Source organism: Lampetra fluviatilis, chromosome 52, assembly GCF_964198595.1.
Source record: "Lampetra fluviatilis chromosome 52, kcLamFluv1.1, whole genome shotgun sequence".
NCBI classification, from domain to species: Eukaryota; Metazoa; Chordata; class Hyperoartia; order Petromyzontiformes; family Petromyzontidae; genus Lampetra; species Lampetra fluviatilis.
In genome coordinates this window covers 5408351-5552529 of record NC_136326.1, presented here as the reverse complement: position 1 = coordinate 5552529, position 144179 = coordinate 5408351, and the positions used below count along the sequence as shown (strand labels likewise).

The 144179-nt window shown below is 50.1% G+C and overlaps 1 protein-coding gene across 1 annotated transcript; it reads left to right on the top strand.

Moving 5' to 3' along the window:
- Positions 1 to 48908: 48908 nt before the first annotated feature.
- On the top strand, positions 48909 to 98084 carry LOC144949112 (thrombospondin-1-like). Its single transcript, XM_078878963.1, has 21 exons — positions 48909 to 49538; positions 55236 to 55807; positions 58141 to 58228; positions 64874 to 65031; positions 65647 to 65775; positions 66708 to 66801; positions 70813 to 70977; positions 72869 to 73045; positions 74064 to 74237; positions 75953 to 76080; positions 76686 to 76838; positions 77661 to 77879; positions 78491 to 78598; positions 81707 to 81866; positions 82607 to 82725; positions 83491 to 83725; positions 85992 to 86219; positions 91267 to 91538; positions 93632 to 93729; positions 94463 to 94602; positions 95545 to 98084. The coding sequence occupies exons 1-21, from the start codon at positions 49466 to 49468 to the stop codon at positions 95550 to 95552; spliced, it is 3498 nt and encodes a 1165-aa protein (XP_078735089.1). The 5' UTR covers positions 48909 to 49465; the 3' UTR covers positions 95553 to 98084.
- The last annotated feature ends 46095 nt before the right edge of the window (positions 98085 to 144179 follow it).

Sequence of the window (144179 nt, the reverse complement as noted above, 5' to 3'; positions counted from 1 at the left end):
CACAAACAACAAAAAGACTAATTCTAGATTTGAAGTTTTCGTGACTGCAAGGATTCATATTCTTAGGTTTTTTTCGGTAAAGTCACGTAGGTAAAAATTTTAAAATTTTAATTTTTTACCTACGTGACTTTACCGAAAAAACCTACAAACAAAAAGACTACTTCGTTGGCAACTATTTTCATATTCTTGGTTCTTTCGGTAAAGTCACGTGACTTTACCGAAAGAACCAAGAATATGAATCCCTGCAGTCACGAAAGGTTTAAATCAAAATTTTTAAACAATTTTCATATTCTTATCATATGGGTCTTTCGGAAAAGCCACGTAGATAGAAAAATTATTTAAAAATATATCACGACTTTTCGATCGCGACACAAGTAATCGTCTTCAGGTGAGAGAGAACTATTTTGATCACTGGCTGCGTTAACCGATTGCAAGTACCTCGCTTCTCGAATCGAATCACCAATCGCATATTGCCCTGCAGTTTAACACGTGGGATGGCTTTCGCGACCAATATCATCCATAATAGAGGTTGTTTTGGGTTAGATCGCGAAAATATATAAATGTGTCGTTAAAACCCGCCACCAACCGACACAGCCAACTAGTAAGGGTTGTTACGTAAACAGAACGTGGCCAATTCGTCACTAGTACAGCACACCGGTGTGTTGGAGAATCAAGTCACAACATTTACAAACTGAGTACGACTATTCGCCAGTTATTATGATGAAGCTAGTTGTAACTACTGGCGAAACGTCGTACTCAGATTGTAAATGTTGTGGCTTGGCTCTCCAACACACCGGTTAGTGCTGTACTAGTATACTATGCTATACACTGCATTGCTTTACACTACACTACTATACACTACACTACTATACACTACACTATACACTACACTATACACACTAGTGCTGTACAAGTGACGAATTGGCCACGTTCTGTTTACGTAACAACCCTTACTAGTTGGCTGTGTCGGTTGGTGGCGGGTATTGACGACACATTTATATATTTACGCGATCTAACCCAAAAAAACCTCTATTATGGTTGCCCTGCATTATTACAAATGCGAGATCAATGCCTCCCCACGCCGTGCCCGTCATTGTGGGGGTTGTTTTTGGCCAGGAATTGAACCCAAATTCACAATGAACCCCCGGGACCACTGCTGCCCAATCACTAAACCAAGCTCCCCGTGTAGCCACACGGATTCTTCGGGTAAGTGCTGTTCGCGAGCACCTATTAAGGCTGCCATGGTGCACCAAGTGGGTGGCAAGCACCGCTTTGCTACCTTCGTCCCTGCGGTGGTGATGTTTATGGACCACAGCAGGTACTCATCCATTGCACACTTGATCCAGGGGAAGCCCAGAACAAGTTCTGATACCACGTGCCACTGATGCCAGCCCGCGGCTGGGAATCGACCTCGAGTCTTAGGGTTCAGTGACCTGACCACTGCGATGCAGCATCACCGACCGCATATTACGATGGCATTACCATTCCGTTGTCAGCGTCATGAAATCATCAAATTACAATTACTCAGCATACAACAGTGAATTTGACAATCAAAATGTGTTTTTTTTTATACGATTCCAGACCAAAAGTCAGTGACTACCACGTTGCATGTACTGCTCTCAGCCTTGTCTAAACCACCAACTCCAAAAGGGTTGAACGTGTGTGGCCGTGTTATTCTTATTCTTTAAACCACAAACTCAAAAAGAGTTGGGGAAAAAACCGTGATCGTCACATCAGCTCCCTCACTGTCAAACCACGTTCTATATCGGGCTTCTTTCAGAGGGTTTCCTAACTCCGCACGGACGGAAGCCTTAAGCGAATAAGTCTGGGCTGCGTGCAGGATGTTCCAGTACGTCCCATACGCGTGTGTTTTTTTTTATTCTTCCGAACTTCACCCTGCGTGCTGAGCGAGTTGACTGCACACCAACGCATCGTGCCGTAACCACCACTTCCCCCCCGCTTTATCGAGAGCCCGAAGATTTTCCAACGACCATCGGGCGTCTGTTTTTTTTGCTGTTCTCCTCCTCCGCCAAGAAGTCACAGTACGACGTTTACAAATGTGTGTGCAAATGGCCACACAGAGGCTGCTGGCAAACGATGCGCCAAAGGGAATTCGAATTTCTCGTAACTCGCTTCGTTTGCGAAACCTACCGTGAGCAAAATGTCTCAAAGTCATATTATGCCCGTGTTGCTGCTAATCCTACATAATGCGCGGACATAATATGACTTTGACTAATCCCATATCTGTATTTTCCATAAATTTGCTAAATTCCTCTGTTGATATGCAAATTCCTTTGTCAAGGCGCTCTTCCTCCCCTAACCCAGCTTAAATATACGCTGCCAAGCGTGGTGGTGTTTCATTCAGACGCTGTCTTTCCGACAGACCTGTTCTTCACCTGAGGACGGCTGCTTGGGTTGTGGCCGAAAAGTCGTGAGAATTATTTTATTATGTTTCATTTTTATTATTTTATTATCTCCCTTCTACGTGACTTTACCGAAAGAACCAAGAAGATAAATCCCTGCAGTCACGAAAGCTTTAAATCGAAATTCAAGATTTACTACTACTATCGCTGCGAGCGGGACCTCTCTGGATACGTGAGCGACAGGCTTGGCTGCGGTTGAAGGGCGTTTGGGGGAGGCCGAACATTTTCTGTCGTCTTATCACAGGCAATGAAAAACGGCGTTCAAAGTCATTTGGAGTAATTTGGCAGCGAGATATCAAACTCCGCACGTGATCAGCCACTTTCTGTCGAGCTGTCATTCGTGATGGCCACGTGGCTTCTGAAAAACAATCTAATAGCTCAGTGCGTTTAACCTGGTAGAATAAAATAGGTTAGTTTGTATATTATTATTTTTTATTTGCTTAACTTACCTATACTTTGCCCTCTTGTCGTTTTTTTTTATTTTTTGTTGTTGTTACGTGCTGATCCTGTGCCCCTACTGCGCATCTGTGAAAAAGAGCTTTGTAGTTCATCGGATTCCTCCAGCATGAATACATATTGTAATTCTGATCCCATCCACAAAGTCCACAGTCGGCTTTCAATGGCATGAATATCATCGATTCTTTTTTTAGGTCATCAGTGGTTAAAACAACCCCGGATTCTGCACCGAGAGGTCTTCATGTCGAGCAGTTTCGCAGCCTCCGATGAGCACGGTTGGTGACGTACGGTGCGAAAAAAGTTCTAAATACATACACACATGCAGTTATCCAGCAGTGGATTGACAAAGGGCAGTCAAAAACTGTGACACACCACTGAGTATTATCTATCGGACCTTTTTCCCCCAGCATATAACTCGGCTCTAAAGAAAGCTGTCTCTGATTGTGGACCAATCAATTTCAAAGACAATGACATATATCACCAATAGCATGTTTTGTTTGCATGTTCACCACAAGTACGTGTGGTTAATGCAGACATGATTCCTTGCACAAATGTTTATGTTTGGTGTTTGAAAATCTTAAGACAATTGTTTTATTGCCAGAAAGGGTAAAACCTATTCTTAAAAGTGTCCTGAAACTTGTATTGTCTTTGTACTGGTCGTATTTTGGCGTTCACTGGTGATGCAAGGCTATACAGAATGCCGTGTCCGGTGTAGGCCAATCCGTTTCAAAGACAATGCCATATATTAATTATCAGAGTATGTTAGTTTGCATGTTTTGCAACACACATGTGTGGTTAATGCAGACGTAGTGCCTTGCAAAATGTTTCTATTTGGTGTTTGAACATCTTAACACCTCCTGTTTTATTGCCATGAAGGGTAAAAACGACTCATGAGTATTTTTTAAATCGATATTTTTTACGCTAGTTCGACGCGTAGGCTTTCGCGACCAATTTCATCCATAATAGAGGTTTCTTTGGGTTAGATCGAGTATATATGAATGGGCCGTTAAACCCTTGGAAGCGAATAATCAAAAAATAAATGTTTAATTGCATGCCAAAACAGTCAATGGGGATTACCTGTATGCAAACAATAACAGATCCTGCTATTTCAGTGCACAAAAACAACAGGAGGTACAAGAACAAAGTGCATGCATAATGACATTACCGTATAAATAACCCAACCGGCAATGAATACCCATTGTAATTTATATGCATTCATTAATCCCCCCCCCCTTCGTATGTGAAGGGCTCACAAGTGACGTCATCACATCTACGCCTCTATTTAAGGTACGAAACAGGAGGATTTCTCCACAAATCTGGCTCTCTGCCTGATGAAGCTGGTTCTAATAATGAGCGAAACGTCGTACTCTGATTGTAAATGGTGTGGTTTTGCTCTCCAATACACCGGTGTGCTGTACTAGTAACGAATTGGCACGTTCTGCTTACGTGACAAACCTCACTAATTGGCTGTGTCGGGTGGTGGCGGGTTTAACGACACATTTATATTTACGCGATCTAACCCAAAATAACCTATATTACGGATTTTCTGTGCTGCTAACACAAATATGCAACGTTATTGTTGGTGATGGGAGAGAACTGATTTTGTGAAAACTTGGAATGTGCTTTCTTAATTTGAAGCTTTCGTGGCTGTAGGAATCCATACTCTTTGGTTCTTTCGGTAAAGTCACGTAGGTAGAAAATAAAATAAATCACGACGTTTCGGGCGCAACACAAGCGTCCGTCATCAGGTGGAAAAGCATGGTCTGCTGCTGAGGCAGACTGTTTTAAATGTGCTTGTTAATAGGTTTTGCCAAACTCATGTAGTCACACTCACGTAACTACACTCACGTAACTACACTCACGTAACCACACTCACGTAACCACACTCACCTCTGTTACGATAGGGATCACAAAAAGAGTTCCACATTGTAAATAAAATTAACACAATCTGACCATTGCAGTTGTTTGTTCGCTGATTCTGTTCTATACATATTTTCCCAAATGTAAAAAAAAAATTGACATTGGCCTCTGTGGATGTGCAGTGCAAACTGCATTACAGACCCCCCCACCCCTCACTTGACCTTGAGCATCAATCCCAGACATTCAAAATCCCTTACCGCCTCTGTCCCAGACACCACCGCGGGCTCCCTCCAAGGTCGTTCCTCGCCCGGTGCGCAACGGTCGTCGCTGAGTTCAGGGCGCATCCACAAACGTTGACTTCACGTTTCGGACGCTTTAGTCAAAGACGTGGGTAAAATCATCACAAAGCAGCGTGGTCGCCAAGTGGCCGGCCACGAAGAGACGTGATCACGCAATAATGCCGTGGCGTCGGACGTACGAATGGGAATTCCACAGCTCATCGGAATCCTCCAGGATGAACACATATTCTGATACTCGTAGTAACCTCCTGGTTACACCAGCCCACAGGGGATCATTCTGTCGGTCCGTCCGTCGTGCATCCAAAAAATGGGAGGGGTGGGGCTGGGTGGAGAGGGGAGGGTGGGGAGGGACTTGGTGGGGAGGGGAGGGTGGGGAGGTGTTGGGTGGGGAGAGTGGGGCTGGGTGGTGAGGGGAGGGTGGGGAGGGGCTGGGTGGGGAGGCTGGGGAGGGGCTGGGTGGAGAGGGTGGGGCTGGGTGGGGGTGGGAGGGGTGAGGCTGGGTGGGAAGGGGCAGGTCACCCCGTGGTGCCCTTATAAAACTCAACGTTTAACCTACTCACGCCGGCTTGTGCCCGCCCTCACAGTCGGGCATATTTGCGGAATACACCACGCCGCCGTTGACCTTGGCCATTGACTGAGCAATCCAACGTTACTACCAGCTCCCTCCGCAGGAATGTGTTGCTGATTCTGGATGGTGGCGATGATGGTGAGTTTAGTTTTGTGTGCGCGTCAACCCGTAGGACAACGGATGCTAACAAACACGAAGGAATGATGGACCGGATGAGAGAAAAAAAAACCCCAATATGTCTCGCTTATGGGCACTTAATATTATAAAGAGGCAGCATCCTAACCAACTATGATTTTCTCTCCGATTCACATCAACCTCTTTTCCATCTCTCACTGCAATTCTAAGCATCCTCCGCGAGAATCTGTTCCATTTTCTCCCTCGCTGCCAGTGTTTCTCCTCCATGTCCACACCATGTGACATCAACAGATGGAAAACAGAAACGATTTGCCGCGATGTGTTTTTTGAGAAGAGGTTTTTCCCCTTTTTTCTGGCAACAAAACAGGTGTTAAGATGTTAAAACACCAAACTGAAACCTTTTACAAGGAATCATGTATATGCATTTTGATTTAAAGCTTTAGTGACTGCAGGGATTCAAATTCTTGGTTTTTTCGGTAAAGTCACATAGAAGGGAAATAATAAAATAATAATCAATTATGCAAATATATTTATTTTTATATTTTTATTATTTTATTGTTTCCCTTCTACGTGACTTTACCGAAAGAAACAAGAATATAAATCCCTGCAGTCACGAATGCTTTAAATCAAAATACAATGGTGATGTTTCTTCAAGTGACCTTCAGAGCATTTTCCCACGTGCGCACTGCTGCAGAGAAACGTTTGTCACGCGGCAGTAAAACTGTGAATAATGTTTCAGTCTTGGAGCTGCATTTTTTGCGTGCCAAATTACCCCACCATCAACACTCCAAAGTTGAGAACCTAGGTTTAATCACGGGTGACGGAAACCCAGATTCAAATCCAGGCACTTAGCCACGCCAGCAAAGTGTTTTGACCGAGAAACCAATCGGCAACGTTCCATTCGATTTTGTAAAACTCCTGTTTGTCAACCCGAGGTGGAGTTTTAAAGTGAAACGATTAAAAGCAAAGGGATATTAGACATTCCGCATTTCCAAATTGAGAGCATCAGGATAGGTGTATAAAACAAAGACAAAGATCTCCCGTGTAGCCTTAACAAACTGGTGGGGCAAGTGCTGTTAGCGAGCACCTATGAAGGCCGGCACGGCACACGACGGGGTGGGTGGCCAGCACCACGCCCGGCCGCCTTTGTCTCCCCAGTGGCGATGTTTACACACCGCACCAGGTACTAGGGGAAGACCAGGACCGGTTCAGATAATGGTCATTGGTGTTGGTAGCCGTGCGCAGGAATCGAATTAGCTTACGAGTATTCTTGGTTCGTTCGATAAAGTCACGTAGAAGGGAAATAATAAAATAATATTATTATTTTACATACGTGACTTTACCGAAAGAACCAAGAATATGAATCCCTGCAGTCACGAAAGCTTTAAATAAAAATTTAGCTTACGAGTGTATAAAAACACACACACGCACGCAAACACAACGACTTCCATTATTCACAGCACACTCTTCATTAAAAAGCCTCTGCCCTCAACACGGAAGAATGCGGCCACTACTTCCCGTGACCAAATTACAGCGATTTGTTCGCAAAACGTTGAAATCCGCATCGTGTGGTGGACGCGTGAAAGTCGGGCCGACAGGAGAGAGAGAGAGGGAGGGAGGTAGAGAGAGAGAAGACATTACAAGCGGCTGGCTCCGTATCCCTTCAGAGCAGTGGTTCTTCTTTGTAACAGGAGGTGCACGCTGCACCCCCTGGGGGTGCGAGGTGCCCTTGGTGGGGGGTGCGAGATGTGGCCAGACTTTTTTTCGAAGATAAATCATCGACAAACAAATTAAGCAAGGGCACGTCAGCACAAGTACTTTGTTTCAGCTAACCTTTGGATTTTTTTACGTTATACATTTTTTTTTACGATTCAGAATCAAAGGGGTGCAAGGCTGCGGCGAAGGTTAAGAACCTTCGCCTGCGACCGCCGCTGTTGCAATTTTGCTCCACGGCGGTGTTGGATTCCTGCGTTGCCCAAATCGTCGAAAGGTCAGAGGTCGTCCTTCAAATGGGGGGGGGGGGGGGCGAGGCGGTGAACAGCGGGTCATCAAATAAACACGAGCAGTCAAGGCGAAAGTCAAAGTGTCCCCTTGCTGAACCGAGCCACGGGGCAGTGTTCATTTCCGTTTGCGGCCACGGGCAGGCCAGCGATGGGTTGATTTTGGGTTTTTAGACATTCCAAAATTCTCTCAAGGTCGAGGCCGAGGTGTGTATAGGACAGCCTCGTGTTCTGTCACCTCGCTACAGCTGTTTGCACTTTTATTCCAAACAAACCTCGGCTCAGAGCAATTTGCGGAAATTTCACGTTCCGCTGGCCGGGGCCAGTCTCCAACGGCTGCAGAATATGCCACCTTTTTTAATGATCCAGAATAAAAAAATTAACCCGTAAAAACAAAGTTTTTCACTATAAATCATTTATATGCGTGTTCAATGGGCCACAACCCAGCCCACATTGGTCTTTGAAACGGGCGGCTAGAGTCCTCTCGTCCTCTGGCTTGAGATGGCTACCACCTATGGGTCAGATGATTGCCTACCACCATAAAGCAATTGGTAATTAAACATAAAAAAAAATTACCTAAAAAGTGTAACATTTTGGAAAAAAATTTTCACGGAAAGAAATTGTCACGCACAACAAGTCTGTGTGCAAAATGTCAGCTCGATTGGATCACGGGAAGTGTGTTAAAAAACGACCGAAAGATTTGCACGGTCGTAAGCGCGCAAGCAAGCAAGCAAGTGAACTTAATATAAAGGATTTAAAAATACTCACTCGTAAGCAACATCACTGGTGGTGACCAGGCTGGCGAATTCGTATGATCAGTTCGATTCTCAGCCACGGCTAGCACTGGTGAGCAGTACCCGATAAAACCTCCTCCTCCTCCTCCCCCCCTCACCAATCTGCACTGAGCCCTCGGGAGGCTCTGGAACTCCGTCTAGCAGAGGTGCCCTTCTGCCAGCAGTGGTGCGAGCAAGGCATTGCAGGGGCTGCACCGCTACCTGGCGTCTCAGTGACAGCGACGTCAGACCGCCGGCACTCTTACTTCACCCATTCTCTGATGGGTGACGTTGGGCGACTTGGATTCCCAGGCTAACGATGCCCAGCCGCGGCTAACATCAGACTGTCTCCAAAGATGACTGCCTCTCGTGTAGGCCAATCAATCTCAAACACAATGCATATATTAATTATCACAGCATCTTCTTGGTTCTTTCGGTAAAGTCACGTAGAAGGGAAATAATAAAATAATAAAAATAAAACATAATAAAATAATTATCACGACGTTTCGGCCACAACGCAAGCATCCGTCCTCAAGTGAAAGACCAGGTCTGTCGGGGAGACAGCGTCTGAATGAAAAAAATCACAGCATGTTTCTTTGCATGTTCACCACAAGTACTGTGTGGTCAATGCAGACTTAATTCCTTTCAAAAATGTTTCTATTTGGTGTGTGAACGACTTAACACCTGCTTTTTTGCCAGAAAGGGTCAAACCTATTCTTATCCCCCCCCCCCCACCATGACCAACAAGGCGTGGGGGAGGCCTTAATCCAGCAGTAATTTTACCGCAATTCGCGTGAGCAAATGCGGATGGCTTCGAGTGTCACATTTACAGCGGGAGACATTGGCCGCTGCCTCATTCGCACTACAACGGCCGAGGGCTGCTCAGAGACTTTGGCAGAAAATGACCTCCGAGTGAGAAAACGGAAATGCAAATCTACACACGTATTTCTCTTCTGCTGGCGCATCTCAACGTGGGTCGTCGTAAACACTAAACAGATGGACTTTTTTTATATTCTTAGGATGTTTCGGTAGTCACGTAGATAACAAATTTAAAATTAATAAAAGTAAAATATAAATAAAAATCACGACGTTTCGGAGGCAAATTCCCTCTACATATGGACGTTGTCCCCTCCCACCCCACCAGCCCTGGGCGCTGACACTCTCCGAGGCTGAATGCACCGGAGCATCACAGCCGAGCGAAGATTTAAAGAAACTAACGTATGCAAAATGCTTTCAAGGAAACGATATTTAATTAAGTCACTTGATGCAGTAATTTTAGCTGTGACGGTCCCACCTGATGACGGAGACTTGTGTTGCCTCCGAAACGTCGTGATTTATTCTTTTATTTTATTTCCATTATTACTTTTATTAACTTCTAATTTTATTTTTTACCTACGTGACTTTACCGGAAAAAACTAACAGTATCACTTATGGTGCTCCATCGATCACTTGTTAATCACCGTGCTTTGCGAAGGGCGGGCGTGATTTCACATTGGACGGAAAAATCTCAACGCTTCAGCAAATCCTATCGGGACGGAAGGGGGGAGGGGGTGGTTGAAATTTTTTGTGTAAACCTTATTTTGAAAAATGCAACAACAACAACAACCAAAATCCCTCACTTTGTTTAAACCGATGTTTGCTTTACAACGACGATCCAGGCCCTCGTGTGACATACAAAAACAATCCTCAGGTCTCGATTTAAAGCTTCTTTCGTGACTGCAGGGATTCATCTTCTTGGTTCTTTCGGTAAAGTCACGTAGAATGGAAATAATAAAATAATAAAACATAATAAAATAATTCTCACGACGTTTCGGCCACAACGCAAGCAGCCGTCCTTAGGTGGAGAGCAGGTCTGTCGAGAAGACAGAGTTTGAATGATTCTGCAGCCGTGCGAGACTGCTTGCGTTGTGGCCGAAACGTCGTGAGAATGATTTTATTATGTTTTATTTTTATTATTTTATTATTTCCATTCTACGTGACTTTACCGAAAGAACCAAGAAGATTAATCCTCAGATCGTCACGCCAGTTTTTGCATATGTACGTTGAACTTCTTTCACACTGTATGTGGCCAGCCGCGCTAATCGGAGGCGCGCAGGAAGGACAGCAAGCTAAACACGAAAAGCACTTCTGAAGAAATTAGTAAATAGGCGATTAAATAAGGGAAAATTACATCATCAATTTGTCTCGTAACTTCATCTCTCATCACTTTCACCCATCACACCTCTCTCTCACCACGTAATGGCATCACTTTCTTTCTCTGTCTCTCTCGACGAGGTCGTGTAGAGTTCCAGATGCGCTTCGCGGAGAGTCAAAATCGCGGAAAGCAAGTTCGTGAGAACGAGGCATCACTGCACGCGTATTGAGTTTTTGCTATCTGGGCTTAGGTACCACGCCCCCCTTAGCACACACGTATCCCACAAATCGCAACCTCCTTTTTATGATTATGTCTAATATTATTATGCCTTATTGGCAGTCAGGCCTGTTAAAACAGCGCTATCATGTTGCAGATGTTACATGTGCCAGCTGTCAATAATATATAAGACATGGCTTAACTTCACACCCAGAGCAAGCTATGACACCGTAGATGTTTTGTAAGTCAGAAAAAAACAACATAGGGTTTAAAATGAACATGTATTTATACTAAATTAATACAAAAATGACTACAAAAGATTTCGAGATTGTTCTTCCCCACTCAGAACTCGGTTCGCTGTGGCCAGTCCCGCCTGTGGCAGTGCGCGATTGGTGACTTTATTATATGAATGAAAAAATACAAATTCGCCCGTTTTCTCAATAAAAATATGTACATTTCAAAATATCACTATCCTGGTCACAAAAGCAAAGTTTGTGGGAAATAATAGCCATTTTCAATACTTTTTAGGCATAAGAAATTACGAAAAAACGCTTACTACCCAGGAACAAAAATTGTGTTACATAGTGTTATCGCGTCATAGGCGCCAAATACTCGAAACGCCTGTTTCTAAATGTGGAGGGGGAAAATCCTGGAGGACCTGGACAAAATCCACGCGACCACGGGGAGAGAGAGAACATGCAAACTACAAATATACAGCAGGCGTCAGGGTCGGGATCGAACCCACAACCTCCTGTATACTGGGCGAGGTGGTTAACATCTATAAAGAATGGAGAGGTCTTTCTTTTCCATTGCTGCGTCTCTCAAACGAGCAATAGCTTCCATCCCGTCCAGCGTTTGATGTTTTGACATCCGGTGAGCCTGAGGCCTTCCTCTGTCCCCCCTGCCCCCCCCCCCTGTAGCACCTTCTGGAAGCTCCCTCCTTCCCCCATCCTTTGCAGTCGGTCAGCATCCGTCCTGGTCAACCGATTCACTCCTGTCAACGTGTTGTCCATCTCATAGCTTCTTGAGGGGAGAAGTCTCTGGCATGTGCTGAGGCTGTCTGAACGGAAAGGGGACGCATTTTGTGAGGTGTTACGTCTCGCGTCATGGGAAGTTTCATTTTCAGTTTCATTTCATTGATTAGGTATAACCCTGTGAGCCATGCGGCTCTTGACTCGGGTGCAACTGCACCAAGCAAAAACATGAACAAGAAACATCTTAAAGTGACTACACGCAAACAGAAAAATCCAGGAAAAAACAGCAAAGTCTTCCAGAAAAAGCACCGTATATCAACGCTGTGTGCAAAAATCCCAGTGGGATGCAAGTCAAACAATAACAACCACGAGACAATTTATATTAAAGTTATCAGGCTAACTCTGTACTGCAACAAACAAACATGGCTAAACCAAAACGTTTTAAAAATCACGAAAATGAAGATTTAAAAGCAATGTAAGTTTAGGGGTCGCGTCATGTGACGTGTTAGTGGTTGTGTCATGTGACGTGTTAGGGGTCACGTCATGTGAAGTGTTAGGGGTCACGTCATGTGATGTGTTAGGGGTCGCGTCATGTGGCGTGTTAGGGGTCGTGTCATGTGACGTGTTAGGGGTCGCGTCATGTGAAGTGTTAGTGGTTGTGTCAAGTGACGTGTTAGGGGTCACGTCATGTGACGTGTGAGGGGTCACGTCATGTGACGTGTGAGAGGTCACGTCATGTGACGTGTTAGGGGTCGTGTCATGTGACGTGTTAGGGGTCGCGTCATGTGACGTGTGAGGGGTTGCATCACGTGACGTGTTAGGGGTCACGTCATGTGACGTGTTAGGGGTCGTGTCATGTGACGTGTTAGGGGTCGCGTCATGTGAAGTGTTAGTGGTTGTGTCATGTAACGTGTTAGGGGTGCGTCATGTGACGTGTTAGGGGTCGCGTCATGTGACGTGTTATGGGTCGCGTCATGTGACGTGTTAGGGGTCGCGTCATGTGAAGTGTTAGTGGTTGTGTCATGTAACATGTTAGGGGTCACGTCATGTGACGTGTTAGGGGTCGCGTCATGTGACGTGTTAGGGGTCGCATCATGTGACGTGTTAGGGGTCGCGTCATGTGAAGTGTTAGTGGTTGTGTCATGTAACGTGTTAGGGGTCGCGTCATGTGACGTGTTAGGGGTCGCGTCATGTGACGTGTTAGGGGTCGCGTCATGTGACGTGTTAGGGGTCGCGTCATGTGACGTGTTACGGGTCGCGTCATGTGAAGTGTTAGTGGTTGTGTCATGTAACGTGTTAGGGGTCACGTCATGTGACGTGTTAGGGGTCGCGTCATGTGACGTGTTAGGGGTCGCGTCATGTGAAGTGTTAGTGGTTGTGTCATGTAACGTGTTAGGGGTCACGTCATGTGACGTGTTAGGGGTCGCGTCATGTGACGTGTTAGGGGTCGCGTCATGTGACGTGTTAGGGGTCGCGTCATGTGACGTGTTAGGGGTCGCGTCATGTGACGTGTTAGTGGTTGTGTCATGTGACGTGTTAGGGGTCGAGTCATGTGAAGTGTCAGGGGTCGAGTCATGTGAAGTGTTAGGGATCACGTCACGTGACGTGTTAGGGGTCACGTCATGTGACGTGTTAGGGGTCACGTCATCTGACGTGTTAGGGGACGCGTCATGTGACGTGTTAGGGGTCACGTCATGTGAAGTGTTAGGGGTCGAGTCATGTGACGTGTTAGGGGTCACGTCATGTGACGTGTTAGGGGTCACGTCATGTGACGTGTTAGGGGTCGCGTCATGTGACGTGTTAGGGGTCACGTCAAGTGAAGTGTTAGGGGTCACGTCATGTGACGTGTTAGGGGTCACGTCATGTGACGTGTTAGGGGTCACGTCATGTGACGTGTTAGGGGTCGCGTCATGTGACGTGTTAGGGGTCACGTCAAGTGAAGTGTTAGGGGTCACGTCATGTGACGTGTTAGGGGTCGCGTCATGTGACGTGTTAGGGGTCGCGTCATGTGAAGTGTTAGTGGTTGTGTCATGTAACGTGTTAGGGGTCACGTCATGTGACGTGTTAGGGGTCGCGTCATGTGACGTGTTAGGGGTCGCGTCATGTGAAGTGTTAGTGGTTGTGTCATGTAACGTGTTAGGGGTCACGTCATGTGACGTGTTAGGGGTCGCGTCATGTGACGTGTTAGGGGTCGCGTCATGTGACGTGTTAGGGGTCGCGTCATGTGACGTGTTAGGGGTCGCGTCATGTGACGTGTTAGTGGTTGTGTCATGTGACGTGTTAGGGGTCGAGTCATGTGAAGTGTCAGGGGTCGAGTCATGTGAAGTGTTAGGGATCACGTCACGTGACGTGTTAGGGGTCACGTCATGTGACGTGTTAGGGGTCACGTCATCTGACGTGTTAGGGGACGCGTCATGTGACGTGTTAGGGGTCACGTCATGTGAAGTGTTAGGGGTCGAGTCATGTGACGTGTTAGGGGTCACGTCATGTGACGTGTTAGGGGTCACGTCATGTGACGTGTTAGGGGTCGCGTCATGTGACGTGTTAGGGGTCACGTCAAGTGAAGTGTTAGGGGTCACGTCATGTGACGTGTTAGGGGTCACGTCATGTGACGTGTTAGGGGTCACGTCATGTGACGTGTTAGGGGTCGCGTCATGTGACGTGTTAGGGGTCACGTCAAGTGAAGTGTTAGGGGTCACGTCATGTGACGTGTTAGGGGTCGCGTCATGTGACGTGTTAGGGGTCACGTCAAGTGAAGTGTTAGGGGTCACGTCATGTGACGTGTTAGGGGTCACGTCATGTGAAGTGATAAGGCACAGATCCCGTCGCGCATGATGAGGGTTCAACAACAAGGCCTCGACGCTTATACGGGGAGGTTACAGGGAAAGGGACCAGCAGAGAGGGAATGATCATTGATGATAATCATTGATGGGAATCATCGAAGGTAATCATCGATGTCAGGATGGATGTGCGATCGGTGTGGCTGCAGATGGGAATACTTACAAAATGTTCATAAAAAAACAAATAAGAATGAGTTCATGGAAAACCAGAATCAAAGAATGCAATAGCAGCAGCTAATCATTACAACAAAAACACACCGCACACAAATGTGTCACGATGGTATTTTTAAAGTAGTGAACGCAGAAGCAAGGGTTGAGGTGTTTTTGAAACGTGAAAACAGTCTAAAAATGTGAAAAATTGCCGGGATAATTCGACGATGAAGGGAAACTCCTTGCGTTACACGCTGATCTTCTGGATGCGATCCACATACAAGGGAGGCTGAAGGCATTTTGAGAATGTAATCCCAACGAGAGTGAAACGAATATCTATTTAAAGGCCCTCATTTTGCGCCGGCTATGTAACAACAATGTTAACGAGAGTACCAACTATGTGAATAATATAGAAAATAATATATTCATAATTAACTTTATTTTCACTCCTTTTCCAAACAACTACTGGATGATCGCCTCTCCACACCGTCGTAGTAATTTGACCATACTTCACCATCCTGGTCAATGTGGGCTATAATAAAGGGAGGGGTGGGTGCAGGGGGGGGGGCAGTCTAGGCCTGGTTCTGAAATCACTCACCACCAATGTTGGCCTTGGGTAGGAATTTAACTAAGGCCACTGGGTTGCTGGTTTTGCAGTTTGCCAACCCCAGTATCAAAGCGTTCACCCCTTCTTGATTTCGATGCAGAGTTGATGATACATATTATTGCCGGTAGAGTTGTCGATGGTGACGGAGGTGGTGTCGGTGGCGATGCAAATAAAAAGTTATGGTTGTAGTGATGACAACAAATCAATGGACGTGATGGACAAATGATGATGATGATGATAGCGGCGATGACACTTATTATAAAAATGACGACGACGATGATGACAATTTTATTTAAACGGCTGTGCTCCGAGGTCGTCCGATTAAAACCCTCAGGCAAGGCCCTTTCTGAGCCCTACGCATTCGAAACGTCTCACTGTGCGCACAGACCAAGTCGACCAGTGGGCTGCATCCCACCCCGGCGTGAATTTTATTTTGCCGTGCGTCGCCCCGCGGTCTCGTCGAGCGGGCAGCACGACACTCGTTACGCCGGCGAATGAAATCCCTGTGATTGAGCCCCCCAACCAGTCCACCGGCTGACCGCCGCTGCCTCAGCTTTCGCGGTGTATCAACGGAGGCGTGGATGCACAATCGGGCGGTGGACTGGTTGTGACCGGGAGTAAAACAAGGTCCCGGGGCAACAACGTGAAAAGCCAACTGATGCAGATCATACAGACGCTGTCTTTCTCGACAGACCTGTTCTCCACCTGAGGACGGCTGCTTGCGTTGTGGCCGAAACGTCTGTCTTCTCGACAGACCTGTTCTCGACCTGAGGACGGCTGCTTGCGTTGTGGCCGAAACGTCGTGAGAATTCTATTTCATTATGTTTTATTTTTATTATTTTATTATTTCCATTCTACGTGACTTTACCCTGCAGTCACGAAAGCAGCTTTAAATCGAAATTTGATGCAGACCTCTTTCCTTTGGCATGCTGGGAAAGACGCGCGGAGCGACGTTCACATCGGGGAAGGAGTGCACGTGGCTTTCCGCGAATGACGAAAATAACATAGAGAGAGAGAAAGAGATAGAACGCGTGGGCTGTTTCGCCTTTCGTGCATGTCGCTTGTGATCCCCTCGATCCGACAGACTAGCGCGGCTTGGGAGATTCGTTCTGTTGGTCACGCCGCGGGCAACGGTGGAAGTTCCACAGTTCCGCGTGGCGATTATGGGCGCACCAGTGTGGCATGCCTTATCACCGGAGGGGAGGCGGGGGGGGGCATCGTTTTACTTCCATTATTTGCAAAAGGAAATAACGTCACGGATTGTCATCGAACGACCGGGTCGATGTTGCCGCTCAGCTCCTCTTCACCACAAGAATCACGGGCGAGAGGGGGATTTTGCAGACCTAACGGCCGCCGTGGGTAACACGCAGTTGTGTAGTGGCTACGCGCAAGAGTTCAACATGCATTCATTCGTACTTATCAACTATCGCGTGTCATGAGGGTTCTCCTGTGTCCCCCATTACTGAATCACATTGCATTATCATCGCTGGGCACAAAACACGTGGTGAAACCTGAAGCCTTGAGTCGTGCGCCCGTCGCCGTCACAATTCTCTGACGCAGTAGAGCAGAGAGGAAACTCACATGGGGCGAATGTTCGAGTCGCCCATCGGCCCTAGCAGCTGCGTACTGCCGCAGCCAGAAGCTATCACGTTGCCCCGAAGTTAGTCTCGGCCGATACGAGGACGTAGGTCACCAGGTTGGTAGTGCAGTTGCACCCTCACCACTGCACGTACCGCTCCAACCCACGGTAAACCATCACGTGGACTCCTGTCATTCGCAGCGGCAACTTTTGGGTGGCCATCCAACAAATGCTCTTCGATCCGATCTGCGGAAGCCGCTGAAGCTACGTACTCTTAAATCATCTGGCTTAGAAACTTTTTATTTAGAACTGCTTTTGTGTTTGGTTTGTTGTACTTCTCGAGCACCTCTGTTAGCACGGTTGGTTACATATGGTGCGAAAGAAGTTCAACATATCTTCTTGGTTCTTTCGGTGAAGTCATGTAGAAGGGAAATAATAAAATAATAAAATAAAACATGATAAAATAATTCTCACGACGTTTCGGCCACAACGCAAGCAGCCGAAACGTCGTGAGAATTATTTTGTTTTATTTAATTATTTCCCTTCTACGTGACTTTACCGAAAGAACCAAGAAGATGAATCCCTGCAGTCACGAAAGCTTTAAATCGAAAGTTCAACATAAATATATAGAAGCTACCATGTTGCTCTGATGTTAACCTTGGCCGAGACTAGAACATAGGCCACCAGGTCGATAGTGTGGTTGAACTAACCACTGCTCCACTCAATGGTAACGGACATTACAAAGTTATTGGGGCGCAGGGGACGATCATTCAAACTTCCCGGTACATTCATAATCAACGTTTTTGGGTTTAGATCGCGTTATTTATAAATGTGTCGTAACCCTCCACCACCCGACACGGCCAATCAGTAAAAAAAGTGTCACGTTGACAAAAGACAAATAGTTCACTGCTTTAGCCCACCGGTGTGTTGAAGTGTGAAACCACAACATTTACAATTTGAGTACGACGTTTCGCTGGTAATTGCATCCAGCATCATCGGGCAATTCGCCAGAATGGTGAGGCTCTGCTCTGTCTCCCGTTCTTATATAGAGCAGCAGCAGGGTGACGTCATCATTAACTCATTTACTCATTATGAATAATATTGGTCGCGAAAGCCTACCTGTTAAACTTCCCGGTACATCATGGCAATACCGCCCCCTCCCCCCCTCCGTCGCTCCCTCCAGATCACAGTCACCAAAAAGCACACATATTCGCGGGAAATTTTCCACGTTCCGCAAAAACCGAGATGACAAATTCTATCCTCAAGCCAGGGCCATGGAACTCACTGTTGGGTTCCAGTCACGTCGAGACTAAACAAAAACAACTCCAAACAGACTGGACACCAGTTGAAATATTCTTCACGAAATACTTCAAATCCATACAATAACATCCACATTCCTATTGAGTGTGTACAATAGCCGGTTTAGTCCCTGCAAGCTGAGAGATGTTCCAACCCAGACCACTGTTCTCTGCCAAAATAAATGTTCCCTGAAATCTGCTCTACTGCTGATGTTTTTTTGTGTTTAAACTTCATGTTGTGGCCATTTTTTGTGATTGAAGGGCCTTTGGTGTTATTGTGTTTATGGCGCCGTGTTTTGTATTATAACTTAGGAAGATTGTTTATTTTTATTTTTATGATTAACTTCTTGGGCTTCTTAAAAACATTATTATCAGTACGATACTAGTCTTTTCTAGATTTTAAGTTTTCGTGACTGCAAGGACCCATACACTTTAGTTCTTTCGGTAAAGTCACGGAGGTGAAAAAATTAGAAATAACTAAATTAAATCACGACGTTTCGGAAGCAACACAAACTTCCGCCATCAGGTGGGACAACCACAGCAAGAAACAAAATTACCGTAGTGGGCCAAAAAAACTAACGTGATTTTATTTAGTTATTTCTATTTTTTTTATTCTTATTTTTTTTCACCTACGTGACTTTACCGAAAGAACCAAAGAGTATGGATACTAGTCCTGTGTCATAAGTCACGGGACCAAGAATCCAATGGGAAATTGTTCACATTCACTTAACTGCAAAAGGGTTAAAATTGGTAAGGGCCCTTTTGAGAAACATCGACAGAAACCCCAATAAACCGAGGTAGAAACGCAACAAAATGAGAAAGAAACCCACCACTTAGTGAACACCCATCATAGTATTTGAAATAATCATTAAAATAATTATAATAACCTTGGGCGATTAATCTTCTTGGTTCTTTCGGTAAAGTCACGTAGAAGGGAAATAATAAAATAATTAAAATAAAACACAAAGTTTTATTTGTATTACTTTATTATTTCCCTCCTAAAATAATAAAAATAAAACGTAATGTTTTATTTGTATTACTTTATTATTTCCCTCCTAAAATAATACAAATTAAACGTAATGTTTCATTTGTATTATTTTATTATTTCCCTTCTACGTGACTTTACCGAAAGAACCAAGAAGATGAATCCCTGCATTCACGAAAGCTTTAAATCGAAACTTGGGTGATTCGTTTCCCACTTGTGTCCCGTCGAAAGGCTGATTTCATCCATCCCATCTGTACGGGGGATAGCGTGTTGTACCCTCTCACGCGTTGCTTTTTTCCGCATACTCCGGTGTCCTCCCACTTTGCACAAGCGCTCACTAATTCTAGATTTGAAGCTTTCGTGACTGCAAGGATTCATATGCTTAGGTTGTTTCGGTAAAGTCACGTAGGTAAAAAAGTGTAAATTAATAAAAGTAAAATAAAAATAAAATAAAAATCACGACGTTTCGGAGGCAACACAAGCTTCCGTCTTCAGGTGGAACCGTCACAGTACGACTGCTGCATCAAGGTTTTTTTTACCTACGTTACTTTACCGAAAAAACCTAAGAATACGCTCACTAATTGTCTGAAAACATACGTAGATAACTGCAGAGCATTTTTTGGCGCCGGTTCCAACGTCACCTTCGCAGCCTCCCCCTGTGTTCTGTAATCCCTCAGCGACCGTGAGATCCCACAGAGTAAACAATTGTCCATGGAGTTGGACAAACATCCCGGGTGCAGAACCCTCCTGTAATATTGTATTTACATCTAGATGTTATACTCTCAAACTTGTATATATTAAGTTGTAATTTGTTGCGACGAAAGTAATTTGCTGTAACAAATTCGCCGTTGGAATGTTGCGACTTTCACCACTGGCTTTCACCAAGGCCGCCTTTCTCATTTCAGCACGGAGAGGTGACGCTTCGCCTGAACTCACACGCGCGGTTAACATTGTCTAGCTGCCACTGACGCGTCTGTGTGACTCACAAACAACCGCGTCAGAGTCGCTGGGCTAACGACGCTGTGACACGTCTTGCGTTCGAATCCCGTACTCATGACCGTCCGTGATTCAACGGGCTTCTCAAGTGTTGACGAGTCGGTTTGAGCTTAGCCCGGCCGCCAGCTTACTGGCTTTTCAAGTCTACATTTTACTTTGCGCAAGTGTCGTTTATTGCAATATCAAACGCATTTTTTTTGGTATGCATGCATGTAAGTACTTTGAACTTATTTCGCACCGTTCGTAGCCAACCGTGCTTAATCGGATGCTGCTGCTGCTGCTTTGGCGGTGGTGTGCAAGCACACTTAAGAATATATTTCTATTTTTAAACACTCAACACATTTGTCACTAACACTGTGTTCTGAAAAGGAAAAATAAAAAAAATATAAGTAATCATAATAATATTAAAAAGAGATTATATTTAGGGCAACAGCCCTTCTTCGATATTAAACATAATGTCCAAAAAACATTGCCTCTTGAGTTAAATATATTTTGAAGGCCACACAGTGTTAAAAATGAACGTTCTGAGTTGTTTTGGACGTTTAATTCGATGTATATTATTGGAAAATCGAACGGATAGCAACATCTCATTCCGAGAAAATGATTATGGTCACGAACAGGATGTAACTGTGAATTTTTTTGGCAAATGATTCTAAGCGCGCGTGCCGAGAATTTGTTTAGAGTTGTAAATCAAACGCAGTGTGACTGATTGGGGCCCAAAAAATGGAGTTGGAATCGGGACGTCGCCCTCAAGGATGACACAGATGTCACTGCACACGACCCGAGGCGGGCGGCCGTCAAAGAGAAACGATTCCTCTTTGCAAAAAAAATGGTTGAGTTGCTTCACTCGTTCAGATAAGGGGGGAGGGAAAAAACCGTGCACGTTTTGATTGCAGGAGATGCATTTGCTCATACTTCCAAGTGGTGACCTCGGTATAAAGACTGCCCACAAACAAAAAAAGGACCCTGGGTGGTAAAAAATTCGCTTGGAATAACATCGAGAGACAGAAAAACACAACACGGGCAGACTCTCAATTTTGTGCCCAGACTTATGCGGGTTAAGTAAAGTAATTCAAAACTCTCGCTATGAAGACCCTTCAGGCTCACTAATGCGTTTTTTTTGGGAACGCACAGAGCTATGCGTGTGCGCGTGCGTGTGTTTTTGAAGCGGTAGTGTAGTGGTTGGCGCGCTGCACTACGGACCTGGCCACCCGAGTTCGATTCCCGCTCACGGCAAACACCAGTGACGATTATCTGAACCGGTCCTGGGCCTCCCCTAGGTCGACTCAGCCTCAAATGAGTACCTGGTGCGGTGTGTAAACATCGCCACTAGGGAGACAAAGGCGGTCGGGCGTGGTGCTGGCCACCCACCCCCTCGTGTACCGTTCCGGCCTTCATAGGTGCTCGCTAACATCACTTGCCCCTACAGTCTGTTAAGGCTATACGGGGGATCTTTGTTTGTTTTTGAACACACGCACGCGCACATTACAGACATCGCATTGCCCGCTACGTGAGGTGAGTGGGAATTGGGTAGGGCGCGTCCCGGCAGCCAGAAGGGACGACAGCGGAGTGGCATCCAAGGAACAGAACAGCTTCCAAGAGGACGTCCGCTGAAGAAAAAGGAGATAGAGGCTATGAAATCATTTCTAGATTTGAAGCTTTCGTGACTGCAAAGATTCATATTCTTAGGTTTTTTTCGGTAAAGTCATGTAGGTAAACAAATTAAAATTAACACAAGTATAATAAAAAATAAAATAATATAATATAAAATAATATAATATATTTTACCTACGTGACTTTACCGAAAAAACCTAAGGCTATGAAATCAGCTCGCGTGTGGAGCGGGGTGCGGGGGTTGATTGATCACCGCGGGACCATGAGACATTTGCGGTGGCTTCCTGTGAAAGGGATTTAATCCGGCAGTGGATTGACCACGGCCGCTTTTGGGAGAGCGTGAAGGAGCGTGGTCTCGTGGCGGTTGTGTGAGGCGTGTCGAAGCGTCTACATTTGTTCTCTACACCGTCATCGTTCACGATTGTTCCCCGCCAAACGTAGGGCTCTGTGCACTGAGTGAGTGAGTGAGTGCGGTTCCAATGCGTTTTATTGTTCTGACGAGAGTACTCCAGAAATAGCCCAATTGGGGTCTCATCGATGACAAAACACCTATTAAAAGTAGGGGTGGGTGACGTAGCTTAATAAGGAGCATGTGGAAAATCCGTTCCGACGCGAATTTATTTAAGTCGGTTTCAGACAATAAATCTCAACTTTTTTTCAGTCTTCTTCCAAAAGTTACACTCGGGATGGCGTGAATAACATACCAATCACCTGCACGTCATGCCCCGAGTAGAAATGATCACGACACCCCCCCCCCATCCCCTATAAAATACCTCTCAGTTGAAATCACGACAGTGTATTAGGCATGGATGTATGCGCATTCCTTTACAATGGCTTCACATTTCCCAAACGATTAAATGTTTAACAAGTTAGCAGCTGGCTTTTTAACTGTTTCTTCTGCCCCCCCCCTTCCCCACCCCCTCCCCATCCTCTCCCACCCCTCACCACCCCCCACCCCCCCCGAATTATTTTCCGATCACAAAACCAAAGGAAGGTCACGCACGTTGCTTAAGTTTGAAAAGAAAATTGCCATCGGGCTCCTTCAAGCGCTCGTGGATGTAAGGGGAACAATGGTGGTGATACAGAAAAACAATTCCACGGCTCCGGTCGCCTCGAAAAGGTTCTGGTCTACGGAGTGGACGAAATCAAAAGCCACGCGGTTCTCCAATCACGCCAGTCGCGAATCGCCGTGCTGACACATTCGTAATGGAGCGCCAACTCCCCAACCGTAAATGTACCGGTGCGCTTGCTATTCTATTCCCGCGGGGCGGTTGGGATATCGATTGGCACCTCCGATCAGCGCGCGGGTTTGGCTGTGTATGGTGCGAAAGAAGTTCAACGCACGCACGCATCACATACGTACGATTTTATTGAGCATACCAGTCAGGGTTGACTAAGGTGGGGGGCGGCGGGGTGGGGGGGGGAGCACAAACGTTGAAGCGTGTTACGAGTCAATATTGGAGATTTGTCCGTTCTGTCAATCTGCCGTCCGCCACGTAGCACCACAGAAAGCCAATAGCGAAACCCGGGGTTGGTTGGCGGTGGCGACGGATGATTCCAATCAGTGTCCAGGCTCATGTCCTGCATAGTTGCCTGTGATCTAGTGAGAGTCGGAACATTCCGAGTGATTTTGTCATCAACCCGCCTCCTGAGTAGTTTTCCGAGAAAGTCCTCGGTGAGTCACGGCGGGGCAGGGCGAGGCCGTGATGACCTCTTGAATTTGGCGCTGTCTCTGCGGAGGTCGTGGGTCCTTGGCGCGTGTTGCCCACCGCGCTTGGCTGAGACAACTGTGAAAAACAGCTTTGTAGCTCATCTTCTTGGTTATTTCGGTAAAGTCACGTAAAAGGGAAATAATAAAATAATAAAACATCATAAAACAATTCTCACGACGTTTCGGCCACAACGCAAGCAGCCGTCCTCAGGTGAAGAACAGGTCTGTCGGGAAGACAGCGTCTGAATGAAACACCCCAGGCTTGGAGCGTATATTTAAGCTTCTGGGTTGGAGGGAGAAGAGCGCCTTGACAAAATAATTTGTATAGCTTTGGAGCTCATCGGATCCCTCCAGTGGAGATATCCTGATCGTGATTCTGAGATTGTGGGAGCCCATGCCGCCGTGACGAGAACGACGACTACGATGATGATGATAGCTGAGCATTTTGGCGAAGGTGGGGACAGGTGAGGGGGCTCTGGTTATTACGGGTGAATGTTGGACTCGCTTCGGCACGAAGGACTGAACGGAGGCACCTTCCCTGCATTGTTTCCGCCACCCACGTGCTCGTGAAGATGCTCGACGGTTTATGAAAAATGAGCACTGCAAAAAACACAAATGCTTGAATTGATGTTTTCTTTGTGTATTTAACAAAAAACGCCAAGAAGCTGTTGCGCTAAAATTTCCGGCAGGGTTGTCTGGAAATGCACATACGCAGAGTCTTCCCCAGAGGTGGTTAAAGTGTACGTGTGCACGTATATGGGTGAGGGGTGGCGCCGCGGTTAGCACACTGCCTTCAGAACTCATAACCGATAACAGTGGAGAATATCTGAGCCAGATCGGATTTTTGGTGCCTCCCCCTAGAGAGATTCAGCCTTAAATGTTATGCAAACAAAAGCCCAAACCCTTCCCAATGCGTCTTGTGGTCAGACAGGAATGCCCGTGGCATTTAAATGTGACCAGTTGTAATTTTATAAGGTCATGCCTCTTGAAATATTTGTCCACTACTAACGTAATGGAAGGACGGTTCTTAATCGCTCAAGCATGCAAACCAATTATAATATCAAAATGCACGTGGGATGATGCTTGCATAATGACAACAACTAAATAAACTTATCAAGTAATAGCCACGTAAAAAAACGTATCCACACAGATACAGTATTAAGCTAAATAAAATGTAATTCAAGAAATTACTCCTATGTTTAATGTATTTAATACCAGTCTTCTGCCCTTCGATTTGCCTCCAACTGCCGAGTAGCTTCCTTAAAAGGCCTCCTCCACAGAGGCCAATCTTGACACCGCTGGGACCAGTCATTGGCAAGCCCAATCGGCTCCACATCTTTCCGTACTGCATCGGTCCATCTCTTCTCTAGCCCGTGGCGCGCCCTTATAACCCCCTCTTTCCGGCAGTGGCTGGACATACGGGCTACACGACCCAGAAAACGCAGCCTCGCCAGCTGGAGGAGCTCACAAATGGGACAGTGTCCAGATCTTTCAAAGACCAGTAAGCTTCTCACACAATCCAGCCTGGATGAACCCAGGATGGATCTAAGGCAGGCTATCTTGAATTGTTAATGCTGGCAAATGTGTTCCTCTAAAAGGGGCCCACATTACGCAGGCGTGCAGAAGAGAGGGCATAATTGTGGCCCAAAAACCTGGAGCTCCGTATGGAGTGACAGGCCGGGCAGTTTCTGCACAGCGTTACGCAGCTGATGAGTAGATAATATTCCACTCTATTATTAGAAGGGAGACCTCCGTTACCAAGTTGGAGCTGGCCATAAGTATGCTGCCCAAGTTCTGAACCTCCTCCACTCTCTCCAAAACCATTCGACTACTAGATCGACTCTTCATTTTGGGGTGCGGCAGAGATGCCCTCTGGCTTCTGCACTATTTTACATGTATCAGTGGAGTTGCAATCTGGCGCAAATAAAATAGGGGATCTGTGTGGTCGAGGCATGGCCCCCTAATGTGCAACCGTGTTATATGTGCGAATGATGGCTGTTCACTCCAATAAGGGGTAGATAATCTGCTCATAAAATCTTGAGTTTGGCAGAACAACGTGACGTATTACTTACCAGCAGCCCAACCAAAACAAAGCACCTGCCTGGGTACGATATTTCATTGAACACTCCACCACATCTCCATGAGTACAATAATTCATAAACAAACATGCACATCAAGTTTCAAGTTTCATGTATTAGGTATAGCCCTGTGAACCATGCGGCTCTTGAGTCGGGTGCCACCGCAACAAACAAAATATGAACGGAGAACATCTTAAAGCGACGACGCGCAACAGAAACATCCTGGATAAACCGGCAAATCTTCCAGAAAAAAACCCACCGTATTACAACGCTGTGTGCAAAAATCCCAGTGTGATGCAAGTCAAACAATAACAACCATAAGACAATTTAGATTACCTACACATACAAAGACTAAAATCCCCCACATAGGCTTTAACAGACTGTTGGGACAAGTGCTATTTGCGAGCACCTATGGCACACAAGGGGGTGGGTGGCAGGAACCACGTGTCTCTCCAGTGCTGGTGTTTACACACTATACCAGGTACCCATTTAAGGCTGATTCGCCCTAGGGGAGGCCCAGTACTGGTTTAAATATTTGAGGCTATTATTGGTCGTGAGTAGGAATTGAACTCAAGACACCGAGTTCGTAGCGCAGTGCACTATCCGCTACGCTACCGCTCCCCACACACAACATACATACAAAGACAAAGATCCCCCGTATAGCCTTAAACAAACTGTTGGGGCAATGGCTGTTAACGTGGACCTATGAAGGCCGTTACGGCACACGAGGGGGTGGGTGGCCACTTCCAAGCCCGGCCGTCTTTGTCTCCCCCAGTGGCGATGTTAACACCACCGCACCAGGTACTCATTTGAGGCTAGCTACACACACACACACGCACGTTCACATTTAATATAATCCACCACAGCGCGCAGATGGAAAAGGCTATGCTGAAAATATCGCATATTTTCAGGATTTGAATCACGCACTATTCCACGAGCTTGCCTTAGACGGAACACACGCCCAGTGTGAGGCTGAGCCACTTATAGGCCAGAGGGAAAAAAAAAACAATTCCACGCACAGTCCCCACCTTTCATGAAAGTATTTAATTGTTGAGCAGCCAAATAACATCGTGTGCAACGCGCATGGAATTGACGCTATAAGTTTACGCTTTGCGGTTATTGATCAACCATCAATAACCCTCCTGTTGCCGTTTTTGTCTTTCACACAAACACGAGTGCACCGTGCACACGCTTAGTCTACGTGAAAGTCAACATTTACCTGCCGCTTTGCGACACAAGCTTCCATTCGGTGTTGACAAATCTGCAGGAATGTATGCATGCGCTTGTGCAATTTGTATTGCTATATTCATATTCTTAGGTTTTTTCGGTAAAGTCACGTCGGTAAAACATCAAAATTAATGAAAATAAAATAAAATAAAACAAAAAATCACGACGTTTCGGAGGCAACACAAGTCTCCGTCATCAGGTGGGACCGTCACAGCTTCAAATCTAGAATTAATGTATTGCTATACTTGATATCGGTGTACTTTTCGATTTAAAGCTTTCGTGACTGCAGGGATTCATCTTCTTGGTTCTTTCGGTAAAGTCACGTAGAATGGAAATAATAAAATAATAAAAATAAAACATAATAAAATAATTCTCACGACGTTTCGGCCACAACGCAAGCAGCCGTCATCAGGTGAAGAACAGGTCTGTCGAGAAGACTCTTATTATTTCCATTCTACGTGACTTTACCGAAATAACCAAGAAGATTGGTGTACTTGTTTATTTTTGAGCGACCTCCTTGCCTTATCTCTCTGTCGATCGTATACCGTTGTGTGATGTTGCATGATGTTGTTTGTTGATAGATACGCACATTGTTTGGTGGGGAGACTTTCATCCAGACGTGAGTTGCCACGATGTGCGTCGTTATCGCTGTAACAATTGCGGTGCGATGTTCTACCCCATGGCTCACAAAGCCACATCATACACGCCGACAAAACACTGTCATACCCCCGTACGTTCACTTACAGCTCGTTCTTTTCCTCTAACACTTTGAGCCATGTGCTTTCCTGTAACGAGTGATTGTGTGCATCTGGACGCGTTGTGCGTTCGCGCGCGTGCGTGTTTGTGCGCGTGCGTGTCTTTGTGAGCGTGTGTATGGACTCGTGTGCGTGTGTGTATGAGTTCGTATGTGTGTGGAGCGGTGGTGTAGTTGTTAGCGCGCTGCGCTGCGAACCCGGCCACCAGAGTTTGATTCCCGCTCACGGTCAACACCGGTGACGATTAACCGAAACCGGTCCTGGGCCTCCCATAGGACGACTCAGCCTCAAATGAGTAATGTGCCGTGTTGGCCTTCATAGGTGCTCGCTAACAACACTGTGAAGCGACACGGGGGATTTTTGTTTCGTGAGTTTGAGCGAGCGTGGGTGTGTGTGAGTGTAGGTCGACTCAGCCTTAAATGTGTACCTGTTGCAGTGTGTGAACATCATCACTGGGAAGACAAAGACGGTCGAGCGCTGTTCCGGATTTCATAGGTGCTCGCTAACAGCACTTGCTCCAACAGAATGTGTATGCTATACAGGGCACCTTTGTCTCTATATTTATGCGTGGAGCAATGCTGTTTCTCCAACTTGTTTGTGTCCAGTGACAAGAACAATACAACTCACAATTTTATAACTTCATACCAAACTTGGCTCATTTATCAAGCAAGGCACGCATGCATTCTATGTATATCCAGACCTAGAAAATGTGCAATCAGATGTTTTGTTTCTGGGAAAGTGAGTTCTTGCAAGAGCCCCTTAGACAAATAAACGTTATTCTTGGGCGCTGTTGGGCCTGCCACATTTGGCCTCATGCCACGAGGCATTTGCATCCGTTCCCAGTTTTAGAATGCACATCACACGGGCGGCGATGACATCATCACAACCGCCGTTGGCTCAGAGGACAGTTTCCCACCGGGATTTGCAAGGGATGCCAGACAAGGAGGCACACATACACACCTAATCGGTGAATAATTTTTCGACCATTTTAGTTCGTCAAAGTGCAGCTCGGCACACTAAATGTGGGGTTTTCTCCCACCTCTCCCAAGATGTCTGGCCAGGGTGGAAGAGTAGGCCAAAGAGCCTCTAGGGTACGGGGTGGGCAACCTGCGGTTCCTGAGCAGCATGCGGCTCTTTAAAGAACTGCTTCGTGACATCATTTATTGAGGACCATCGTCTCGTGAAACATTGAAGTTTTTTTTTGTTTACCGAATTAGAAAAAAATAATGTCGCCTCTTGCTATTTTTAAATCCTTTATATTAGGTTCGCTTGCTTGCTTAGGACCGTGCAAATTATTCGGTCGTTTTTTAACCCACTTCCCGTGATCCAATCGAGCTGACATTTTGCACACAGACTCGTTGTGCGTGACAATGCATTTTCGTGAAAAAATTTTTTCCAAAATTTTATACTGTTTAGGGAAATTTTTTAAAATATTTAATTACCAATTGTTTAATGCTGCCAGACAATCATCTGACCCATAGGTGGCAGCCATCTCAAGCCAGAGGACGAGAGGACTCTAGCCGCCCCGATGCCACGCATATAAAGGATTTATAGTGAAAAACTTTGTTTTTACGGGTTTACTTGTGGTTTCCGACTCCCTTCTCTAGGGGGCTCAGGAGAGCTCCGTCCAGTGGGACGCTCTTCCGCCAGCAGTGACTCGATCAAGCAATTGCAGGGCCTGCGCCTAGACCCGTCGCCTCACTATTTTCGCCGGGACGTGGCGGCTCGCGCCTGTTGCCGCATCGCGTTTGGGGTCGAGGGTTTGCCGGATCGCGCGCACTCGCAGCGCTCCAAAACCCCGCTGCGCTGCGAGATTGCCCGGCGAAGGCAGTAGAGCAAGCGGGTTCGTAACCCGTCAACTGCGATACTTGAGGGATTATCCCCTCGTGTGCGAGCGAGGGGTTTTCGCCCCGGCGCTACTCCCGGCTTCCTTCCACTCACCTATCCTTGGACACAACACAAAGTAAGCTCCCTTCAAAGTGGATGTGACAACACATGGCATCATGCAGAGAAGGCCCACGGCAGAGGAGTTGAACCTCGATCACCAGAATCATCGAGCAGCATGCAAACCAACTCACGACTGCAGCCAATTGTCACCAATCATCATCGAACTCTGCAGCCATCTCCGTAAGTTCTCGTCACTGGTGTTGGCCATGAGCGGGAATCAAACTCGGGTCGCTGGGTTCGTCGCGCAATGCGCTCAGCACTGCACTGCCAATTTCCAACAAAGATACATGTACCCCGTATAGTCTGAATAGACTGTTGGGGCAAGTGCTGTTATCGAGCACCTATCATAGACCGACGTGGTACACGAAGCGGTGGGTGGCCAGCACCACGCCAAGCCGCCTTTGTCTCCCGAGTAGCGATCTTTACACACCGCACCAGGTACTCATTTGAGGCCGAGTCGACCTAGGTCAGGAGTGGGGAACGTCCGGCACCGCGGGCTGTATGAGGCCCGCACAAAATCATTTGGTCTGGCCCTGCCAAGGCAACCGCAGGCGGAACTCGAAATTCAATAAATCTAGGAGCAAACCTGGAAAAGCAGTTGCGAGTAGCAACATCATCAATACCAGCTAACATCACACGCCTCACCAAAGAGAAGCAGTTCCAGCCATCGCATTAGGGGTGAGTTAATTAAATGTTTGACCAAATATAACGGGCTAATTTTTAAGTTGATCATTTTGCATGGCCCGCGAATGATGTTATAAATATCCAAATGGACTTTGGCAGAAAAAAGGTTCCCCACCCCTGACCGAGGTGGCGGCCCAGAAGCGGTTCAGATAATCGTCACCGAGAGTTGGCCGTGAGCTTGAATTTAATTCATGGAGCCGGGTTCTTAGCGCAGCGCGCTAACCGCTACACTCCCAACAACAACAACCACCATACACCACTAAGTGACTGTGACGTCACCACGGCAACTGTGCCAAGCCACGTGCTTAATGCCACGTAAAGTGTCGAACTCCCCGATGGCAGGTCACGGGGCAGACCAGGCAGGTGCCATGGGTGGACTGACTGAGACGGCTGGCCGATGCACCACCTGTGCCCCTTCTGTGCCAACTTGCTGTGCTTTAGCGCTCCGCTCGTTTATGTGAGCGTCCGCTCCTCCGCCCTCCGTTGTTGCTGGAAGGCTAACTGCCTCCAACGACACGACCAACACAATGAAAAGGATCCCCCGTATAGCCTTAACAGACTGTAGGGGCAAGTGCTGTTAGCGAGCACCTATGAAGGCCGGCACGGCACACGAGGGGGTGGGTGGCCAGCACCACGCCCGACCGCCTTTGTCTCCCCAGTAGCGATGTTTAGAAAACACACCAGGCACTCATTTGAGGCTGAGTCGACCTAAGGGAGGCCCAGAAGCGGTTCAGATAATAGTCACTGGTGTTGGCCGTGAGCGGGTATCGAACTCGGGCGGCCGGGTTCGTAGCGCAGCGCGCTAACCGCTACACTACCGCTCCCAACACACGCACACACGCGCGCACACACTCGCGCGCGCACATGCAAATATCTGCAAGATGAATGGATCCACAAGTGGCACGCGTCGACCCACTGACTCAGAGGTAGATTCTCGGAAATCCACCTGCGGACGATACGCAAAGAAGTGGAACACGTGGCCCTTGAAAGCCGCGCTGCGCACCTTATTTGGAATCGCGCGCGTCGAACAAAACGCACGAACGCATTCACTCCCGCGAGACACAGATGTGATCTCATGCCGCGTTACCATTTAATATGTGTCAATGCAAACACAGTCGTGGGTCTGTCTGCGCGAGCGCTCACGCGTCTGTACTTGGCAGCAGATCGGAACGTCTGCCTTTTTTTTCCGTTATACAAACAAAGGAAAACTCATCGTGATAGTTTAACAATCGTCACCGTGAGTCGCGGTCATGTTCTATCCGCCGCTAGATGAAAGCCTCCCCCGAGCTGCCCGCCCATCCATCATAGTCCTGCGATGCCACAACCCATCAGGTCTTGTTTGTGTAGCGGTGTTAGATTGTAAATGTTGTGGCTTGGCTCTCCAACACATCCGTCTGCTGTACTAGTGACAAATTGGCACGTTCTGTTTACGTGACAACCCTTATTAATTGGCCGTGTCGGGTGGTGGCGGGTTTAATGACACATTCATATTTACGCGATTTAACCCTAAAAACCCCTGTATTATAGCGGTATATAAGCGAAATACGAAGACCCAAGTGGCCACGAGTCAATATCGTGGCCACGAGCCAATGGCGTCGATCCCGCATTCCCAGGGCATCTGTCCATCTAGCGGGCAACCACTTCACTGGCTGGCTACGTACGGTGCGAAAGAAGTTCAAACATACACACGTATAGCTTTCGCGACCAAAATTATCCGTGACATAGTTTCTTTTTGGGAGTTACATCGCGTGAATGTGATAGAACTTCAACATACAGTGCATGCGTACATGTGCATCTGGCAGTCTGAGCATTGAGCCGTCATCACTGCGTTCAATCATCCACCCGCGACGCGCAGTCAGCGGCAGGACCGTTGCGCCAGACGTGTGACCTCTGGGTGACAGCACCCAGTACCGGTGCCTCGAGCGATTTGTTTGACGCACGCATCGCGAGGGTGACCACGGCGGGTGCGCCAATCTTTAGAGGGTGGTGGCAATCCTCGTCAAGGAGCATAAACCATCATCACGCCATCTCCGAGTAGCAGCAGCAGCTGCGGCTTTTGGCTGCTGCCATCGAACAAAGACGGCGGTCACCGCCATCGCGCGGCGCTTTCAGATGCGCTTCTGCGGCCGTCTGGAACGCTCTTCCTTCCGATATTAGGAAGCCACTGGAGCTATGCACTTTGAAATAATTTAGGTTGAAAAGGAATTTTTTTACACTCGATTTTTGTGTTAAGTTTGTTCTCCTTCCCACGCACCTCCGATTAGCACGGTTGGCTACGTACGGTGCGAAAGAAGTTCAGCAAACGGTAACGTAGTGCAATCCAATTCAAGCGTCAACCGCCAATCGAAGCGAGCAATTTCTTGCTGGCGTTTGCGCATCAAGACGGGGCGACGTGTCCACGGAGCAGAGGTCGCAATTGGGTACCCGATACCCGTACCCTACCCGATACCCGGCTACCCGTTTGCGACCCTGGTGCGGCCGGGTACGGGTACGGGTAGGCCGTGAGTCACTGGTGAGTCACCGTTTGTCATTCATTTCCCAACGTCTTGTCTCTTCTCACAATTCAAGTTCCTAGAATCAACCCACCCGCGCCTGCAACATGGCTTCATCCCAGAGGTCGCAATCGGGTACCCGTACCCTACACGATACCCGGCCGGGTACGGGTAGCCGGGTATCTGGTAGGGTACGGGTACCCGTTTGCGACCCTGGTGCGGCCGGGTACGGGTACGGGTAAGGAATCAAAACTCGTTTGCGACCTCTGCCACGGAGTCGTCTCACTCGAACTGAGCTCCCAATTGCTGCGTCACTCGGCCTGAATCTGGGTTTCAGCCACACGTGATCTCGGCCGCTTCGAGATGAACTGCAACTGAAACTTCCCTTGGGGGTCCATGGTGATCTTCTGATTGTATTTGCATCCACGACGTCGTGAATTCCAATCCTTTCACGGATAAAAACGAGCATTTTTTTGAGGATGTCAGTTGTCATTATATGAAGATAACCGTCCCTGCCACAGTAATGTGGAGTTCGCACCACTAGCTGAGGGATGATGGTAGAGATGAGCACTGCCTCATTGCTGGTTAGTGGAAAGGGAAAATAAAACGTTGGTGTACGGTACATGGGTTCGTTTTTGTGAGTGTGTTCCGTGTTAGATAGGCATTTTGTTTCATGTTGTGTATTCGTGTGTTCTGTGTTAGTAAGAAATTCAATTCACGCTGTGTATCAGCGTGTTCTGTATTCGTCAGGCGGTCGTTTCACGTCGTGTACGAGTGCGTGTTGTCACTGCAACGTGGTGCTGACGTATGCCCCCCCCTCTCTCCCTGCATTCCAAATTTATCCTGCACGGTATGCACGCCCCAGCCTGCCCTGAGTAAGAACCGATTACCTTCGCGAGCTCTCCGGCCTAACCGACCCTGCGCTCTGTAACACGAGCACAATGTTCGGACATCAATTGTAGATTTGAAGCTTTCGTGACTGCAAGGATTCATACTCTTAGGTTTTGTCGGTAAAGTCACGTAGGTAAAAAATAAAATTAAAAGTTAATAAAAGTAATAATGGAAATAAAATAAAATAATAAATCACGACGTTTCGGAGGCAACACAAGTCTCCGTCATCAGGTGGGACCGTCACAGCTAAAATTACTGCATCGGACATCAAACCACAGCTCAAGTTTGCGGCTCAGTGCTCAAACCCCCCCCCCCCAAAAAAAAAAAAACCCAAAACCATTGTATTGCACCCTGCAAGTGGCAAACCTGCGACAACATCACACCTTGCGCCCCCCTACAGAGCTCAGCTTTGGGTTCAAGCCACGCGCTATATGGGTAAAGGTTTAAACGAGGCCGTTCCATCGCCGTGAAGGTCACGTGGGTTGGTTGGTTGACCATACTTCACCACGCTGGGCTTGGTGCGGGTCCGTGCAGCAGCAAAGGGTGGGTACTTAATCACCACCGATCAAAGGAACTTGGCAAACTTTTAACTATTTTTTTATGAGCTTGAACTGGCATCTTAATCATCATAGGCTATGACATACCCACTGCTGGATGAAGACCTCTGCAAGCAGCAATTCTCCATGGCAAGTTCCTTTATTCACCATTGTCATAATAATGATAGAATTCACATTCCTTTTTGCATCTACTCGTTGATGATAGCCGCTCCACGACATGTGGGTGATGGCCATACTTCACCAGACTGGTCAGTGCAGGTTTGGTGGAGTGGGGGGGGGGCGAGTAGTATTGGTTCAGATAACACTCACCACTAACGGATACTTGTGGTTCGAAATCAAACTCAGGTTACGAGGTTTACAGTGCTGTGTGCTAACCGTTGTGCCACTGCTCCAGCCTAGTCGATGTTCAAGAACCTGTGAAAGCATTTGATCGTTAGAAATCTATATCTGCTGCTGAATCACTACGGTGAAGGAAAAAAACCCAATGTCTGTCTTCATGGCTGTGGATACCCTGATCTTCCTTGAAGGCTAGAATGATTCTGAAAAATGTCCTGATTAATTTAAAAAAACGAGGAAGAATGAATGAACAGATGGATTGGTGGGACCGCAAGATAAGAAGCAATATTCATCCCAATTGCCGTGGAGTTGATTGAGTAGAACGAGTGAGCGATTTACAATTTTTTTTTTCCCCGGGTCAAGCCTCCCTCTCAAAACTCAATTTTTGCCTATTTGCTGTACCGTACCGCTCCATGAGTTTGGCTTCCGGAGTTCGACGCGGAGTGGAGTTTTCAACGTTCCCCCAAGTCGATAGATCTCGCTTGACGTGCCCCAAAGCACGGGCAAAATTCATCGCTTCCTGCCAGGATCCACGGACTTTCATTAGCACCAGTAAATCTCACCACCAGCAGCAGCAGCAGCAGCATCTGCCTCTATTTTACATCTAAACGATGTCCACATCGCGTCCGAGACTCGACGATAAATTCACACCCTTCCGGCAAAGTGAGCGAGCTTCGCATTTCGCGTGGAGCAGTGTCCTTCACGAAGTTCCAGAGGGGGTAGGTTGGGTGGGGCACTCTCGCCGATCAGACATCATCGGTGTAAGGGCCGCCACACATTTGATGATGATTAGGGGGGGGGGGGGGGTGTTGTCACGTGTTGTTGTGTATTGTCGGGGGCACGCGTGTCAGGGGCCGCACTAAAGGCCACCAAGGGCCGACAGTTGCCTGGAGTGAGGATGATGATGATGATTATGCTAGTACGTCCAGTGACCGCCAAAAAAAAAACCGAGTCGAGGAGACGTGACGCCAAGTGGACGGGTCGCCGATGTCCGCAGCTGATGCTACGGTGGCGAGATGTTAACTACCTCGCCTGGTATGCAAGAAGTCGCGTGGGTTCGATCCCGAGCCTGACGCCTAGATATTTGGAGTTTGCGGTGTGTCTCTTGTGATGCCGCCGCCACGAAGCCGTTCGGCAGGCGCCCAAACCCCCGACTTCGCCACCACCAAGCAACGGAGCCAACCCCGCGTCCCCCTCACCTCACCTCACACGAACACACCCGCACGCATTTCCCCCCCCCCATAGAGCTCCGAGGGGAGGTCACCTGGTCGACCGGTTTTTATCCGAGAAACCCTTATCGGGGTTAACTCTCACGGTTTCCGGCGATCAGGGAATTGGACGGCCTCCCCCGTGCTACGTTGCGCCGCGGCGCTGCGACCAGCCGTAATATGGTGTGGTCGCGGCATGGGGCATTCGGCCACCGCGGTTGAGGTGCATTTTCCCCCCACACACACCCCCACGGGTCGACGGGGCAAGCAGGGGAGGGACGGGACAGCACGAATAGCGGGACCGCAGGAGCTGTTGCGCATAGTCATGGAGGGTTGGGATAATTACGCTTGAGCGCGCAGGCAGCATTGTTAGGGGAGTTTAAGGATAAGGCTATTAGTATAAATAATTGGGAGAGGGGAGGCGCGCGAGGAGCCATGCACAGCTTCCCACGACGGGCCTTTGTGATGGACACCGCCGCATGAACCTCGATGATGGGGGCCTGCGTGAGAAAAGGATTGATTGGAATTTGCGCCGTGCAGGTCGCTCATTGATTAGCGGAACAAAGGCACCGCGGAGCTGCCTGGCCCGGGCGAGGGGGGCGCGTGCCATTGTTTGGAGTTCACGCCGCGCGGACAAAGGATTAATTAGCATAGCAAAGGCGCACGGTGCGTGGGAAGGGGGTAGGGGTCCGGGAATCAGGACAAATGGGGAGCGCAAAGGGGAAATCGGACTCTTCTCTCCAGGCCAGCGGACCCGCAGCAGCTCCAGCCAGCGACCCGGACGTCCGTGCGACGCGTCGAGGTGCGCTGTTAGCACCGGGAGCAGCGAACCACCGCGGGCACCAAACAGTGAGTGGGGGGGTGAAGTAGGGTAGCGTAAGCCGATAAATAGGGAATAGGTACAGGTTTGGGTGGAATAGGCCAGCCTCGTCGACTCACTGATTCAACATCAATTCGCAGGTAGCATATAATAAATCATTAATAGCGAAGCGTGGTCTCGCGTGATCTTGTTGAGCAGTGTGTCGCGTGGGGAGCTGCGTGTGTGTGCGTGCGACCACCCCGTGTGCGATACAGGTGCGCGATCATAACGTGAGTTGAGTTGGAGTGCGCGGAGCGGCGTGTGTGTGTGTGGGCGTGCGTACGTTCGCTCCGTGTGGGTTGCAGGCGCGCGATTAGGACAGGGAGGTATCGTAGTAAGGAGGGGCAGAATACTACTCGGTAATTAGCCATGCCGGCTACGCGGACCCGCGGGGGAGGGGAATCCTCGGGCGATGGTTCCCACGCCACGGGTGAGGAACCTAGCAGCGGGGGGGCGATTGATGATGCTAGCCCGGCCGTTAGCATTATCGAGGGAGGGATCTCGGGGGCTAGCGACCCTCACATATTGGTGTCAGAAACGGGACGATCCCCCGCACCCCCAAGGGAAAGAGGCCCCCCAACCCAGATTAAAATCAAATGCACATTTACGGGCAAAGGAATTCCAACATGGAAATCGTTTGCCCGCAGCATCAGGGGGGCGAAAAAGGTTAATGGGTGGTCAGATGAGGAGGCGTTGCAGCAGTTAGAGCTACATTTAGATGGACGGGCAGCTGACTTTGTGGAAGCTTTGCCCGCAAGCGTACAAACTCAGTGGGAAAAATTAATGTGCGAACTCGAACGGCGCTTCGGCGCCTATGACGAGGAGGATGCGCAGGCGGCCTTAGAGGCACGCCGCCGCCAGCCCGGCGAGGATCTGCGAGATTACGCCGAGGACGTACGCATGTTGACCCAGCTCGCGTACCCGGAGCACGAGGCGAAAGTAATTGAGAGCCTCGCCGCCGGGAAGGTCCAGCGATATTTGGCACGCACCCTGTGGTGGCAGCCAAATATAGACGGTGCACGCCTCTCCTTTAACACACTTGTCGAGCGCGCGCGTAAATGCGAGAAGCTCTCTGGTGAGCGCGCGCAGCCTCGAGGGAGGGGACGAGAGTGCGCCGTAGCGAGCCTACTCTCGGACGAGGAGGAGGAGCTCGCCATCGCAGGAAGGGGACGGGCAAGGGAGCCCCAGAGACCCAGCGAGACTACCCCGGGGTGGGTAGCCGGGTTACAGACCGGCATTGGAGATATTGCTGGCCGGGTAGACCGAATGGACGGTAAGGTAACCCACGTAGGTGAGAGGGTAACCCAGGTACGCGAGGAAGCAAATAAAAATATGAAGACCCTCCAGTCTGAGATGGGTGAACTACGCTCGACAGTAGGGGGACTAGCTGGGAGGGTGTCCCAATTAGAGTCCGATTTGGGACAACTGCGTACTGGGGGAGGGAGAGGGAGCGGGCAGGGGGCCCACTACGGAGCTGCCCCCCCTCCCCGGGCATGTTATATGTGTGATCGCCGAGGGCATCTAGTGAGAGACTGTCCTGAAATCACCCGAGCTAGGCAGGCGCGGGGGTTAAACTCCAACGCCCCCTAGTGAGCGGACCAACTAGGGGTGCAATCGACGTGGTCCCGATACAAATAGACGATAATGAGAATAATGGCGAGCGAGTGATCTCCACACAGGTTCCAACAACAACGCCCACGGAAACGGTGACTCCTGGCGACTGGCTACGGGAGCTGGTGGCGGGGATCACGGGGGCCACATCGCTGGTGGAAGGGGAGGTAAACGGAGTGCGTACCCGAATTCTGCTGGACACGGGGGCGGTGGCCTCGCTCGTGAGCGCAGCGCACTGCAGCGCGATCGGGGTCGACGTGCATCACCTGCAGGCCCCGGACCGCGCGCTGCACACGGCGAGCGGAGCCGGAATGGGGCTGCTGGGGAGAGCCACCCTAGAGGTCCGCATAGGCAGTCAGGTGTGCACCCAGGAGTTCTACGTGTCGAGTGCGTTGTGTCACGAGTGTATCGCAGGTACCGACCTCTTAGAACGGCTGGGACTCAACGTGCAACCCCGCCAGCGATGCGCCACCATGGAGAGCAACGGCGAGCGGATACCGTTCCTGGGACGAGAACCAACGCGCCCCCGCTTCGCACCTGTGGCCGCTATCCTGGCGACGGCAGTCACCATCGGCCCGCTCACCGAGATGCTGGTGCCGGTGGCAACATCCCCCACCGACCCCGCGCTCCGACCATCAGGAGAGGTAATGCTAACTCCTCACCCGGAGTTGGCAAAACGGTATGGGGTCGTGGGATCCGCCACGTTGGTAAACGCAGATGGGGACCGATTGTTTATGCGGATGTTTAACCCCCACAGTACCCCAGCGATACTGCGGCGGCGCACCCCGATAGCCACCGTACACCCCCTGCACGCACGCCACTCTAACGACTCGGTGTTCGCACTCTGGGCTGAGGACCCCGGGCGTCCTGAGGGTGACCAGGACCTGGCCTGGCGAGTCGGCCCGACTCCCCGAGCCGAGGTCGTTCCCCTGCTCGACGCGTTACATGTACCATGGGCGGATTTACTTAAGGGAGAGGCCGATCGGCTGCGCGAGTTACTGCGGGAGTATGCCGACGTATTCAGTGAACACGACTCGGACGTGGGTCGGACCGATCTTGTTAAGCACCAAATTGACACCGGTGCAGCCCGACCCATCAAACTCCCTGCGTACCGAGTGGGCGCACCCGAACGCGCCCAAATCAAAGAGGCAGTTGGGGACATGCTTCGCGATAACATAATTCAGCCCTCGGCGAGCCCCTGGTCAGCCCCAGTGGTACTAGTGACGAAAAAGGATGGGTCAACCCGGTTCTGCGTCGATTACCGTAAACTAAATGCAGTCACGCTCGGCGATGCCTTCCCCATACCCCGCATCGACGACACCTTCGACAGCCTCGCTGGAGCGCGATATTTTTCCACCCTCGATCTCGCGTCCGGGTACTGGCAGGTGGAGATGGCGGAGGAGGATCGGCCGAAAACCGCATTCACCACCCCGATGGGGCTATTCGAGTTTCGAGTACTCCCGTTCGGACTCACCAATGCGCCCGCGACGTTCCAGCGGCTGATGGAGTTGGTGATGCGGGGCTTGCAATGGGAACAGTGCCTGATTTACTTGGACGATGTGATAGTGTTCAGTAGATCTTTGTCTGAGCATTGGTCCAGGCTTCGAGAGGTGTTCCAGCGACTGCGAGCGGCTCATCTCAAGCTCAAGCCACGTAAGTGTTACATCGCACAACGCGAGGTGGGGTACCTCGGGCATCGCGTCAGCGAGGCAGGTGTGCACACCGATCCGGAGAAGGTACGCGCCGTAGTGGAGTGGCCACGGCCAAGGAGTCTGACGGAGATCAGATCATTTTTGGGGCTCGCCACCTATTATCGCCGATTTGTAAAGGGATTCAGCGAGATTGCACGCCCCCTCACCCAACTCACCTCCCCTAAGCACCCCTACCAGTGGACGGGGGCCTGCCAGACGGCCTTCACCACTCTCAAAGACCACCTCACCCACGCCCCCACCCTCGCTTTCCCCGATTTTACCACCGATTTTATTTTGGACACCGACGCCTGCAGCAGCGGGCTGGGCGCGGTGTTGTCACAGGTACAGGATGGGACGGAACGAGTCATCGCGTACGCCAGCCGGACCTTGAGTGGGGCCGAGCTGAACTATTGCGTGACCCGCCAAGAGTTGTACGCCGTGATATTCGCATGTAAGCAGTTCCGGCCGTATTTGTACGGCAGGAAATGTCGCGTACGCACTGACCATTATGCTCTGCAGTTCCTTCTTACATTCAAGGAGCCGCGGGGGCAGATGGCCCGCTGGTTGGCGCAGTTGCAGGAGTACAACCTGCAAATCGAGTATCGGGCTGGCCGGACGCATGCAAACGCGGACGCCTTGTCGAGGCGACCCACGGTGGACGCCGAGACAAGGGCGGAGGAGGCCTGCCCGTGCTTCACGGGGGGACGCTGCCGGCAGGCAACGGACCCCCGAGCGGCCGCGGCCACTGACCCCCCCCCAGCGAGAGAGAGTGCAGTGTGCGCCACAGAGGCCCTCACAGGTGGCACCGAGGATCCCGTCGACCGCACGGCAAGCGCGGGACCCGCGGCTCGGGACCCGATCGGACGGATCCAGGAGGACGTCGGCTGCGCCTTCCCGGGCCTGAACGACGAGCAGCTGAGACAGACCCAGCAGCGAGATCCCGATCTGGCGGCAGTGGAGGCGGCACTGCGGGAGGAAAAGAGCGCCCTGCCAGGACCCTGGAGCGGTTTGTATGCCCGGTTGTGTGTGCAGAACGGAGTGGTACGGGAGTTAACCGAGGCCGGCCAGCCGGGGTGCATCTGTGTTCCTGCCCAGGTGCGACCCCAGCTGCTTCGGCTGGTGCATGACCACCCACTCGGGGGCCACGATGGGGAACGACGCACTCGAGAGACCCTGCGTCGCCAGTATCTCTGGCCCAAATTGGCACAAGACGTGGCGGCCTGGGTACAGGGCTGCCGCGCCTGTCAGCAGTGCGGGCCGAAACCGGCACGATACCAGGTACCCCTAAGGCCGTTCCGCGTCAGCCGCACAAATCAGCTGGTCGGGATCGATCTACAGGGGCCATTCCCACGATCCCATCGAGGCAACCGGTATATTCTAGTCGCAGTAGAGTATTTCACCCGCTACCCCGTGGCAGTGGCCATCCCTGATAAAACGGCCTTGGTGGTGGCCCGGGCATTCGTGGAACATTACGTACTCAAGCACGGGATCCCAGAACGAGTCCTCACCGACCAGGGTAGCGAGTTCGAGGCCGAGCTGTTCCAGGCACTGTGCCGAGAATTCGGAATCCAGAAGGACCGAACCACAGCGTACCACCCCCAGGCGAATGGTATGGTAGAACGCATGAATCAGACCCTAGCGGGGAAACTCAAACGTATGGCGGCTGCAAATCAACGGGATTGGGACGAACACCTCCCCTATGCCCTTTTCGCCTACGCCACCACCGTACACACGTCGACGGGGCAAACCCCGTTTTTAATGATGTTCGGCCGTGAGTCTCGTTTACCCGCAGATCTGCTATTCGGCGTCCCTTCCCCCCAGCCGGAGGAGGGAAGCCGCCCCGTGGAACACCTGTTGGAGACCCTGCGAGAAGCCCGAGGCCGAGCATACCCGCAAGGGGAAGCCGCGCATCGGCGGCAGGAACAGGGCACCCGACCCCGCATGGAACCCCCCTTATTCCTGACAGGTGCTAAGGTGTGGCTACACACCCCTCGCGTCGGGGCCGGGCAGGTGGGGAAACTGACGACCTACTGGCGGGGACCCTGGACCGTGGTGCGGCAGATATCCCCCTGGACGGTACTAATCTATGGCGGGGAGAGGGATCGAGAGACGGTGGTCAACGTCCGCCGCTTAAAACCGTGGAAAGCGGCCCCGGCGAGAGAGGACCCCGTCACCCGAAGGCCCCGAAATCCCGGAGTACCCGCACCCCTCGTGTTGGGGGGCCTCGCACACTACATGGGCCCCGCCGGGCCCCCGAGACGCCCCGATCCAGTCCGGAGAAGACGCGGACGACGGCCACTAAACCCTTCCGCTGCTGAGTTTGTGCCCCAGCCCACAGGTGCCGGAGGACGGGGAGAGCCGCTGGAGTGGAGGAGGAGACCGCCGCAGGAGCTACAGAGGACGGAACCACCCGCCCCGAGGCCAGCCACCAGGTCCGGACGGATCCCCCGGACCCCGCAACGTTTCCTCGTGGGCGCGGCCCAAGCGAGGTGCTCCAGTCAACCCGGGACGGGGACTGGCACCTCGGGGGGCTATGTGATGCCGCCGCCACGAAGCCGTTCGGCAGGCGCCCAAACCCCCGACTTCGCCACCACCAAGCAACGGAGCCAACCCCGCGTCCCCCTCACCTCACCTCACACGAACACACCCGCACGCATTTCCCCCCCCCCATAGAGCTCCGAGGGGAGGTCACCTGGTCGACCGGTTTTTATCCGAGAAACCCTTATCGGGGTTAACTCTCACGGTTTCCGGCGATCAGGGAATTGGACGGCCTCCCCCGTGCTACGTTGCGCCGCGGCGCTGCGACCAGCCGTAATATGGTGTGGTCGCGGCATGGGGCATTCGGCCACCGCGGTTGAGGTGCATTTTCCCCCCACACACACCCCCACGGGTCGACGGGGCAAGCAGGGGAGGGACGGGACAGCACGAATAGCGGGACCGCAGGAGCTGTTGCGCATAGTCATGGAGGGTTGGGATAATTACGCTTGAGCGCGCAGGCAGCATTGTTAGGGGAGTTTAAGGATAAGGCTATTAGTATAAATAATTGGGAGAGGGGAGGCGCGCGAGGAGCCATGCACAGCTTCCCACGACGGGCCTTTGTGATGGACACCGCCGCATGAACCTCGATGATGGGGGCCTGCGTGAGAAAAGGATTGATTGGAATTTGCGCCGTGCAGGTCGCTCATTGATTAGCGGAACAAAGGCACCGCGGAGCTGCCTGGCCCGGGCGAGGGGGGCGCGTGCCATTGTTTGGAGTTCACGCCGCGCGGACAAAGGATTAATTAGCATAGCAAAGGCGCACGGTGCGTGGGAAGGGGGTAGGGGTCCGGGAATCAGGACAAATGGGGAGCGCAAAGGGGAAATCGGACTCTTCTCTCCAGGCCAGCGGACCCGCAGCAGCTCCAGCCAGCGACCCGGACGTCCGTGCGACGCGTCGAGGTGCGCTGTTAGCACCGGGAGCAGCGAACCACCGCGGGCACCAAACAGTGAGTGGGGGGGTGAAGTAGGGTAGCGTAAGCCGATAAATAGGGAATAGGTACAGGTTTGGGTGGAATAGGCCAGCCTCGTCGACTCACTGATTCAACATCAATTCGCAGGTAGCATATAATAAATCATTAATAGCGAAGCGTGGTCTCGCGTGATCTTGTTGAGCAGTGTGTCGCGTGGGGAGCTGCGTGTGTGTGCGTGCGACCACCCCGTGTGCGATACAGGTGCGCGATCATAACGTGAGTTGAGTTGGAGTGCGCGGAGCGGCGTGTGTGTGTGTGGGCGTGCGTACGTTCGCTCCGTGTGGGTTGCAGGCGCGCGATTAGGACAGGGAGGTATCGTAGTAAGGAGGGGCAGAATACTACTCGGTAATTAGCCATGCCGGCTACGCGGACCCGCGGGGGAGGGGAATCCTCGGGCGATGGTTCCCACGCCACGGGTGAGGAACCTAGCAGCGGGGGGGCGATTGATGATGCTAGCCCGGCCGTTAGCATTATCGAGGGAGGGATCTCGGGGGCTAGCGACCCTCACACTCTCTCCCGGTGGTCGCGTGGATTTTTCTCAGGTTTTTTTTTCACCTCCATATTCAGAAACATGCGTTTTGAGTGTGTGTCTGCTCTTTCAAAAAAGACGTCCACACGATAAGCCACTTGGTTGAGCTATCATTTGTGATATTCAGGTCGCTTCTGAAAAGAGTTACATAGTTCAAATAGGGACTTACCGGGTAAAATAAAAAATATAAATGCTCTGTCTGTCGCCGGGTTTCGCGTTCGCGAGTTGAAGGATGTGACCAGTCCCCCTGGACAGACCGAGACGACCCTCCTCTCAACCCCCACTCCCACCCCTCCCCTCCACCCTCCGTGAAGAATGCCGATAGTTTCGGCTGATCAACGGGGCGTCCCTTCTGCGAGTTCTCCCATGACGGCGGCGGGAGAGCTCCTCCATTAGCCGTGCATCTGCTACAGGTTCATGAGAAATGGCTCCAACGGCCATTCGCGGTTTTTGCGCTCTGCAGCTACGCATACTTTAATATCACAGATGAGTGTTGTTGTTGTTAATTCATTGAATGTCCTGTCCGTAGACAGGAGCGAGGCACGATTCTAACCTCCAATTTTCCCATCTTTTTTTGTTCAGTTGCACCATCAATTGTTAATTGTTTACATATGTAGAGGGATTTTTTTCTTGTTGCTGTCAGTAATTGGATGACAATTTTCACCTCCATTAAACCACAAATATTGTGCATGATATAAAAATAAAACTAAAATGATGATGGTTAGATGACCGGTTGATTAAAGGGTCAATGCTCTGAGCTGGCACTGCTGAGGGCGTAGTTTTGAATCCAGGCAAGCCATCTGTGATTAAACCGGGTTCTCATGTGTGAACGAGTTGATGTCAGACAGATGTTACCAATTAACAGCACCACACTCCTGGAACAACCTCTCCGAAGCAATCCACACCCTCGACGCCATCACTACTTTCAATTCACAACTCGGTGTTTAGTTTATTGTCCTTGCCCCGCACCTTCAATTCGCACGGTTGGCTATGTACGGTGCGAACAAAAGTTCAACATATTTACATACTGGAGGTCGTGGGTTCGATCCCGACCCTGACGTCTGCTGAATATTTGGAGTTTGCGTGTCACTCTCCCCGTGGTCGCGTGGATTTTTCTCCGGGTCCTCCGGTTCTTACCTCCACATTCATGAACATGCGTGTGCATTATTTGGCTGCTATACATTTTCACATGGCAAGCCTCTTCGTTGAGCTATCATTTGTGGCCAGGTCGCTTCTGAAAAACAGCTACATAGCTCAGTGGGCATTGCCCGGTCAAATACAAATAAAAAATTGTTTAGCTTAGTATTCCTTTTATAGAACCGGACTACTAAATTCCACTAAGCGATCAAATGGCGAAACGCAGCGGAAGTACCTGAACGAATAAACAGATACTGCCGCGTTTATTATTTTGTGTCTGGAGCAAAGTGTCCCGAGGACACAAATTCCGCGTGATGCACCTTTCGTATTCGACATGTCTGAATCGGTGGCAGACGATGCTACGCGTGGCCAGCGAGGTGGTTTTCGCTGGAATTCGGCAAGACGGGAGTGGCAATGAGTGCGCCGATGTGACTCACAATGGAAACTGTCAATCATCCTCGACCACCACTGCCCCTTAAATTATATACATAAAAAATAAAATACCAGGTGTTGCTACGATACTGTCTTTAGTTTATTGCATTGCCAACACGTGAAGTTATTTATCGGTTTCACGTTTTTTTTCCGTTGTTGCTGCTGCTGCTGTGAAAAGATATCTCTCTCAACCACGTTTTGAATATTGACACGTGGTATGAACATGCTCTCGCATAAACTTCGTAGCCTGCCGAAATGAAAAATGTATAATTAGTTGCAAGTGAAACATTTAAATGGTGATTTTTTTTTACAGCCCTTGATCATTCCGCTAGTGCATGAAGGTCTCCCCCATGGCGTGTCGGTCATGGGGATCGTTTGGCCATACTTCACCATGCCCGTCACTATGGGTTGGCGAAGGGGGTGGCCGTGGACCGTTTCGGATATCAACAGCCACCGTTGTTAGCCGTACGTTTTAGGCAATGGACCTTTTTCATAGCACACATATTTCGGCTATGAAGCAGGACCATTGCCCCAGACGTTGTTTTTCATAGACATTCCCTTTCTTTCGGCGCAGAGTTATTGATGAATGTGTCGAGTGAGTCGTTTTTGTTGTGCTACCACAAGACGGCGCTGTCACGGCTCGGCGGTGGTGTCGGACCGCGTACTTGGCAAACACCCAAAAGAGTCACTGGCAAACGGTGATGCGTTCGTCACGTTCGCCGCCAGGTGACAGGAGGCATCCATTAAAGCCGCGTTGCACAATCAATGGAAAGTGAGCGCGGTAACTGGGGCTTTTTTTCTCTTAACGGTAATTTTTTCTCTTAACGGTAATTTTTTTCTCTTAACGGAAATTGGTTCTCTTTAAGGTAATTTTGTTTGTTGTTAATTAGCACTTGCTATATACTCCAGATTATAAAAATTATCCCGTAAAAACAAAGTTTTTCACTATAAATCCTTTATATGCGTGGCAGCTAGAGTCCTCTCGTCCTCTGGCTTGAGATGGCTGCCACCTATGGGTCAGATGATTGTCTGCCACCATTAAGCAATTGGTAATACACATTTTTTTCCCCCTAAACAGTGTCGAATTTTGGAAAACATTTTCACGAAAATTAATTGTCACGCACAACGAGTCTGTGTGCAAAATGTCAGCTCGATTGGATCACGGGAAGTGGGTTAAAAAACGACCAAAAGATTTGCACGGTCGTAAGCGCGCAAGCAAGCAAGCAAGCACGCAAGCACACAAGCAAGAAAGCAAGTGAACTTAATAGAAAGGATTTAAAAATACCCCATAATCTCCCTCCCTCCCAACCTTGGCCGTGTGTTATATATAAAAGAACAACAAAATTGTGGTACGTCTTCTAATCCGGTAATGTGTGTGTGTGTCTGTGAGTGTGATCAGATTCTATTATTTCATAGGCGCTCGCGAGCAGTACACTTGCCCCAACAGTCTGTCAAGCAGGCGATGTTTACACGCCTCACCAGGTACCTATCCGAGGCTCAGTCGAGCTCGATACGCAGCAAGCACATGTTGCAATACCTTCATCTCACTCGTCCGTAACGAAAGCTCTCTGCCCAGGCATCTCGCAGAACACAGAGATTCGCCTGACAGACTCGGGGCTAGTAACGTGAGCGAACACCGATTCAGGCCGCCACTGCACTCGCTAACACCACGCCCGGCCGCCTTTGTCTCTCCCCACGTGCTGATTTGTACACACTTCAAAGGGGTGATCAGTTAAGGCTGGGGCGAAATAGAGGTTGAAGACAAATGATGTTATCCGTGGGCGAAAATCGAACTGTGCTTTGATTTTTTTTTCACTGAGTTGACCTAGGAGTGGGCCCAGCCCATGTTTAGAAGCCACCCACTAGACCAGTGGTTCTTAACTTTTGCTGCAGCCTTGAACCCCTTTTGGTTCTAAATCGTTACACCAATGTACAATGTAAGTAAATGTGCAGGTTTGATGAAACAAAGTTGTTGTAATCTTTGGTTTTCTCGGTAAAGTCACGTAGGTAAAAAATTTAATAAAATAAATGAAAACAACTAAATTAAATCACGACGTTTTGGGCGCAACACAAGCGCCCTTCTTCTTGTGCCCGAAACGTCGTGATTTAATTTAGTTGTTTTCATTTATTTTATTTTATGTTTTACCTACGTGACTTTACCGAAAAAAACAAAGAGTATGAATCCTTGCAGTCACGAAAGCTTCATATCTAGAATTAAAGTTGTAACTTAATTTGCGTTTCGATTATTCACCCTCTCAACACATCTGGCCACGTCTCGCACCCCCACAAAGGGCATCTCGTACCCCGAGGGAGTGCAGCGTGCACCCCAGACGTTTGGATGGCTGCGTGGTTGTGGCTTGTGACACTTGCGCCCCAGCAGGCACTGGAGGGATCTTTCCACACGCGCAAAACGAACATTTTAGTCATTCCAATGCGTGGCTGGTTGTAATATTGGTATGCGTTTGTGTTTTATTTCCGAGTAAAATGAGGCTTTAAATTCCTCGCGTTTACGTGGGGCAGGTGTGTACACAGTCCTGACTAGTCTACTCTCACAGGTGGGGGTTTATTCAGGAACCCTGCTTTCATTTAGCAAAGAGAAAGCAAGAGATTGTTGGTCAAATGGTCCAAGCAGGGCCCTCTTGAAAAACAGCGCTACGACTCAGTAAGGACGCATTTTTGTTGCACAACGCGATCCCTTTGAGTATATCCCTTAAACGTATGTACGTTGAAGTTCTTTCGCACCGCACGTAGCCAACCGTGCAGCAATTCTAGGTGCAGTGGGTTTGGGGTTGATACAACTTCAACGTACAGACGACATGCCAAAACGCCATAATAACGTGGAATTTCCAGCACGGAACAAACGGGGATGGGCGTCACCCGATGGCTGGTTTGGGCCGATAGACAGCTTCGATTTGTTTGATTAAAATGCGTGACAAATTGGGACATAATAATTAAAAAAGAGCTTGACAACTCATCGGATTCCTCCAGTTTCAATAATAATTCGCATTCTGAAAATAACACCCCCTCAATTTCCTTGCTGGATTGCGTTCAAGTGCCCCCCACTACCACCCCCCCCCCGAGGGAGATGAGTCAGTCTGAACGAGTAAGATAGAGGGGGAAGGTGCAGACCGATGCGTAATGCACTCAGCCCCCCCCCCCCAGACAATAATCCAGCTACGTATTACGCAAAACATTGCCCGTACACGCCCCATCATCATCACCACCACCCCCACCTCCCCTAACCATCGCTGCCTCCCCTTCCCCCCATCCTCCACACCCCTACCCCCCACACACGTACACCACTCGTCCCCTCTACGAACAATATATATTCGAGCCGGCCCCCAGCGAGACCTCAGATACAGCGGGCGTCTCGACTCAACTCACAGTTGGACTTTGTTTTTTGTCGAAGTCCTTTGGCTGCGCGAACTTTAAGACAAAGTCGTTGCCACACGCCTGCAGCACATCAGCGAGTGGCTAGAAGACTTTGTGTTGTGTGTATTCGCGTGGAGCAGCAGCAGCAGCAGCCTATCGCATCAATTTTGGTCAAGATCAAGACCCTCTTAGCGTATCTCGTGAAAATCCACAAGCCCACCGCACACTTCGCAGACACACACACGCAGCAGCACTTGGATTTCTTTTTGTCTACGGTGAAAACATAATTAAGTTATTTTTATAATCACAGGGGCAGATTTTTTTGAGGGCATATTAATTTATTCGTAGCGGAGTGGGTTGCTGCCCAAAAGTGATCGGTAAACCCTGCAGCCGTAGCCGCTGCCGTTGTCAGTGGCGTAGCAGTCAGCTGTGGTCGGCACGGTTAGCGGATCAGCTGCTGTTATTTTTTGTGTAGCATTTCTTCGGAAGCCGAGAGCGAAGAAGGGAGTAAGGGGAGGGGGAGAGGAGAGAGATGTGTTTGTTCAAAGGGTGGCCGGCGGTGGTGGCTCTTGTGTTACTCAACATATTCGGACTTCACGGCTTTGGTGAGTTGACGTCTTTTATTGCATTCCACATTCTTTGATGAAAGTACAGAAAAACCCAATAATCGTAGTGTTACGGGGCGGCGGCTATGTTCGTCATCCCGTTCTCGGGGTCGGTTGTTCTCGTGTCGTTGTGCCGGCTCCGTGCCGGTTAGTGAATTATCAATTGATGAATTACTTCATGAAAAAAATAATGATCTTCGTAAGCACTGTGTTGAGATTTTTTGTTGTTTGTTATTTTTGTTTTGCTCGTGTACCACTGCCAACGCAGCAGCAGCAGCATCACCACCGAATAATTCATTCCGGAATAGATCCCTTAAGCCAGTCCGATTAGCACGGTTGGCTAGGTGCGGTGCGAAATAAGTTAATCATACATACATACATGTATTTTCATCATCATCAGCATCATCATCGTAACGTCGTAACAGTGCAAGTCAGGTTGATCCACTGCTGGATGATGGGGGGAAGCGCGTGATTTGCGACGAGTGAAAAGCGAGGAAGAAACCGCTTCAGAAACCGCTCATTCACTGATGTTCGCCGCGGTCAGGAGTTGGAACGCACGCATCTGGCAGGGTTTAGAGCGCTCTGCGCTAACCACTGGCCCCCAAGAGATATTATTATTATACTTTTCACGGGTTCCTTTCTTTTTTGAGTCAGGGTGGAGCGGTGGCGCGGTTGTTAGCGCGCTGCGCTGGATGAGAAACGCGGCCAACTGCGTTCGATTCCTCGTCCCGGCGAACATCGCTGGCGAGTGATTTACGTGAACCGGTGGGGTCTGCAGGCGTTACATTTTGGCCGGCGTCAATTTGGTTGAGCGTTATCTTTCTTCGTTACCATCAAGAGCCAGTGGCGTATTTACAACATCCTCAGCTCGGGGGGGGGGGGAGTTACGGCAGATCGGTCAGGTGGGGCCTCAATACTGCTCTGATAACATTTAAAGAAAACAAGACTTGGAACGACGCAAAAAATGTAAATATTTTCATTTAAAAATTTAAATGTAAGCCGTGTTTAAAATATGTTGCTCTTCTTTTTACACTTGTTGAAACATACATCTCATGGTGACTTAGAGCTTTCGTGACTGCAGGAATTCATATTCTTATAGATCTACGTGGCTTAACCGAAAAAAACTAAGAATATGAATCCTTGCAGTCACGAAAGCTTCAAATCTAGAATTTACCGAAAGACCCAAAGAATATAAATCTCACGGTGGTTGTCAAGGTGGGCCCCAAACTCGTAGCTTTGGCCACCAGGGGGGGCGGGGGGCAAGGCACCCCCTGCCTGCCCCCCACATTCGCTACGCTACTGATCATAACACAAAAACGATCACGTTGTAGGCGTATTGTTGTTATTATTACGACTACGCTTGTTTACCCAGGGAAGCCTCACCCAGGTCTCATGGCTCCTTTTCAGCAGGGTCCTGCCAAGTTTTCGCAATGGGGGGGGGGCATGACTGCTATGTGTATATTCCAAACGAGTAATTTGCGGGTTATTTTTCACACCACGGGGGCCGAACTCTTGCGAATGACATCACCGGATCTTTCACGTTCACTATGAAGCAGACCGGGCTCGTATTTGCAGGGCGCCTCGGTGGCCAGATGCAAATAGAGAAGGTCGTGGGTTCGATCCCGACGCCTGCTGTATATTTGGAGTTTGCATTCTCTCACTCTCTCTTTCTCTCTCTCCCCATGGTCGCGTGGATTTTTCTCCGGGTCCTCCGGGGTTTCCCTCCTTCACATTTAGAAACTGTCGTTTGGAGTATTTGGCTCCTATAAATGTCCACGCGAAAGTTCAGTTCGTTGAGCTATCATTTGTGGCCAGGTCGCTTCTGAAAAAGAGCCGTACAGCCCAGTTGGGCCTTGCCTGGTAAAACAAAATTAGATGTATTTTGTAATACACAACCCTCGGTAATAACCAGGGCGGCCGCTAGATTTAGAAGCGTGAAATCTCGCCGTTTGATTTGGTGAGCTTATTCCCGAAATAAATAAGAGGTCACAATACGAATTAATCTCGGAGGCCAGAGCTCTTGAGCCGGTAACCCTGAGAACCTAAGTTCGAATCTGGAATTTCAGCCGTCAGTGATTAAACCGTGCTGTCGAGCGTAGTGAGCCGATGGTTGTCAGCCCCGTCACCAATGATTGGGGAACAACAACAGCAACATTAACAAAAGTATGACGTTACAAATTTGTTAAGCATTTAATTTTGCAACATTGCAGCTAGGATAACAATACAAAAATATTATTGGTTCTTTCGGTAAAGTCACGTAGAAGGGAAATAATAAAAATATAAAACAATACAATTCTCACGACGTTTCGACTGCAACACAAACAATCATCATCAGGTGTGGATTTCACATCTGATGATAATTATTTCCCTTCTACGTGACTTTACCGAAAGAACCAAGAATATGAATCCCTGTAGTCACGAAAGCTTTAAAAGCAAAATACAAAAATATTCACATTGGTCTGACGAACATCTCGCTGTGTACCTGGGCGAGTGAGAAAGTGCTTCTCCCCCCCCACCCCCGCCGTCACTCCGAGTGTGAATAAGCCGTCACTTGAAGGTTTATTTCAGAAGCATTTCTTGAAAGCTTCTTCGGCGGATCGTTTTCACAGATGTGGCGATGCAATAGCCCTGGGAGAGTTCCAAGCGGATGTGTTTTCGTCTCGTGACACCACATGCTGATAGCACAATCGGGATACGATTGCGGGAACAAAAAAAAATAGACGTAATAATACAAACATAGCTACAGTTTTGTGTCCAGTCCCAGAGTGAAAAGGGGGTAGCTAGATACTTTCGCAGACTGACCTTCACGACCGGATCCACTGCTGGATGAAGGTCTCGTGGTGGATATTTGACCATGTTTCACCATGCCGGTCAGTGCGAGTTGGCGAAGGCGGGGTGCACAAACGCTGGAGTGGAGTACAGTACAACAATAGATTTTGTTGCACTGCCCTCTGCTGGCCAAAACGCAGTCCCTCAGGAGTCTTCAAGAGCTGTTTTATGCAGGGCAGTTGCCGAAGCACTTTCCTGGCTCAGCTTGCTTAACTTCCGAAATCTGACAAGATCTGCGCATAGTCTATGTCTCTCGTTCGGTTATATTATTAGCTCAGAATTCTACATTTGAAACACTTCCAAGACATCTGGCCAGCGTGGACGTGTATGCCAAGTACCCTCTAGGCCAGGGTTCTTAAGCCTTTACTGCTGCCTTGCACCTCTTTGAGTCTCAATCGTATATTTTTTATAATGATAATAAATACATAGGGGTTTGATGAAACAAATTAGTTGTACTTACGTGCCCGTACTTAATTTGCGTTTCGATTATTTGCCTTCTAAAAAAAATCTGGCATGTTTCACACCCCCACAAAGGGCATCTCGTGCCCCCAGATTCTTAACCCTGCACCCCATGATTAAGAACCACTGATATAGACTCTAGCGGGTCTCTATGGAGCTCTCTCTCTTTAGTGGAAGCCCTTCTGCCAGCAGTGGGATGAGAAAGTTATTGGCTATTGTAAACACGTACCTGTTACACTGCTAAGAATGGGCTAATTATGGATGAAAGTGCCCTGCCCAGAACCATTGACGTCTGTTTTCAAGCGTTGGGGTGCAAACTACACAGCGTCAAAAAGTGCAGCGTGGTGCATACCTCTGCTCCCTGATTTAATAAAGAGCTTTGTGACATCACAGCGGAGAGCAACATCAGATCAAAAAGCCAGAGGCACGCATAACTGCTAGGCATGGTTTTATTGAAGTGCTAAAGAAAACCAGACTCACACACCCACATGCTGGCCATACAATGTAAGAAGACATACGCGAAGAATAGTGCAATGGATATTGAGTCATTATGACAAGATGCTGCAACCACTATTTTTGTTCTAATTGTGTATCATTTGGAGGAGGCATGGTGGCACATTGGCTATGAACCTGGCCAATTGAGTTTGTTCACTGGCCACGGCTAAAATGAGTTGCGTGTGAATTTAGATTTAGTTTTTCAACATACACAGAGAGATTGATGTCTCCTCTGTGCTATAAAATGGTCAATTAAAACATTTACTCAGCATAATCTTTTATTTTACCAAGTAAGGCCCACTGAGCTGTATAGCTCATTTTCAGAAGCGACCTGGCCACCAATGACAGCTCAACGAAGTGGCTTATCATCACGTGGGAATTTGTAGCAGCCAAACACTCGAAACGCGTGATGTTGATTCTAAACGTGGAGGGAAAAACCGGAGGACCCGGAGAAAAAATCCGCGTGACTACGGGGAGAGAGACACGCAAACTCCAAATATATAGCCGTCAGTAGTCGGGATTGGACCAACGACATCCTGTATACCAGCCGAGGTAGTTAACATTTCCCCACCGTGGCACCCCGGTATCTCGAGCTAGTTTAGCCCGTGGCCCCAACCGTGATTGGCCAGTGGCTGCCACTCTGCCTCCAGCCGGCCGTGCTGTCGAATCCCTGCACCACTCCTCGTCCTTGTTTAACTCCGGGCTTAACGTTAGTTTCCCCTCTGCCCATGAAAGCATCTTGAGATGCAATCGGAGTTGTTACACCATAAAAAAAAAACAGCCATACCAATGTGCAATGCTGCTGTGATGTCATGGTTAGGCACGCTGGTCTAGCAATCAAGAGGTCGCCGGTTCAATCCCAAACTTCTGGCACGGCAATTGAAAAACATCAGTGCGAATTTCGCAATTTTCCCCCAGCCCTCTATCCACCCCAGCTTTACGAATGGGTTCGCCTGAGGTCAGTTGATCAGCAGGCTGCTCGCAGCGCGGGTAAACTATGGTTACTCCCATTTCTTTTCAAGACGCCTGGTCAATGTGAAAGAGTAGACAAAATACCCTCTGGGGTTCCCTCTAGCGAACGCCCTTCTACAAGCAAGTGGTGTGACCACTGCTGGCCACCTCTACCTTTGGGCGCTATGGTGGCCAGATGTTAACTACGTCGCCTGGTATACAGGTGGTCGTGGGTTCGACCCTGACCCTGACGCCTGCTGTATATTTGGAGTTTGCGTGGTGGTGAGATGTTAACTACGTCGCCTGGTATACAGATGGGCGTGGGTTCGACCCTGACCCTGATGCCTGCTGTATATTTGGAGTTTGCGTGGTGGTGAGATGTTAACTACGTCGCCTGGTATACAGATGGGCGTGGGTTCGACCCTGACCCTGATGCCTGCTGTATATTTGGAGTTTGCGTGGTGGTGAGATGTTAACTACGTCGCCTGGTATACAGATGGGCGTGGGTTCGACCCTGACCCTGATGCCTGCTGTATATTTGGAGTTTGCGTGGTGGCGAGATGTTAACTACGTCGCCTGGTATACAGGTGGTCGTGGGTTCGACCCTCACCCTGACGCCCGCTCTATATTTTGAGTTTGCACGTTTTTCCCGTGGTCGCGTGTATTTTTTTTCTGGGTCCTGCGCGTTTCTCCCCCCACATTTCGAATCAACATCCACGCGTTCAGAGTATTTCGCTGCCGCGTGACATTTCCACGCGACGACGACAAGCCACTTCGTTGAGTTATCATTTGCGATGGCCAGGGTCGCTTCTGAAAAAGTAAATAAATAAAGAGATAGAGAGCCATACAGCTCAGTGGGGCCTCACCTGGTTTAAAAAAAAAATTGAAATAGTTTGTTTAATAAATCCACGCTGTGCCGTGCCCACTAACACGACGCGGTCTCTCTCCACCCCCCCCCCGCAGAGTACAACGGCGGCGGCGGAGGCGGCGGGATGAAAGCGTTCGACCTCTTCGAGCTCACCAAGCTGAGCCGCAGCAACGCCGGCGTGAAGCCCGTCAAGGGTCCCGAGCGGGGCCCCGCCTTCAAGATCGTCAAGGCGGCCAAGATCCCGGCGGTGACGGGCCAGCCCCTCGAGGAGCTCGTGGAGGCGCTGCGCCGCGACGAGGGCTTCACCTTCCAGGCGACGCTGCGGCAGGAGAAGCGCAGCGCCGGCACGCTCGTGTCCGTCGGGCCCCTGGCGAAGACGTCGCCGCGCCTCTTCGAGATCATCTCGAACGGGCGCGCCGACACGCTCGACCTGGCGTACGCGGTGAACGGCGAGCAGAGCGTCTTCTCCTTCGAGGAGGTGGAGCTGGCGACGCCGCAGTGGAAGAACGTGACGCTGCACGTGTCGGGCGAGGACGCCGAGCTGTACGTGGGCTGCGAGCGAGTGGACACGCTCACCCTGGAGGGCCTCAACTTCGAGCAGCTCGCGGCCGAGGGCAACGCGCTGCGGCTGGGCAAGGGCGCCCTCAAGGACGCCGACGACTTCAAGGTGATCCGCGGGGTCGGAGGGGCACGGTCTTCGGAGGGTTTTTTTTTGTTACACGCGCGAGCGAATGTCGAGGCGGCGGGTGCTCGGCCACCCCCTCCCCCTCCCGGTGTAAAGAGCTCGCTCCGATGACGCGGGGGGGGGGGGCGAGTCTATCCGTAAGACAACCGCTGGTGGCTTCCCCAGAAAAGCTGAACTCATTTTATCGACCCCATCCCACCCCCCCCCCCCCCCCCCGAGTCAACCGGCAAATAGGAATTGAATTTGCAACATTCCGATGGCGAGTCACCCGCTTGGCCGCTGAGGCTACCCGGCTGGTATCGGCTGTCACAATAGTGACGGTGGTGGTGATGATAGCCCCGGGTTTTGGCCTGGGGCTATGATCACTGTCACGATGATCGCACCAGGCCAACCGCCGGGGGATCGGGGGGGGGGCGTGTTGATGATAACTTCCAAGCCAACCTGGGAGCCATCATCACCACCGCTGTCATCATAGCGACGGCGGTGGTGATGATAGCCCCAGGGTGGTCTGGATGCTCGTGGAGGAGAAACTGTGAGCCGGCACCGCTGAGATGCCGGTATCAGCTGCCCGTGGTTAAAGTGACTCAACAGTTGTCCCAGTCCAGCCGGCAGTGACAACAATAACACTCACCTCATTAAACGTGCAGGTTTTCATCGATTTGGCTTAATTCCATCCCGGAAAATTAAACGTATTGGCCTGATTGTCATCCGACGGACACTATTCTGTCTTACGAGAGTTAAACATCGTGGTTTGACTGTCAAATTTGGCCTCTCTTGGGCAGGGCGAGTGAGAAGGTGGAGCTCGTGATGCGTCGATAAAAAACAAGTCACACGAAGGGGAATGTCACAAGTAGTTCTGTGATTGCACCTTCCACGTGCCGCTGTCTAACGTGGGGTGATGATGATTATGACCTGCCCCGCAAGAGCTCAAAATAGATTCGTCGCGTGACATGAAGCCAACAGCGCAATTGTAATTATATTCGGGAAAATAAATTGGCCATGATATAGATGCCCTTTAATATTTATACGTAAACCAATGCAGGATCCTGCATTGGTAAATTTGGTCAATTCCATCAATAGAGGAGGAAACCAAAGGTTCCTGGAGAAAATCCAATCACATGTAAAGGGGGAAATCCCGAGGGCTGCACACCAGATGGATTCAAGAATCCGTTTGCTCTACTGTCGTCTCCTGGCCACCCGTCAGGTCAGCCGATTTGAAGGTTTCACAAATCTGCACGATTTACCAAACCCCGTACCTCCAGCGAATTGCAATAAGAACAACGCAAAGATGGCCTATCCAACCCGAATTGTGATGGGGACAGTTCATTGTCCGTCACGGGCGGATAAAACCATGTGTCGCTTTGTGGAAAGTTACCTGCTAGTCTTCCTAGAGCCTACGCGAATGAAATGTGAAAATTCGCCCACTTGTCATGAGACACATTGACGTTTTTACATCATCATCACCCCTGCTAAATTAAGCACGATTTTGGCACCAGTTTGATTACTTAGCCTGGTAGCGGTGGCTATGCACGTGGCCTTTAATCGAGCACTATGCAGGCATCTAGGGTTGGCGGATCACCGCATAAATGGGTTGTGCAACTCCCTTAACGTGGGTGTTGAGGTAGTGCCATACCATGTCTGAACCGAGAGAATGCAGTACAGCTAAAATGTGGACTATCCGTTTGGGATAGAGCGTTGTTCCCTCACACACGTGGATTTCCTCCAGGGTGCTGCGATTTCCTCCCACGCGTATGAACGCTAATTCATTGGCCGGTAACACCTTAATACGTCGAGGACCGCAGAACTTGGGAAATCGCTGGCGCCGGCTGACAGCCTGCCAGCCACCTCTCTCTCTCTCTCTCTCTCTTCGAGAGCGAGCGGATACTGTGCGCTTTACAAACTGACATTATTATTCATCTTCACGATCCATGGGCAGGTGGCCCCTTAGGTGTCCACTGCACATGTCGTCATTTGTTTCCACTTTACTCTCTGTCGTGTGCCAGTGTGGCTCAAGCAGTGGCAACATTTTTCTGGCACCAATCTCCTGTGATGTCCTCGTCAAGCCTTTCTCTGTGAGGTCTTCCTCTCTCTCCAGTTCCTTCCATTTTTCCGAACAACAACAACAACAACAAGAACGCACTTTGAATTGTCCAGATTTTTTGTTATATTATTGTTACGATACAATGGTTCATCCGAGATGTGCTTTTTTTTCGCAGAGTGACTGTGTGTGTGTTCATATCGGGCGATTTCGCTGCGAGTTAACGCGCGGGCCTCGTTTTGTCTCCCCTGCAACCCGTCCCTCGTGCGCTCTCAAGGGGGCCTTGCAAAACATTCGCTTCGTGTTCGGCACCACGGTGGAGGACATCCTACGAAGCAAGGGCTGTCCCGCCCCCCAGCGGACACGTAAGAAACGAGCATCCTTGATTTCTCTCGCCGGTTCCCCCCCCCCCCCCCCCCCCGTTCACTACGCCACCCTCCACCGCATCTCCGGTTCGCGTAGTCGGCTATGCACGGTGCGAAAGAAGTTCAAGATATGTACGTACTTACATACGTACTTTCAGGACAACCACCACTAACTTCCCCACAAAGTGGTAACCGTTTAACCGGCCTCGGAGGGACGATGGGCTGAGTCAAGACCCAACCAGGATTTTAACCGGCGACCATCCCAGATCAACATCCAGATGTCACCATGGCCAAAGCGCTGATGCGACCAAACCTCGCCAATGCTGCCCACCTTGCGCCAGATTCCATAGCTGCGTTGGATTTGGCGATATAGATAATTCAAAATTAATACAGGGTGGATAAAATGGGTATCACTCTGTGGACAGTCTACAACAGTGGTCATTGTCAGGGCATACTGGCCGCCGTCATGGCAATGTGGAATGTTACGCCGCTGGCGCAGGGCTGCCAATGGCAATGAGTCATGCCCCGTGCTTGTTTGGGCAGAGGTGCACGTATTTCCTTGGGCTAACATTGCGCCCGGCAATTTTTTGTTCCATCAAATAAATAAAGCACATGTGCTCGACCTATTAAAACGTTCGTTTCACGACCGCCACCTACTGAGAGAAATGCAACAGAGAGGTTTAAAAAAAAAAATTGTAACCGCCGACACGCGTAAAAAAAAAAATAACACAAAGTTAAAGGTGCAGCCCCCGCAATTTCGTGCCCGTCAAACCGCTGGCGGAAGAGCCGCCACTTGTAGAGGGAGCTCTACGGTGGGCCATCTGGAGGATACTTCTTTGGCCGACCCATTCCACGCCGGCCAGACGTCTTGAAAGAGTTGGGGCATACCCACGTTTTTACCCCACCACAACCATGCGCGCATCACCTGCCGATCGACCTGCGGTGACCCCATTTATACCGCTGGTTGGGCAGAAGCAGGGGGCGCGGGGAGGGGAGGGGGTGGCCCCGGGGGGTGGGGGGAGGGAGGGGGAATTTAAGAACCTCTCACCGTTGTTTCGACTGCCGTGCTGGGAGAATGACTTTTAGCCTCGACCTTGAAGCCCGGCGCACCATTACAACATTTTGGCAGCATCTCTTTAAAATAAAAAAATTACATGCGGAAAATTTGATGCCAGCTCATTGCTTGCCTTTGAGAATAAAAAAAAACAATTCACCTGGAAGATTGGATTCCTCGGGACAACAAATCTAAACTATTTTTATTTATTTATTTTACCTGGTAAGGACCACTGAGCTATGTAGCTATTTTTCAGAAGCGACCCGGTCACAAATGATAGCTTGACGAAGTGGCTTATCATCACGTGGAAATGTACAGCAGCCGAATACTCTAAACACGTGATGTTGATTCTAAATGTGGAGGGAAAAACCGGAGGACCCGAAGAAAAATCCAAGCGATCACCGGGAAAGATACACGCAAACTCCAAATATACAGCAGGTGTCAGGGTCGGGATCTAACTCACGACCTCCTGTATACCAGGCGAGGTAGTTAACATCTCCTAGCCACCACGTGTAGGAAGTTGTAAAGGTCGCGCTCTGAAGCTGTATTGCGCGAAAGTTAGGAAACGGTGTCCGTCGTTTCGCCCCACGTGCCCGGAGCTTCGATTGAGCTCACGAAGACAACCAAATTCAGTTCCTCAAGAAGCCTCCGTGCGCGTGGGAGCGAAACGCCGGACGTCGTGTCGGCGACCTTGACAGCGAGTCGCGGAGAGAGCTGTTGACATCTTTGCAATGCTGCGGCGACTTCTTTTTAGTACCGCACAAGTTTTTCAAATGTTGGTGATTCTATGAATCTTACTCGACGATTGTCCACCATAACAGATCTAACACAGATATCGCCTTTGCCGTGTGTCGGTTGTGGGCCCAATCACAGCTGTGCACTGCGTAGCCTTACATAGGCTTGAAGGGTTGTTTTGATTTACTTCAGCAGAAAGAGGCAACGTTTAATCTGAGAAATGGAAGAAAGTTTTTTTTTTATCGAAGGCAAGTCAATTTTTTTGGGCAGAATGTACATGGCAGATGGAGCCTTGGACTGACTCGATGGGATCGTGTCATGAACGAAGACGTTCGGAAGCGACTTGGTGTGGCCCCCATTGCGGACAAGATGCTTGAGGCAAGGCTTCGGTGGTACGGCCACGTGATGCGAAGTGAAGAGTCATCGGTGGCCAAGACTGCCGTGCGTATTGAGCCAGAGGGCCGCCGTCCACGCGGACGTCCGAAGAAGCGATGGATGATGGATCGAATAGAGGAGAAGACATGAAGACGGTCAACGCATCCCCTGAAGATGCCCTGGACCGAGCCAAATGGAGAAGACAATGCCGAAAAGCGGACCCTGCGCCACAGCGGGAACAACGCTAGGAAGAAGAAGTACATGGCGTGGAACACAAACGCTGCCGTCCGTGCCTTGAAAAGGTCGTCTTCCTTATTTGACTCATTTGGGTTTGTGTAAATGTGATTGACAACGAATTGTGGCCAATCTTCGCCCCGTGGAATAACAACAAATGGCAAATTTAAGTGGCGCACTATAATTACGCTGCCGATGATTAACTCACCGGGGGAGAGATTACGGCACCGCGGTTAGCGCACTGCGCTAAAAGCCCGACGGATGGGAGTTCGACTCCTGGCCACTGCTAACATCAGTGTCGAATGATATCTGAACCGCTCCTGAGCTCACGAACTCTCTTCAACCATCTGTGCTGATCGTCGTGGTGAAATGCGGTCGATCAGCACCAACGTTCCGTGCAATGGCTCTCCCATCGTGCTGAAGAAGGGCCGTTGCGTGAAACATTTGTTCCTCTGTAGGGCGGCGTTAATGACTAATGTGTCAAGTCTACGTTTTTTGGAGTCGCACAAGGAGCCAATGCAACTGGGCAGCCCAAGCCGCTACCTCTGTGTTTTGTGAAACCCGAGCGGGAGAGGAGCGAAGTCTGGCATTGCCGTTATTGTGTTTCCACTGTGAACAAAAAAAACACAACTTGGCTAAACGGGCAATAAGCAGGCAAGAAGGTCTACTGTATATTATTTTTGGAAATTTGTACGAAAATCAAACTGCAGACTGCGCATTCCGACCTTCCAAGACGTGACGCCAGTTCGTGCAATAAATATACACGCACGCACGCACACACACACACGGTGGTGTAAGATGTGTGGTTTTGGTGAACTTCTTTCGCACCGTACGTAGCCAACCCTGCCGATCGGAGGGGTGTGGTCAGCACCACCGGATTTTCGATTCGGAGGTCGCCGGCCCGATTCCATCTCCCGAAGCGCGGCGGTTGAAACAACGGCGCGGGTTTCTTAAATCTCCCCCATCACCCTCACCCTCACCTCCACCACCCCTGTCGACCCAGGAGCGTAATTGGGTTACACCGCGGTTAATGGATCAACAGGTACAGCGCGGTGGGGTAAAGTGTTGGTGATCCCATAGCAAAGTGCAGGGCTGTGCTTTCGCCTCTTAATTTTCCTTTCCGAATTCACACTCGGGGGGTGGAGGGGGTGGGGGCGAAAGGTTTTGGTTTGGACCTGTAACTCATCACAATGCAGTCCGACCACCTTTCCGAGCCGCGCACTTTGCTCCGAGCGACGCTGCCACATTCGTGCGGCGAGATGTTGCAAGCCAGACTCTGTCGAGCGGTCTGCGGTCTTGCGAAGGAATTCATTTTTTTGTGTGTGTTGCTGCTGTTTGTGTTTCCCTTCGGTGGTTGCTATGGAAGGGGGCGAACATCAGTTGGCCTCCACCTCGCGGTCGCGGCTGGTGTACGTTCGGGAGACCGCGGAACGCAGAGCCATCAAAGTCGAATTTTCAAAGGGCAATGGGGACGCGATTCGCGAGTAACCCTCGCCGACGTAGACGCCCCAAGCGATCTGAGCAAATCGTCGCCGATTCGCTGGTGGTGAAATTCGGTCGTGAGACGTCTTCAGCCGCTATTGAGCAGCTTTATTGGTCAGAATTTGATGGATGTATTGGCCCCGGATAAATTGTGTTTGTACATGTGATAATATCGTCGTGTGGTGGAGGGTTTGCTCACAAAAGTGTTGGCATTAAACTGCCACGTGGCCAGACACAAAAACAAACATGGATCGTTGTGTTGGCTATGGAAACCCACTTTTCAGGAGCTACGGAAATTGATTTTCTTACTCTTCGTTTCTTTCGGTAAAGTCACGTAGATAGAAAATAAATAAATAATATTTCACGACGTTTCGATCGCAACAACAAGCGATCATCCTCAGGTGCCTCTGTGACAGGGCATTATATAGAGGGGGGAGGGGAGGCCGCAAAGGGGCGAGAGGGTGGGGATATAGTTTAAAAAAAATTCCTATCTACGTGACTTTACCGAAAGAACCTAAAAGTATGAAATCCTGCGGTCACGAAAGCTTCTAATCAAGATTGATTTTCTTTTTGCTGGTGATTGATCATTTACTTATGAGTGGTAGAGATCAGGTTTTGTAATGACTGATGCTATAAAAACATAGATCACAATATAAATAATATAAATACTTGGTTGAGGTGCGTTCCTGATTTTTGGATTAGATCAAAAACATCTCAAAATCTGGCCTAAAATTTGAACTTTGATTGATTCACAACCATGTTTTGTCTAAGATTGATCCGAAAGTATAACATGACAGGAGAATACATCACATATTAACATCACTTTTGCGTCTTTCCCGGCAAAACTTGTCTCACGTGGCAATGGGCAACCTCACTTTCGTTAGCGCGTTCAATTTTCACGTCACGTTAATCATCCGCAAATTTGGAACAAGATCCCAAATTGTGCTTTAAAAAAAGCCAAAATGCAGATTTTTTTTTCAGCATTTATTTATTCCGAATTTTATCCGAGCAGGGTTTGAGCTCACAACTCCCTCCGCTGAGCCACCTGGCCAGATTGAAACACGGGGCTGTACGTGGATTAGAGAAGACACGTACATGACGTGAGCTGGGAAGAAGTTATTACCTTGAGCAACATACTTCCGATAATTGTTTTTTTACCCTTCCATCTGGCAACAAAACTGACACTTTTTTTTACAAGGAGTCATGTTTGCATAGACCACAATACCTGCAGTCATAATGCAAACAAAAAACATAACTCTGATAATGTGCACTATCCTTAAAGTTGATTGGTCCACACCCGAGACAGCTTTCCTTAGAGCGTCATCTGGTCCAACCCATGTGAGACTAGGCTCTAAGGAAAGCTGTCTCGGGTGTGGACCAATCAACTTCAAGGACAGTGCATACATTATCAGAGTTATGTTTTTTGTTTGCATTATGACTGCAGGTATTGTGGTCTATGCAAACATGACTCCTTGTAAAAAAGGTGTCAGTTTTGTTGCCAGATGGAAGGGCAAAAAAACCAATTATCATATTTTTTACTGGCAAATGAGGTTCCAATGGTGTAAACAACATACTTCCCCTTAGTGAATAGATGATGATGAATGAAGGGACGCGTTCTGGCAAACGTGGCACGCACGAGGATCCGCTCGGCTTGAACGGCAGTGAAACGTCCTCACTTCGTACTAAAGCTTCGAATCGAGATTGTCCTCACTTCACTCGTGAGCTAAACCAGTTGTACTGGGGGAGTATCGAGTGGACACAGGGAGCGCGGTTAAGTCTGTCAACATCTCGCACATGTTCGAAGCACAATGGACAATGACATCAACGCGTGGCATATGCGTGAATGTACAGGGTGGCCCACGTTTTTAGTTTTCCCAAAATAGTACAGGCATCTCCATCTTTAACATAAAATGAAAAAAAATATAATCAAAAAAATAAAATCTAAACTGTTAAGAAATCAATTGTTGAAAAAAAAGTCAATGTTAAGTTGCACTTCATCTCGGTATTCTGCAAACTCATCACGCATCGTTATGGATAAATAAAAATATAAGCAGAACTCCGCTCTCTGTGAACAAATATCTTCTACTCCATTGGCCTATCGGCTTTTCGGACCAACATTACCCAGCAGAGATTGATTTAACCCAGCAAATGTACCTGTTTAAGTTCACTTGCCTAAACAAATATAGCAGAACAACACTGAATTGTTATATATATACAGGATCACACCTGTGACATAAGATCATGTCTATAGCGCCTTCACTCAAGGCACTTGACAGAGCTTACGAGCCGATGACCAAATGGAATGATGTAGTTGTCAGGTGCGGCACAAGGATCGAGGAATGAGTGACAGCGATTGAGGGGTTACTTAGGGATCACGAGAGGGCTATCGGGGAGGGACGGGAACGAGTGGTGTTGGGCGAGGGGAGGGAATGGGCAACGGATAAGAGGTGAGCGTGATGATGATGATTGATGGACGAGGTGAATGTTTCCTGGTTTGGTTGAGAAGCTGGGATCGTGGTCTGGGATGTGTTGACACCTAATGGACTCATTGCTTTGCCGTCATAACCTTTTTGTTGCTGTTTTAGAGCCATTTCTTGACTTTATTATTTTAGATTTTGCTCAATAGTGGCGTTGTCGTTTTGCTCGGTAAGTGGATGCATATGTGATTTGGTCCTTGCGTAGAATCAATGTACAGCGTTATGGGACGCTATGAGCATGTCAATGACTATGTTTGTTGCATTATCACCTCCTTCCCACTTCCGCAGCGGTGCTGGCAGGAAACAAGCTGAACTTCATGAACCCGCAGCTTGGGGGATTGGGCGATCAGTGCGACATGTCCTGCAACGCCGTGTCGGAGATGGTCCGGGAGCTCCGTGGCATTCAGAGGGCGGTCACCACGTTAGTGAGCGGATTCGATGATGTGGTGAGTGGACATCATGTCTGATCTCCTCGGTTATAAGTGAATGTTTTGACTCTGGAAACAATCTGGTTGTGGAGTGGCCCAAGCGGTCATCATGCTGACCCCGTCTCTGATTATGTCTGCAACTTGTGGTGAACTTCTTTTGCGCCGTACGTAGCCAACCGTGCTAATCGGAGGCGTTGGTATTCGCAAACAGCGTTGATATTCACCACAGAGGAGGAAACTTTCGTCTCCAAACCTCAGATATCGCAGGCCCCTTTTAGAGGTGGATTAAGTACCACCCAATACCACTATTGTGTCAAGCCACAAGTGGCCAGCCTGCCGGTATTCCGGCTCCCGTCATAGGAACGTCGAACTGCCATAATGTCGTCACAATGGCCCAAGACACGAGCGCCAGTCCACCGTGCGTACGACGAGGGCGGAGGCTGACGAAGATGGAGCCTCGCAGTTTGGCAACGATGGAGACCGGGACGGGGATTGGGCTCCTCTTGCTAGAGCTACGCCACGGCCTCCTCCGCCGCCAAAGCCGCCGAGTGCCCCCCCCCCCCCCCCCTGAGTGTGTGCCATCGTCCCCTGACGCGTGGACGATGCTGCCGCTTGTGATTTTCGTGGGCGCAGAGAAATCAGACGGACCTCATCAGCAAGGGGATCGGCTTCAACAAGAGAGGCGAGTGCCACTTCGAGGGGACGCAGTTTGCCAACGGCACCAACTGGACGGTGGACACCTGCACGTCCTGCACATGTGAGGTACGGTCATCATCACGGCCGTCGTCGTCATGATTATCGTCGTGATCATTATCGTCGTGATCATCGTAATCACGATCGTCGTCGTCGTCATCATCATGATTATTGTCATCATCGTCGTCATCATGATCATCGTAATCATGATCATCGTCGTCATCATCATCTTGATTATTGTCATCATCGTCGTCATCATGACCATCATCATCATTGTCGTCGTTATCATGATCATCATCATGATCATCATTGTCATCTTCATCAATATCATGCTCATCATGATTATGATCATCGTCATCATCATCGTTGTCGTCGTCCTCATGATTGTCATCGAAATCAAAGTTATTTGGTGATTCCGCTTCTGTCACTGCTGCGTTGGGAGTAGTACGCAAAGCACAAATAACAAAACAACTCCTAGTCGGTGGCGCGTCTTCGTAGGTGAGAGATCCCTCATAGCAGAAAAGACGTTTCGGACAATAGCCCTTATTTAATTATTTTGTTTTTATGGCAGCCTTCTTGACGCATATACAGTGGGAGTTTTGTAAAAAATATATTTTTTTACAATTAAACTTGTTTATGTTTACGAGACAAAACCACGCCGGGAGAACATCACTCCACTGACTCCCCTCTACTACAACCACAGTAACGTGGAATTTCCACCATTGCCTCGAGACCGAAACAACAAAGGTAAACACTGCTACGCGTGCCTTCGAGCAGCTTAGACTCAAGCCAACGTTGACTTTTGACTTCACCTCTGCATACGAATCATTCACATTTATTTATTTTCATCCCACCTTTTTCGCTCGTATTCAGTCGTGCGTCCAGAACCACATTCCTCGCGAGCGCCGGCGATGCCTCCGCACCACGTGTGCACGCTCCTCACTTCTCCCCCCCCCCGCTCCCCTGCCCCCCCTCGCCCACCCCCCCCCCCCCCCCCGCAGGAATCCGTGACATTTTGCCGGCAAATCAGCTGCCAAGAGGTTTCGTGCAACAACGCCACCACGCCGGAGGGCGAGTGCTGCCCGACGTGCTATGGTGAGTCTGCAGCCAATCGGAGCATTGGGGGGTATTAAGCACCCCCCCACCCCCCACGTGTGGAGACGGCCGGATGGCTCAGAGGTCAGAGGTCAGAGCATTGAGCTGCCACCGCTGAGAATCCTGGGGTCGAATCCAGGTTTCACCGCCGCTTCCTCCTCCTCCTCCTGGGATTTGAACCGTGGCCTCAAGTGCAGAGGGTGAGGGATGGTTTTGGCCCAGTCGCTAATGAATGCATGGGAAAAATAAAAATAAAACATCACATTAGGTTCGGGTTCTGCCCTTAATTTGACTGAATTCCAGCCTCTGAGAATTAAAGTATCGGGTTGGCTGCCACGCGATGAACCTTCCTCTCGTACGCAGAGCGAGTGGGAGAATGCTGCCCGGTGCCGTCGCGTAGACGGGAGGTCAATCAGTTGAAGGGATCTCAGAGGTAGCTCTGTGGTGTCCACTTCCACGGGCCGTTCTCCAGCCCTAAGGGTCGCACTGACTGCTCTGTGAGAGATATGAAAGGGTGATGCCAATTGCACAATGCACGTATGCATGCATGTATGTGTGTAAAACTTATTTCACACTGTACGTAGCCAACCGCGCTAATCGGAGGTGTGGGGGAAGGCCAACAGACGAACACACGAAAATCAGTTCTAAAGAAATGAGTTTCCAATCTAGATGATTTGAAAGTGCAAAGCTCCCAGTGATTTCATAATATCGGAAGGAAAAGCGTTGCAGTCGGCCGCACAAGCGCACCTGAAAGCGCGCGATGCGGTGACCGTGTTTGTGCGATGGCGAGCCAAAATCTGCTGCTGCGAGGATGACCGGAGTTCGCAATCGGGAGGAGGCAGGCGGGGAAATTAACCCCCAAAAACAACAATAATGGCCCTTGCGCAGTCCGTGATATATTCTAACCCCCGGTAGGTGAATGTGGAGGCTGTCCGGAGGGCCAAGTTCAAGAGGAGTCTCAGCCTTTCGAACGTTTTTTGCCGGTTAGAATTAATCCCAGATTTCTGGAAGAGAATCCCAGTTGCGTATAACTCACTCGCCGCGGTGTTTGGTGAGCGGCGAGGGAGCGAACGCGCCTGCCCTTCTGGCCAAGGAATTTCCGCCACCGTGAAATGTTGCGGTCGAGTTTTTCCCAGGCAAATTTCTTTTCCTCTCACCCCCCCCTCCCGTCCTGGTTTTTTTCATCGTGAATGTGAACCGACGGCAAAAGATAACGGAGAGAGCGTGACCCTTTCACAGCGTTTTGCAACGACGGCGTGGAGCCACTGGTGAAAAATTCCACACTCGAAAGAACTAAACTATTTTTTTTATTTTTTACCAGGTGATGCCCACTGAGTTATACAGTACAGCCCTTTTATTTCAGAAGCGATCTTGGCTATCACAAATTATAGCTCAAGGAAGTTGCGATCTTGGCTATCACAAATTATAGCTCAAGGAAGATGCGATTCACGTGGAAATTTATAGCAGCATCCAAATACTCTAAACGCACGTTTCTAAACAAATCGGGTGTTCGTCTTTCTCTTGCGTATGGCTGGACGATAGTAACTAATATTTCTAGATTTGAAGCTTTCGTGACTGCAAGGATTCATATTCTTAGGGTTTTTTTGGTAAAGTCACGTAGGTAAAAAAATTTAATCAATAAAAGTAAAAATAAAATAAAAAATAAAATAAAATACAAATCACGACGCTTCGGAGGCAACACAAGCTTCCGTCTTCAGGTGGAACCGTCACAGCACGATAGCTGTATCAAGTGTTGTGATAGCTGTATCAAGTGTTGTGATAGCTGTATCAAGTGACAGCACGATAGCTGTATCAAGTGATACAGCTATCGTGCTGTGACGGTTGCACCTGAAGACGGAAGCTTGTGTTGCCTCCGAAACGTCGTGATTTTTATTTGATTTTATTTTTTATTTTATTTTTACTTTTATTAATTTAAATGTTTTACCTATGTGACTTTACCGAAAAAAACCTAAGAATATAGCAACTAATATGTATGTCTGGACCATAGCTAGCTAGGGAACAGCTCCAATTGCTGTGGACTGTTGCTGTGTGGACCCGCGTAGAGACCCATAAACTCAAGGAGAAACCATTAGATTCACACGGACACCGATAGACTCACATAGAGACCCATAGATTCATATCGAGACTTATACCTTGACATCGAGACCCCTTAGACTCGAATAGACTCAACAGACTCGCACAGAGCGGCCCCTCAAAATACGAAGCGTTGGTCTGTAGCGAATGTGAAGCTCGCTGGCTCTGCATGCGATCAAATAAAAAACCGTGCGGACGATTAGATATTGACTGGGAGCCCAGCGCTGTTCGCCTATAGCCACTGGGATAAACCGGGCAGTCAGCCAAAGCCCCAACTCCCGCAGACGCCTATTTACATTTCTCGGGGAGTGGGGGGGGGATTGCCACGCAGTTCACCATTTGCTATTCTAAGCGGATAGCAAAACCCTCCAGCCCTAACCCTTCCCACCACCATCATGACATCATGCGTGGGTGCAAGCCGTCTCTCGATGAAGTCACCGTATAAAGCACACATTTTGCCAATGACCTACATATATAGACGGCGTGACACGGAAACACGGGCCCGTGGGTAATCAATTCGAAGTCGTCCCGTCCTCCTGGCTGTCGTTCTGGTCACCCATCAGTTGCGTCATTTCCAAAAAAGTTACGGAAACGATTTTCGGAAAGAGAAAAACACGTGACCGCGGGGGGAGAAACATGCAAGCTTTAAATATATAGCAGGCGTCCGGGTCTGGATCGAACCCACGACCTGCCACCGTACGTAATCGGAGGTGCCGGAGGGAGGGGAGGGGTGAAGGACAACAACATGAAACACGAACAACACACACCAAAAAAAAAACCCCGAAATTGTTATCGGCACAACGAGACGGCGCTTATTTCCCCCACTTTCCGTTAACTTTTCGCGCTCGTTACAATTTGCAAAAGGGGGCGCGCCAACAAGAGGGCCGATGTGCCACGAGGTGAGCGCCCTTGCGTCCGCACAACGTTTGCACCGTTACGTTTCACGAAGGCCACGCGCAATCAATTGCTGAGACACGTGGTGGGGTGGGGTGGGGGGTCAACTCCCCATAAAGCAACACAACGATGTTGACTCAATGGTGCTGTCATGGGTGCTTTTTGTTGGTTGGATGAGCTAGCGGCAGAGGAGCACGCTACGGACAGAATCGTTATATTTACTTGCCAAATCATCGTCTTTAAAAAGAGCTGTGTGAGAGGCCAAATAGAGATGTGACAATGTGACACGTGGTGGTTTCTTTTTGTACAATCGCGGCCTTTGCAGCGTCGTCTAGTGGACAGACGAAGGGGGGAGGCGGGGGGTTGAAATGTGCACCTGACCAACGCGGTTCCACGTCTCAGGGATCGAAGCCGAGACATCCTCAAGAGTTCAATAACAACAATCAACAGCAGACAACAACAACAGACAACAACAACATACAACAACAGACAACAACAACAAAGGACAGACAACAAAAACGACAGACAACAACAACAACAACAAAGGACAGACAAAAATTACCACCGCGTTCGTTCAATGAAGGCTGCCTGAACAGAAACATTTCACGATCGCCGATGTTCAGGGCGGTGTGGCCCTTCTTGCCTCTGCCGTGAAAATGGGGCCGTCGCCTTAAACGTCTGGGTTTGGCTACTGAGATCTAATGGGATCGGGTACATTATAGGAGATTGTCAACGGGCCAATATAAATTATATATACTAATTGTATATAATGGATACAGATTTGCCAACTGGAGCATGACAAGTCAAGGGAGCACACGAATCTGAGCGTGGTTGAAGCCAGTTGGGGCACATGCAAAAATGCAATGAAGGTCAGATCAAGACCGGGATGCCATCCATCGATGTCACCTGGAAATCTTATCAACGCGTCTAACCCATCACCAACCTCCCCGTGCCCCCCTCTGTGTCCCCTGACCCCCCCCCCCTCCACCACCACACACCATGCCTCCTTTGTTGCCATGGCAGTGCTGGAGGAGGGCTGGTCGCCATGGTCCGAGTGGACGTCGTGCACCGTGTCTTGCGGGCGCGGGTTGCAGCAGCGTGGCCGCTCGTGCGACCGCATCAAGCACGAGTGCCAGGGCCCGTCCATCCAGACGCGCACGTGCCACCAGCGGGAGTGCGACAAGCGCAGTGAGTCACGCACGCGCACACGCACGTGCCACTAGCGTTAGTGGGACGCACGCACGCACGTGCCACTAGAGTTAGTGGGATGCACGCACGCACGTGCCACTAGCGTTAGTGGGACGCACGCACGCACGTGCCACTAGCGTTAGTGGAACGCACGCACGCACGTGCCACTAGCGTTAGTGGCACGCACGCACGTGCCACTAGCGTTAGTGGCACGCACGCACGCACGTGCCACTAGCGTTAGTGGGACGCACGCACGCACGTGCCACTAGCGTTAGTGGGACGCACGCACGCACGCATGCACGCACGTGCCACTAGCGTTAGTGGGACGCACGCACGCACGCATGCACGCACGTGCCACTAGCGTTAGTGGGACGCACGCACGCACGCATGCACGCACGTGCCACTAGCGTTAGTGGGACGCACGCACGCAGGCACGCACGCGCCACTAGCGTTAGTGGGACGCACGCACGCACGCATGCACGCACGTGCCACTAGCGTTAGTGGGACGCACGCACGCACGCATGCACGCACGTGCCACTAGCGTTAGTGGGACGCACGCACGCACGCATGTACGCACGTGCCACTAGCGTTAGTGGGACGCACGCACGCACGCATGCACGCACGTGCCAGTAGCGTTAGTGGGACGCACGCACGCACGCATGCACGCACGTGCCAGTAGCGTTAGTGGGACGCACGCACGCACGCATGCACGCACGTGCCACTAGCGTTAGTGGGACGCACGCACGCACGCACGCACGTGCCACTAGCGTTAGTGGGACGCACGCACGCACGCATGCACGCACGTGCCACTAGCGTTAGTGGGACGCACGCACGCACGCACGCACGCACGCGCCACTAGCGTTAGTGGGACGCACGCACGCATGCACGCACGTGCCACTAGCGTTAGTGGGACGCACGCACGCACGCATGCACGCACGTGCCAGTAGCGTTAGTGGGACGCACGCACGCACGCATGCACGCACGTGCCAGTAGCGTTAGTGGGACGCACGCACGCACGCATGCACGCACGTGCCACTAGCGTTAGTGGGACGTGTGCACGTGCCACCACCTCCGATTCACACTGTTGGCTACGAGCCGTTGCGAAAGAAGTTCGACATGCCGACGTATTTTTTTTATTTAAAGCTTTCGTGACTGCAGGGATTCATATTCTTGGTTCTTTCGGTAAAGTCACGTGGAAGGGAAATAATACAATAATATAAATATAAAACAATAAACATTCTCACGACGTTTCGACTGCAACACAAGCAATCATCATCAGGTGCTGTGGATTTCACACCTGATGACTTTACCGAAAGAACCAAGAATATGCCGACGTATGTACACTGCCTGCACCAACTGCCGCCAGAGCTAACCACGGTGACCTGCGGCTTTAAACTCCGCTGAGCATCGATCCCGACCGCCGAGCCGCGCGTGCGTTCGTCTGTACGTGTGTACAGTCTGTTCAACTATAACGTGGTCGTTGCGTTCCTGAACAACACCGCGTTCTGGGAAAATCTGGTTATAATGAATAATGTATGATGTAGGGTAAAGCACAGTCCGTGATAACACCGTGAGGTGCGTACGCACGCCGAACAAAGACCAAGGCACGTGGGGAGCATCTAGAAGCATCCAGTAGTATCCCGCCTTGCGTGACGCTTATTCATACTCGCCTGATGTCGTTCCATTCACTCGACCGCGTTATATCAAATTCGCATCCGCGTTATAAAAAAACTAAAACGCCTTCCCTAGCACATTCAGCGTGTGACACATATATATACAATCTGCGTTATGAAAACACCGCGCGGCGTCGCAGGAAAACACGACCGCACGTGCGTTGAACTTCTTCCGCCCCCACACCACCACCCTCCTCTCCCGGCGTGGCGTGCGGCAGTCCGCCAGGACGGCGGCTGGAGCCACTGGTCGCCGTGGTCTTCCTGCTCGGCGACGTGCGGCGCGGGCTCCAGCACGCGCATGCGGCTCTGCAACTCCCCGACGCCGCAGTTGGGGGGCGAGGACTGCGCGGGCAGCGGGCGCGACACCAAGGAGTGCAATCTGATGCCCTGCCCCGGTGAGCGAGCGCCGACAACGACCGTCTCGCTCTGATCTCCCCCCCCCTTAAACCCTCGACCTGACCTCTGCTCCGGTGATCCCGCGACCTTTCTGACGTCGCTGGCTCTGGCTACGCTCGGCTGCGGGCGAGGTCGCTCGTCCTTCCACGGCGTCTCTCCTCTGTAGCCGAGATGCCCCTGCCTGTACAATTCCGCGGGTCAACGCCGGTACTTGTCTCTAAGGACCACCACGAACGCGCTTCTCTTCCCTGGGAAAATGCCTTCAATCAAACCTTCGACGTCGTCATATCAGCCATGATCAATCCACTGCTGGATTCAAAGCCTCCCCCCACCCCCCCCAGTCAGCCGTTGCCACGTCTCACGATCCTGAGATGCAACAATGCTTGTCGCACCTGCACACAAACTACAAATCACACCTTACCCCCCCCCCCCCCCCCGTACCTCTGTGTTGCTGCTCTTCTGCCACGTCATGTGCACCAGCTGCAACACCTAGAAAAACAAAACCTCTCTCTCTCTCTGTCTTTGGCGGTCCCCTTCAACTGCACATCCAACCTTTTCTGTGCAGCAGATTGAGATGCGACCTTTTTCCTAACCGAGGGCCACGCCTGAACACACGCAATCAGAACCTCACGTGCCCAACGAATCGTCGCCACGTCTCGCGCGCCTCACATCTCTGCACACACCCCGGCGTGCCCCATGCATCCCCGTGTGCCCTGGCATCGTCTTGCGTGACCCATGCATCTCATGTTTACCCGTGTGTCCCCCGTGTCCCTGGCACACGTCTCTGTCTTCCCCGCGCCTTCCCGCGTGTCTCTGTCAGAGATCGCGTGCCATCCTTGCGTCCCTGTATGTACCCCGTGTCCTTGGCACACCTCTCATGCCTTCCCTGTCTTCTCCTTGCTTTCCCGCGTGTCCCTGTGAGACATCGTGTGCCTCCGTGCGTACCCCCGTGTCCTTGGCACACGTCTCACGCGTTTTCCCCCACCTCCTCCCCCCCGCGCGTTACCCGTGTCTCAGTGGACGGGCAGTGGGGCCCCTGGTCTCTGTGGTCGACGTGCTCCGTGACCTGCGCCGGGGGCTCGCGGACGCGCATGCGCCTCTGCAACAACCCCGAGCCCAAGCACGGCGGACGGCGCTGCGCGGGACTCAGCTCCGACACCGGCACCTGCAACACCCAGGACTGTCCCATCGGTGAGACGCGCCGGGCGGCTTCGCCCCTATCGCCGCTCGTTTCCCGTCTCGTCGTCTCTGCCCTCGTCGCCACGGTGGCTCGGAGATGTTAACTGCCTCGCCTGGTGTGCCGGAGGTCGTGGGTTCGATCCCGACCCTGACGCCTGCTGCTGTATATTTGGAGTTTGCGTGTCTCTCTCTCTCTTTCCGTGGTCCCGTGGATTTTTCTCCGGGTACTCCGATTTTTTCCTCTACATTTAAAATGGACGTGCGTTTAGAGTATTTAGTTGATGTACATTTCCACATGAGCCACTTCGTTGAGCTATCGTTTGTGTCCAGGTCAATTGTGACAAAGAGCTATATAGCTCAGTGGGCCTTACCTGCTAAAATAAAAAAATAGTATCGTTTAGTTTTAGTTGAGTTCCCGCGTTGTTCCGCTTACACCCCTCCCGTTTCCGCGCTTGTCATTCGTTGGATGGAGAGCCGGACGGACGGATGATGGATGACCTGCGATCCACCACTCCCCTTCTCTTCATCTTGCCCACTTATGCACTGCTGTGCACTCCGCCGTAGTTTGCTCAACACCTACTGCTTGGCAGTAGGCGTTGAGCAGTGACGCTGTCATTAAACGGCAGCTCGTTTGCCGCTGGGTTTGCGGAGGTTCGCGGTTCGGCACCAGGCGGGAGCCCCGTTTAATGCCAGCAGATGTGTGGACCAAATACATTCCCGCCGTCTGCCACAAAGGTGGAATTCGAAGAATCCCGTGAAGTTGATCGAATACCAAGGGAAGCCATAAAATCAATAACACAGGTTTCGTTTTTTGGGAGAGATTGCATAAATATTTAAATGTGTCGTTAAACCCGCCCACAACCCGACACATCATCAGGCGACAGACAAATATGGCTGTCGCCTTATGAAGCTAGTTGTAATTACTGACGAAACGTCGTACTATTATTGTAATTGTTTGTGGCTTGGCTCTCCAACACACCGGTGTGCTGTACTAGTACCCTATGCTATACACAACACTATACAATACTATACACTACACTATACAGTACTATACACTACACTATACACCAGAGGTGGGACAAAGTCATTGTTATGCAAGTCCAAGTCGAGTCGCAAGTCATCAAATTCATGACTCGAGTCTGACTCGAGTCCAAGTCACATGACTCGAGTCCACATCTCATAGGTGGGACAAAGTCATTGTTATGCAAGTCCAAGTCGAGTCGCAAGTCATCAAATTCATGACTCGAGTCTGACTCGAGTCCAAGTCACATGACTCGAGTCCACACCTCTGCTATACACTACTATACACTACACTATACAAACACTATACACTACTATACCACTACACCATAAACTCCACTCTACATTAATGCTGTACTAATAACAATTGGCATGTTCTGTTTACGTGACAAACCTTACTGATTGACTGTGTCGGGTGGTGGCGGGTTTAACGACACATTTATACATTTCTACGCGATCTAACCCAAAGGGCAGTCCCGTTATGTTTTCGGCGTCAAAAATGTGGCCAAGTTTGAAAATGACGGGTGCAGTTCGTCCATTGGGTGAAAACCACGTGGCAACGGCTCAGACTTCGCTCGACCGTGAAACATTCCGCTGTGGCGAAGACCGAACCGGTTACAGATTGCCATCGTGATTATTTGCGACTCGCCGAGCCGGGCTGACGCGAGACTTTTTATTTTCTCTCCCCGGCGCGCGTCGCACGCAAGACGGCTGCCTCTCCAATCCGTGCTTCGCGGGAACAAAGTGCATCAGCTTCGTCGACGGCTCGTGGAAGTGCGGAGCCTGCCCGCTCGGTTACCGCGGCGATGGCCTGCACTGCGAGGACATCGACGAGGTGAGTTGAATTTTGACTTGAAACTTGCGTGACTGCAGGAATTCGTATTTTTGGTTCTTTGGATAAAGTCACGTCGATAGAAAATAAAAATGAAGTAACAAAAATATTGAAATAAAATTAAAATATCAAATAATAAATTGAAATAACAAAAGCAAAAAAGCCACGACGTTTCGATGGCAACACCAGCGGTTTTCATCAGGCAGAGAGAATACATTTTTTGTTTAAAATTTTTATTTTTATTTTCTATCTACGTGACTTTACGGAAAGAACCAAGAATATGAGGTGAGTTGCTCATCCCGTGAAAACTACCCCACCCCGCCCCTTGCAATAAGTAATAACAACAACAACAATATTTCCCGATATTAGAAAAGCCACCGGAGCTCTGCATTTTAAAATCATCTAGAATGGAAACCCCTTGTCTTTAGAAGTGCTTTCTTGTGATTAATTTGTTGTCCTTTCCCTCCCACCCGCCCCCGCTCATGCACCTCTGATTAGCTCGGTCGGCTACGTACGGCACGAAGGAAGTTACAGTCTCCCGATGGCTTTAGCTTCGCGTTCCCACCTAACCACGCCGCCGCCGCTCGCTCTCTCTCTTCTGCCGACAGTGCACGGAGGTGCCGGATGTCTGCTTCTCGACGACGAGCGTGTCGCGCTGCACCAACCTGGATCCGGGCTTCAAGTGCCTCCCGTGCCCCCCGCGCTACTCGGGCACCCAGCCCCAGGGTCTCGGACTGGAGGACGCAAAGACCAATAAGCAGGTAGCCACCCACCCCACCTCAATCAACCACCCCCCGGGGCTAGATGCTCGTGCCCCTCTGTGTGCGTGAGTGTGGGAGTTGGGCGCGTGCCGTGCCGGCCTTCATAGGCGCTGCTAGCGAACAGCACTTGCCCCAACAGCCTGTAAAGGCTTTGTGGGTGATCTTTGTTGGGCATGCGCCATGCCAGCGTCCAATGGTGCTGCTCGTTAACAGCACTTGCCCCAACAGCCTGTTAAGGCTTTGCGGGTGATCTTTGTCTTTGTTGGGCATGTGCCATGCCAGCGTCCAATGGTGCTGCTCGTTAACAGCACTTGCCCCAACAGCCTGTTAAGGCTTTCCGGGTGATCTTTGTCTTCGTGTTGGGGGATCGGTACGAACCCGGTGACACCAGTGCGATTCTCGCTCACGGCCAACACCAGTGACGAATATCTTTTAACCACTCCTGGGCCTCCCCTAGGTTGACTCAGCCTCAAATGAGTGGCTTCTTCGCGAGTGGGTTTTGCATCGCACGAATGTCAGAGCCACTCAAGGGGGGGGGGAGGGGTCGTCCTTACACAAAAGAAGGCCGCAATAATTGTCTTCGCGAATGAATTAATGAATAAGGGGGTGGCCCCACGTGGCATATTTTTTGTGTTTAGTTTGTTGTCCTACCCGCGCATCTCCGATTAGCGCGGTTGGCTATGTACAGTCCGAAAGAAGTTCAACGTACGTACGTACACACTGGCCAGGGAAACCATCCCCGTGCATCCGGGACCGTCTGCCCTACATGTGACACCCCCCCACCCCTCGCCCTCCACCCCCCCCCCCGTCCCCGCGTCTCAGGTGTGCGTGCCCAAGAACCCGTGCGAGGACGGGAGCCACAACTGCCACGTGGACGCGGACTGCGTGTACCTGGGCGTGCACACGGAGCTCGTGTTCCGCTGCGAGTGCAAGACGGGGTTCGCCGGCAACGGCTTCGTGTGCGGCGAGGACATTGACCTTGACGGGTGGCCCAACAAGGAGCTGCCCTGCGTGGCCAACGCCACCTACCACTGCCTCAAGGTGAGCCCCCACCACCCACACCCACCCACCCAACACACCCAACACACCCCCCGCTGGCGGTGAGGGACAAACGGCCTCTGACGCCGACCTCCTTGACCCACGTGCCTGACCCTAGCGGGGAGGTTTAAGATCGAGCCAGACTCTGACCCCATTGCCTTGGTTCTAGCATCAGACTTTACCCCCACGCTGAAAACGAACTGTGAGCTTAGCGCTGAACCTGAACTGGATCCTAATCTAGGCCATAACACTCAACACAATCCGAATAACAACCCCACCTCTGACTGTAACCATCACCCTGAACCTAACACTAACCCTAAAACCAACCTTAACCCCACCTCTAACATTAGCCTGCACTCAATCCTGATGTTAACCTCATCCCTGACCCTAACTCTAACCGCAACGCGAATGCCCACCCACACAAGAACACCAACCATTACCTTACCACGACCTGAACGTGGGTCGCACTCTCAAAAATGTAATTGTTCGTCGTGTATTTCTCATGCTAGCAAAGCAAAGGCACAAGCACAGCAACAACAACCACCACAACAACAACAACCGCAACCACCACAACCACGCACCACGTGTGCCCCCTGCCCCCGTTGTGTCCACAGGATAACTGCCCCGAGCTGCCCAACTCCGGGCAGGAAGACCACGACAAGGACGGCCTTGGCGACGCCTGCGACAACGACGATGACAATGACGGATATCCCGATGACAGGGTGAGTGCCTCCTCCTCTTCCTCCTCTCCGCGCACCAGCGACGCGCGATGTATGTACGTACGTACGTGTGTGTGTACGTGCGGCCGGATCGAGGGGGCTAAACGGGCGCGGCATGGGCTAGAGAAGAGATGGAGTGATGTGGTACAGGAGGATGTGGAGCTGAGTGGACTTGCCGATGACTGGTAATAGCGGTGTCAAGATCGGCCTCTGTGGAGGAGGCTCGTGAAGGACACTACTGGGCAGTTGGAGGCAGTCGCCGTCCAACAACAACGGAGGGTGGAGGAGCGACGCTCACAACAACGAGCGGAGCGCCGGGCGGCTAAAGCACAGCAAGTTGGCACAGTAGGGGGGCACAGGTGGTGCATCAGCCAGTCGTCTCAGTCAGTCGACCCGTGGCATCTGGGTCTGCCCCGTGACCTTCTGCCAGCGGGCGTTCGACACTTCACGTGGCCTCAAGGTGCACATGGCCTGGCACAAACGCCGTGGTGACGTCACCGCCACTTAGTGGCGAATGGCGGTTGTTGTTGTTGAACTTCTCTCGCGCCGTACATAGACATGCGTGTTAATATGAGGTGCGGGGTAAGGACAACGCACGAAGCACAGAAAGGAGTTCTAAAGAAATTAGATTTTAATCTAGTATAGTGGTGTAGTGTATAGTAGTGCAATAGTATAGCGTGTAGCGTAGTGTAGTGTGTATTGTAGTAATCGGAGGTGCAGGGGAAGGACAGCAAACTAAACACAGAAAGCAGTTCTCAAAAAATGAGTTTCCAACTTTGATGATTTAGAAGCGCAGACCTCCGGTGGTTTCCTAATATCAGAAGGAAGAGCGTTCCAGACGGCCGCACAAGCGCATCTGAAAGCGCCGCGCAATGCGGTGACCAATCTTTGTTCATCGGCGAGCCAAAAGCCGCTGCTTTGCGAGGGATGAACTCAGTCCGCCCGATGATGGAGGTTCTTGCTCCTTGACGAGACCAGCGAGGTATTGCGGTTCATTAGCGGCAAGCACTTTGTGTGTCATGAGTGCGACCTTGATGATGTCAAAGCAGCCGTTGCCCCAATCGACAAACTCGGCGCTGTGAGCCAGGGAATCAGCCACCCTTGGCGTCGTGGGCGTCAATGCGACGTTGTTTATATTTTGTTGTGAGCGGCTAAAAGACACCCGCTACACCTGAGTAAGTGAATGGGTGCATTCGCTTATTGAGGGGTCAATGGATTTGTCCATTCATTTGCGCACGCATTCATCGATTAATTAATCATGCACTAAAACCACCCATCCATTCAAGCGTCCGTTCATTGATCGATGTATCCAGGTACGCATTTCAACCGAATATTTGTCTACTTTGTTTGCACATTCATATATGCCGAGTAAACTCCCTCGAATTTGTTTTTATTTTGTAATAAATTCCTAACATCCTTTCCGGCATGACGTTTCCCGTGTGATGTGCACGGGGGTGGGGGGGGGTGATGGGTTTTACCAACCAGGCTTAGCCCACATCTTTTTCTTTCACCTGAGCGACTATGACCGTGGATTTTTTTCGCCGTTTGGCCTGCACGTGGAGGTTTCCAAACGGATGTTTAACCTCACGAAGGGTCCAGCTGTTAAATGTACCAGGTGGTGCAAGTGCACCTCCTGGATGGAGAGACTTTCCAGGCTACGAAGGGAGGGGAGGGGGAGATTGGATGGGAGGGGGGAGGGGCATGCCGACCGAGCTACGTCGCTGCAATTTTTTTTACGAGACATCTGCTTACATTTATCCACGCAAATGCCCCGCAGTGTGGACAAGAGCGTTGCGTTGTGTTGTAGGCAGAGACCCAAGCAAGTGTCAAGGGAGGGTGGTAACAGTGTGTGCTGATCTACCGGCGCTGATGACTCCTCCTAACGAGTGTGAAATCGGCATACACGGTTCCCATTGCTTTTCAACAACCGTGGTGAGGGTTTGAGATGCATACGCTTTAAGCGAATATGAGCAGAACTCCATTATGCATCTCTTCACGTAGACAAAAGACAGTGCATTGGCCCGTCAGCCAGACCCGTATTATCCAGGTTCATTTGTTCCAGCAAGCAAAACCTTGGATTAGTTTCAACCTTCTGGGTCTCATCAGCAGAGTCAAGCGAATGCTGATGGGTTGCCAGATGTGATTGTAAACCATGCGGCCGCCGTTCATTGCAAAACAGAATTACCGCGCGTATATTTACAAGCGACGTGTACACAGTCAGGTAGCCGTGGGCCTCGAAAAGCATCAACATTGGCCGCTCATAGGATACATTTCGCATCGTGTGACTTTACTCATGTTGCTATACGACGGCCAAACATCTAGGAGTGAGGTTGAGCGCGACGAGAACATGTGATTACAATTACGTCGACTTTCTCTCGCTCTCTCGCTCTCTCGCTCGCTCTCTCTCCCACGTTGTGTTATTGCACTTAGACTCCCAGAGTGAGCCGTAATTACCTCTGCTCTGAACTCGCTCGACGTACAATGTGCGTGCGAAGCTTTCCCGAAGCGCCGTCCTGTGTCGCGGTGCCGGTGTGGTGTCCGCGCGGCGCGTGACCGTGCGAATCCGGTCAAACCCCGCGGCGCCCTTTTCTTTCCGCCCGTGTCGTTAAAGGCGGAGAGACAGAGAAAGAGATAATTGAGGTGTTTTGGAAATTTCTCAAATGCGTTTTTGATGACACCGAAAAACCATTTTTTCTTTTACGCATCCCACCTTGAATAACCGTCAAGGCGACGTTTCGTCACACGTGAGCACTTACGGTTTGACGGGCGGTTTTTCGCAACGATGCCATTGCTGCCGAGGTTTTAAACTAAGGTCGCGTCGCCCGTTTGATTCATTGACTCGCCCGCAATCCTGCTGGGGAGGAGGGCCGTCGTTGATTCTGTGTGGTAGGTAAAACTGGAACACATTTTGGATAAAACGCCCTTAAACGATCGTTTTCGAGGCATCAACAATTGGCTTCCTAATGGACAACCCACCTTTATAATCCGTGCAGAGAGGCCACAGGTCACCCTCTGGCCGAGCGTTCCAGACCGACGGGGACAAGCGGTGAACTTTGATCTCGAACGAGGCCAAACCCCCCACCCCCCCTCTCTCTTCGGTGCGCGCCACAGGACAACTGCCCGATGCTGTTCAACCCGCGGCAGTACGACAGAGACCGCGACACGGTCGGTGACCTCTGCGACAACTGCCCCGAACACCCCAACGCCGACCAACGCGACACGGACCGCAACGGCGTGGGAGACGCGTGCTCGCCCGACATCGACGGAGACAGTGAGTTGCCCCCGGACGCTCGGAGTGCACCTCCGATTGGCGCGGGTGGATACGTGCGGTGCGGAAGAAGTTCAACATACATAAACTAAACTATCTAAAGTCACGTAGATAGAAAAAAAAATTATCTACGTGACTTTACAGCAAGACCCAAAGAGTATGAATTCCTGCAGTCACGAAAGCTTTAAGTCAAGATTTAAACTAACTAAACTTTTTCAGAAGCGACCTGGGTATCACAAATAATAGCTCAACGAAGTGGCTTGTCACGTGTACATTTTCTAGCGGTCAAATACTCTAAGTGCACTTGAAGGGCACTCCCACCACCAGTGGCAGCTGTCTCTGCGTGGCATAATTTGACTCTTTCCCCCCCCTCTCCCTGCTACAAAGTGGGAAGTAATCTGCCAGTATATGGATAATGATTGCCAAATGAGTAATTTTCGTTGTAATGTAGCGAATTTGGCAAATTTGGTCCCATCATTCGTGCAGCGTTCATAAAACGAGTGACCGCGTGGTCAGAAACCACCGCGTTGGTTTCCAGCGGGGACTGTGGCCACTTCCGTAGACAAGGGGATTATCCTCTCCCTGCACAGAGCGGCCACTCGGGTTTGCCGCTTTCGGCTTTGTTAAAAAAAAAAAACGGCTCGCTGGGCACAGGGGGTCCACACAACGACGGGCGGCCAGCAACAAGCGGCGCCGTCGGAGGCGTGACGGCGCAACGGCATAACGGGGGACTTCCTTCGCAGGCGTTCTCAACGAGGGCGACAACTGCCCGTACGTGTACAACAGTGACCAGCGCGACTTCGACACGGACGGCGTGGGAGACATGTGCGACAACTGTCCCCTGCAGTACAACCCCGACCAGGTGAGGGGTCCCGGGCGACGCCGGAGACGGAGTTTCGCGTGTGCGCGAGCTCGGCAGCAAAATGGGGATTTTTGACGATGGTCGGCTCCATCGTACTCGCCGTTGGTTTATCGAAAGATACGTCGACGTTGTTCTGCTCCGTAGCTCACCGGCCAGGCGGTTCATCGGTCGAGCGGGAGGTCACGGGTTCAAATCCTGGTCTAATGGTTGACTCAGCCCATCATCCCTGTGTGTTTCCCCTCGTAACCCCTGCACCCGTTTCACTTATCACTTAACGCGTTTGCAATTGCTCCGTTAGTTTTATTATGCGATTGTTGATTTCTGTGTAATCCCCCTCCACCCCGATACCCACCCACCCCACCACCCACCCACCTACTCACCCCCCCTCCCACCCACCCCACCACCCACCCACTCACCCCACCCACCCACCCACCCCACCCACCCCACCCACCCCACCCACCCCACTCACTCCAACCAACCCACCCACCCACTCACCGCTCCCAACCACCCCACCACCCCAACCAACCCACCCACCCACCCCACCACCCCTCCCACCCACCCCACCACCCACCCACTCACCCCACTCACCCCACCCACCCACCCCACCCACCCCAACCAACCCACCCACCCACCCCACCACCCACCCACCTACTCACCCCCCCTCCCACCCACCCACCCACCCCACCACCCACCCCACCCACCCACCCACCCCCTCCCACCCACCCCACCCACCCCAACCAACCCACACCCCCGGCCGGCCGTCAGCGTGACTCCGACTCGGACCTGGTGGGCGACACGTGCGACAGCAACGAGGACATCGACGAGGACGGCCACCAGAACAACCTGGACAACTGCCCGTACATCCCCAACTCGAACCAGGCCGACCACGACGGCGACGGCATCGGAGACGCCTGCGACCACGACGACGACAACGACGGCATTCCCGACGAGCGCGACAACTGCCGCCTCGTCGCAAACCCCGACCAACTCGACTCCAACGGTCAGCGGCGATGCGCCCCCCCCCCTCGCCCCCCTTCGACCCCCTCACTGTGTGCGTTCATCTGTTACCCCCCCCCACCATCCGCCCCGTGCAAGGCGTGGGTTTTTCTCCGGGCGCTCCCATTCTGATTCTGATGTCCATGTGCTCAATCCCGTGGTGGGTTTTTCTCCTTCCTCGCACCCCTCCACTGGAATAAACCTCCCCTGTACATTAAGCAGCACTGCCCCATGGACTCAACACTGCCCGTAGATATTCTTTGGGTCTTTCGGTAAAGTCACGTAGATAGGTTAAAAAAAATGACAAGAAACTACGACGTTTCGATCGCAACGCAAGCGGTTGAAACGTCGTAGTTTTTGGTTATTTTCTTTGAACCTATCTACGTGACTTTACCGCAAGACCCAAAGAATATGAATTCTTGCAATCACAAAAGCTTTAAGTCAAGATTTACTGCCCGTGGACTCAGCACTCCCCATAGACTCAACACTGCCCATGGAATCAACACTGGCCGTACACTCAACACTGCTACCCATAGGCTCAGCACTGCACCATAGACTCAACACTGCTTTAGATCTCACTCCGGTTGGCTGACCTCTTGGTGCCTTTTCAGTGCGTGTTCACACACAAACAAATAAAGAGATCCCCCCACGTATAGCCTTAACAGACTGTTGGGGCAAGTGCTGTTAGTGAGTAGCACCTATGAAGGCCGGCACGGCACACAAAGGGGTCAGTGGCCAGTCTCCGTAGTGGCAATGTTTAACACACCACACCTGGTACTCATTTGAGGCTGAGTCGACCTAGGGGAGGCGCAGGACCGCTTCAGACAATTGTCACCGGTGGTGGCCGTGAGCGGGAATCGAACTGGGGTGCCCGGGTCCATAGCGTAGTGCTCTAATCACTGCGCCACCACTCTCCATATAGACGTGTAAAACAAATACTCTGCGCTCATTCAATACGCATGTACATGCACATATATAACTACGTACTCGGGTGCCAACACACACGCATGCACGTGCACACCCAGTGACTGACTCTAGAGATTCGTTATTTATTTTGCTCAGAGCCCATGAGTGATGTTCATTGCATAAGGATGAGTTTTTGTGGTTTTAAATTTGGGTCATTTTCAAGTGAGGGATGTGGCAAATGATCCACTCGCACATCCTAAACTAAAACACATGCGTGTCATCATCATCATCAATGATTATTTAAGACCGAGAGCCTTTTCTTTGAAGGAAGCCCTGGGTTAACAACCGAATACGACAAAAGACCGGGATTGAGTTCACGCCAGAGGGTACACACGGCGCCCTTAGAAAGACGCGGAGAGTGTGCGATCGTTTTAGACTCTCGCCGCGTTCTAAGCGACACGGCAAGGCGTTCTTGTGTTCACGCCAATTTGGGGCCATCGCCGGTAAGCAGCTCCAAAACAAAGTGTCTGAGCACAGGTGTCCGAGACGGATTGCCGGGAATGTTATGGCAGAGGCGGTGGAATGCGCAATGCAAGAAGTCTGCAAGGGAACATGGCAGGAAAATGTCGCAAACTCAGACGAGACATATTCCGCACGTGTGGCGAGGCAGCAGAGGCTGCCAGCGAGCAAGTCCAGCTGTCGGAGTGGTCGCCACGATTCCGACAACCGAGGGGACGGGATGACCTAACAGTAGATGGTCGGATGCCGTCGTCAAGGCAGTTCTTGCGAAGGCGCGTCTCTGTACGCGTGTGTGTACGTACGCGTGTTGAACTTGGGAGGGGCGGTGCAGCGGTTAGCGCGCTGCGCTACGAACCCGGCGACCCGAGTTCGATTCTCGCTCACGGCCAACACCAGTGACGATGATTTGAACAGGTCTTGGGCCTCCCCTAGGTCGACTCGGCCTCAAATAAGAGCCTGGCGCGGTGTGTAAACATCCCCGCCGGGGAGAAAAAGGCGACCGGGCGTGGTGTTGGCCACCCACCCCTTCGTGTGCCTTCATAGGTGCTCGCTAACAGCACTTGCCCCAACAGTCTGTTAAGGCTATATGGGGGATCTTTGTCTTTGTGTTGAACTGCTTTCACGCCGTACGGAGGCAACCGTGAGGCAACAGCTGCGGGATTTGGCGGACGGGCAGAAAGCGTCTTTTTGCGACGTGGTGCGGTCACGCCTTGACCTTTTGACCTTGCGCGCAGAGCAGCGTTGCTCCCCCGGTTGTGCCCGACTCAAGAGCCGCATGGCTCACAGGGCTACACCTATTGAATGAAACGTGACACGTGACGCGTCGCCGTGTCCCCGTCCCCCAGGTGACGGCCGCGGGGACATCTGCCAGTACGACTTTGACCACGACAACGTGACGGACACCGAGGACGTGTGCCCTGAGAACTTCGCCATCACCAGCACGGACTTCCAGCGCTTCCAGATGGTGCCGCTCGACCCCACGGGCACCTCGCAGATCGACCCCAACTGGGTGGTGCGCCACCAGGGCAAGGAGCTCGTGCAGGAGGTCAACTGCGACCCGGGGCTCGCCATTGGTACGTGCCATGCGTGCGCATGTGCGTGCACGCGTGTGTATGTTTGTGTCTGTGTGTGGGGAGCGGTAGTGTAGCGGTTAGCGCACTGCGCTATGAACCCAGCGACACGGGTTCGATTCCCGCTCACGACCAACACCAGTGACGATTATCTGAACCGGTCCCGGGCCTCCCCTAGGTCGACTCAGCCTCAAATGAGTACCTGGTGCGGTGTGTAAACATCGCCACTAGGGAGACAAAGGCGGTCGGGCGTGGTGCTGGCCACCCACCCCCTCGCGTGCCGTTTCGGCCTTCATAGGTGCTCGCTAACAGCACTTGCCCCTACAGTCTGTTAAGGCTATACGGGGGATCTTTGATCTTTGATGGTATGCGTGTGTGTGTATGGTCTGTGTGGGCGTTTACGTGTGTGTATGTTTGTGTGTGTGTGTGTATATATGGTCTGTGTGTGTGTGTATATGGTCTGTGTGTGTGTGTACGTGTGTGTGTGTGTATGGTCTGTGTGTGCGTGTACGCGTGTGTATGGTCTGTGTGGGCGTGTACGCGTGTATATGTGTGTGTGTGTATGGTCTGTGTGTGTGTGCATATGCGCGTGTGTAGCGTCGTGCAGAGTCGTTGAGTAGCGATTAGCGCACAGTGCTACGAACTCCATGACCTAAGTTCCATTCTCGCTCACCACCAATAACAGTGACGAATATCTTAACCAGTCCTGGGCCTCCCTTAGGTTGACTCAACCTCGTATGAGTACCTGGTGTGGTGTGTAAACATCAGCACTGTGGAGACAAAGGCGGCCGGGCATGGTCCTAGCCGCACACACCCTCGTGTGGCATGCCGGCCTTGATAGGTGCTCGCTAACAGCACTTGCCCCAACAGTCTGTTAAGGCTATACGTTGGGGGGGGGGGTCTTTTGTCTTTGCACATGTGTATGTGTGTGTGCGAGAAGCATTCGTGATGTTGACGAGTTCCAAACCAAAGCATTGGTGGCACTCGGCATACGCAAACCTAGCAAAAGCATAGGATCCCAATTAGTTCAAGGGGCCCGAGATAGTAAATAGGGGTTTATCAAATATCTTCTCAAATTCAAGTGCTAATAAATAGACAATCGAGTGAACATGAAGCGGCCGATTAATCTCTCTCATATCTATCTTTGCCTCCGTCTCTATTCACTCATCTCACTATATTTGGCAAATTAGGAAATTACCGACCACTTGATAATTGGTTTTTTACCCTTCCATCTGGCAACAAAACTGACACCTTTTTTTACAAGGAGTCATGTTTGCATAGACCGCAATACCTACAGTCATAATACAAACAAAAGACATAACTCTGATAATGTGCACTGTCCTTGAAGTTGATTGGTCCACACCCGAGACAGCTTTCCTTAGAGCCTAGTCTCACATGGGTTGGACCAGATGACGCCAAAAGGCGCACGTATTCAATTGGGATTATACACCGCACAATCAGAGTCGTGTCCCAGGTGACTGTTTCAAATGAGACTCGATCATGTTCTCTTGGGGGTTATCCTCGCCTTGTTAAACTAATTAACGTTAAACGTATATTTTGCCTATAACTCTTCTGTCATCTCTACGACGATTTGATAACTTTTTATGAATCGATTTTATGAATTGATTTCCACCTTAGTGTACACACCGCCCTCCCCCCCTCCGCCAAAAAAAAAATCCAGCCCCACCACCGACTCAAAGCGTCTCCCCTGCTCAATGAACCAGTGATGGAAATTCCACGTTCCTTCGACAAGGCCCAGTCTCTCCCAGTGAGACGGCCGCGGGTTTTTGGCCGCTCCGCGTGGTCCGACGGACCAAGCTGACCCCCTGTTTGTGCGGGGGGGAGCGCGAGATCGCGAGCTGGCGCCTCTTATTGCCAGTTCTTTGTTTTTTCAAAGCCAGGATATGAGAAAAGAACTACAAAAATATTTTAATAATTTTTGAATCAACGCGTTGAAGAACACAAGCGCGATTATTTTCCCCTCGTCGCGCGTGGCGTTGTTGCCGCTGCCAGACGCAGGATCTGGGGTTTGTTCTCTCGTTCTTGGCACTCCCTCATTGTCAGCGTGCCAACACAGGACGCACTCTGCCATCCCTACGACCACCGCCGCCAACACCAGCACCACCATCGCCATCAACGCGAACACCGCCATCACCACCAACACCACTGGCACCATCAACACCACCGCTCTCACCACAGCTACCATCACCAACACCACCAACACCAATGCCACCATCACCACCGCCCCACCACCTCCACCACCACCATCTCCACTGCCACCACCTCCACCACCATCACCACCAACACCACTGGCACCATCAACACCACCGCTCTCACCACAGCTACCATCACCAACACCACAAACACCAATGCCACCATCACCACCGCCCCACCACCTCCACCACCACCATCGCCACCACCAATACCACAAACACCACCACCTCCACCACCTTCATCACCACCACCACCACTGCCCCCACCAACACAACCATCATCACCACCACCACCACTACCAAAATGGCCACCACTGCCAACAACACCACTACCAGCAACACCTACCCCGCCACCACCAACACCAGCAACACAACATTCAGCAACTGAGCCCACGAAAGGCATTGGCATCACACGCATATATCACTTTATTTGTTTTGTAACACATTGCCAGACCACAGGGCCCAAAGGCCCCACAACGTCAATGGGGCCAGCAACAAACAGCACTGCCAACGTTGTAACCATGAGAGTGAATGTGTCCCTTGATTTGGGAAAGATTATCACGAGAGCTTGGGGAAGGAGTCTACGGCAGGGGATTCCAGAGTGGAGCAGCGTGATGGAGGAAGCATAAATTGAAGTGTTGGAGACCTGCAGGGTGATGGTTGGTTGGGTGGGAGAGTCGGTGAGTGAGTGAGTGGGTGACCGAGCGAGTGAGTGGATGAGTGGGTGGGTGGGTGAAGTGAGTGTGTGACTGAGTGGGTGAGTGATGGATATGTGGGTGCATAGGTGAGTCATTGAGTGGCTGGGCTGGTGAGTGAGTGAGTTGAGTGAGTAGGTGAGTGTGTGGGTTGGTGAGTGAGTGGGTCGCTGAGTAGGTGAGTGAGTAAGGGGTAGGTGGGTGGATAGGTGAGTTATTGAGTGGGTGGGTGAGTTGGTGGGTGAGTACGTGAGTGGCTGTATGAGTGAGTGAGTGGTTGGGTGGCTGAATGAGCGAGTAAGTTGGTGATTCAGTGAGTGGGGTAAGTGAGTAGGTAAGTGTGTGGGTTGGTGAGTGAGTGGGTCGCTGGGTAGGTGAGTGGTAGGTGGGTGAATAGGTGAGTCATTGAGTGGGTGGGTTGTGAGTGAGCTGAGTGAGTAAGCAGGGTGAGTGAGTAGGTGAGTGGGTGGGTTGGTGAGTGAGTGGGTCGCTGGGTAGGTGAGTGAGTGAGGGGTAGGAGGGTGGATAGGCGAGTTATTGAGTGGGTGGGTGGTCTGGTGAGTGAGCTGAGTGGGTGGGTGAGTTGGTGGGTGAGTCGGTGAGTGTCTTGAGTGAGTGGTTGGGTGGCTGAATTAGCGAGTGAGTTGGTGAGTCAGTGAGTGGGGTGAGCGAGTGTGTTGTTGTGACTGCAATGTGGTGGTGAATGAACACAGTGCGGACGAGACGAAACAGTCAGTCCAGTCGACCGAGTCCTCAACAAATGGGTGAAGAAGATCGGTCATGAACGCCGTGCTGAGCCGTGTGGGGTTGATCAGCGCGGTTTCTTCTTTCTGCGTAGCTGTAAAATGTTCACCATGACAGTGCCGCTCCACTCAAAACAAAAACAAAGGGAGCTGTTTGCTAGCAGCGGAGAATATAAAAGAGAAAAAGAGCGGCTCACAAATAGTTTGCTTCTGAGAGAGGCCACTTCAAGCCGCAAATGTAGTGCATGTGTGCGCGCGCGTGCGCGCGTGTGCGTGCGTGCGTATGTGTGTGTGTGCGCGTCTATGTGTGTGTGTGCGCGTGCACGTGTGTATGTGTGTGCGCGCTCGTCTATGCGTGTGTATGTGTGTGTGCGCGTGTATGTGTGTGCACGTGTGCATGTGTGTGTGCGCGCGCGTGTATGTGTGTGCGCGCGCGTCTATGTGTGTGTGTGCGTTCGTGTGCACGCGTGTATGTGTGTGTGTGCGTGCGCATGTATGTGTGTGCGCGCGCGTCTATGTGTGTGTGTGTGTGCGTTCGTGTGCACGTGTGTATGTATGTGTGTGTGCGCGCGGGCGGTTAGAGTTGCGTTTTAATCGGTCGGTGCATAGCTCTAGTTTCTCTTCAGTGAGGAAGAGGCTGTGGCTGGGGTCAGCAGCGATGTTTATAATCAAAGGGAAGCGTCCACTTGATCAAATAAGCGTTGAGCAGTGCTCACAGTGCGCCTGAGCCAATGGTAGAAATTCCACATTCCTACGGCGGGGGTCAGGCGACGTGATTTGGTAGAATGGCCGCGATCAACTTTCCATTAAATGACGTTGTTTTCTTTTTTCGTGACAATGGTTGCTGAGCACATGCGCTGAGGCCCAACACGCTAAGCAGCCAGCAACACTATTGAATATCCTGAAGGAGGGGGGGGGGATGATGAACTTAGTTGAAGAGGAAATAATCTCAGCTGCGATTAAGAGTTTAATGCTCTGACCACAGCCAGAACACGGTCTGTAAAAAAGTCATAAATAATGATCGAAAAGTCGACTGGCCAAAGGGTGGTACAAACAAAGACAAAGATCCCCCGTATAGTCTTAACAGACTATTGGGGCAAGTGCTGTTAACGAGTCGCACCAATGAAGGCCGCCACGACCACGAGGAGGTGGGTGGCCAACACCACGCCCGGCCGCCTTTGTCTCCGCAGTGGCGACGTTTACACACCGCCCCAGGTACTCATTTGAGGCTGAGTCGACCTAGGGGAGGCCCAGAACCGGTTCAAATAACCGTCACCGGTGTTGGCCATGAGCTGGTATCGAACTGGGGTCCACCGGGTTCGTAGCGCAGTGCGCTGACCGCTGCACTACCGCTCCCCCCCCCCACTCCCTCTCTCGCCCGCCCGCCCGCCCCGCTCAGGCTACGACGAGTTCAACGCGGTGGACTTCAGCGGAACGTTCTACATCAACACGGACCGCGACGACGACTACGCGGGCTTCGTGTTCGGCTACCAGTCGAGCGCGCGCTTCTACGTGGTCATGTGGAAGCAGATCACGCAGTCCTACTGGCAGGACACGCCCACGTGGGCCCAGGGCTTCGCGGGCCTGCAGATCAAGGTGGTGAACTCCACAACGGGGCCCGGCGAGCACCTCCGCAACGCGCTCTGGCACACCGGCAACACCCCCGGGCAGGTGCGTTCACAATGGATAGTGTCACACGTGGCGTGATGATGGTGCGTTCACAATGGGCAGTGTCACACGTGGTGTGATGACGGTGCAGTCACAATGGATAGTGTCACACGTGGTGTGGTGACGGTTCGGTCACAATGGATAGTGTCACACGTGGTGTGATGATGGTGCGTTCATAATGGATAGTGTCACACGTGGTGTGATGACGGTGCGGTCACAATGGGCAGTGTGACACGTGGTGTGATGACGGTTCGGTCACAATGGGCAGTGTGACACGTGGTGTGATGACGGTTCGGTCACAATGGGCAGTGTCACACGTGGTGTGATGACGGTGCTGTCACAATGGGTGTTGTCATACGCAGCCCAATAAGTGTAACAGTATGCATAAAACAAAATAATTTATATCTACGTGACTTTACCGAAAGAACCAAAGAGTATGGATTCCTGCAGTCACGAAAGCTTAAAATCAAGATTTTAACAGTATGGTCGGAATGGGCAGTGTCACACGAGTTATCATAGGTGGCCAGATCGTTTCTGAAAAGAATGCAGTGTTCAATATGATATATAAAAAATTGCAATGTACGACATGCAATAAAATCAATATGAAATGCGATACAATGTAAATTTCAATGTATCACATAATGTGATACAAATATGCAACCCATTATAAAATAGGTATACAATCCACAATGTGATACAGCATATGATTTGAATGCAATATAGAATGCAACACAAGAGATAGGAGAGTGAGTGGGGAAGAGTAGAGGGAGTTGAGAGGGGAGAGGTAGGAGAGTGCGTGGAGAGGAGTAGAGTGAGTTTGCAGGGGAGAGGTAGGAGAGTGCGTGGGGGGGAGTAGAATGAGTTGAGAAGAGAGAGGCAATAGAGTGAGTGGAGGGGAGTAGAGGGAGTTGAGAGGGGAGAGGCAGGAGAGTGAGTGGAGTAGAGTGAGTTGAGAGGGGAGAGGCAGGAGAGTGAGTGGAGTAGAGTGAGTTGAGAGGGGAGAGGCAGGAGAGTGAGTGGAGGGGAGTGGAGCGAGATGGCCGGGGTAAGGTGAGGATGACGATTTTAGAATGAGTTGTTTATTGGATTTGGATCCGTTGCTGGATATGAGGATAATGGACTGATGCGGCCATCTGGGTGTGGCGTGAAAGGTTTTGCACTGCATCATGTGGAGTTTCGTGGGGAGGGGAGTTGGGGGGGGGTGGCTGTGGTTTGGGACGAGCTCTTTCATTTTCGAGAAATTGAGGGGCGATTGATAATGGCGCTGATGTTGTTGGCCTATGAAGAGGCGATTATCCAGGATCATCGGGGGACACGGCGAGGGCTTTGAGGGCACGGGCTCCAAAGGGCCTCTTTGGCAGAGCGCGGCTGCTGGGCATTTAAAGATTTAGTGAGACAAATCCTTCAGGGATGTCAGGGCCAAGCCGCGCCAAATTATTCCCAACTATGATCGGTAACTCTGTTGTGAAAAGGAGCTAGAGAGATATACCGCATATATATGGGGCGCCGCAGTGGTGAGATGTTAACTACCTCGCCTGGTATGCAGGAGGGCGTGAGTTTGATCGTTACCCTGACACCTGTACAATTGGAGTTTGCATGTTCTCCCCGTGGTCGCGTGGATTTTTTTCTCACGGTCCTCCGGGTTTTCCCTCCACATATCAGAATGAACATCACACGTTTAAAATATTTGGCCGCAATGCATTTACACGTGATGATGATGAGCCAAATTTCGATTTAAAGCTTTCGTGACTGCAAGGATTCATCTTCTTGGTTCTTTCGGTAAAGTCACGTAGAAGGGAAGTAATAAAATAATAAAAATAAAACATAATAAAATAATTCTCAATAATTGTTTCATTATGTTTTACTTTTATTATTTTATTACTTCCCTTCTACGTGACTTATCCGAAAGAACCAAGAAGATGATGAGCCACTTCGTCGAGCTATCATTTGCGATAGCCAGGTCGCATCTGAAAACCAGCTACACAGCTCACGTGAGCCTTACCTGGGCGGGCGGGGGGGTGAGAATCTTTGTCTTTCTATTCTGCAAACTTGGATGTAAGTTGACGTGGCTGTTTGTGATGCGGATGTTGCTACAGGTTCGTCTGCTGTGGCACGACCCAAAAACCATCGGCTGGAAGGATTACACGGCGTACAGGTGGCAGCTGACTCACCGGCCCAAATCCGGACTCATCAGGTGAGCACGGCGAGCCGGGCAGGGACTTGCCCGTTCGTGAGCCGCGGTGACGCTGCTTTTGTGCCTGCTCTTACGTGGACGACGCAACGGCACAGCTTTGTCGGATGTCGCACACACACACACGCGCGCATTGCATTTGCTGTACGGGAAAGTGGTCGTGGCGTCGCGGATTTGCAATCGGGAGGTCGCCGATTTTAAACGGCGGTGCGAGATTTTTTTAAATCTCCATCCCCTTCATCCCCCCCCCCTCGCCAGCCCGCCCCCCGCCTCTGTTCGCCCAGCAGCCTAAATGGTAGGGTAAAGTGTGGGTAGCACTGCCACCCTGGCCGGCCGGCATGGAAGAGTAGATCAAAATACCCTCCGAGAGGGGCAAACCTACCGGACCACTTTCTGAGCGGAGGCTTCTTCGCGCCCAGAATTGGCGCAGGTGCAAGGATATTTGCAATTCCTGCTCCTTCACCCGCTCCTCTCCACGGGGGCGCGACGTCTTGACGTCTTTCCGCCTCGGCTGCTACTTCACCCGAAAGCGGAGTTTGGGCGGCTGCACGGGGGGGGGGGCGGGGGGGGGGCCGGGGGGAGAGGGTGGGGGGACAACGCGGACCTCGGGATCGTTCGGCGTGACCCTTACCGGCGCTCGCTCCGACCTCGTGCGTGTTGACTACGGCCGTGGCGCTAGGAGAGCGAGAGCGCTCACGTGCCTGCCGCGTCGGCCGGTGGCTGTCTCCCCTCGCAGGGTGGTGATGTACGAGGGCAGGCACATCATGGCAGACTCGGGCCCCCTGTACGACAAGACGTACACAGGGGGACGCCTCGGTCTGTTCGTCTTCTCCCAGGAGAGCGTCTACTTCTCGGACATGAAGTACAAGTGCAAAGGTGAGCTTCCGTTTTGGAGAGTTCGAAATACCGCCGGGCGCGCCCGGCTATTGCTGCTTTCGCGCTGGCCATCGGACAAAGGCGGCCAACACCGCTAATCGAACGCGTTGAGATGCGATTCTGCGGCCGTCTGGACCGCTTTTCCTTCTGATATTAGGAAGCCCGTTGGAGCCGTTCACTTTGAAACTCATTTCTTTAGAGCTGTTTTTTGTGTTTAGTTTGTTGTCCTTCCCCCCGCACCTTACGATTAACACGGCTTGTCTACGTACGGCGCGAAATAAGTTCAACGCACACACGTGACGCTTCGCATTGGGCGTCAAAGATCCCACGACCTCGTTAGAAACGAGCGGGCCGTTCGTGTGCCGGCCACGTGGTCCGAATTGCCAAAATAAAAAAATTACACAGAAATTATCCCCCCACCCCTCCCGCCCCCCCCCCCCCCTACTTCTGACAGACTAATGTATGTGTGTTGAACTTCTTTCACACCGTACGCAACCAACCGTGCTAATTGGAGGTGTGGGGAAGGACAACAAACTAAAGACAAAAATTATTTCTATTGGATTGAGTTTTGAATCTAGGTTTGAAATTGGATAGCTCCAGTGGCTTCCTAATATCGAAAGGAAGGTGATGCTAATGATGATGGTGGTGGTGATGAAGACCACGATATTGTTCGTGGTATTGAAAGTATTACTGATGATGATGATAGTGATGTTACATTTGCTTCTGCTGTTATAGCTGCTGCTGATGTTGTCGTTGATGATGAAGAAGATGCTGCAGCTGCTGCTGGTGATGATAATGATGAAAAATAATATACTGATGATGATGCTGCTGATCAATATGATGCTGCTGCTGATGATAGTAAAGATGCTGATGATGCTAATGATGCAGTAACATTTCTACCGACGCTCACGTGTTTATTTTGTTCTCGTAATTGTTTTGCAGATTGGTAGAGACAGTTGAGAGAAATTTGGTGGGGGAACAAAACACATCAACATTCCGTCTCCGGTAATGACAAACAAACATGTTTTCTCAAGTCCTTTCTCACGTTAACACAATTACCCTTCTAACATATATCTCGATGTGTACGACAGTTAAAACAAATACGATGCACAGTGTCCAATGGTAATCAAACGTTCATGAAATGTCGCATAAAAACAACAAAATATCTATGAGATTCGTTCTATTTGTATTTTTTGTATTTTTTTTTGGTCTCTGTTTTTTTATTATATAAAGCTGTAATAAGAGGTGTGTATTATTATTCCTATATTTTTTTTAATACTTTATATTATATAAATATTAACCACCCGTTGTAAATAGCAAAGCACATTTTTTTTCTTCTTAAAAGCAGGTATATCAAGATTTTGTAAAGAGTTCACACTCTGTTTGGGTAAGGGGTTGAGGGTGCTGTGGGAGAGACATCTTTCTCGGTAACTTCGCAGAGTACAACGTCGCATATTCGACCGTCGCATATACGCCCCAACCAATCACCCCCCCCCCCCCCCCACTCCTTCCCATCCAATGCGAACAAAACATTTCCCTAACCAAGCCACGGAAGGAAACAGTACAGCAAGAGGCAGACGCAGCGTCGCGAATAACGATTGCCCCCGTTTTCATCGGTTAGCATGAAGTAACCACAATTATCATTACGATTGCTTTGTGCCGTGTGTGATGGAGTTTGGCTTCGCAACGAGCGAGGAAGCCTTTGACTTACAAAAGGGGGTGCCTGGCTCTTCGCTCTGCTGATGAGATACTGAATGTCAAAGCCGTTCCAGACGTTTTTCATTTGTTGAACCAACTGTTGCTGATGGGAGATGCGCTCCTAGAATGCCGTGTGACCGATGGGATGTGTACATTTATTTTATTTTATTTCTTGTGAGTAGATGAATATGGCAAGAAGGCATTAATTAGTTAACATCGATTCCAAACAGAGACCTTTCTTTTAAACTCATCGATTACTTCTTCAAGAGTTATTAAGCCGTTAAATGTGAGTTGGTACGATTTAGTTCCCCTTGATTGTTTATTTCTTTTAGAAGTTTTGTCTAGATGAGACGTCTTGTCTTGTTTTGTAAACCGCATAAAAACGCACCGTTAATGTACCATATTTCCCCCCCCCCCCCCCGCGTTTAAAGCAATTTGCGCTTCATCTGTGTCCAGCAACCGATCTGTGCACAGTATAATTGGCCGGAAACACCTTAATACGTAGAGGACTGCAAAACTTGGGCAACTGTCTCATCACACAGCTGCTGCCCTCCCTCCTGTTTGGCCTGAGGTTCCTCAAGCCTCCGCCGTGGTCTCGCTGTGCAAGAGGGAGCTAATAGTGTTCTGTAGATGTTCACACATCCGACCTATCGATACGATCCACCAACACCTCACCCCCCCCCCCCTCCTCTCCTTACCTCCCGAGTGAATCGGATATTCGACGTTGTACCGCACACATTCCTTGGTTTACCACGAAGGATTACATTTGCCAGTCTGCGTGCGGTCTTTCTCTATTTCTCTGTCGATGTATGCTTTGGACTAGATGGGTCAGTGTCAGGTCATTACTTGGCAAAAAAAAAATGTCTTTGCAACATTCACGCGCAGTTCATCGTCTGCTCGGATGTTGACTAGGAAACCTCAGAATGTCAGTTCGGAAAAGTTTAAAATAACATGCACGTGTGCACGTATACGAACATACAAACACACTGTAAATATAACTTATGTAAAGGTGGAAGGGCCAGCCCTCTAGTCTCTTGCTGGGCTGCCACTCAAGGGAGCTCGAACGAGCCACCTCTTCTACGGATGTACCTTGGCCCGCCCTCCCTACCGTGGCCAGAATAATGTACGCGACAAATGTCAACGTGTATCCTGGCGTGACACCACCTGGGGCAAGAGAAATTCGCCCGCGTGAAATATGAGAAAGCCGTGGTGAATTCCACGATGAGTTGGTCTGGGAAAGAGAGAGAGAGAGCGAGTGCGGGTGATTGTACGTGCGGGCGGGCGGGCGGGCGGGCGAGGCGCCGCTTGGGAAAGTGACCTTTTTTTTGTGGCCGCAGCCCATCGGCCGCTCCGGTTAATACCGGTTAATACCGGAGCGGCCGCGACGTTCTATCCGTAAAACGACAACAGCAGCAACGGCAACTAAAACGAGCGCAGGCCTCCCCCTGAGATGGGCGTCACGGTTTCATGAAACGTGCCGAGTTTTAATACATCGTTCGCAAATCACTTAACCGGGAAAACGCTTCACGCCGCGGCAACAAAAGCGTCGCATGTCCCCACGTCGGCAGGACAATGCCAATTTGCAGGCCGGTGGCGCGCGCAGCCTCGTGCTGCGTGGGGACGACTGCCACTGGGGGTGCCCTTGGCTGGGCTTGCAGCAGGGCACCGGGCGATTTCAGACGAGATTGCCGAGGCATTTGGGCAAGTGCTCTGGCATGCACGCACGCACGTTCGATATCGTGAACGCAGGGCAGCGCGATCGTGCCGTTCACGCTCAAAGCCCAGCAGCTAACTTGAAAGGGGGGGGGGGGGAGGGGGGCAGTAAGGTCCGGGGGGTTGTTTGCACGCGACGGTTTTCCTCACATGGCTCCTGTGTGTGCAATTCAGCAGCGATGAATGTATGCGAGCACTTAGTGTACGGAGGAGGGGAAAGCAAGCAACCGGCTTTATAACGCTTACGTGTTCGCGGTATAGTGGCGACGTCGTCATCGTCGTCGTCGTTATTTTAAGACGGCATGGTTGAAGTGGAATTTTCCATTAAAACTGACTGATCGTGACGTTTTCGTGATTGATTTATTTTGTTATTCTTGATATTGTTATAATAAGAAATGTATTAAGTGGGGAGGGGGGGGGGGGGGTGCTCGTGCAAGCCGCAACGCTCTGAGCAACCGCCTGTCCGCATATAAGTCGCATGCGACGTCCGCACATGAGCGATTCGGACGCACGTGGTCGAACGATTCGGTCACACCCAACCAAGCAATTCAGTTGCACGCAACCGAGAAATTCAGTTGCACACAACAGAGCGATTCAGTCGCAGGCAGTCGAGCGATTCAGTTGCATGCAAGCAAGCGATTCATTTGCATGCAACCGAGCGATTCATTTGCATGCAACCGAGCGATTCAGTTGCAGGCAACCAAGTAATTCAGTTGCATGCAACCAAGCAATTCAGTTGCACGCAACCAAGCAATTTAGTTGCATGCAACCAAGCAATTCAGTTGCACGCAACCAAGCAATTTAGTTGCACGCAACCAAGCAATTCAGTTGCACGCAACCAAGCAATTCAGTTGCACGCAACCAAGCAATTCAGTTGCACGCAACCAAGTGGCGCAATCGATCGCTTCGGTGTGGGCCCACCGTAAGATCACGGACAGCATTTTCTCTCCAGTGGACACCCGCGTTTCGCCAATATTTGTTCTATCACTTCTCTGCACAGCGGATATGCTCGTACGCATGTTGAAATTCTATCGCACCGTTCGTCGCCAACTGCGCCAATCGCATGGGCACGTCCAATATGCAGAGAAATTAAAGTTAGTAGTTGTGGGGTCACGTGCCAGTATTTAAGCATTCACAGACGCAAATACACAACGAGTGGAGGGATTGGCAATGTGCTGAGCCATCTGTGTGATGTTTAAAGACCCTGAACTCTTTGGCTTTTCTGCGGTCTCCGTGTTCGAATGAGTATGCGGAGCGGCGTTCCTGTTTGTTGCGCGTGCTCAGCTGGTGGTGGGGAATTCTACATTCTAATGGCAGAGCCGCGTCTTTCCGTAGCACCCCCACTGTTGGACTTCCCACGAAGTGGTGACCTTTTTTAAACATCTGCCCCCTAAAGGGAAGGACGATGGGATGAAGTTGAGCCACGACCGTGATTTGAACTTGTGTTCTGTTACAGATATTCGAGCTCACTCTCCTAAGCCGGTCTAAACATTCGTGTTAAGTCTGACGGAGAGTTTAGCTCTCCGTTGTGATTTCGGGTGGCACAGTGTACACTTTGGCACGATGTCCGACGTTTCGCACCATGTGCTGGGAGCTTTCGGGGATTTGGCGTCACGGTGACGAGATGTCAATAACTCGTCTGGTATACAGGAGGTCGTGGGTTCGATCGAGATCCTGACGCCTGTATATTTGGAGTTTGCATGTCTCTCTCCCCGTGGTCGTATGGATTTTTCACCGGGTCTTCCTGTCTTCCCCTCCACATTTAGAATCAACCCCATGTGCTTCAAGTGTTTGGCTGCTATACATTTCCACGCGACAAGCCACTTCGTTGAGCTAACATTTGTGGCCAGGTCGCTTCTGAATAAGAGCTACATAGCTGAAGTGGGCCTTACCTGGTAAAGTAAAAATAAAAAGTTGTTCAGTAACAAAAATTCAGCGTCTGAAAATGCCGGTCTCTGAAGAGGTCTCTGAAGAGGCTCCCAGCTTGTGGTGCGAAACGTCGAAAACCATCGCGCCGTGCAACCCCCCCACAAAACACACACCGGAAGTATAGCAGTACCGTACAGCGCGACGACGGAATCCTACGCGGCGTACATGGAAAGCTTACCTGGAACGAAAACAAAATATAACTTGAAAGAAAAAAAATTCACGTTAAAAAAAACAACATTCACCACCCTGTTGCGTGAAGGGGTAAGGCGGGGGGAGCCCCTGGCCAGACACGGATTGAGGAACGATGAGACACTTTGGCACAGCTTCAGGAGCTGTCTGCCGAGCAGTGGGAACCATCAATCAAGCCTCTTCGGTTGCATAAGATGGCTCAGGGCACACAGCCGGCATTAACGTGACTCGGCAGCCATGAGGCCCATTCATTCCACGAGCTGGCGTGTCAGAAGTGGCGTCATCGCAGCCTGGCTCGGTACGCGCCGAGAGGATAGCGCGCGACTTTGATCCGGAGATTTTTACGTACGGTGCGAAAGAAGTTAAACGGACATACAAACGTACATGAAAACACTTTCTAAGGATGAGAATGCATGCGGGCTGAAATACAAATCGCAACGCACAGAAGTGTGCTGTCGCCGCTCCCATACTGCAGCAAGGCACGACTTCCATCATGCTTTGCGTGCTTGTCACGTGACCAACACATTACAACGTGCGGCACAATGAGTTGGCTGTCTAGACAAGGCTGAGAGCAGCGGCAGCAGCATGCCCCTCTGTGCGTTTTCATTTCAATGAACGCGACGCTGCAGCGATGCACCTGTAAGGAGGCAGTTACGGCAAGCAAGCTGTTCACCCATCCGTGCCCACTGTGATTTGTTATCTGTATCGCATGCATGGCCGGAGGGGTGGCTTTCTACGGAATTGGTCAAAGTTTGCGAGCAAGACTTCTCGTGTAGAAAGATATCTTGAGGCTCAGTGGGGCACTTCCACACCTAAACAAATGACCATTAAGTAACAACATAATAATTTATAATTTTAAACATGAACAAAAACGCAAAAGTTATTTTAATTTTTATATGATCTACAAATATATATTACCGTATTGCATTATTTTACTTAGCTTAAAGATTAGCCGTGCTCTTTATATCGTATTTCGTCGAGTAATACAGATCGGCCATGTATAAACGAATAATACGGCTAACGTTATTTGCATGATGGGCTCTAGTTTTTGTGAAATGCACGACACAGCGATACCTCATAGCTGGGACGCGTGTTCGGGAAGTCCCGGTCTTGCAGGGTTACCGTAGTAGTTCGATGAAAAGGCAACTTCTGGGGTGAGAGAGGACGACGGTTGATTGTGACCACCCGCAGGAGAAACCCACGCGTGCGGTTTACGGGATCGAGCGACTTTGCGTTTATTGCCACTCGCATTATAATTCCAACGCACGCCCATTCAACAATAATCGAGCTCACGAAATTCGTGGCCTGACGTTGGCACCGTGAACGGCTCGGCACGAGGTCCGACGTTCTCCCCCCCTACCCACCCACCCCCAACATTGCCGGGGAGCTTCTTCAGGAACTGGTGAGAAACGTCGGGCAACACGAAATCGCACTTATAATTCAGACCTCAACGTTGGCCCAACGTTGGTGCCAGCATGGACCAAGGGATCCAACGCTGGGCCAACGTTGGTGCCAGCATGGACCAAGGGATCCAACGCTGGGCCAACGTTGGTGCCAGCATGGACCAAGGGATCCAACGCTGGGCCAACGTTGGTGCCAGCATGGACCAAGGGATCCAACGCTGGGCCAACGTTGGAGCCAGCATGGACCAAGGGATCCAACGCTGGGCCAACGTTGGTGCCAGCATGGACCAAGGGATCCAACGCTGGGCCAACGTTGGTGCCAGCATGGAGCAAGGGATCCAACGCTGGGCCAACGTTGGTGCCAGCATGGACCAAGGGATCCAACGCTGGGCCAACGTTGGCATGTTTACTGGGGTGCCCGCGCTTGTCCCTATTCGCTGGCCTGAACCTGTCGCATAAAGTCCACAATCTCATGGCAGGGGCCTTGCGTATCTTAGGGCAACCGACTGATGTACTGACTTCTCACAAAGTGGTTGGGGATTGATAATTGGTTTTTAACACTTTTATCTGGCAACAAAACTGACACTTTAATTACAAGGAGTCATGTTTGCATTGACCACAATACCTGCGGTCGGAATGCAAACAAAAAACAACAACTCTGAAAATGTATGCACTGTCCTTGAAATTGATTGGTCCACACCCGAGACAGCTTTTCTTAGAGCCTAGTCTCACATGGTGTTGGACCAGATGACGCCAAAAGGCACACAACTCAAAGACAATACACCATCAGAGTATGAGAGCTCGGGGTAAGCATTTACACCATTGGAACCTCCTTTGCCAGAAGCAAAATATGATAATTGGTCTTTTACCCTTTTATCTGGCAACAAAACTGACACATTTTTTACAAGGAGTCATGTTTGCATTGACCACAATACCTGCGATTGGAATGCAAACAAAAAACAAAAAGGTGACAGTTCTGTTGCCAGATAAAAGGGTAAAAAAACAATTATCATATTTTGCTACTGGCAAAGGAGGTGCCAATGGTGTGAATGGTTGGTGATTGTTTGAACCCTGGATGGATGATGACCTGAGTTGACCTCTGATTAGAGAGGGAATCAAACTCAGCTCTTACAACAGCGAGTGTGAGTCGAGCATATTTACCCACTGCCACCTGTTTGGATTTAAGCCATGGCTACTCGCATACATTGAGATATACAACTTTGCATTATTATATAATGCAATATTATATAATGTAATCTACGAATAAACGATGTTGTAACATTCATGCTTTTTTAGTATTTTAAACTTACTTGTAGGATTTGTCCTGATATGTCAAAGTGCTTTCTCAATCACGTGGCGTGCTACGCAAATTACATAACAAAGCTTAAAGATCTTCTTGGTTCTTTCGGTAAAGTCACGTAGAAGGGAAGTAATAAAATAACGTCGTGAGAATTATTTTATTTTATTATGTTTTATTTTTATTATTTTATTACTTCCCTTCTACGTGACTTTACCGAAAGAACCAAGAAGATGAATCCCTGCAGTCACGAAAGCTTTAAATCGAAAGCTTAAAAAATAATTGTGCACAGAGTTAAAAGTTAAGGTCCCCGTTCCCAGTATAATTCTTTACAACCGCGAGTCATGAAAGTAATGAGCTTAAGAGAAATGCAAGGCAGCCAATCGTAAAGCTGTATACCTATTACTTGTGTTCAGGGGCGGTTTCTTCATTAGGGCGATTGGGCGACGCACCATCAATCTCAGCCGTTACTGTGCCTCTAGATATAGTCCAATCAGCGTCATGTCACGTTCTGTGGAGTACCGCCTCTTTTTGGGCGATTTCACTCTGGCTGAGAATCGCCCCGTGTGGTCCCATAGACTTACATTCAAAGATGTTTTTTTTCGAAAGGCGGGCGCTGCAATGCATTCTCTATGGCTTCCGGGAGGGCTCGCACTAACGTGCTTACGTCATCATACGTAAGCACGTTACAGTCAACAATGTTATTTGTCGCCACCTAGTGGAATCTTTAATAAAAGAAACGAAGTAGATTGTAATAATAGTGAGATAGAAACAAACAAGATGTATTGTAAGAGTCACTTTATTTTTCATTAATATTAAAGAAGTGAAGTTGCCTTTACATGCTTAAGCTGTTAATTTATCCATTGCATGGGTGGACCTTATCCTTATCAATCATCCAGACATTTGCCCCCCCTGAGAGATTTTGCAGGAGCCGCCACTGCTTGTGTTCTTACTCGGCCAATTAGATGTGCCGTAACAAGAATTTGCTCGTTCTTAGTATGTTGCTATTCGGTACGTGGCATATCTGAACAATTAACCGCCCACACCCAGTGCACTATTCATGGACTGTGTAACTGGCATGATCTAAGGGTGTTCACATTTTTGACCCTACATCATGATGCCCCCTTTGCCAGTACCAAAATATAATAATAGGGGTTTTCATAAGGAATGCTGTCTCTGGTGTGGACCAATCAGTTTCAAGGACAATGCATAAATTACCAGTGTGTTTTTTGTTTGCATTCTGACTGCAGGTGTTGTGATTAATGTTAACATGATTCCTTGCAAAAGGTTTCAGTTTTGTCGCCAGAAAAAGAGGGAAAAACCCTATTATTATATTTCTGACCCTTCCAAACATCTGCCTATAATCTCACTCCCCACGGATTTGAGTAAGTATGCAACGTTTGTATTGTATCTTTCGATGCGTATGATTTGGTTACGATCTCATGGGAATGTGTACCACCTGACCACGCATGCTTGTGATTGGCTGACAATTAGCTTGCGTGTGTTGAATATGAATGCGTCATTGTGAAGACATTTTTCATTAAGATGATGATGGTGAGTTTAAATCATTTAACGTCAGTAAGATATTAGAAATGTTTTGATTCGAAATAAAAAAAACTTTATCTATTTACTTCTGAAGGGGTAATACGTTGCTTTTCATAATAATCTGCTTGCACATGTTCTAACTTCATATCGTAACTTCTTTTCATATGCTGTGGGATAGTGAACAAAAAAATTACGTAAAAAAACAAAAGACAAAAAAAACACTTTAAAACATGCAGATTCTGCGATGTAGCCTCATATTTGTAATTGCAATAAATTATTTATTTCCGCTTCATATTTTGTTTATTCAAGACATGCTTTAGCATCTGTTCTTTTGTTGTGATAATCACGCGAGTGTGTGTTTCAATCTGATGCAATTACAAGCAATACCTAATAAATAAAACTTCTCGAAACATTGCTGTGTGATGCTTTTTTTTTGGGGGGGGGGGGGGTTAATTTCAGTTTATACAGGGAGGAACAATGTTCCACACTGCCCACCAGGGATTATTTAGCTGTCTGTCTGTCTGACTGTCTGTCTGTCTGTCGTGCATAAATAAATATATAATACACACAGCTCTTTGATTGGTGGAGACCTTACAAACAGCTCTTTGATTGGTGGAGACCTACTGCCGGGTACGGAGAGGGGAGGTGCCTAAGGGAGGAGGGTCAGGGGAGGGACCTAAGGAAGGGGGGAGTCAGGAGAGGGGCCTGAGGGGGGGATCAGAGGAGGGGCCTAAGGGAGGGGGGGGTCAGGGGAGGGGCCTAAGGATATGGGGGGTGGTCAGGGGAGGGGCCTAAGGGAAGGGGGGTCAGGGGAGGGGCCTGAGGATATGGGGGGGGGGGGTGGCCAGGGGAGGGGCCTAAGGGAGGAGGGGGGTAAGGGGAGATGCCTAAGCAAGGGGGAGGGGCCGATAGTTAAGGGGGCTGGCTACCTGGCTGTCTGCCTGGCTACCTCAAGTCAAGTTATCTTGTACACAGGTAGGAACAACAGGTTCCACACTCCCCACCAGGGATTATTTGTCTGTCTGTCGTGCACGAATGCGCTGTCCAACCAAGTTCCTACCTGCCCGCTCCGAAGGAACGTGTTTATTTCGAACGAAAAACGAACGCGTGGCAAACCCATTATTTTATTAATGAAATGGTTATATTTATTTTTCAAGCCACAAATGTCTAATGCGCACAGTTGCTGTGGAATCACAGGTACGGATAAACCACAGACAAGCAGGATGGAAGTCGGCCAGAACCGGCATCAACAATTGCCCAAGTTCTGTCATCCTCTATTGGGATGTTTTTGCCAAATCCATTTCAGCCATTTATCAGTCCGCTATGGGATGAAGGCCCCTCCACACCAAGGCACAACCTTGCTTAGCTTCCGAGATATAATGAGGCCCAGTGCATTTAAGGTTATTTGGTCAGCGCCTCATCTGATTTAGGACCATTCTGTGGGAAGTAAAAAAAGTGATTGCCATTGGAATGTGGAAAACTGAAATACAAAGTTCCCCCATATAGCCTTCAACTGACTGTTGGGAAAAGTGCTGTTAGCGAGCATCTATGAAGGTCGGGGCGACACACGAGGGGGTGGGTGGCCAGTACCACGCCCAACTGCATTTGTCTCCCTAGTGGCGATGTTTACACACGGCACCAGGTACTAATTTGAGGCCGAGTCGACCTAGGGGAGGCTCAGGACCTGTTCAGATAATCGTCACCGGTGTTGGCCGTGAGCGGGAATCGAACCCGGGTAGCCAGGTTCGTAGCACAGCGCGCTTACCGCTACACTACCCCTCTCCTGGAAGAGTAACACACACAGGTAGACGCACACCCCCACACACACAAACATAACAACAGCCGGATAATTATTTTTTTAACATTTTATCTGGCAACAAAACTAACACTTTTTATACAAGGAGTCATGTTTGCATAGACCACAATACCTGCAGTCATAATGCAAACAAAAAACATAACTCTGATAATGTATGCACTGTCCTTTAAGTTGATTGGTCCACACCCGAGACAGCTTTCCTTAGAGCCTAGTCTCACATGGTGTTAGACCAGATGACGCCAAAAGGCGCACAACTCAAAGACAATGCACCATCAGAGTATGAGAGCTCGGGCTAAGCATTTACACCATTGGTACTTCATTTGCCAGTAAAAAATATGATAATTGTTTTTTTACCCTTCTATCTGGCAACAAAACTGACACCTTTTTTACAAGGAGTCAATACAACAGCCGCCATTCGCCACGAGGTTCTGATGAACGTAGGACTTGCAGGAGGAGGCGTTTGAACTCACCATCGTGACAGCAAGAGAGTGGCAGCATATGCCGTAACGCAGGTTGCTACAACATTCAACAACACGGTGTCGTTCAAGTGCAAGTGTATTTCGTGTGACCAGGTGAGACCTGAGTCGACGAGGATGAAGTCTCAATTTGCAAGGGTGACCTGGGGCATTAGGTCTGCCGGCAGGAGGCAATGATTGATCGGTAAAGATCCCAATTGAGTTATTTATGGGTCATTTTCGAATGTGCCCAATTTGGACCCTGTCTCCTCGGGAAGTGCTTCTAATTTTAAAATGTATTGCAAAAAATAAGAACACTGTAACGATTTTTTGTTGTTCCTGGGTAGTAAGTGTTATGTCCTAATTGCTTATGCCTCAAAAGTACAGAAAATGGCTATTATTCCCCAAAAACTTTGCTTTTGTGACCAGGACAGTGATATTTTGAAATTTACCTATTTTCAATGAGAAAACGGACGAATGTGTGTCTTTTCGTTCACATTAGGTCAGAAAAAACAACATATTAATCAAAATTAACATGTATTTTTACTAAAGTAATACAAATTACTACAAAAGATTTAGACACCAAGGCGCACTACCACAGGCAGGACTGGCCACAGCGGACCGAGTTCTCTGTGGGGAGGAACAATCTTGAAAAACTACTCACTTCTAAATCTTTTGTAGTCATTTTTGTATTAATTTAGTATAAAGAAATGTACATTTTGACCCATATGTTTTTTTTTCTGACTTTATGTGAACGAAAAGATACAAATTCGCCCGTTTTATCATTGAAAATAGGTAAATTTCAAAATATCACTGTCCTGGTCATAAAAGCAAAGTTTGGGGGGAATAATAGCCATTTTCTGTACTTTTTAGGCATAAGCAATTACAAAATAATGCTTATTACCCAGGAGCAAAAATTGTGTTACATAGTGTAATCGGGCCTCCATGCTCAGTTTCAGTGGCATCACAAAAAATGTCACTCTTGCTCTTTTCCTACCAACTAAACGAAACTAAACTTTTGATTTCACCAGGTAATGCCCATGGAGCTATATAGCTCTTTTTCAGAAGCGACCTTGCCACAAATGAGAGCTCAACGAAGTGGCTTATTTCGTGTAAATTTAGAGTAGCCGAAAACAATAACGCATATTCATTCGGAATGTGGTGGGGGAAAAAACGGAGGACCAGGAGAAAAATCCACGCGACCACGGGGAGAGAGACACGCAAACTTCAAATATAGAGCAGAGGTCATGGTCGGGATCGAACCCACAACTTCCTGCATACCAGGCGAGGTAGTTAACATTATCCTAGCCACCGTGGCGCCCTACGGTGTGACGTCACTGCCGTTCGCACGAAGACACCGTACTGGGGTGCACGTTGAAAATTATCCCAAAAAGTTCTGAAATAGTACCGAAAATAAATCCTGAAACCGCGAATCTGAAACTCTGCCTTAGCTAAACACAGACAACATTCCCGTGATGGCTCCAGCACTGCTGTGGGTTTTGGTTCAAGGCCACCAATGCAAATGCTCTAACTTCCCATTGTCTCTCCGATTCACACATGCAGACCAGGCCACGCTCGCCGAATTACGTAAGCCCTACAGCAGCGACCCATTGCAGCAGCACAACCCTCGGGGGGGTGGGGGGGGGTTTAACAAATACAGAAAAGCACAGAACCAGGGGTACGCGATGTACGAACAACTAGCGTCAATGTGTTCACAGCAGGTGCCCCCCTTTAGCTGTGATGCAGAAATACGATAGGAGAAACAAGGGGCAGGAGAGAGGGGGAAAGGGGGGGCACGAGATCGAGAAGAGAAGGTAAATAAAAGGTGATGGATAGTAAGTGCACAATTGGGCGAAAGTAACAACAATACATAAGCAGACTATATGACTCTTCCAAATCTGTGACTCCACGTAGTAAGAAAATCCAAAAGTATTTTTGTTTAACATTCCAGGAGCTGCATTACCTTCTTTGAGTGCATAATGCAGCAGCATTGGTTCAACACGGGCAAACCTGGAACTGGTTTTCGACACTTAGTATTTACGTATGTTGAACTTCTTTCGCACCATACGTAGTCAACTGTTAATCGGAGGTGCGGGCGATAAACATCAAACTAAACACAAAACGCAGTTCTAAAGAAATAAGTTTTAAATTTCGATTTAAAAGTGCATCGCTCCAGCAGCGTCCTAACATCTGGAGGAAGAGCGTTCCAGACGGCCACATAAGCGCATCTGGATGCACCACGCGATGCGATGACCGCCTTTTTTCGACGGTTAGACAAAATTCGCTGCTGCGAGGATGACCGGAGTGTCTCGCCCTGCCAAATAAGACCCACTGAGTTATGTAGCTCTTTTTCAGAAGCGACTTGGCCACAAATGATAGCTCAAAGAAGTGGGCAATGTCTAGTAGCCAACAATCTGAACGTGTGACGCTTATTTATTCAATATGTTGAGAGAAAAACCAGTGGGCCTCGAGAAAAATCCTGTGCGACCACGGGGAGAACACGCAAACTCCAAATATACAGGCATTGTCAGGATCTGGATCGAACCCACGATCTCCTGTATACCAGGCGAGGTAATTGACATCTCGCCACCGTGCATGGGCAAGGGCGAGGGTATAAATGAGCCGATAACAGGAGAGCCGAGTGGCAGCCCTCTCACGCGAACGGTGAGAATATCGGGCACACACAAAACAACGACGTTTCGGCCACAACGCAAGCAGCCGTCCTCAGGTGAAGAACAGGGCTGTCGGAAAGACAGCGTCCGACAGCCCTGTTCTTCACCTAAGGACGGCTGCTTGCGTTGTGGCCGAAACGTCGTGAGAATTGTATTTTATTCTGTTATATTTTTATTATTTTATTATTTCCCTTCTACGTGACTTTACCGAAAGAACCAAGAAGATGAATCCCTGCAGTCACGAAAGCTTTAAATCGAAATTTAGGGCCCTTTTTCTCCACAAAACTGAGAAACAAGGAGTTTGCATCGATCACTTGAGATTTTAACTTATTTCTTAATGTTTGTTCCGAGGAAGTTGAGGCAACACTTTAGAAATGTTAACCTCTTTTTAATGTTTCGCTTGTTTGTTTTAATTCGCTCGAAGATGAATCGTCGCGGTCTATTGCGTACATTTTCAAGGTGCCAATTGGATGAGTACATTTCCGACAAGTGTTTAATTTGTTTAACAAATGAATGATTGATGATAACAAACATCACCCGAGGAGTTATATTTGGAAATGTTTATTTTTCACTTCATTTGTCTTCTTACAGCTCAATTCTAATGCCGCCAGAACATGTTCTACTTTGTCTTTGCAAGCCTTGACAACTACATACGTACAACATCAATGTGATCTACTAACCCTCGCCTCCAAAGAGCTGGCCCATATGTGTATGCTATGCAGCAAAGTGATAACAAGAGTCGAAGTGAGATATGGAGGGCTGCATGGTCGAGCATGGGATCGAGCATGGAGCATGGCTTCGAGGTGTTGCAACGATTACAGATTCGACACTTTCCATTGCGTGGCATTGCTCACCAGTGGCTAGATTTCGCTCGTGCGTGCATGCTCGATGCATATTTCACGGACTCGTTCTATCGAGCCGCCAGTGCCACTGTTTCTTGCAAAGTACTGGCGAGAATTATGGTGGTGATGATGATGATGTAAATATGTCACTGACAGCAGTGGTTGATGAATTACCATATATATTGTTGTCTGTGTCCACGTTGGAAACCGCAGATATACACAATAGACGATGCCCCCTTGCTATAACACAAACAGTATTAATGTACATCACACTGAGCCATCGCTTACAACACATGGCTTTCATAACGATAGCAGGCATTCAATGCTCGGCCAAAACGATGTAAAAATAAACGAGTGAAGCTATACATACATTGATACACGCGGTAGTATAAACATTTTATTTTTATTTTACCAGGACAGGCCCACATGAGCCATATAGCTCTTTTTCAGAAGCAACCTGCCGACAATTGGTCGCTCAACGAAGTGGCTTATCAAGTGGAAATGCTTAGCAGCCAAATACTATAAACGCCTTTTTCTAAATGTGGAGGGAAAACCGGAGGACCCGGAGAAAAATCCAGGCTCCAGGGTCGGATTCGAACCCACGACCTCCTGTATACCAGGCGAGGTAGAAGCGACGATGGTTTTTGTGATGATGTTGAGAGTGATGATGTAGTGTGTGATGATGGTTTGTGTGACGATGCTGTGAGTGATGATGCTGTGTGTGTGACGATTGTTTGCGTGATAATGTTGTGAGTGTTGATGCAGTGTGTGATGATGAGGTGTGAGTGATGATGTTGTGTGTGACGATGCCGTGTGTCGACGATTCACTAAAGGCAATAGATGTGGATTGGACTCATTCTCGGGGTTGAAGCAAGTTCCGGTGGAAGCGAGGATGGTTGAGAAAAACGCCAAGAGGCACAAAAGGAGATAGGCTGCTTGGCACCTCGTAAGGAAAGATGTTGGTGGTTGTAGTGAGATGCAGAAGAAAATTTGCGATCAGACAGAATGGAGGGAGTTTGAGCCAAAGACCCGTCACTGGGCAGAGGACTAAATAATTTACGATTTGATTTCCGATTTACACACTAGAACGTCTTGTTTGTTTTCGCATATGATCAATATATCCTCTGTAATTGCGCGCCCATTTTTTTTTATGTACATCTGGTCACAACTAACATTGAGTTTTTATTGTAAACATAAATGTATACACGTGGGAAATATGATTTTATATAGTAGGAGGTTTATAAGCGCGTATTGGCACACATATAGGCATTGGTACGTATATATAATCGTCTGCGTACATTTCCGATAAATAAAACTAGGCTCCGCAGATTTCTACCGGCCTTGTGAATAACAATCCTTCGGCTATGTGAAGCGTTGACAACCAAGTAAAAGGTAAAGGTGCAGCCCTGAAATGTCTTGCTCATGCCACTGCTGGCGGAAGGCCCTGCACTCGAGTGCAGTTTGGCCTACTCTTCCACACTGGTCAAGCGTGAGAGATTGCGACAGGGTGGAGAGGCCTTCAACCAGGAGTGGATAGATCACAGCTTGCCGATGATAAATATAATTTTTTTATCAAGGGGTTTAAGATGTTTAATTGACAGTTGGCAAAAATGTATCAGCAACTCAAAGCGCCTTAACATCACAGCTCATCTCAACCAAGCTCTGGTGGGCTGCAGACCACCAGAGCGGACCACCCCCCTATCCCCACAGCGGCAGCTGTCCCTGTGCGGTGCAGAATGTACGCAGAGCCGCCTGTGAATGGGCATTAGATCGCCAGTGGAGGGGGCGCTGGTTAATACACTCACTCGCAGTGGCCTGTAGCGTGGACGGTGAGCTCACGGGGTCTTTAACATCCATTTCATAGCAGTGACAAGAGTTGGAGCAATTCCTTGGCAGCGAAAAATTAATAATACTTGGCACGCACGCAGCTGGGAATGAGAATGGCTCAGCACAACCACTACGCTACACGGCCCCTTCTCAAGTAATGTACGAGTGCGAAAAGTCCTGCACAATAACCCCCCCACCCCCACCAGGCTCACTCCGACACCAATCACAACAATATACATTGACCACTTTATTCCGGTTAGATTCCCAACTGTGTGCTGGGGATAAGTGGCCCTGCGTTGGATCCATTTCAGCGTCTGGGATTTGTGTGCCGGGGAACGTTGGGGGTGGGAAGTTTTTTTGGCTCAGAGCGCGGGACGCGGCTTATAAACTATAAACTGACCACCGCCTCCCCCCCCACCACCAAACCAGCACCACCTCCATCGAGAGCCACCGACGTGCAAAGGCCCCATCGCTGCTAATGAGACACTTGGCCAACACCAGTGACGATTATCTGAACCGGTCCCGAGCCTCCCCTAGGTCGACTAAGCCTCAAATGAGTACCTGGTGCGATGTGTAAACATCGTGACTGGAGAGACAAAGACGGCCGGACGTGGTGTTGGCCACCCACCCCCTCGTGTGACGTGCCGGCCTTCATAGGTGCTCGCTAACAGCACTTGCCCCTACAATCTATTAAGGCTATACGGGGGATCATTATCTTTTTTTTGGTGTGGGTAGGGGGTGGTGTGGGGGAGGGAGGGGCAAATGTGTTCGGAGTTCGATGGACCCCCCCCCTCACCCCGGAGAGAGTTTTAAAAGGCAGGGGCCAGCGTGAGATAACAACGTCCAGGAAGCCTGCTCGACTCCGCGTATTTATTGTTCTGCTACAGGGGAATCAAAATGTCCCTCCGCCCCCCCCCCCGCGTTAATGTCACGCCGCGAGCGACCTGACCTACGGGGGGCAGCGGGGGCAGCGGGGGTGGCCATCGGCCCCCACACTCACTGGGTCTCCCGCAGACGAACACGACCATGTTCGCGTCTTTAACACGGCCCCGCCGATCGGTTCCACTGAAGCCAAAGGGGAAGAGGGGTGGTGGTGGTGGTGGTGGGGGGGTGACCGATCTCGCGACTCGATGGACCGGCACCTTTTTGTCGTTCCCCCGCTCCTTCGATTGGTACGGTTTGGCTAGGTACGGCGCAAAAGAAGTTCGGCACACGTCCAGGCGCTCGTCTCCGTCGGAGGCACCAAGAGCCGACGGTGGAAAATTCCACGCAAATTAGTTTTTTATTTTTTATTTATAATGAGTCAAATCAGGCAAGTGCGTTCGTATTTTTCTTTGCAGTGCGAATGACAGCTGCCGACTTCCCACGAAGCTGTTACCTATTTTATCGACCCACGAGGGATGATGGCCTGAGTCGACCCTTTCACTCCCCCGCCGCCACCCGCCCCCAAACTTGGAACGCAACCTCACGACTGAGTTGAGTGTCCCAACCACAGCGCCACCGCTCTGTCGATGTGAGCGGCCCGACACGGACGAGCAAGTGAATCGCCGCACCGCTCTCACGATTGCACGGCTCCCCTTTGAGAATCCACGAACTGCATGAGGACCTCCCCACGTCGTATCAGTCGTGGGAGCAGTTTTGACCATACTTCACCATTCTGGTCAGTGAGTGGATGATGGGCGGGGATAGGGGGGGGGGGCAGGGGAGCTAGTTCAGGTGTCATTCACCACTCCTGTTAGCCGTACTTCGTACTGCAATGCGACTAACACGCAGGCCCGTTGCTTTACCCAACTCGATATTCACAGACACACACATAGGTCTATATATGTAATGTGCATCATCATTTGAACAAAAGCTTCAAATCTAGAATTAAGGCGCTTGCAATGTATTGCCAGCTTTTCACAGAGTTGTTGTTCATTTCATTGAGCCGGGACAGTCGTAATCACAATCATGATCTGAACTCCCGATGGTAGAAGTGTCTGGCACCATTGTCAAAAATCAGAAACTCGATGGCATTGCCGAGCCGTGCAATGGGTTGTAGTTGTTGTTGTTTGCACAGCGCAAGCGTGGATTCATCTTTCGATAGCAGCGGTTGGCCAAACTTCATGGCCATATGAGCCGCAAACCAAACTCTTCATGGGCCATGAGGATCGCAACGCGCTGAGCGGGTCATGCGGAGCGGTCGCGCGGCGCTCGGTTCACGAGCCTTGTTTGGCCTGCGAGGGGTTTATTTTGATTTTTCTCTTCAGTTTAAGAGATCTGCGGAAGCGATCTCAAAGTGCCAACTGTCTGGCGGGTTCCGCTGCCAAATGGGCGAGAGTGACCCGCGCGGACACTGCTTCCGCGGATGTTTTCCACTTCCAAATAAAGTTCTAAATGAAAAGTTAAAATGATTCGAAGCTTTCGTGACTTGCAGGAATTACTCTTTGGTTCTTTCGGTAAAGCCACGTAGGTAAAGTCACGTCGTGATTTGTTTTATTTTATACCTACGTGACTTTAGCGAAAGAACCAAAGAGTTCAGTTGTCTTTGTTTGGATTTTATATTTGCTTCTCTTGCATTTTAATTCCGTTTTTTTTTCTTCCCCCCACCGTTTATAATTTTGTTTATAATTTCGCTGAGCCAGGTCACGCTTGCAAATGAGACTATCCGGCTCCGTTAAGCTTCTGTCGTCTGGTTAAGCAAAAACAAAATGACAGCTCCCACTCGCATGCTGCTCGCCATATCAGTGTTTGGCCACTGCTGTTTTACAAAGCCACTGGGAGAAATTGAACTTTCAAATCTCTATTGGAAACTCTTTCTTTGTAGATACTTGTTGTGTGTGTTTAGTATGTTTTCATCCCCCCCCCCCCCGCGTCTCCGATTATCACGGTTGGCTACGTACGGTGCAAAAGAAGTTCAACATACACACGTACTTACATGTACTCACACAAAAGACAAATATCCCTTCTAGATTTGAAGCTTTCGTGACTGCAAGGATTCATACTCTTAGGTTTTTTCGGTAAAGTCACGTAGGTTAAAAATAAAATTAAAAGTTAATAAAAGTAATAATGGAAATAAAATTACGACAGACACTTCTACCATCGTGAGTTCAGATCATGGTTGTGATTATGACTGTCCCGACTAAATGAAATTAGCAACAACTCTGTGAAAATTTGGCAACAAATTGCATGCGCCTTAAATTTCGATTTATTATTATATTATATTATTTAATTCCCATTATTATTCGTATTAACTTTTAATGTAATTTTTTACCTACGTGACTTTATCGATTAAACATAAGAGTATGACAAATATCCCGCGTAAAGCTTGCACAGACTGTTGGGACAAGTGCTGTTAGCCAGCACCTATGAAGGCCAGTATGGATGGCCAACATCACGCACCGGCCGCCTTTGTCTCCCCAGTGGAGATTTTCACTCACCGCACCAGGTACTCGTTTGAGGCTGAGTCGACCTGGGGTAGGCTCATGACCAGTTCAGATAATTGTCACTGGTGTTGGCCGTGAGCGGGAATCGAACTTGGGTCGCCGGGTCCATAGCGCGGCACGTTAACCACTACACTACCGCTCCCACACGAACATCAATGGGGCCGTCCATAAATGACGTCCCGCGATTTTTGACGACTTTTGACCCCCCCCCCCCCTTCGTCACACGGCGTCACAAAAAGTCAGACCCCTACTCGAATATGACGTCACAAAGCTCTGCCCCCCCCCAAAACCATATTTCCATTTTCAAAATAAAACATGCTTCAACTCGCTTTAAACTATTGACATTGTAGTGCGTATTTAATGCGGCGCTGCACTCTGATGTTGCAGGAGAAAATATTTATTATAAAGTATAATTAATTAAGTAGAACGTGTTGTCTATATTTATTTAAAGTTGCGCATTTTGATGTGAAGTCACATTTCTCAACCCCCCCCCCTCACACATCGTCACAAATGTCTGACCCCCTCCCCCCATAGGTGCGTGACGTCATTTATGGACGGCCCCGATGCACACAGACATGCGTCACACGCAGCGCACAGAGACACCGGGCTTGCAACAATAACACACACAAAAAAAACCCACACGCCATGCGATGCACAGCGCAACGCATGACCGGTGTACCCCTCCGCACGTCTCCCCCTTCGCTCGCGAAACTTGGACAGCAGGCAGCCGTGGAGGCGTCCGTAACCCGGTGGACAAGTCAAGGGGATGGTCCGAGGTGGAAACTCACGGAGCCGTATCACCCTGTGTTGGGAGACGGGGTGGGGGGGGGATGCTTGCTTGGCCGATCACCAGACACAAATCTGAAAAACCTCGCTCTCTCTCGCCGGCCGAGATGGAACTTGGAACGCGTTCTGGAAAGCGCAATTGAGTCTACGATGAAGTTTTTTTGGTGGTTTTTGGTTTAAAGCAAAAGCTTGTGAGCTCACCGGCCTGCCGAGAGCCAGCAGCCGTGGCTGACGGAATGTGGCTTGCGCCAGAGTATGGGTTCGCATGAAGCAGACTGGAAAACGAGGAGTAGGACACGTTCATTTATACGCCCCGTCGTCAGTTCTGCGGTGTTTTTGTTTTACTTGAACGTTTAGGAGTTTAGCTGCGGCAGGGAGTGACGGGCGATTCGTTCCATCACTGCCAGCCGGTCTCGTCTCCAGATTTGTGAATGGGGGGGGGGGGGAGATTGAGGCTTTGCTTGCTTCACAGTTTTTCGCAAGCACGCGAACGCCGAATGCCCGAAGCTCAGGTCGACGTTTCGAAGAAAACAACCGTTTTCCTACTTGAAAGTGGCATGCGGAAATTGTAAAAAAAATTGTCATTACAAGCGTCGTCAATGTTTGTAAGGATGTGGATGTGTCTGTATACCAGGCATATGTACTTCCGATTAGCACGGATGACTACGTACTGTGCAAAAGAAGTTCAACATACATACAAGAGTAGTAATAGGTTACTGGCAAAGAAGGTTTCATGATGTAAAAATACATACAAGAGGTTGTGGATTCGATCCCGACCATGACGCATGTATATTTGGAGTTTGTATTTCCCTCTTCCTGTGGTCGAGTGTATTTGTATCAGAGTCCTCCGGTTTTTCAGAGCATTGGGCTGCTACAAATGTCCACGTGATAAGCCACTTCGTTGAGCTGTCATTTGTGGCCAGATCGCTTCTGAAGAACGAGCTCAACAGCACGGTGAGCTTAAATTTCGATTTAAAGCTTTCGTGACTGAATGAATCCATACTCTTTGGTTCTTTCGGTAAAGTCACGTAGAAGGGAAATAATAAAATAATAAAAATAAAACATAATAAAATAATTCTCACGACGTTTCGGCCACAACGCAAGCAGCCGTCCTCAGGTGAAGACCAGGTCTGTCGGAAAGACAGACGCTGTCTCAGACGCTGTCTCCCCGACAGACCTGAGGACGGCTGCTTGCCTTGTGGCCGAAACGTCGTGAGAATTATTTTATTATATTTTATTTGTATTATTTTATTAGCTCGGTGAGCATTGCCCTGGGCAGGGGTCGGCAAACATGCGGGTCCGGAGTCACGTGTAGTGGCTCTTTAAGGACTGCTTCATGACGTCATTTATGACGGAACCGCCGTCTCGTATTCACCACGTGCATTGCGACTCTTGAAATATTACCCTTTGGTTATTTCGGTAAAAGTCACGGAGACAGAACTATTTATAACTACGTGACTTTACCGACAGAACCAAACAGTATGGATTCCTGCAGTCACGAAAGCTTCAAATCAAGTCTTGAAATATTGTTTTTGTGGGTTTTATTGGCCGAAATCGAATTGTATTTTATTGTTATTTTAGTTGCCGAACCGTGCACGAGCAGAGGATCCTACCTCCATTTGTAGCGCGAGCCAGCAATCGCTGCAGCGATACCTCTTGGGTGAGCATTTGTGTTGTTTTATTAAACATCAGAGCAGGTTTCAACCTCTCTGAGTCTCATCAGCATGGCGAGGCCTCTTTTCAACCCATTGCCACTGTGTCCAGCGAGGCTACGGGCTGAATTCGGCCACGCACCCACGACGTTTATCTGGGCGCACGGACTGAGCTGACAAGAGCTCATCGCGTCTCGCCGAATCATAAGAAATGTCCCAAAATATGCCAGGAATTAGGCTGAGGTCAATGCAACGGGTACAGAGGGAATTGGGGGTGGGGGGGGCAGCAGAGTCGGCGTTTAATTACAGACGGGTTAGTGGGGGAGCCGCTACTAAGCGACTGAACACGTTCCTGCGGAGGGAGCTGGTAGGAACGTTGGGTTGCTCGGTCAATGGCCAGGGTCAACGGCGGCGTGGTGTATTCTTGCAAATATGGCCGACTGTGAGGGCGGGCACAAGCCGGCGTGAGTAGGTTAAACGTTGAGTTTTATAAGGGCACCACGGAGTGACCAGCCCCTCCCCACCCAGCCCCACTCCTCCCACACCCCACCCAGCCCCACCCTCCCCACCCAGCCCCTCCCCACCCTCCCCACCCAGCCCCTCCCCACCCAGACCCACCCCTCCCACACCCTACCCAGCCCCACCCTCCCCACCCAGCCCCTCCCCACCCTCCCCACCCAGCCCCTCCCCACCCTCCCCTCTCCATCCAGCCCCACCCCTCCCATTTTTGGATGCACGACGGACGGACGGACACAATAATCCCCTGTGGGCTGGTGTAACCAGGAGGTTCCTACCAGTAAAATGTTCCATACAGCACGATAGGGAATCAAACTGAAATGACAACGCCTAGACTGGTCGAGCGGCGCTTCTCATGGGGAATGCGAATGCACAGCCCAGCGATTACGCTCCCGTTCCTCTGCTGGCTCGAGGGCTTCTTACTCGAGGTAGCTTCGGAGAGCCCCTCGAGAGGGTCAATTTTTGGCCTACTCTTCCACGTTGGCCAGACATCGTGGAAGAGGTGGCAATAGCCACACTTCACCCTACCACATGTGACCTGTCAATGAGTTAACTGCTGTGTCCCGATTGACAGTACACTAGCCCCGTTCTTTAAGCTGCCGCGCCAGGAGATCGAAGTTGTGAACTCTGGATTACGAATCACTATACCACGGCAGCATCCCAGCTTAAGATGAGTTTATGTTAATGATAAGGTGAAGTCAAAAAAGTTAGAGAGAGCAGCATAATTATGACAGCGCTGTTTGTGGCTGGACGCTTGAATCGACCTAGGGGAAGCCCTAGGATTGGTTTAAATAATCGTCACCGGTGTTGGCCGTGAGCGGGAATCGAACTCGGCACCCTGCTGGGTTCCAGTGCAGCACCCTAACGAGCTGGACTCACGTTGGGCCAGCAAGACAGACACACACACACAAAGACAACGATCCCCTGTATAGCTTCAACAGACTGTAGTGCGGTTAGCGAGCACCTATGAAGGCCGGAACGGTACACGAGGGGGTGGGTGGCCAGCACCACGCCCGACCGCCTTTGTCTCCCCAGTGGCGATGTTTACACACTGCACCAGGTACTCATTTGAGGCTGAGTCGACCTAGGGGAGGCCCGGGACCGGTTCAGATAATCGTCACCGGTGTTGGCCGTGAGGGTTTATAGCGCAGCGCGCTAACCGCTCCCCACACACACGCGCACTCACAGACACACACACGCACTCACAGACACACACACCCGCACTCACAGACACACACACGCATCACACAACTCCCCCCTCGTAGTGGATTGGCTGAGCGCCCCCCCCCCCCCAACGTCCCCCCCCCCCCCTGCCCGGGTGAGTGATTCAACCCGAACTTCGCGGGTCCGCGGTTCTGAGTCGCGACGAGGTCCGGAAAACGAACGGTGACCGAGGGGAGAGCGACACGACGCGGATGGCGGGCGGGCGGGGGGGGGATGGGAATTCCACATTTACATGACGGCGTCAAGTACGTCCGTGGCGCCGCATCGCTTGAGAAAGACACGCGCACGCACGCGCGCACGTCGTCACCGTCAGCCTTCATCAATCCACTGCTGGATGAAGGGCCCATGGTGATTTGCTTGGCTCGGTGTGTCAGCTCGACAAGTGTTGAGCGGGCGCTGAGTGGAAAACGTCGAGAATCTCTGGGACAGATCACTTAGACTCGACAGAAATGAACAATGAAAGGACCGTGATTATCCCGACCTAAATGAGCATCGAGGTGGTGGCCTGAGCCAGTGGTGGACAGTCTACATTCCAATCCGTAGAACAACCACTGTTGACTTCACCGCAAAGCGGTACCGATTTTATCGACCCCCGCCACCCCCCTCCCCCTCTTAAGGATGATGGGGTGAGTCAACTCCGACCCCCCCCATCTCCGCCACAACAACCAGGATGTGAACTAGATTTGAAGTTTTCGTGACTGCAAGGATTCATACTCTTTGGTTTGTTCGGTAAAGTCACGTAGGTAAAAAAAAATCATGAATGAAATAAAATGGAATGAAAACAACTAAAATAAAATTTAATAACGTTTCAGGCGAAGAGAAGGAGGCTCCTGAAGAAGGACGCTTGTGTTGCGCCCGAAACGGCGTGATTTTATTATATTTTAGTTGTTTTCATTCCATTTGATTTCATTCCTTTAATGTTTTACCTACGTGACTTTACCGAATAAACCAAAGAGTAGGATGTGAACTCGTAACCTTCCACTCGCTCTACCGCTGAGAGAGACATCCGGCTGGGCCAAACTAAACACGCGACTGACGACTCAATGATGATGCTGCTGCTGCTCATCCTTGACTAGCCCCACTGATTTGCTCTTTCATCCGCCGTGCGAGAGACAAATATGATTTGGCTGTACAAGCTCAGCAGTTTCACTGCTGGATTCTCTTTTGTTTCTGCCTGAGCACGACCGCGTGCGTTGCGCTGAATTATTTTTTGTTTCATTTAATTTTCCCTACCCACGTGACTTTACCGAAATAACCAAAGAGTATGGATTCGTGCAGTCACCACGAAAGCTTCAAATCAAGATTGTCCAAGTGTGTTGATGAACGGTGTGGAGGGGGGGGGGGTGCATTATTTTTTTCCTCTTCTTCCGAAACAGCAATAGCCTCTACTTAAAGCTTTCGTGACTGCAGGGATTCATCTTCTTGGTTCTTTCGGTAAAGTCACGTAGAAGGGAAATAATTAAATAATAAAAATAAAACATAATAAAATATTTCTCACGACGTTTCGGCCACAACGCAAGCAGCCGTCCTCAGGTGAAGACTTGAGCGAGACCAGGTCTGTCGGCGAGACGCTGTCTCCCCGACAGACCTGGTCTTCACCTGAGTACGGCTGCTTGCGTTGTGGCCGAAACGTCGTGAGAAATATTTTATTATGTTTTATTTGTATTATTTTATTATTTCCCCTCTACGTGACTTACCGAAAGAACCAAGAAGAGCAATAGCCTCGTCGTTACCGCTGCCCAGTAAACAGCCCTAGAGAGGGGGGGGGGCGAGAGCGAGGGGGGGGGGCATGTGCCTAAGCTGTGGGGGGGAGGGGGGGGGCTCAGCTCTAGCACCGCTCCACATTCCTTCCAGTGGAAATAATATCGCTGGCACCGGACTCAGCAGCTGAGCGCAATGCTGCGCCGCACTCCAAGATGTGTGACTTCAAAGTGCTGCTGCTGCTGCGGCGTGGATGGGAAACAGATGGGCGGCTGACACGCACATGCCTGTAAGTGTGTGTGTGTGTGCTTGTGTGGGGGGGGGGTTCGTGTGTGTGTGTATAGGGGTGTGTGTGTGCCGACCTTCGTAGGTGCTCGCTACCAGAACTTGCCCCAACAGTATGTTCAGGTTATACGGGGGGTCTTTGTACATGTGTGTGGGGGGGGGTGTAGCGGTTAGCGCGCTGCGCTACGAACTCGGCGAACCCGAGTTCGATTTCGCTCGTTGTGTTACCAGTGACGATTATCTGGACCGGTCCTGGGCTACCTGGTGCGGTGTGTAAAAACATCACCACTGGGGAGACAAAGGCGGCCGGGCATGGTGTTGGCCACCCACCCCCTCGTGTGCCGTGACGGCCTTCATAGGTGCTTGCTAACAGCACTTGCCCCAACAGCCCGTTAGGGCTATACTGGGGGATCTTTGTCTTCGTATGTGTGTCTATTTATTTCAAACCGACTCGTGGGGAAAGTGCTGTTCAGCAAGCGCCTAGGAATGCCGGAACAGTGCACGAGAGGAGCTTCGTGTGGCCAGGCCGACACCTGACCGCGTGCGTCTCTCAGCTTTGCCGTCCCACCGAGTACTCGCTCAAGGAAAAGTGACATAAGAGAGAGAGAGGCGGCAGGCAGAGGTTCAGCCACGGTGGCGAGAAGTTAACTACCTCGAACAGGAGGTTGTGGGTTCGATCCCGATGCCTGACGCCTGCTGTGTATTTGGAGTTTGCGTGGTCTCTCTCTCTCTCCCCGTGGTCGCGTGGATTTTTTTCAGGGCTGCTACGGTTTTTTTTTTGTATCTCCACGTTTAGAATCTACGTGCGAATTTGGCTGCCGCTACACATTTCCACGTAACACGCCACTTCGTTGAACAATCATCTGTGGTCAGGTCGTTTTCTGAAAAAAGGGGCGTTATAGCTCAGCGAGGCCTTATCTGGTAAAAAAAGAAATGTTCGCTATATATCACTTTGATTTGAAGCTTTCGTGACTGCAGGAATCCATACTCTTTGGTTCTTTATAAATAAAATAAAATTAAAATATTTGGAGCTTGCATTTCTCTCTCCCCGTGGTCGCGTGGATTTTTATTTATGTATTTTATACCTACGTGACTTTACCGAAAGAACCATCGACTATATATACATATCCCACTTGTTACTGGTGTTTGCACGTGGCCTGGAGTTGAAGCAAGGGGATGATGTGACGACCACTCGCCATCTAAACCACGGCTCCACCCGATCAATGGGGCGGTCACTGTGAGTCATCGCCTCTTCGTGCACCCGAGCCTTTATGGGGGTTGGGGCGCGGTGGGTCATTCTTTGGTTCTTTTCGGTTAAGTCACGTCTAAAAGTAAAATAAAATAATAAATAACATATTACGACGTTTCGATTGCAACACAAGCAATCATCATCAGGCATAAAAGAAACAGCAACAAAAAATCTAACTAGAAAACTCTAGACAGACATACAAGCAGACAGACATCACGACGGCACACAGAGAGAGGACACAAATCGGAAAACTATAGACAGACATACAAGCAGACAGACATCACGACGGCACACAGAGAGAGGACACAAATCGGCACAAAGAGAGGGGTCGTTTCTGTGACGGTCCTTAAATATAGAGAGGGGGGGCGGGGACGGAGAGAGGGAGGGGGCAGAGAGAATTAGCACATCAATGAGTGTACGGTAACGTAGTGTACGGCAACGTACTGCTGTGGAACGGGCACGCAAGATTGAAAACTAGGAGGCACACGAAAAATAAATAACGCGTGTGCTATGTGCTCGCGAGTAGCACTTGCCCCACAAAAGTATGTTAAGGCTACATGGGGAATCTTTGTCTTTGTGCGCGTGATGGCACACGCCCGGCGAACCGAGTTCGATTTCCACTCACGGCCAACACCAGCGACGATTGTCTGAACCGGTCCTGGTTGTTCTCGCTGGGTCAACTCAGCATTGAATCAGTACCTGGTGCGGTGTGTCAACATCAGGATTTGGAAGACAAAGGCGGCCGCGCGTGGTGCTGGCCACCCACCCCTTCGTGTCCCGTTTACTGTCTTCATTGGTGCTCACTAACAGCACTTGCCTCAAAAACATCGGTTGAGGCTATCCGAGGGTTCTTTCTCTCTTTTTTGTTACCGCACATGTGCGTGCGTGTGATTGCGTGGCTATGTGTGTGTGTGTGTGTTTAGACGTGTGTGTGTGGGTCTGTGGGATTGCGTGGCGTTTATGAATGGATGAGCAGATGAACACATTCGTACGTGCTAGTTTCGTGGCCATGCTTCTGTGCTGAAATTTGTAGCCATTCACTCTGATAAAAACTGCTGCAGGGCAACAGCTGACACATCCACAATAATTAAGTCGATAATAATGATAATAATAATGGCAATGCTTTATTCCGTAACACATGTCAGTGCTTACGAATTATTTTAAGTGAAAATATTTCCGAGAGCTGACTCCCACTTGTAGAAAAAAGGGAATGTTTTATACCAATGCCAATACCTGCCATACGCCATTAAATGTCGTTGACGTCATCACAGCGCTTGTGCCAGGCTAGGTCCACCTTGAGGCCACGTGAAGTGTGGAAGGCTCGCTGACAGGAGGTCACGGGACAGGGCCAGCTGCCATAGGTTGAGTGACAGACGACTGACAGATGTGTTCCTTACTGTGCCAACCTGCTGCGTTTTTGCCGCCCTGAGCTCCGCTCGTTGTTGTGAGTGTCGCTCTGTTGTTCTTTTCTCCACTCCATTGTTGTTGGAGAGCGACTGCCTCCAACTGCCCAGCAGCGTCCTTCACGAGCCTCCTCAACAGAGGCCGATATTGACAACTGCCGGTACTAGTCATCGGCAAGTCCACTCGGCACGACATTGTCCCGTACCACATCAGCAGACCCATCTTTCCTCCAGCCCGTGCCACACCCTTTGTACCCCCCTCTATCCGGCCAAACAGAAGCTGCTTGGGCATGCTGTTGCTGGGCATGCGCGCGACACCATCCAGCCAACGCAGTCCCTGGTTGCACGCACTCACAAAGACAAAGACCACTCGAGTAGCCTTAACAGACTGTAGGGGCAAGTGCTGTTAGCGGGCACCTATTAAAGGCCGGCACGGCACATCGAGGGGATGGGTGGCCAACACCACGCCCTCATTTGAGGCTGAGTCGACCTAGGGGAGGCCCAGGACTGGTTCAGATATTCGTCACTGGTGTTGGCCGTGAGCAGGAATCGAACCCGGATCGCCAGGTTCGTAGCGCAGCGTAGCACTAACCGCCACACTATCGTTCCCCATATGCAAGCTTCAAACACCCACTAACTCCTCACACAAATTCAGTCGCACCACGGGGTATTTTTCATTGCATCGTGAAATTAATGTTCCTGACATTCCTGCTAAATTAGAAGATAAATGGCATATTCTCTCAATTTCCATTGTCAGCTTGCCATGGGCAAAAACTCAGTGTAAGGCAGGTTATTGAATTAAAAGGCGTTATGGTTCCGTTCCCGAAATAAATAACAGACATCATAAGGTGCAACAAGCGAGCAGATTCCCACGAATTTCCTGCCAAATACTGGGAAAGAGAAGCGGCCTTTTTAAAACAGTTCGCACATACCTGGCGTGAAAGCACAGATAAGACAACATGCCTCCATAATACATCTATCTATCTATCTGTCTTTCCACATTTAAAAAAAAATGTAAAGCATCCTTTACACAACCCATTGGGCCTACGGCCTTGTGAGAGTGAATAAATTCAGCAGCATTGATTCAGTGCTGCTGGACACGAAATATATATTAGACTTATTGCGTGCTCATTTGTGTTATCTATGATGTTATTGTTTTAATCGTGCAGTCCAACGACCCGAAATGTTATTTTGCGGTATGAAAAAGTGAATTCATCCAGAGCCCTTGCACACTTCACCAAACAACACAGTAGCATTTGTAATGATAGTGGACACTCTCCTGCCAATGAGACAGAGACATACAACAACAACAAAAATAACAACCAGTCGGAATATTCGCGTTTGTTTGAACAGATGCTGCTGGAGCACACTCGTCTGGCGGTGGGCGTGTTGCCTCGGGGGTTCATAGCACTAAGCCACCACCACAAGTTCAAGTTCATTTATTAGGTATAGCCCTGTGAGCCATTCGGCTCTTGAATCGGGTGCAACCGCAACAAACAAAAACAAAAACATGAACAAAACAAAATCTTAAAGTGAACATGTGACTGAGTGCAAACAGAAAATAAAGACAGCAAAATATTGCAGAAAAAAACACCGTACACCAGATGAGAGCCTGCGTTCCAATTGGCGACGTGTTCTCTGAATTAAATATCCATAATAAATGTATTGAGAACAAAATACAATTTTTTTTAAATGTCTTACACGACAGTTGCTGAGCACAGGGCTCAAATGAGCACGACGCCAAGGGGGCAGCAACAAACAGCACGATGAAAGTTTCGTTGAATAACAGCGCAACGTGTTTCTTGAAACCAGTGAAGTTATCTTCTTGGTTCTATCGGTAAAGTCACGTAGAAGGGAGGTAAATAAATAAATAAACCATAATAAACTAATTCTCACGACGTTTCGGCCACAACGCAAGCAGCCGTCCTCAGGTGAAGAACAGGTCTGTCTTTTCGTCTGTCTTTACGACAGACCTGTTCTTCACCTGAAGACGGCTGCTTGCGTTGTGGCCGAAACGTCGTGAGAATTATTTTATTATGTTTATTTGTTATTTTTTTACTTCCCTTCTACGTGACTTTACCGAAAGAACCAAGAAGATGAATCCCTGCAGTCGCGAAAGCTTTAAATCAGTGAAGTTATTTTAAAAGGCAAGGAAAAGAGACCGGAGACGATGGGGCCCGGCATGCCAAGGGGCCAGCAACAAACAGCACGAGCAAAGTTGCGATGGATAAGAGTGCAAGGCGATTCTTGACTCGAGCGACGTTATTATATAAGCTCAGGCAAAGAGACGATGGGAGAGAATTCCAAAGTTGGAGCAGTGCGAGCGAAGAAGCGAGTGAAGCGAGTGGGTGATTGAGTTGGTGGGTGAGCGTGTGAGCGTGATGTTATGACCTGCATTTTGGTGGTGGTGGTGGTGGTTGTTGTTGAACACAGTGTGCATGAAATGACGCAGTCCGTTTGACACAAGTCAGGAGGTGCATTTGGCTGCTATAGATTTCCGCACAACGATTGGCCACTTCGTTGAGCTATCATTCGTGGCCAGATCGCTGCTGAAAAAGAGCGATCTCGCTCAGTTGGACTTGCCTGGTAAAATAAAAAAAAATGTTTATCGTTTCATAGTTTATAGGAATCTAGGAGTGAGAATTTCACAGGGACAGTAACCAATCGCAATAGAAGAGTGATCATGAGCCGATTGATCGCAGTGCTTCTGTGAGTGCCACGGTGGCGAAATGGTAACTACCTCGCCAAACATACACGAGGTCGTGGGTTCCATCCCGACCATGGCGCCTGCTGTGATATTTGGAGTTTGCGTGTTCTCTCTCTCTGCGTGTTCTCTCTCTTTTTTTTTTGCTTACCATGATATTTATTTGAAGTGCATGTCTTTCAATGTCTGTCACGTATAACACATTTAGCCAAGTGATAAAATATTACACTGCAGATTTGAATTTGGATGAGCAATGCCGTCTCAAAACAATGTAATTAAACCGCCTTTACTGCACATTTAACAGTGGTAACATAAAATCCAACAATGCAATTCCCATTCCATTTCACAGTCTGTTGTGCAGATGGTAATTAGAAACAGCATTAAGGTCAAATAAACATTATTCAACTTTAAATTAAAATGTATAGACCAAAATAAATGGGAAAATAAGCTCACAGGGAGTAAAATTGTATTTGCTCAATGAATCTCCCGATATGACTTTCAGATATTGGCACATTTGAGCATGAATGTATTATCACTGTGCATTGTGTGGCAAAACCTATGCAGCAGGCTCAGAGCCCTGCAGGAAAGCAGCAAAACGTGCTTGTTAGCTATAATATTGTCTCTGGGTAAAGCCTGTCTGGTTGAATTGTTGACCTCCTTGTTGGAAGAACTGTTCGAATTGGCCACCACCAGTGCTGTTTGTCGCTCCACGTCCCCAACCTCCACCTCTGCCTCCGCGCCCTCCACGCCCTCCACGAGCTGCGGCGTCGACGTGCGGAGCTCCTCCACCAGCAGGTACGTACCCACCTCCACCCTGGGAACCATAGCCTGCTCCACCTCTTCCTCCACCCTGGGTACCATAGGCTGCTGCTCCCCCTCTGCCCTGGCCTGTGTATCCACTTCCTCCTCCACTGCCCCCCTGGCTTGTGTAGCCTGCTGCTCCATCCCCACCCTGGTTTGTGTAGCCTCCACCACCACCTCCTCTGCTATGGCCTGTATAGCCACTTCCTCGCTGCGTGTTCTCTCTCTGCGTGTTCTCTCTCTGCGTGTTCTCCCTGTGGTCGCGTGGATTTTTCTCCGGTTTCTCCTGTTTTACCCTCCACATTTAGAAATATGATAAGCCACATCGTTAAGCTATAAATTGTGTCCAGGCCTCATTGTGAATACAATCTATATAACTCAGTGGGCTTTACCTGGTAAAATAAAAATGAGTTGAGTTTTAGAGTGCAAGATCATGAATTAGCCTGACTGAATTACATTGGGCATCTGTGAAAAACAGCCTCGTAGCTCATCGGATTTCTCCAGTATATAAATATATAATCTGATTCTGACATTGACTTCTATAGAGTGCAGCGAATGTAATAAATGGGCGCCTCCGATGTGTCAGACATGACGACGAAACAAAAGTTCGTGTAACACAAGTAAGCAAAGTAATCCGACGACGTTGCATTGAAGCGACCGAACAAAGGACTGAGTTTAACACGTGTGAGGCTTTCGCGACCAATATTTTTCATAATCAACGTTTTTGGGTTTAGATCGCGTTATTTATAAGTGTGTCGTAACCCTCCACCACCCGACACGGCCAATCAGTAAAAAAGTGTCACGTTGACAAAAGACAAATAGTTCACTGCTTTAGCCCACCGGTGTGTTGAAGCGTGAAACCACAACATTTACAACACACCGGTGGGCTAAAGCAGTGAACTATTTGTATTTTGTCAACGTGACACTTTTTTGCTGATTGGTCGTGTCGGGTGTTGGAGGGTTACGACACATTTATAAATAACGCGATCTAAACCCAAAAACGTTGATTATGAAAGGACTGAGTGACGTTGCGTCTGGAATCAGCGCGTATCGAAATGAGACTCGGAGCGTGGCCTCGCCCACGTGCGGGAAGAGACGGAGGAACGTACACACATTTATGAAGCGCGGGGGATAAATGTGCTTGGCACAATGATGATGAGGACATACCAGGGATCTCTTGTTCACATTCTGATCTCATTAGACGAAGAGGATGCCAAGTCTGCAGAGAGATAGATTTACCGACTCACCCCCCCCCCCAACATTTCTCATTTTTACGTCCTCCGTGATTAAGAGCGCAGGCACCATATGAACAATGAATAGATATCCATTAGCCTGTATGGACATGTGTGTGTATGTGTCTTTGTGTGTATGTGTCTTTGTTTGTGTGGTTGTGTGGCGGTTAGCGCTACGCTGCGCTACGAACCCGGCGGCCCGAGTTCGATTCCTGCTCACGGCCAACACCAGTGACGATTATCTGAACCGGTCCTGCCCCCCCCTAGGTCGACTCAGCCTTAAAATAGCACCTGGTAGTGGTGCGTACACATCGCCACGAGGGAGACAAAGGCGGCCGGGCGTGGTTGCTGGCCACCCACCCCCTCGATGTGCCGTGCCGGCCTTCATAGGTGCTCGCTAACAGCACTTGCCCCAACAGTCCGTTAAGGCTACACGGGGGATCTTTGTATCTGTGGGTGTGTGTCCCCCTGGTGTTGCTTGATAGAAAAGTGCACCTAGCCTGGCACAGGCGCCGTGTTGACGTCGCCATCACTTAGTGGCGAATGGCGGGTATTGGTGTGTGTGTGTAGATCTGGACACATTTCCATCGGTGAGATCCTCCGGCAGGCAAGGCTGGGTTGGCTGCTGGGTCATGTAGCCCGCATGCCCAAGCAGCTTCTGTTTGGCCGCATAGAGGGGACTAAACGGGCACGACACGTGCTGGAGAAGAGATGGAGTGATGTGGTTACAGGAGAATGTGGAGCTGAGTGGACTTGCCGAAAACTGGTACCAGCGGTGTCAAGATCGGCCTCTGCGGAGGAGGCTCGTGAAGGACGCTACTGGGCAGTTGGAGGCAGTCGCCCTCCAACAACAACGGAGGGCAGAGGAGCGATGCTCACAACAACGAGCGGAGCGCCGGGTGGATAAAATGCAGCAAGTTGGCACAGTAGGGGGTACAGCTGGTGCATCTACTGGTCATCTCAATCAGTCAACCCATGGCACCTGGGTCTGTCCCGAGACCTGTCAGAGAGCCTTCAACACATCACGTGGCCTCAAAGTGCACCTGGCCTGGCACAGGCGCGGTAGTGACGTCACCGTCACTTAGTGGCGAATGGCAGGAATTGGTGTAGGTTGACTCAGCTTCAAATGAGTACCTGGTGCGGTGGGTAAAACATCGCCACTAGGGAGACAAAGGCGGCCGGACGTAGTGCTGCTGGTCACCCACCCCTCGTGCGCCGTGTCGGCCTTCATAGGTGCTCGCTAACAGCACTTGCCCCCAACAATCTGTTAGGGGCTATACGGGGGATCTTTATCTTTGCTGTACGTGTGTGTGTGTGGGGAGCGGTAGTGTAGCGGTTGGCGCACTGCGCTACCAACCCGGCTACACGGGTTAGATTCCTGCTCACGGCCAACACCAGTGATGATTTTCTCAACCGGTTCTCGGGCCGCCCCTAGGTCGACTCAGCCTCAATTGAGGACCTAGTGCGGTGTGTAAACATTGCCACTAGAGAGACGAAGGTGGCCGGGCGTGGTGCTGGCCACCCACCCTCTCATGTACCGTGTCGGCCTTCATAGATGCTACTTGCTAATAGCACTTCCTCCACCTGTCTGTTAAAGGCTATACGGTGGATCTTCGTATTTGTGGGGAGCGGTAGTGCAGCGGTTAGCGCGCTGTGCTAACACCAGCGGCGATCATCTGAACCGGTCCTGGGCATCCCCTAGGTTGACTTAGCCTCAAATGGACGACGGCTGTGTAATCATCGCCACGAGGGAGTCAAAGACGACCGGGCGTGGTGCTGGCCACCCACCCTCTCGTGTGCCGTGTAGGCTTTCATAGGCGCTACCTGCCAGCAGCACTTGCCCCAAACAGGCTGAATGCTAAACTTTTTTACGACCAATGGCAGTTGTTTTGGTTCGTGGCAGATGCTTTGGTTAGGCCACAACAAAAATTGGTGTCGTTAACACCCTCCACCACCCGACGCAGCCAATGATTATTGTTTCAGTCCACTCACCGGTGAGCACCTTGAAGAGCAATCGTCACAACCACGTTAGACACGGGCAGCGTCCCTGTTAATTACTTTAATTACCAGCAAGTTCAGTTAGCACAGGCCCCCCCACCCTGATCCCCCCCAGCCCTCCGATCCCCTCCCCCGCTTTCCCCCGGTCCCCCCTCGGTCCCCCTCCACCCCGGTCCCCCCACCCCGCCCCCCCCCCCCCATCCTCGCCCCCCCTGCCCCCCAATGTGCTCTCCTTCCTTCCTTTCTCACTCTGTTTTTTCCTTCTCTCGTTGGCCTCCTTCCTCTCGCTCATCTCTCTCTCATCTCTCTCATCTTTCCCTCTTTTTTATTATTATTATTATTTTACGATCAGTGAAAAGAAGAAGATGTTCGGGGTAGTCGGCACTTTGCTTCATTCATCATTTCGTATTTTTTTTTCTTTGCTTTATGTAACCCCCCCTCTCGCTCACTCTCTCGCTCTCTCTCGTTCTGCACGCAGCCCTTCTCGCAGTCCAACGGCCTCCGACGGGTAGCTCATAACTGCATGCAGAGCTCTCCGTCATCTGCCACCGAGCACACGGCCTCCTCCATCGCCCACTGCTCCTTGAAGGCCGGCACGGCGTGGGTCATCCGCGCATGGCGTAACTCCAGCCCACACACCCTGGCTCCGACCAGAGCGCGGAAGATGCCCAGGCTGCTGGCCGGACGTTTCCCCTCCAGGGCCACCTTCCTCGCCCTGTATATGGCGAGCTTGGCGTAGCCGACGAGCACGTTGACCAGCCCCTGAAGATGTTGGGGTCCGTCGCCCTTTGGGTATCCAAAGATGAGGACCGTCGGGGAGAAGTGGAGGCTGAACCTTAGGCAGATGTTTCTCAGGACCTTGAACAACAAGTCCAGGCCCTTGCACTCCACGTATTGGTGCGCCACCGTCTCCACTTTACCGCAGGACCGGCACTCCGAGGACGTGTCGGTGAAGCTCGCCAGGGAGGCGTTGGTGGTGACGGTGCCGTGGGCGATGCTCCAGCTGAGGTCGCCGATGCGGTTGTACGTCGGGCTGGAGTAGAGTTGCCTCCAGCGAGGCCTCTCCGGAGAGATGCAGGGCAGGGCTCTCCTCCAGGCATGGTCGTTGTGGCTCCTCAGGGCGTCCTGTTGGTGAAACCGGACCATGTAGGAGTAGAGCACCTTCCTCTTTACATTTACGAAGGCCACCTCCGGTGGCAGTAGTAGCAGTAGTAGTAGATTATGGACTCAGACTATTGTCCTATCATCTTATAGAGTCCCTGTCACATAATAATATGCTACACAGTGGCAGTGGGGGTCACAAAATGCCGATCTATTACTAGTAAACCCCAATGATCTGATCGAAATTAGGGATTTCGATTGGATCATTGGGGGGGGGGGGCACGTGCCACCCCACCCCCACTGGCTCCTCCTCCTCCTCACTCGCACGAGGACACCAGGCCAGATGCCACTGCTGGCCGCGCTGCGGTCACAATCGATGACGGGACATCGCGATCCGCCCCGAGCGTGAGCAGCCACCGTCACCCTCCACGGCTCGCCGAGGACAGCCGCCGAGGGCGACTCCCGCGGGGGGAGCAACAAAGAAGAACAAACACTGCGACGTGTCACCATGACGAGCACGCGACTCTCTCTCTCGCCTCCTCCTCCTCCTCCTTCTCTTCCTCCTCCTCCTTCTCCTCCTCCTATTCCTTCTCCTCCTCTTCCTTCTCCTCTTCCTTCTCTTCCTCCACTTCCTCCTCCTCGTCGTCGTCTGCACTCGGTGCGGCGCGCGAGCGTGGATCTTCACGAAGGTGCCCGTCGTCTCGGCACTATGGCGACACGTGACTCTCACGTTGCAGGGTTCACCCCCCACCCCCCTCGCTCTGTGCGGTTACGAGTGAGCCGCAGTAGTAGTAGCAGCAGTAGTAGTAGCAGCAGTAGTAGTAGCAGCAGTAGTAGAAGATGCGTTCCAAGAAGACACAAATATGGGACGCGCACAGCGAGACGGCACGAGGAGATGGCTGCCTGCCGAGTAGCGCACTCACTGCACACACAGTACACACACAGTACACATACAGTACACACACAGTACACACAGTACACATACAGTATACACACAGTACACATACAGTACACATACAGTATACACACAGTACACACACAGTACACATACAGTATACACACAGTACACACACACTACACGCAATACACACAGTACACGCAGTACACACACACGGTACACACACAGTACACATACAGTATACACACAGCACACATACAGTACACATACAGTACACACAGTACACACACGGTACATACACAGTACACACGGTACACACACGGTACACACACACAGAACAGACAGTACACACACCGTGAATACACACGGTACACACATACAGTACACAGAGTACACACACATTTATTTAACACCAACACACGGGGTAACTGCCCCGTCACAGAAAAACAACAACCTATGGTGGTGTACCACTACGCCCACCTTCCAGAATCCTCGAGCAGGATCTCGACCACGACAACGTGACCACCCCCAGCCCCCACTTGAGGCCGCTGTAGAGACTTAAGCGGTCACGTGTCCTCTGGGGTCAACCAGAGTGCCACGGACCCTTAGTAACCTCATTTGCATGGCCACGCCCACCTTCCAGAATCCTCGAGCAGGATCTCGACTACGACCACGTGACCACCCCCAGCCCTCACTTGGGGCGCCTGTGAAGACTTAACCAGTCACGTGTCCTCTGGGGTCAACCAGAGTGCCACGGACCCTTAGTAACCCCATTTTCATGGCCACGCCCACCTTCCAGAATCCTCGAGCAGGATCTCGACCCCGACCACGTGACCACCCCCAGCCCTCACTTGGGGCCGCTGTGGAGACTTAAGCGGTCACGTGTCCTCTGGGGTCAACCAGAGTGCCACGGACCCTTAGTAACCTCATTTGCATGGCCACGCCCACCTTCCAGAATCCTCGAGCAGGATCTCGACTACGACCACGTGACCACCCCCAGCCCTCACTTGGGGCGCCTGTGAAGACTTAACCGGTCACGTGTCCTCTGGGGTCAACCAGAGTGCCACGGACCCTTAGTAACCCCATTTTCATGGCCACGCCCACCTTCCAGAATCCTCGAGCAGGATCTCGACCCCGACCACGTGACCACCCCCAGCCCCCACTTGGGGCCGCTGTGGAGACTTAAGCGGTCACGTGTCCTCTGGGGTCAACTAGAGTGCCACGGACCCTTAGTAACCTCATTTGCATGGCAACGCCCACCTTCCAGAATCCTCGAGCAGGATCTCGACTACGACCACGTGACCACCCCCAGCCCTCACTTGGGGCGCCTCTGAAGACTTAACCGGTCATGTGTCCTCTGGGGTCAACCAGAGTGCCACGGACCCTTAGTAACCCCATTTTCATGGCCACGCCCACCTTCCAGAATCCTCGAGCAGGATCTCGACCCCGACCACGTGACCACCCCCAGCCCCCACTTGGGGCCGCTGTGGAGACTTAAGCGGTCACGTGTCCTCTGGGGTCAACTAGAGTGCCACGGACCCTTAGTAACCTCATTTGCATGGCCACGCCCACCTTCCAGAATCCTCGAGCAGGATCTCGACTACGACCACGTGACCACCCCCAGCCCTCACTTGGGGCGCCTGTGAAGACTTAACCGGTCACGTGTCCTCTGGGGTCAACCAGAGTGCCACGGACCCTTAGTAACCCCATTTTCATGGCCACGCCCACCTTCCAGAATCCTCGAGCAGGATCTCGACCCCGACCACGTGACCACCCCCAGCCCCCACTTGGGGCCGCTGTGGAGACTTAAGCGGTCACGTGTCCTCTGAGGTCAACTAGAGTGCCACGGACCCTTAGTAACCTCATTTGCATGGCCGGCACTCCCACACCCCATCCTGTAGGGGCCGGCACTGCACGCCGAGCGTGGTGCCATCCAACGCTATCGATCAGCGCTCACCGAGCCCCTCTGGGCCGGTACTGCACCCACATCCTCGTGGTGTCCGCGATGTCGTTACACCGCACGACAGGCCTCTCTACGGCAGAGGTCGCAACCGGGTACCTGATACCCGTACCATACCCGATACCCGGCTACCCGGGTATGGGTACCCATTTGCGACCCTGGTGCGGCCGGGTACGGGTAAGCCGTGAGTCACTGGTGAGTAACTGTTTGTCACTCATTTCCCAACGTCTTGTCTCTTCTCACAATTCAAGTTCCTAGAATCAACCCACCTGCGCCTGCAACATGGCTTCATCCCAGAGGTCGCAATCAGGTACCCGTTTGCGACCCTGATGCGGTCGGGTACGGGTACGGGTAAGAAAATGAATCAAAACTCGTTTGCGACCTCTGCTCTACGGCCGGCATTACACAGTGACATCCCGCGATGTCGCTACATTAGTATCAAGACTTATATGCAATCTCATGTTCCAGCGCAAAATTATATAGATGCAGATAAAGGTACAGCCATTCAATGACCTGCTCACTCTACTGCTGTCGGAAGGGCCTCTATTACAGACAGAGATCTAGACAGCCCCATCTAGAAAAGGGCATTTGGCCTACTCTTCCACACTGCCCGATCGTCCTGGAGGATGTAGCAGTACCTACACTTTACCCCACCACACGCGACCGGCCGATCGACTGACTGGTTGACCCCAGCAGTTCCACTGCTGGGGTGCACAGAGGCTGAACGGGGGACGGACCTTAATTAACTACCTTGTCACTCACCTTTGCCACTCATGGACATGCTAATTTCTCTAACCCCTCCCTCTCTCTCCACCCCCGCCCCCCCTCTCTCTATTTAAGGCCTCGACACAGAGGCGTAGTTTCTCTGTGTTCCTATGTTTGTGCTCTCTCTATGTATCTCTGTGATATCTGTCTGCTTATATGTCTGTTTATATATTTCTGGTTCTGTGTTTTATCTCTCTCTCAAATTTTAGCATTCTCAGGAAGAACGTAATCAACCAGGTAGGGTGTTGACTGTTATGTTATCCGACTCTCTGTTGTATTACATTACATCTCTCAGTATACTAGATTTGTGTTTCTATTTAATTTATACCTGATGATGATTTGCTTGTGTTGCAATCGAAACGTCGTATGCTAGTATTTATTTTATTGTATTATTTAATCTTTATACGTGACTTTACCGAAAGAACCAAAGAATACCACATTGTGGCTTCAACTGCCGCGCCAGGAGATGAACATTAAACCGGTGACCTCCTGATCGCATGTCCACCGTGCTGACCATCACGCTGCGGCAGCAAGATTCATCGGAGTTAACTGAACCCTTGTACATTTGATGATTCACCTTGTGCATCTTTAAATATAACACTGGACTCTTGGCCCAAGCCAATACTGAATGGGGAAACACACGCGCGCACACGCAGCGATGATGCTTCCTAACGCAGGGAACTTCCGAGCCGCAGTTATGCCGTGTGATTTATACGCAACATTTTGCGAGCTCCAAACAATTTTTACGGCGCCACATGATAACAGTTTCAAACGATTGAACCCACAATGCCATCCCATTTGTAGAAACGAAACATTTGGTAACGGAATGTAAGAAAAAATACATATAAAATGTTTTTATATGTTTACGATGCAAAGCATATTAAATATAGCCGGTCATGTCAATGTGTATGTGTCCGTGCATTTTCATCATGATCATCAGTCGTGAGCAATCCACTGCTGGATGAAGGCCTCCCCATGCTGCTACCACCACCATCACCACCAGCCACCTATCATTGACCCCCTTGGGATTTAACAATCCAAACAGCACCTAAGGTCAACATGGATATAACTGCTCAACCTGGGCTATTGAATTGCCTTCGTTGCTTTTCGCCTTGTTGGCATTCTCTGGTCTGATACTGGTAAGACAAGGCCATAAAGAAGGTTGTCTATGGTGCAGGCCAATGCGCCTCAGAGACAATTCCGTATATAATTATCAGAGCATGTTTGTTTGCACGCTTTCCCACAGGTACGTGTGCTTACTGCAGACGTTGATGCCTTGCAATCGGTATCTATTTTTGTGTTTGGACATTTTATCACCCGATATATTGCCAGAAAAGGTAAAGCGTATTCTTCTTAGATTTGAAGCTTTCGTGACTGCAGGAATCCAAACTCTTTGGTTCTTTCGGTAAAGTCACGTAGGTAGAAAATAAAATAAATCACGACGTTTAGATAGCAACACAAGCAATCATCATCAGGTGGGAAAACGACAGCAAGAAAAAAATGTTCCCCAACTTCAGCAAAAAAAATTCGTTCTCTGATTTTCCCACCTGAGGATGATTGCTTGTGTTGCAATCGAAACGTCGTGATTCATTGTATTTCATACCTACGTTACTTTACCGAAAGAACCAAAGAGTACGTATTCTTCTTATTTTTTTGTTTATCATTTCGACACTGGCAAAAAAAAGTAGATTCCAAAGACACCCAGCAACTGCACGTGATTTCATCTCATCTCGGAAGCGTTCCATCCCTCGGGGCTGCGTGAATTTTGTCCTCCGTGGACGAGTGCTGCTGAAAACCCGTGTGTATGAACGCGCGGTGCTCTTCACGACGGCTTTATGGGTGGAATGCCTCGGAGGGAAGAGCACGGTGCACTGCGCGCGCCTATCCCAGGCCGCTTGCTGAGTGGGAAAGCTTCACGCGCCGAGTCGCTCCCCGGCTCTCCCAGTTCGGTGTGGGGTTCTTGTTCTTCTTATTGTTGTTGCTGATTTTTTTTGTTCACGTGTTTTCGTGTAACGCGGTGTGCACGAAGCCCCCAAATACAAACCTCCTCGGAAGATATTTCAGCAGGCTCTTTTATCGCGCCTTTTCAAACGAGCCATTTTTTTAACTCAGTAAAACAATAGTTTTATATTTTATTATTATTATTTTTGTTAAATCGGGAAGTTATCTTTACCGACCATACTACCCACGCGCTGTGCCCGTCAGCCACTCGGGGACTTAGCGAAGACGCCGGATCGATTCGATCTCTCTGCATAGGATATTTCAATGAAGGGGCAGGTTTCTTAAATCCTCACCCCCTCCACGCCTCTCTCCCTCTGTCCACCCAGCCGTGCAGATGGGCACGACCACAGTCAATCAGCAGCAAGGGTGCCGTCCAAAAATGACGTCACGCGATTTTGGACGATTTTTGACCCCCCCCCCCTCGTCACACGGCGTCACAAGAGTCAGACCCCCCCCCCCCTTAAATATGACGTCACAAAGCTCTGTCCCCCCCCCCCCCCCCCCAAATAAAACATGCTTCAAATCGCTTTAAACTATTGCCATTGTAGTGCGTATGTAATGTGACGCTGCACTCTGATGTTGTAGGAAAAAACATTGAGTAAAAATCATATTTAATTAAGTAGAATGTGTTGTCTAGATTTATTTAAAGTTGCGCATTTTGATGTGACGTCACATTTTTCAAACCCCCCCTCCCCCACCCCCTCGTCACACATCGTCACAAATGTCTGACCCCCACCCCCCCCCCCCCCTAGGTGCGTGACGTCATTTATGGACGGCCCCAAGGTTGCGCGTGTAGTGGAACGACGCGTTAGTACCCACGCATCTCCGACCAGCACGCTTGGCTACGTACGGTGCGAAAGAAGTTCAACATACATACGCACGCGCGTCTTCCAAGACGTCTGGCCGGCGTGGAAGAGTAGGCCAAGCATACCCTCTCTCTAGAGCGCCCCTTAGAGTGGATGGCCCCTTCCGCCAGCAGTGGTGTGAGCAAGCAATTGCAGGGCTGCACCTCTAACTTTGTATTTTACTGTGCAGCGCAGCACTGCGCCAACGCAATTGTGGATTTATAAATCACGGAAATGGGGCCCCATCTCCAGCCGCTGTGCAAGAGTAGGGGTGCTGTAGAGGGGTGGGAGGTTGGGGGGGGGCTGGGTTATGGGGTGCTGTAGAGTGGAACGCATGTATCCAGCGTGAAGAGTAGAAGGTGAATGATATATACCAAGGCCGTAACCATGGAGTCAAAATTGGGGTGGACCAAATCTTCCTGAGTGTCTGGGGGTCCCAACCCAGAAAAAGATCTAAATTTGAATACTCATTTCCTGCCTAAAATATTTAAAAATTCACTAACACATGGAATGGACTTAATGTCTAATAGTGTATTGTATCACATTGTTCTGTTTTTACTTTTTTTTTGCCATTTATTGTTTCATTGTATGTCATGGCAGAGATTAGGGATTAATAAAGTACAACCATAACCACAATCATATAAACAGAAATCTATGCATTGTTATATGAAGTCCAGATATTGTGGCCAAGGTTTAGCAAATTGTTGCTTTTCTTTTACATAGCATAGCAATTCATTCTTTTTATAGCAAAATATTGGGGGGGGGGGCATTTTGAGCATATTTGAATACTGCCCCCCCCCCTCTGCCCCCCTCCCCCTCTGCCCCCCTCCCCCTGTGCCCCCCTCCGTGTTTGGCGAAGCGCCGCGCTGCTACATTTCGTGTTTTATTATTATTATTAGCGAGAGAGCGAGCGCAGCTCTCGCCGAGGTGCTCAGGGAAGCCCACAGGAAGGTGGGTGGGTGAGGAGTGGGTGGGGGTAGGTGGGTGGGTGGGTGGGTGAGAAGTAGGTTGGTGAGGGGTGGGGTAGGTGGGTGGGTGGGTGGGTGAGGGGTAGGTTGGTGGGTGAGGGGTGGGTGGGGGGTGGGTGGGTGAGGGTGGGGGTAGGTGGGTGGGTGGGTGGGGGGTGGATGGGGGTGGGTGGGTGGGGGGTGGGTGAGGGGTGGGTGGAGGTAGGTGGGTGGGGGGTGGGTGGGTGGGTGGGTGGTGGGTGGGTGGGGGGTGGGTTGGTGAGGGGTAGGTGGGTGAGGGGTGGGTGGGGGTAGGTGGGTGGGTGAGGGGTGGGTGGGTGGGTGGGGGTAGGTGGGGGTAGGTGGGTGGATGAGGGGTGGGTGAGGGGTGGATGGGGGAGGCCGCTGGCATTGACCTATGTCGGGTGCGGAGGTGTAATGGGCAGGTTTCGTGCAACCGAAGTGAATGTTCACGCCGTGTGTGTTTTAGAGTTCCGTGTGTGTGTTTGCTGTCTATAGCTGAAGCTCAGAAAGGCTCCCCGCCCCCCCCCCCCCAAAAAAACCGGCAAGCGATCAGCGACCAACGGCGCGATTAAAGTTGCAGTAGGAGGTGAGCCTAACACGTTGCTCGCATTGAGCGAGGTTATTATTGTTAGAGCTCGGGGTGGTGGTGGTGGGTGGGGGTGGGTGTGGGTGTGAGAGATGATTGGAGGGAATTCCAAAGTGGAGCAGCGCAAGAGAAGGAGCGGAACGAGCTGGGTCGTGACCTGCGGTGCGGTGAGCGGGCGGGCGGGTGGGTGGATGAGTGAGAGAGTGAGAAAGTTGGTGAGTAGGTGGCTGAGTGAGTGTTGGGAGCGCTGCGCTACGAACCCGGCGGCCCGAGTTCGATTCCCGCTCGCGGCCAACACCGGTGACGATTATCTCAACCGATGCTGAGCCCTAGTGTCTGGTGTAAACATGGCCACTAGGGAGACAAAGGCGGCCGGACGTTGTGCTGGCCAACCACCCCTTCATGTGCCGTTCGGGCCTTCATAACTGCTTGCTAACAGCACTTGCCCCAACAGTCTGTTAAGGCTATGGGGGGCATCTTTGTCTTTGGTTGGGTGGCTTGGTGGCCAGGTGGGTGGGTGGCTGAGTGTGTCGTTGTGACGTGCAGTGTGGTGGTCGAACACAGGCGTGGACGAGATGAAACATTCCGTCTGGTGGACCAAATTCTCGACACGGGTGGCACAATGAGCATTCAACCATGGCAGTTGCGGTAGAAGACTGATTACGGAGGCGACTGACCGCATCAATGAGTGCTGCATCATCTCACTCAACCTCCTTAGGCCGGGAGCTGTAGCAGACAAACAAAATGAGTTTGCGTTGTTTGACGCCGAACGGAAGATCTCCCGTGACGTTTGCCGACCATCCGGACCCCTGCGTGCAATGGAACGCTCCGAAATGAATCCGTCCGAGGCGAGCACGCGTTCCATTTCCCCCTACCTCATCCCTCCACCACTCCCCACGCGCGTCTGCCCCAGGTATGAGTTGCTTCCCGTCGTTCCAAAAGGCCCCCTCATTTTCCCTTTCTACGATCGGCTAAGCGCCGCTTGAATTTCGAATCCCCTTTTGGCGTGTTACAGCGCCGCATCCTGCCACATTGCATCGATTTCCATGACAACTTAGCCATCATCATCATCGTCGTCGTCGTGAGCCATTGTCAATCCACTGCTGGATGAACATCTTCCCAAGCTGCCACCCACTTCTTGCGATTCCGCGATGTGCTAAGCCACTCCCAGCACCTACCCACCTCTCATGGCTCCACCACCTCCGTGGACGTTCTCACGGCACTCGTTCCGTTCTTTGGCTGGTCCTGCTGCAGGACACCACGAGAGGGCTTCAGCAGAGGAGGCCGTGTGCTCGGTGGCAGATGACGGGGAGCTCTGCATGCTGATATGAGCTACCCGTCGGAGGCCGTCGCACTGCGAGAAGGGCTGCGTGCAGAACGAGAGAGAGCGAGAGAGATAGCGAGAGAGTGACCGAGAGAGTGAGCGAGAGGTGGGGGTTTACATAAAGCAAAGTTATACAAAAAAAATACGAAATGATGAACGAAGCAAAGTGCCGAATACACCGAGCATCTTCTTGTTTCCACTGATCGTAATAAAAAAGAGAGAAGGCGCAGACCACAGTGGGTTTACTGTGCGATCCACTACTGCCAAGGCAGAAGCAGCAGCAGCAGCACCGAATACTCCACAATACTGGCTTGCGCTGGCAGGGCACACATTAATTTGTGTTTTTTTTCCTGCGTGAAACCACACTCTCGTGGCAGCGAAACGAGAGATGGAGCGGCCAGCGGCTTTGATGACATCATGTGTTTGTTTCTCATCTTTAAATGCCAGCTGCTACCGGAAGTGCCATTCAGAAGAACATACAGCTGGTGTTGATGTTAAACTCTGCCGTATATATTATATTTAGTATATGCTACCGTTGAGCCGTTGTGTAGTGGCACGGCACACCGCAGGATGAAGCCAGAGGTCACCAGGTCGACTCAATCAGTTAGTCTATCGGCAGGTCGCGTATGGTCGGGTAAATTGTGGGTAACCCCACCACTTACAAAGATTCTAGATTTGAAGCTTTCGTGACTGCAAGGATTCATATTCTTAGGTTTTTTCGGTAAAGTCACGTAGGTAAAAAATTAAAATTAATAAAAGTAAAATAAAAAATAAAATAAAAATCACGACGTTTCGGAGGCAACACAAGCTTCCGTCTTCAGGTGGAACCGTCACAGCACGATAGCTGTATTTACCTACGTGACTTTACCGAAAAAACCTAAGAATTCTTACAAAGATACCTGCCAATCGTGGAAGAGTAGACCAAATACCGCTCGAGCGTGGCTGTCTCCGACTCCTACTCGTGGAGGCCCTTCCACCAGCAGTGATAGGAGACAAGCAATTGCAGGGCTGCACCCTTTCCATCACCTTGCACTGCGCGTGCATAGCAAGTGGGTTTAATTGGTTTAGCAGGTAGGATTTTATCCATATATATAAAAGAGAAATTTGTGAATATGTGTGTCTGTTCGAAATGTTTAGCATACTTGCCGACATGCAACAAACTTGAAATGTGGCATGTGGGTAGCTTCCAAACTGTACACAATGCAAAAAGTATTAAAAAAATATACTTTTGTATTTGGGGGGGGGGGGGGGCGCAATGATGGATTTAATATTTTTCATGGCAAGTGAGTGGTGACGTCACATCTGTGATGTCACCCGCATGCGGCAGCGTCACACAGTGTGACTGCTGACGTCACGCACCCCCCACCTCACCCTCCGCGTAGGCCGTCTGTTAATCCAAGACAAGAATCCAAGTCCCGGGCGAAGCCGGGTTGTCAAGCGAGTTATGGATATAATTGGCCGCGTGTCAATGCAGCAGAGGGCTCAACTCATAATCGGAAGCTTGTGAATTCAAATCGCGCTCGGGGGCCTAACGCAGCCAACCATCCCTCAGGGGTCAATAAAAGGGGGGGCCACGTTGTAAGGGATTAGCAGCAGTCGCCCCACGGTAAGACTGGAATATTCCGATGGCATTTGGACGTCTTACATCTATTGTTCGGGACGACAGATAAATGACTCGTGTTCTATAAATGATAATTAATAATAAGAAGAAAAAATAATAATGTACAGCCATCCATGTGTCAATCCAATTCTGGGCAAAGGCCTCCTCCCCATGCCGTGTCGGCCGTGGATGTTGCTTGACTATACTTCACCATGCTGACAGTGAGTTAAACTCAGGTACCGCAGGGTTCAATGGTGCAGTGCTCTCACGGGGTTTTTTTTCTCTCTTGTTGCTCTTCGTTGATCGAGTTTCCGCTTTACGCTCGCACTTTAAACTGCTCTCAGCCACCTCTTCCATTCGTTATTTTCAAAACCCGGTCCACCGTCTAAATAACTTTAGGTTACGTGGGGTAGGCCATGCCCGCCCATCGGAATGGTTTTGATTGGGCCCAGAAATGCGTCACTCAGTGGACTGTGATTTGGCCTCGCCGCGCTCTTCCTGTAGCGCGATGTGCCAGCAACATAAAAAAAAAAATTGTTACTTTTAATAAAAAAAAAATTTGTTTTTTTCAGGAGCAATACGGTTTGATTATCGAATGTGCGGTTTGATTTGTGGTTCAGTTGCAACTGTTAGCTCGACTGTTCATATGACAATTTTAAACTTGTTCTCAGAAAACACTTCAAAATATGTAATTCTCATTAGGTTCCATGGTGTAACGTGCAGTCTCCAACTCTTATGCCCCGCTCTATCTCTCCGATCCATCTATTCACGTGCTATATTAAACTATTCAACTATTATTATTTTTGTATTATACCAGGTAAGCCCACTGAGCTACTTAGTTGTAATTTTTTTCAAAAGACACCTGGCCACACAAATGATAGCTCAACGAAGTGGCATATCATCACGTGACGATTTATAGCAGCAACATACTCTAGACGCGTGATGTTGATTGTACGCGCGGAGGCGGGGAAACCGGAGGACCCGGAGAAAAATCCACGCGACCACGGGGAGAGAGAGAGAACATGCAAACTCCAAATATACAGCAGCAGGCGTCAGGGTCGGGATCAAATCCACGACCCCCTGTATACCAGGCGAGGTAGTTAACATCTCGCCACCATGCAAACTCCAAATATACAACAGGCGTTAGAGTCGGGATCAAACCCA

What these genes read in the sequence shown, in the direction of transcription:
- LOC144949112 (XM_078878963.1), top strand. Translation starts at nt 49,466, where the DNA reads ATGTGTTTGTTCAAAGGGTGGCCGGCGGTGGTGGCTCTTGTGTTACTC. An exon ending in ACGGATATCCCGATGACAGG is followed by an intron (nt 78,599 to 81,706) that starts GTGAGTGCCTCC and finishes TGCGCGCCACAG; the next exon opens with GACAACTGCCCGATGCTGTT. An exon ending in TGCAGTACAACCCCGACCAG is followed by an intron (nt 82,726 to 83,490) that starts GTGAGGGGTCCC and finishes GCCGGCCGTCAG; the next exon opens with CGTGACTCCGACTCGGACCT.